The 144,179-nt window shown below is 41.5% G+C and overlaps 4 protein-coding genes and 1 long non-coding RNA gene across 11 annotated transcripts; 3 read left to right on the top strand and 2 right to left on the bottom strand.

The window, feature by feature from the left end:
• Nucleotides 1–227: 227 nt before the first annotated feature.
• LOC131250166 (pectinesterase inhibitor-like) lies at nt 228–952 on the bottom strand. The gene has a single exon (XM_058250779.1). The coding sequence runs from the start codon at nt 926–928 to the stop codon at nt 335–337; it is 594 nt and encodes a 197-aa protein (XP_058106762.1). The 5' UTR covers nt 929–952; the 3' UTR covers nt 228–334.
• Nucleotides 953–36,262: 35,310 nt separating this feature from the next.
• LOC131249797 (disease resistance protein RPS2-like) lies at nt 36,263–36,628 on the top strand. The gene has a single exon (XM_058250558.1). The coding sequence runs from the start codon at nt 36,263–36,265 to the stop codon at nt 36,626–36,628; it is 366 nt and encodes a 121-aa protein (XP_058106541.1).
• Nucleotides 36,629–60,129: 23,501 nt separating this feature from the next.
• LOC131249318 (disease resistance protein At4g27190-like) lies at nt 60,130–141,246 on the top strand. Of its 7 annotated transcripts, XM_058249997.1 has the most exons (8): nt 60,130–60,322; nt 72,169–75,227; nt 75,320–75,405; nt 79,504–79,774; nt 136,921–136,958; nt 137,049–137,237; nt 139,492–139,673; nt 140,300–141,246. In XM_058249997.1, the coding sequence occupies exons 2-3, from the start codon at nt 72,273–72,275 to the stop codon at nt 75,335–75,337; spliced, it is 2,973 nt and encodes a 990-aa protein (XP_058105980.1). In that variant the 5' UTR covers nt 60,130–60,322; nt 72,169–72,272; the 3' UTR covers nt 75,338–75,405; nt 79,504–79,774; nt 136,921–136,958; nt 137,049–137,237; nt 139,492–139,673; nt 140,300–141,246. The 7 variants fall into 7 exon arrangements, 5 of the variants coding, with proteins under 5 accessions (XP_058105980.1, XP_058105982.1, XP_058105981.1 ...); XR_009172790.1 differs by lacking the exons at nt 60,130–60,322; nt 72,169–75,227; nt 75,320–75,405; nt 79,504–79,774 and adding an exon at nt 80,098–80,114; XM_058249999.1 differs by lacking the exons at nt 79,504–79,774; nt 136,921–136,958; nt 137,049–137,237; nt 139,492–139,673; nt 140,300–141,246 and adding an exon at nt 81,243–81,637.
• LOC131249320 (uncharacterized) lies at nt 80,512–81,363 on the bottom strand. The gene is made up of 2 exons (XR_009172791.1): nt 81,241–81,363; nt 80,512–81,034 (listed from the first exon to the last, which is right to left on the bottom strand). It is a non-coding gene; the product is annotated as an uncharacterized LOC131249320 (long non-coding RNA).
• LOC131249319 (disease resistance protein RFL1-like) lies at nt 125,427–138,627 on the top strand. The gene is made up of 4 exons (XM_058250002.1): nt 125,427–125,606; nt 129,500–132,457; nt 132,731–132,816; nt 138,140–138,627. The coding sequence occupies exon 2, from the start codon at nt 129,567–129,569 to the stop codon at nt 132,450–132,452; it is 2,886 nt and encodes a 961-aa protein (XP_058105985.1). The 5' UTR covers nt 125,427–125,606; nt 129,500–129,566; the 3' UTR covers nt 132,453–132,457; nt 132,731–132,816; nt 138,140–138,627.
• Nucleotides 141,247–144,179: the final 2,933 nt, after the last annotated feature.

Genomic DNA, 144,179 nt, shown 5'->3' with positions numbered 1-144,179 from the left:
CTCTCTCTCTCTCTCTCTGGGCTAGCTGCATAACCTCGTCTGGATGAGGTGCTTCCCGAATAGGTATACGTGGTGTGCCCTCATCTTTTGCCAAAGAAGAAGAAGGAAAAAAGAAAAAGAAAAGAAAAGTAGACTGGAAATAAATATAAAATTCCCCTTGAGATTTATTTGTATTATATCATAGAATAAATAACACCAACAGCCACATTAATAAAAATAGATGCATTCTGGGGCATCAAATTTCATGAAATATCATGAAAGTGTGAATCAAGTTGGACCTAATAATCAAGAAATATCATAAAAATTCTTGATATTTGGTGCAACCAAACACAACCTAATTAAGATGCGCTATGATATCTAAGGCGATGGAAGCTTGGTCCTTAACCATTTTGTTCCTCCGAGCAAATGGCATTTTCCTGGCAGACTCCTCAAACTCTTGAGTGCAAGTATCAGAAGCATCTATTGCTTCACTAACATATATATTAGCACTTTTGTAGTCCTTGGATCCAACTGCCTGTCTTCCTTGCATGAGCGTATCAACTGCTTCTCCATATAATTTAGAGCAAGTCTCCATGGCCCGGATCGACTGGTCATCATAACCCGGCTTCGATTTCAATGCATTCGCTTGTACGTATAGATGGTTAGCATTCGCTACCACGTGCTCGATCGCGATCTGCGCAAGCCCACCTGCGTCGGTGGCGTCGTAGCTGCGTACATCAGCCTCGAGATTCTTCACGCATTCGTCGGAGTTCTTGGTGAGTTTGCAAGTCTCGCGAATCAACGTTGGGTCCTTTCCAGCCGGGACGTTGAAGGCTGGGGAGGATTGAGGGGCGGACTGAGGAGCGTTCTCGCCGTCGGCAATGGAGGGTTGATAGATGGAGAGAAGGACGAATACACCGACGAGGAACTTCAAAGAAAGAGTCGACATTTTGAGTTTTCACGTTAACAATCACACGCTTCTGATACACGATGAAAGAGAGGCTTTACGTCTTTATATAGTAGTGTCTGGGGAGGTGGCACGTGCAAGGCACGTGCGGTGGAGGGAGGAGAATAGGCGTTTGAACCGGTCGCGTAAGTTTTTTTTCTCTGGTGCAGCGCGATTCGGGTGCACTGGAAAAATGCACACCTTACCTTACCTTTCGCGAACGGATCTACTGGAGTGAGAAATATGGCCGAGATTTTGAAAATATCATTATCGCCGTATTATTGCAATATCCATGAGTTTAAAATACCGCGTTTTTTTAAGTGATGTTATGGGAAACGGATTGGCTACTCCCCCTGACACCAGCCAATGGCTGTTGGTCGGTGGTTTGTGGGCGTCACCATTATGTATGTGTTTCATCCATGCCGTCCGTCTACTTTTAGATATCATTTTAAGATGTGAAACCAAAAATGAGATATATTCAAATCTTAACCTGACCACATTACATGAAACAGTGTTGAATGAGCGTCGACCATTAAAAAACATTTTGGGGGCATAAAATTTTTGGATCAAGCTGATTTTTGTTTTTTAGCTTCATCTCGGCCTGTATGATCTAATCAACATATTGGATGTCAAATAAAAAGTACAGTGGGCCTTAGGAGGATTTTAATGATGGATATCCAATCACTATTGTTTTCATGTGGTGTGGTCCACCTGAAATTTATATACCTCTCAGTTTTGGAATAAAGTCATAAAATTATTTGTAAAAATGGATGAACGAAATGGATGAAACACAAACATCACGGCGGATCCCACAGAGTACCGACCACCAGCCCGTCAGGGGGAGTAGCCAATCCGTTTCCGATGTTATGGTAGTAAAAACCCATGAGAGCGGATTAGGTGAGACACTGGCCTCACCCAAGACGGTACGGCCCTGACTGTGAAGTTACCGTACGGCTCACCTTGATGCATTTATTATGTATCCATGCCGTACGTTCGTCCATTTTTTAAGGGCATTTCAATGAATTATCCTAAAAATTAAGCAGATCCAATTATCAAGTGGACCGTACCATGAGAAACGGTGGTGACTAACCGTCCTACCATTAAAAACTTCTTAAGGCAGATCTTTATATATATATATATATATACACCGAAAGCATCTTTTCTATAGCTTGCAAAACACAGAAATACAGCTGAAAACGATTCGGGAGGGCAACCACAAAAAAAAAAAAAAACCAGGCCTCTCCTACCGTGAGCTCTACAATACCAACACGGAAAACCACAAAAAAACCGATCTTAGTATTTCTAGAGTGTTTATTTACCATCCGTTGATAAGGTCACGTCGGCCTGGTTGAAGGGAAAAAACAAATATCAGATTGATACAAAACTTCGGTAGCCCATTTGTGATCAATGGCCACTGTTTCCTATGGTATGGTCTACCTGATAATTGGATCTGTATGATTTTTATTTTTTTGGGATAATGTTCGTAATCTAGCAAAACGGATGGCCTGCATGAATAGATAATACATACCTCAAGGTAGGCCCCATGGTAACACCACGGTACGGTAGGTGAGGCTGGGGTCTCACCAAACGCGTGCTACAAAACCATAAGGGCCTGTTTGGGAGCGTGGATTTGGACCCCCCTGGATTCGCAACCCCAGGATTGGAAACCCCCTGGATTGGCAATCCTCTCGGTGTGTTTGGTACCCTTAAGTGTGAATCAACTTTAATTCAAAAATACCTATACATGGTATATTCACGGGGGTTTGAATTTAATTACTAAATCAACTTTAATATCCCCAATTAGTGAGATATATAATTTTTGACACTATAGTTGTGATAAGCCCGCTAAAATATATGTTTTGTCTAAAAGTGATGAAATTCCAAATCTTAGATGGACCGCAAGCACAAGATCACGTCTGAGTGACTAACCAACGATTTTTAATCGTTGATTGATATGGACAATGTTTGGACGGTGCTGGACAATATTTGGACGGTGCTGATCTACATGAACAATGTTTGGACGGTGCTGATCATCGTTAGTGGGCCATGTGCCCAGTAGAATGATAGTGTACAGTGACATACGTTTATACATGCAACTATTCAAATGATTTTAGGTGTAATCCAAGCTCTGCCCTTGGATTACAAACCCCCTCAAAGAGGGGATTGGAAACCCCCTGGATTGGCAATCCCCAGTTGCTTGCTTTATGCTGCCAAACAACCATGGGGATTTGAAACCCCCTCTAATCCTCTCCAATCCCCTCCAATCCAAGGTGCCAAACGACCCCTAAAGAATTTTGTTACAAATTATATTTGGAAGGGTTTTTTTATTTTCTGCTGGACGCAGATGCCTGATGGCAAGACTCTGTGGGGACCACCATGATGTTTATGTTTTATCCAGGCTGTTCACGCGTTTTGCTAGTATATTTTAGACCATGAGGCCAAAATTGAATCACATCCATAGCTCAAGTGAAGGGGAGAAGCCTAAGATGCACAATAGGTGCTCGACGGATAGATTCAGAAAATTTCACAATTAGGACTAAAAGGCCGCAAGGACGCAAGTTAGGTATTCGACAGAATGATGCAGAGAAGTTCACAGTTAAGGCTGATAGAAGGGAAGTTGAAATGAAGACGAGGGGACTGAGACTAGTTAGAATTGGCAAGGCTGTCAACTCAGACACTCCTCTGATCCTGTTAAGCAAGGAGATCAAACTTTTCAGGTATGCCTCTTCGGCTATTGATATCTCTCGAATTGATCATGATGCATGCCTGCCTTCTTCAATTCAAAAATCCAGGACGGATCTCATCTCCTTCCTCACATACTCTGCCCTCCACTCTAAGATGGGTCTGTCGACGGTTGAACCATGGTCTCTAAGCTTCAATAGAAACAAGGAGGGAGTTTGGATTCGTTTGTACGGCATCCCGGCACATGCCTGGATGAAGTGTTTGTTGCTTTAGGTAATACATTCGGCATAGTGGTGGAAGTCGACAAATGCTCACTCCTGGGTTTAGTCCAGGTGGCGGCAAGAGTGCGATTTATCATCCACCCACATTCAGACACACAGGGTTAGGAACCTAGAAGTGGCTGGGAGAAATTTTCAAGTGCTACTGATAGCTGAAATTACAGAACAGAGGCTCGATAACGGCTTACAACAGAACTGCACCCAAATGCGGGACAGGAGATCCACTAGGGAATGGGTTGAGCAAGCATTCTATTATCCTGCTCCCCTTCCTTATCCAATGCCCAGGACCTCAACCTCACACCCAGCCCCTCCAGAAGTCACTCCCCCAACTGTCCCCCTCCAGATCCAACCAAACTAGGCCTGCCTTGGGCCCACACCTGTTGGCCAAATATCTTCCCCAACCATCCACCTAGCAGAGGAATTTCCAAACCCCACCCCCATCCTCCCTCCCAACACATCTCCTCAGTTATCAGTCGAGACAGAACTCATCCCTAGCCCTCCCCCCCAGATCCAGAAACGCTCCTACAACATCACTTCCACACTCCAGCAGCCAACCCACTCTTGCAACCAAACTCCTTATTCGACAATCATTTCATTTCCTCTTGTCTCATCTCCCCGCTCTCGACCAGAAAAGCCCTCTCCGAGGGACACATCCCTCTCAAGTTGGGCAACAATTTTGTTGAAGACCCCGAGGATGATCAGATTGCGGCTTGGAACTCTTACACATATGTAGCTAATTTAAAAAAGGATTTCCGCAGTGATGGTCTAATTTCAGTTGATCTATCTCCCTATTTCAACCCACTACCTCCTACTCAAGTCCGCTTTACCCCTTTCCCCCAGGAGTCTCCCACGAGGGTACCTCCGATCAGCTGGATCGCCCAAGGGTTAGCAGAGTAGAGAGCTCCAACCAGCATCAACAAGCAAGGGACCTGATGCTGCCTGGTGAAAGCAGTAATCCCCATACCCCATTTGACCCAGGGGTAGTTCAACCTCTATCCCCTCCTGCCCATGATGGGCCTGCTGCCCCTGTTAGGGAGCTCGCCCGAGTCCAGCCAAACCCAACAGAAATCTTCGACCCCTCGTTTGATCCCACAGCTGATCTTAACCCCAATCTCAATTAGTCCATATCAGATGTTCCTATCATTGCCAAAGATCACGGGAAGAGAAGGAAAATTTTGTCCAAGGGTGCCCTGGAAGCCAACTGGTATGGGAGACTTAGAAGACTGAAACGTCAGGTGTGAAAACCAACCAGTGCTCTCATGGATAAGATCCTCATCTGGAATGCCCGTGGAGTGGGAAACTCTCCCACAATCTGTACCCTCAAGAGGCTTAGACAATTCTATCCAGCAATCATAGCTATCCTGGAGCCTATGCTGTGTAATGAGAAAAGAATTCGAATCAACCTAAAGTTGGGATTCCACTCCTCTTGCTCTAATGCTGCCCAACGAGGGATGGTTTGGGTATTCGTTGCATCCTATCTCTCCACAGAGACAGTTGCTGCTTCAAATCAAATGCTAACTATCGAGGTGGGCCTCCAAACAACTTCAGACGAGGTCAGAATTTCTTGTGTATATGCGAAATGCTCTAGAATTCTAAGAAGGTAGCTTTGGGATGAAATTACTCAGCTGGGTATAGGGCGTGTCTCCTTGGGTTGCATGTGGTGACTTCAATACAGTCCTGTCTCTCTCGGAAAGGTTAGGTACATCCTCATTTGACACGTGGAGCTCGGCGGAATTCAACGAGGGGCTCATCAATGTAGGCCTTTAGGACACCCTCTATACAGGGAACAGGTTCACGTGGGGCAACAGTCGGACGGGCCAACCCACAGCATGGGCCAGATTGGACAGAGTGTGCTGCAATAACCGTTGGTTTCAATCCTTCCCCACGTTCCAAGTCAAGCATTTACCCAGACATAATTCAGACCATGCTCCATTGCTATTACTCTTCCCTCATCCTCTTCCTTCTGTTCCTAACCCTTTCGATTCGAACGGATGTGGTCCCTTCATGAAGGTTTCCAAGAACTTATCAAGAATGCATGGGACGCTGAAAGTATCGGGGGACCCACTGCATGTCCTTATTGGCAAACTTAGAAATGTTAAATCTGCACTAAAGGAGTGGAACAGGGATGTTTTTGGCAACATCTTTTAGAACTTAAAGCTTCTCGAATATGAAGTGCAGCATCTGGAAAACGCTACACTATGCTCGACAGACCCAAGACTGTAGCAAGAGTTACAGCTAGCCAAAGCCAAAATGTCCCACCTGGAACTCTATAAGGAAACGTTCTGGAAACAAAAATTGAGAGTCCACTGGCTGTAAGAAGGGGACCGAAATACAAAAATTTTCCATTCAACCGCAGCTTAAAGAAGATCCATAAATCTAGAAATTCAGCAGGAAAATGGCTCCATCTTAACGGACAACACAAATATCAAACAGGTTGCTTCCGACTACTTTCAGAACCTTCTCCATGATGACTTGCATCTCAGATCTAGTCAGCTCCTAGATGTTATCCCTCACCTGGTTTTAGAGGAAGACAATAGGCAGCTCCTTCTGGAACCCTCTATGGAAGAAGTCCACTAGGCGGTTAAAGCCCTACCGCCTGATGGAGCACTGCGGCCCAACGGATTTTCAGGGGCATTCTTTTAGATTTGTTGGAATACGGTGGGCCACGACCTGCTTAAGGCTGCCTCGTATTTCTTTAGCGGAGGTAACCTCCCCAGAGCCTTCACATTTACCATATTGTGCCTTATTCATAAGATAAGTTCCTCAAAATCATTTCTGATTTTAGGTCAATCAGCTTGTGCAACTACTTGTATAAAATCCTATCTAAAATTATTACTACTAGATTGGGTCATATTCTCCCCAATCTAGTGTCCATGGAACAAGGTGTTTTTGTGCAGGGTAGGTCCATAGTGGAAAGTTGCGTGCTTGTTCAGGAAATTTTTCGGGACATCAACAGAAAAGTGAGAGGGGGCAAATCCTCTTAAAACTGGACATGGAAAAAGCTACAACAGATTAAATTAGGCCTTCCTGAAAGAAGTTCTTGCCAAATTTGGTTTCGAAAGGAAATGGATCACAACGGTAGAAAATTATTGGGCAAACTCCTGGTTCTCGGTGCTCATAAATGGTGAGGTGGTTGGTTTCTTCAAGTCCTTTAGGGGTCTCTGTCAAGGGGATCTGATCTCTACTGGGCTTTTTATCCTTGTAGCAGAGGTTCTTGGTCGGGGTTTCAATCTTATAACGGTGAGAGGAAGGTGTCAACCGTACATAACCTGTTCAAATTGCCCTCAGATCTCCCATCTACTCTTTGTCGATGACACGATTCTCTTTGCAAACAGGAGTCGTAGATCCCTAAAGAACATCACCCAATTCCTTAGAGATTACGAAAACGTTTCGGGCCAAAAGATCAATCCCCACAAGAGCTTCTTCATAGCCCCTGAGGGGACCGCAGAGAATCAGATTAGATCCTTCAAGGACATCTTGGGCTTCAATAGGGCAGTCGCGACTTAATCGTGTTTGTGATGCAGAGTGTATTTACAAGCATGAACTGAAAAAGGGTGCTTAAACCATGGATTTAACGCTCTGATGACACCCAAGGCAAGGGACGGACTCCAGGGGACCAAGATCGATGGAATTACACACCAAGGATCTGAGGAAATCAAGCCATTTACGTTAAAGAGGCCCGAAATTGGTGGAAAATGCAAGATCACATAGTTCTCGCCATCTGATTGGCTCAAAACTTCATACATGGCCTGAGGGCCATAAATCAACCGTACATATCAAATTTCAGCCCTCGGATCACTATGGAAGTACCCCAACTGACAGATCAGCCCATAAACCATTGATTCTAGCCCGCCTGATATCTGGATATACTCCAATTTTGGTCTCAACCCATTAAATTAGATGGGAAACCAGATGGACGATGTGGATTTACCAAAAGAAGCAAGGTGGGTCCCACTTTACACGCGTGCGTGTGCACAGCACACGTAGACTCGCAGCGCACTGAACCAACTAAAGCGGGTCAGCATCTTCTTCCTAATATGGCAATTGCTGTTTCACGTAGCGTAACGGACGGACGCTGTCCGTCTTGCGGACGCTAGTGGGCCCCACACATTGTCCCAGTGGACAATCCAAGCCGTCCATCTTGTAGAGGGCCATAAAATCTTCGAACCCATGCTGAACTTTTGGACCCATGCAATCACACGTGCGCGATACAGAGGCCATAAGTGGACTGCCCTGCAACGTTCAAATTGATGTTTGGATGATTTCTTCTCTGATTCTGAGTCAATGGACATGAAAAACCATCCGTTTTTACCGAAATTTCGAGGGCAATCTAATGGACGGGGTGAATTTTCTTGAAAACACCTCTGTGGGGCCCACCGATCACGTCAGCGCCGGACGTGCGAAAGGCTACGCACGTCCGCGAGATCTGATTTTTCAGGCAGTTGTGGCCCACCATCTTTGATCATATGGCAGATCTGAACCGTCCATCGTGTAGGCCAGCCAAAATACTTCCAAGAGACGTTGATTTTACAGAAATAATGTAAGGAACGCGAGAGTTATGGAGCCCCGAACTTGGCTCTTTCGCTGCGCGTGCGATAGCTTCCCAAATCCGATTTTCACCACTCCAAAAGCTATAAAAAGAGTTCCAAACATGGAGAAGAGGGTGTGCTTGAACAGGGGACATCAGATAGAGAAAGAGAGGCGGAGAGAGAAGTGTTTGGAATTTTTATGTATTTTTTCTTTATTTTTCTTCTTTTTCCTATGATTATGTTAGGCTAAATCTCTTAGCTAGGGTTGTGGCGTGATGGGAACTTCTACAAGCTTGATTGAACTGAACTGATTGACTTTGTTTTGATTTAAGAAATTCTTTTAGTCATTAATGGTTTGTTGTGATTTAAATTACAGTAGATCTGTGATGGTTTGAATAATTCCTTTCCTTTTATTTTGATGTTCGGAAACCCTGTTGTTCGCCATCGTCTCATAGACATGGTTGGATGATGGAATCCTTCCTAACACTCATACATCTTTTAGTTGGTTATGGATTGATCTAAGTTCTGTTGTTTACCTTGTCTCTTAGACATGGATTTGTGATGGAATCATACCTAATTCTTATACCTTTCATTTCTTGAAAACTATATCAAGTAAGTTCAGTATAATATCCATGAAACAGGCATAAGATCTTCCTGATCTCTACAAGTAGATCCTCTGAATCCCTAGTTCCCTTTCTCTGAATTCTTTAAGTTTAGATTAATATTTCACCATTATTCCTCAAATCACAATTGGTTTAGATTTCATCTTAGCCTAGTTCTAGATCTGGTTATTTTCAGATAACGTACAGGTTTCGGTCCCTATGGATTCGACCTCGGTCTTACCGAGTTTATTACTACATCACAACCCTGCACTTAGGGTGTGAACAAGTTTTTGAGGTATTGGGAAGAAGACGCGGGTCAGCGCTGTTGACCCGCTTTAGTTGGTTCGGTGCGCTGTGAGTCTACGTGTGCTGTGCACACGCATGCGCGTAAAGTGGGACCCACCTTGCTTCTTTTGGTAAATCCACATCATCCATCTGGTTTTCCATCTAATTTAATGGGTTGAGACCAAAATTGGAGTATATCTAGATATCAGGCGGGCCAGAATCAATGGTTTATGGGTTAATCTGTCAGTTGGGGTACTTCCATAGTGATCCGAGGGCTGAAATTTGATATGTACGGTTGATTTATGGCCCTCAGGCCATGTATGAAGTTTTGAACCAATCAGATGGCGAGAACTATGTGATCTTACATTTTTCACCAATTTCGGGCCTCTTTAACGTGAATGGCTTGATTTCCTCGGATCCCTGGTGTATAATTCCATCGATCTTGGTCCCCTAGAGTCCGTCCCTTGCCTTGGGTGTCATCAGAGCGTTAAATCCATGGTTTAAGCACTCTTTTTCAGTTCATGCTTGTAAATACACTCTGCATCACAAACATGATTAAGTCAGGCTATTAAACGGTATCATGCTTGTAAATTCATGCAATAACTGGGTCTGATATGCAATATTTGACCCTCAACAGTCAACATCTCCCTACTCAAGAAACATGTGCCTTCTCAAAGGTTTCATTCCTTCCTCCATCTTCCAGGAATTGTAGAAGGCCAAGAATAGCGACAAATTTGATAACTGCCAAGTGCGAGTCTCCGCGATAACTGGTGGTGTTCAATCTCGGATCAACCTTATCAGACCCCTATTGCCCCTCCCAAAATCCCTGAAAAGGAACTGGTTTATCCCTCTTAACATGATGGGAATCAAAACGCAGCCTTCTAATCCTCCCAACATTATTGTCGTCAAATGGTCTAGGCTTCAGCACGACTGGATTAAACTCAATGTTGATGGCTCAACAAGAGGCAACCTGAGCCTTTCAAGAGGAGGTGAGGTAGGTAAAAACCAAAAAGGGGAATTCCTATTCACGTTCTCTAAGGCATATGGGTTCATTTCAAACTCGAGGGCCGAAATTAACGCCATCCTGGATGGCTTAATCCAATGCAAGTCTTTAGGCTATGGTAGAGTGGAAGTTGCTAGCCATTCTAGCTCGGTGGTGAAGCTCCTTTCCAATACCAATACTCCCTCTTGGAACATGTTGTACTAGATATTGAGAATAAAATCCATCAGGAGTAACATGGAGATCCTCATCTCCCATATGCCCAAGGTGGCCAACTCAGTGGCCGATGGTCTGGTGCGTTTGGGGAGTGAAGGCCAGATGGATCTCTTTTTTTCGCGCTTCTAAAGACCTTCACTCGCCCGTGAGGGGCCTCCTGTTTCTTAATAAAGTTGGCTTAGGCAACCTGCGTGTTGCCTAGCCTTCTCCTGTCCTTTTCTCTCATTTTGTCTTTCCATATGATAAGGGGCCCTATCTCTTTTTGTTGATTGGCCCATCCTGATATGCATCTGGTTATATAGCCTTTGTGCTCCCATTTATGAAATAGCAGAAATCTCCCTTCAAAAAAAATTATTGTTCTCTCTAAAATCCTAATTCTTTCTTACAAATAAAACCTCATCTTAAAGGAAGAGGACACAACAAGCCTCTCTCTCTCTCTCTCTCTCTCTCTCTCTCTCTCTCTCTCACACACACACACACACACACACACACACACACAATATATGGGCACTCAAACCATGACCTTAGGGTTGAAACACTCCATCTACAATTGAACCATGGGCAAAGACTGCAACAAGAGAGAACCTTAGACACCTTAGCCTCGTAGGCATTATCATTTAGAGAGAGAGAGAGGTGAGAATCCTCTCTTCTGCATGTACAAGTCAACATGTGTGTGGCCCATTGTGCATGTATCTTTCTGTGTGCAATCCTAGTCCCACTTTAAGGCTTTGTATGCAATCGGGCTGATGAAGGAACAGGGGTTGTTGTTGTAGTCAACATGAGAGGGCGACGGGAGCTTTTTAGGGAGAAGTTCGATCTCCCCCTCCGCAGCTTCCTGCTTTGCTTGTTATATGATAGGTGAGGCCCGACTTGTGGATCCCTCCTGAGACATTACTCTGTACTCCCTCTGTTTAAACGCCTTCACATGCAAAAACTCCTATGTGCACTTTCTGTACGAAGATTTGTTTCCTACTAACACATCATTTTGTGTGATGGTCCAAGCTGTTCAAAACGTGGTTGCACCATAGACATCTTTTACAGGAAAAAATATTAGACCAATCTACTCATTAGGTGATCCATAGCCATAAAATGAATTGTACCCTTGGCTCCCTATCAATTTCGAATGTGAAGCCCCCTAACGAATAGACATTTGGTGGCCCGCCCTTTTAGCAGATCAGATGTTCCCTATAAATGACACGTTGGAGGGAAAGAAAGGAATCTATGAGCTGTACGTGAACATTTACTTTAATGGAGGAGAGGTTGACAAAATTGAATTGCCATTTTTTTAAGAAGACATAGAAAATTTTTGCCACTTCTTCTTAGGGCTGAAAGTCAGGTTGGTTGGGTCCAGTTGGTGCTCAACCCTAACCAAATCCAAAGTTCCTATACCTCAACCCAACCCAACCCAATCTCAGGTTGGGAATTCTCCACCCAAGCCCAACCTAAGTGGGCTCGGTCAGGTTGGTTAGGTGGATACATATTAATACTTTCGTTATTACATTAATTTATTATATATATATATATATATGTATGTATGTATGTATGTATGTATGTATTTGTTTTTTAATTCAAAACTATTTACATTGATCTCACAAAAAACATTACATGACTCTGACTATTCGGGCGGCTTCCAGCTAGAAAAAAGGTTAGCCCGCCTATCGTTTTATACAAAAAAATCCGCCTAAAGCTCTCTAATTGATCCCATTCCCACCTTATCTAACAGATACAGGCCCCTAATGAGGAGAGGAAGGTCGGAGGCCTTCCTGAAACACTGATACCCTTGACTATCACTTCCTTCCTTGGCCAACCCGTCCGCTGGCGCATTACCTTCTCTCATAATTAAGGAGACCTTAAAGGTTCCCCTATTTTTTTGACCTTTTATACGGGTTAGCCAGTACCTCCATTTCTATGCACTATTGGTGATGGGGACATCTTACGCATACGTGCACGCACACCGCCTCACCTACGCACGTATGCACGGAGTAGGAGGGCCCCACCATCGATTTGTCTCGATGATGACGTTCAAGGAGGACCTCCTACCTAGAAGATGAAGTTTGGTTCAAAAGATTGGGCCCGATAATCAAGAAAAGCCCATCATGGGATCTCATAATCGTGGCCCACTCGTCGGATTGATTTCATATTTTAGGTTTTGTTTATTGTTATTATTTAGAATATTGTGAACGCTTTAGATTTCTCTGTTTGATTTTTATTTTAGTTTACTTCATCGCCAAGTAATAGGTTGCGCACATGGTGCGAGTTTTGGGGTATAGGATTTTCCCTATAAATAGGCACCCCTTGTAGTTCTTTTGATTCATTGAAGTTAATAAAAAATTTTCTACTTTAATTTTCTACTCTCTTCATGAGTTGTGGAAGAATTCAAAAGTAGGTGTGAAGCCTTCCCTTTTCGAAGGGATAACTACCGTGGTGCGAAGCCACATCGATTCCGATTAACTCCCATCCTCCATCTTTTTTTCCATCTTCCCCCACCATCCGTATTTTGAATTCGTCCTTTTGTTGCATCAAAGTTCTTCATTACAGCAGGTTTCCAGATTTCGGCCCGCAGGTGAGCTGAAACTTCGGTGGAGCACCATACATAAACCGTACATCGAATCGAGCTGAGATTCGAGAGTTTTGGAGACCATCCCTGGCCGACCAGGGTCAAGGTGGCCTTTTCTGAATAGTGTGTCCCACACATATGCAGCCGGGATCACACGCACATCCGTCTAGTCATTGTTGTTGTTCATACATGGGATCGTCTTTTGGCTTAGGTTTTTATCCTCTTTTATCCTCTCATAACCGTTTTTCATGAATCCTAGCCTTATATTACGTTTTTCCTAAGTTATTTGTCAATTTTCTTACCCTAGGGTTCCCCGAATTGAAATTTCTGAATCCTTTGGATTAGGGACTGATTGCTATGCATACGTGGATGATTATTTCTTATCTTTGAATATTGTTTAGTTCATAATTTTTATTGATCCAGCCCTAGCATGTGTAAGCCTGGACCCGCATAGATTCCCCTTAATTGAATGTTTGGACTTTCATGTGGGATATGGAATTTGTATAATTGTTTTTGAACTAACGTGATCTTAAGCCTAAAATCTCACATATCATATTTAATTTTCATGTCTTACATCAAATTTGGTATCAGAGCTTAGGGTTCTTGTAAGGGAATTCACCACATATTTAGGGTTTAGTTTGTTTGAGTCATTCATGCATCCAGTCTATCACATATAACTGCTAGAAAACCGTAGTCCCTGATATATATATAGCTGAATTTTCATAACGGTGTGTAGTCTCCTTCATATAGAGTCTCGTAGGGTCATTTAGTTTTTAGACACATATAGTCGTCATAGAAAGTCCTTAGGTTGAGTTAACCAGTGTATGCCCACACGTACGGGTCATGGTTTTGGCTTACACCCTACACTAAACATGGAGCAACTGTTAGAGTCAATGAACAAGTTGTCCCAGCAAATCGAGTATTTAGGTAAGTGCTATGAACAATATATAGACCAACGCTTTGATCAATTTGATGTGTGCATTATCCAACTAAAGGCCTCCGCCAGGACAAATCCCAGCATTGGGGTAGATGTCCAATCTCAGGCAGGTGGCCAGGAGGATAGACCAATGAATGGAGGTGGGCAAGAAATCAATCATGGGCATGCACTCACCCCAACAGGGGCATCAAGACCACTATTTTGAGTGGCACAACACGTATGGCCTTATGGCTAAAGAGAGTGCCCCAGAGGTTAGTATAGAGTTATCCACTGAGGCCATTCTGGTAGTAGATGAGTTTTGTGATGTCTTTCCTAATGATCTACTGGATGAGTCTCCCCCTAGGAGGGATATAGAGTACATCAGAACATGGGACACCATGATACCTACAGCCGAGTTTGCGTTTAATAGTTCTATCAATAGGTCCACAGGTCTCAGTCCTTATGAAGTCGTTACTAGTTATAAAACTGAGAAACCTATTAATCTTGTCTCTATGTCACTATCCCATAAGTCAGTAGAGCCTGCAGAGTCTTTTATATATCATATTCATTCATGGCATCAAGAAATCAGGCAGAAGATCACTACAGTAATGAACATTACAAATTTTCTACAGACCAGCATAAATGTTTCAAAGAATTCAATGTAAGGGATTCTGTGATGGTCCGCATCAGGCCCGAGTGGTATCCTCCAGAGGCCGTTCGTAAGTTACACGCGCGTAGTGCTGGACCCGTCAAAATTATAAAACGAAACGGTCTTAATGCGTATGTAGCAAATCTTTCACCCTCCATGGGATTAGTTCACATTCAATGTGGAGGATCTAATTGCATTTCAAGGGGCCATTGATGCGCTGTCTAGCCTTTCGCCTAACCATTCTAATTCATCAGACCTTTTCATTGATCCATCGCCCCCTCCTGACTCATTTTTCCAGCCTCTACCTCTCATACCTATCCATCTCGACTCATCTTCCCAGTCACTACGTCTTATATCTACCCCTCTCGACCCATTTTTCCAACCTCTACCTCCCATACTTATCCATTCCGACTCATTTTCCCAGCCTCTACCTCTCATACCTACCTGTCCTGACCTATCTTCTCAGCTTTTATGTCCTATACCTACCCTTCCCGACCTATTTTTCCAGCCTCTACGTCCCATACCTACCCATGATCAACCCATTTTCTCAACCTCTACCTCCCATGCCTATTCTTCCTGAATTTCTTCTCAGTCACTCCCTCCTATACCAAACCTTTACACACCTAGAGAGGAAATAGAGGATATCCTGGACCATCGGATAGTTTTAATGTTGGACGGCAAGTTTCAGAAGTACCTGGTCAAGTGGAAGTCACGTCCAGCATCAGACAGCACGTGGCTCACTGCAGAGGAGCTTCAGAGACTTGATCTTGACGTCCTTGAGTAGTTCAAGATTTTTATTTTGCCAGTGGTGAAATCTTCGCAGCCAAGGAGAATTGATGGGGACATCTCGCGCATATGTGCATGCACGCCGCCTCACCTACGCACGTACGCACGAAGCAGGAGGGCCGCACCATCGATCTGTCTCAATGACGACCTCTAGGGAGGGCTTTCTACCTAGAAGACAAAATTTGGTTCAAAAGATTGGGCCCGATAATTAAGAAAAACCCATCATGGGATCTCATGATCGTGGCCTACTCGTCGGATTGATTTCATATTTTAGATTTTATTTATTGTTATTATTTAGAACATTATGAACGCTTTAGATTTCTCTGTTTGGTTTTTATTTTAGTTTACTTCATCGACAAGTAATAGGTTGCGCACATGGTGTGAGTTTTAGGGTACAGGATTTTTCATATAAATAGGCACCCCTTGTAGTTATTTTAATTCATTGAAGTTAATAAAAAAATTTCTGCTTTATTTTTCTGCTCTCTTCGTGAGTTGTGGAAGAATTGAAAAGTGGGTGCAAAGCCCTCCTTTTTCAAAGGGCTAACTACCGTGGTACGAAGCCATATCGATCCCGATTAACTCCCATCCTCCATCATCTTTTTTTCCATCTTCCCCTACCATTCGTACTTCAAATTCGTCCTTTTGTTGCATCAGATTTCTTCATTACAGTAGGTTTCTAGATTTCGGCCCACAGGCGAGCTGAAACTTTAGCGGAGCACCACGCACAAATCGTACATCGGATCAATCTGAGATTTGGGAGTTTTGGAGACCATCCCTGGCCGACCAGGGCTAAGGTAGCCTTTTTCTGAATAGTGGGCCCCATACATGTGCAGCCGGGATCACACGCATGTCCGTCTGGCCATTATTGCTGTCCACACGCGGAATCGTCTTTTAGTGCAGGTTTTTATCCTCTCATAGTTGTTTTTCATGAATCCTAGCCCTAGATTACGTTTTTCCTAAATTATTTGCCAATTTTCTTACCCTAGGGTTCCCCGAATTGAAATTTCTGAATCCATTAGATTAGGGACTAATTACTATATATGCGTGGATGATTATTTCTTATCTTTGAGTATTTTTTGGTTCATAATTTTTATTGATCCAGCCTTATCATGTGTAAGCCTAGACCCGCATGGATTCCCCTTAATTGAATGTTTGGACTTTCATGTGGGATATGGAATTTGTGTAATTATTTCTGAACTAACATGATCTTAAGCTTGAAATCTTGCATATCATATTTAATTTTCATATCCTGCATCAATTGGACTGCTCATAAAAGAAATCAACCACAAATTTCGAGTTTGATTTGATAACCACTCTATTTATCTCGAGGTTCACACAATGTGTCATTCCATCGTGCAACGCTCGAAGCTCAGACTTGTTATTCGAACCCTCTCTATAGCCATTGACGAACGCGAAGAAGAGATTCCCATTGATATCTCTGCAGATGCCACCTCCCCCCGATAACCATAGGTTCTTTTTAACGGACCTATCCACATTCAATTTCTCCCTACCCTCCCCCGACCTGATCCACCTCACAATAGCGAACATTTTTGCTGGAGGAGGCCAGGACATCCCTAGTTCTCGAAGAACTAGGGATTGGATCAGTGACTGGGATCTAGGCCTCGATTTACCACCATCAGCCCTCCCCAATCTCCACTTCACTCGGTTTACTACCACTGTCAACAAGGCCAGACTGCCATCGAGCCTTGTCTCATTCCTAGCTCTCCAGATTTCCCATAGAATAAGAGGGGTTTATATGCCGCAACACTGAGGTGCTGCCACCAGCAGTTCAGTCGCTCCTGGACCGAAGGATGTTAAATATCGCTAAAGTACTTCCATACCTTAGTTGCCAAGCTTCCTTTTATAAACAAGTGTGACAACGATTTAGAGTTAGGCCTAAGACCCGGATAATCCTCACAAAAAACAGATTTCGTGGCGAGCTGAATCCCTTTCCCTTGGATACTATCATCAACCGGAATTGCCCCCTACAGCAGCCTCCAAACAAAAAAAATATAGAACAACTACTCTAAAAAATCATGTTGTGTAGCACGCAAGCTATTTGGGAGAGAAATCGGGCGTATCTTATTAGCTTGAGTCACAGAAATGACGTGAACCAATGACACCTGTTGGCACTGGAATTTCCTATGCCTTCAACACAGATGATCCGCACTCAATTATAATTTGTAAGTAACTTATATATCAATAAGGTTAGGATTGGCTCAGGCAGCCCGAGACTGAACCTGATACATCTCACCCGAGTGCAACCCAATGCTGCGTCAGTTAAGTTGAACCCGCCGGACTTTTAGCCCTACTTCTTTTTGGAAGTAGACTGCATCCTGTCCTGGCTTCAACGAACTGGGTTCGGGCAGGGGCTATGTGGCACGTGATGTATGAGTTATATCCACATCATTCATCTAATTTTTGAGATTATTTTTAGATATGAACCGAAAAGGGAGGAAGATCCATTGGACCACCCCACAGTAAGCAATGGTGGTGATGATGTCCACCGTTGAAATCTTTTTAAGGTCCACCGGGATGGTTATTTGTCATATATTCAACTTGCGTATAAGTTCACATAAACCAGTAAGGGAAAACGATATCAGCTGGATCAGAACTACAGAGGCTCCCAGAAATTTTTAATGGTGCGCTTTCATTCTCCACTCTATAGTCCACTTGAGCCTCGGATCCGCCTCATTTATGGGTTCATATTCTAAAATGATTTGACAAAATAAATGGATAGCGTGGATAAAACCCATACAGCATGGTGGTACAGCATGGTGGCCTCGCATAGCCCTGTCTGGATGAGTAGTTAAGATGTCCGAAGGTGAAGAACACGCGTAGTGAGCTTCCCAGCATTTGACTATAGATTTTCTTTTGTATTTATTCCCTGCCGTGGGCTCACCATGATGTTTATGTTTTATCCATGCCATCCATCCATTTTTCCAGCCCATTCTATGGCATGAGCCCAAAATAATAATAATTTTAAAATTTAAAAAAAAATAAATTCAAAGCTTAAGTGCACCCTATCATAGGAAACAGTGGGGATTGTACGGCCACCATGGAAAGCTTCTTGGGTTCATAGAGGTTTTGAATCAACCTCATAATTGTATATTTGTATTTTCATTCTCCCAACTCTTTGTGACCTTTTGAATGGTTCCATAATAAATAAACATCATAATTAAATAAACAGCTTTCATAGCTCAGTTGGTTAGAGCACCCGTTTAGTAAGTTTCATTGCTCCGGAACTTCTCTTTTCATAGATAAAGTTTTTTTTTAAATTTTATTTTAAATATATCATATTGGGCCCTAGGAAGTTTCCAATGATAGTTATCCCCATTGTTTCTTGTGGTGTAGGACACTTCTTTGGATCTACTTCATTTTTTGGCTCATGCCCTAATGTAAGCTGGAAAATTAGATAGACAACGTGGATAAAGCACATACATCACAGCGGAGCCTACCAGAAACTTGGGAAGTTAGGATGGACCTGCATGATGTTTGTGAAAATTTCACTCCATCCATTTTCCAAGATCATGTTAAGACCATAAAAATGAGGTAGATCCAAAACTCAAGGGTGGTGCACAACAATAAACAATGATTAAACGTCAACTATTGAAACATTCATAGGCTACAAAAGTTTTAGATTAGGCTAAGATTTTTGTGTTTTCTGTTCATCTTAGTAGTAATGACCTTATAAATGGTACGGATAGCGTACATCATAGTGGACCCTAGGGAGATTTCAATGCTAGGAATTTCCCTACCCACTTTTTCTTGTCATACGGCGCACCGGAGTTTTGAATTTGCCTCATTTTTTGGCTCACGTTGTTTGTGTGATTCAATTAAATAGGAGGCTATATGTGTTGGGGAGTGTCATTATTCAGTTAGCGTGTGCGATTAGGATAGTGCAAGCATGCTAAAATCATACTCGACTCAAGTTTGATTGAATATTGGTGCCCCCGTCATTGTGAAAGACCGTTTAAGATTGAATTCAAGCACTCGACCACCCTTTCAACCACTGATGGTTACAACGATCAAACAATTTGGAAATGGTAGGGGTTAGTCCTCCAATTGAATTCTTTTTCCCTTGCATTTAAAGACTTTTCTTTCACCAATCTTAATTTAACTTTCTATATCTCAACGGAATGCAGATGAACAGATTTAAAACTAAAGAGGCTAAAAATGCCCTGATTTTATTTATGTATATATAAAGCTCAATACAATCGATAGAGAAATAAATCACGGTAGAGAAATAAATGACAGATAAATACCTATGATTGCTTGTTGGACAAACAATCGAGGTGAATTGGTCACCAGGACGTATGATTTTTCAAGTAAGGATATGGTTGATCAGGATCCAATGACGGAAGGTCGTGGATATTTATACTACTCCTAAGCGTACTGCAACAATGACGCTGGATAGTAATAATCAATGCTAACCTAAACCTCATATATTCTGCAACATGGTTGGACAAAAGTGGAGGAAAGTAAAAACCAAGATAAAAGATAAAAGGGCAGTGTTGCATTGTTTAGATAGATTATGTTTGGCATGAGATTGGAGTTGTTCATCCCGTTCTCCTTTTATAGCTTTAAGAGGCGACAAAACCCTCGCCGGGTTTCCTTACTTATTCAGGATTCTTGACAATCACGTCGCTCAGTTGTTCTTTGATCATTCCATCCTGGCCAAAGAGATCTTTGCATATCAGAAACTGTTTTTTAACCAATGTACTCGTGGAGATCCGTGGATCTTATGGGATCAGTCTTGGTAGACCCGGATCGATCCCGAACCCATGGTTTTGCATCCACTCCGATATTGTTCCAATTCTTGAATCTTCGTAATTGCCATGAGAGCATCGAACGTCTCTAGAAAGATCTCCCATTTTAGAAGGATTATATAAGATGGACTTACCGGGCATATCCAGAATTGTGATAAGACCCCCATCTCAGTGGATCTTTTATAGACTTGCCGAACAACCGCTTTGTTCACACATGTTATACGAATTAGGGCCACGTGCCATTCGTTTCTTTGTCTTATCTTTAGACATGCATACGACTATGTGCCACTTTGCTTTTAGCAAGTGACCTGTCTCCAAAGGCTTCGATGGAGGTCCACTTCACCCACGTTTTTAGAGAGGGTAATGCAGTGGCAGACGGGCTCGCTAGATTGGGAAGTGGGGGCGCAAGCCAATCGAGATTTCAAGGCGCTTGGAGATCTCCCTCCCTCCCTTCTAGGCCCCCTTTTCTTAGATAGAGTGGTCTTAGGCTCAATTCGCGAGGGATAAGCTCTTTTCCCTACTTTCGCCCTTATGATAGGAAGGGCTGTCTCCTTTTCTTGGCAGCCCCTCCCAAATGTATTTCTCCCAATTTGTTTGGTTTTTTTTTTTCATTCTTATTGTATCTCTCTATTACTATGAATGAAAGGCTCTCTCTCTCTCTCTCTCTCTCTCTCTCTCTCTCTATATATATATATATATATATATATAAAAGGTACTATGCGCTCGACCTCACGATAAGCTCCCGTGAGGTCAAGCTATGCGGGCCCCACCGTGATGCGTGTCGACCATCAACACCGTGCATTTGATGGGTCCCCTCTAAATTATGAGATATCGTAAAAATCAGCCGTATATGGAACTCAGGTGGGCCATACCATCTAAAACCATGTGAAGACACCGTTAAAACATATAAAAGCATTTGGTGGGGCCCACCTGAGTTTTGAATGCTGCTGAAACTTGGTCTGAACTCTTATCCAAGTGGGACACACATAATGGATGAGCTGGATTTGCAAACCACATCTCGGTGGGCCCAAAAAATGATTATGAATGTTTTAATGGTGCACGGCCCCTCCCCACTTCTGTATGTGGTGTGGCCCACACAAGTCACGGATTGATTTGATTTTTAAGACCTAGGCCCACGATGGAATGGTGCATCTGACTGATGGGGTAGATGTTCGAAACGCATCACGGTGGGGCCCACACAGCTCGACCTTATGAGACGGACTCGTGAGGTCGAGCGCATAGTACCTTTTCCCATATATATATATAGAGTCATGCTCCCCTACGCACCTATGCACGTGCGCACCTTTGCACACGTGTCAAGGGTGTCTAATCTGAATGGTCCATGTGATGCGGAATCCCATGAAACCCCATGCAACAAATTTTCACCCTGATCTAAAATTCTAGTGGGCTATAGCAAAGATAAATGCAAATCAAGGGAGGAAACTGTTTTCATTTTTCATGACCCATCAAAGCTTTATATCAGAGTAAAACTTGGTCCTTAGGGGTTTCACGAGGTGCTGCTTCACATGAACGGTTCAGATTTTGGATCCACATCATGTATGAAGGGTTCTCAAAAAAGTTCGTATGTGGTACATATGAACTGGTTCGTAGGTGAGCGTTTCCGTGTGTGTGTGTGTGTGTGTGTGTGTGTGTGTGTGTGTGTGTGTGTATATAGTGTGTGTGTGTGAGAGAGTAAGATTTTACTATTATTAAGTGGATGGTGCCGACACATGACGAAATCTTATTGGTACATACAGGTGTATCAAAGATGGGGATAAACACATTTTAAAATGCTCTAGCAGAACAAGTAAATGGGAGTGGATTTCTCACAAACATCGTGTTACTCCACCTAGCTCAAGCTGCTGGAAGTTACTGCGAAAGGCTTTCGTGTCCCTTTTATTCTACCCTGAGGTGGATTCAATACTAACAATTTTTAGAAGCTTAAACTACAAATCAGCATGCGGGTCCACCAGTTTTTTTAATCACATCTAGACCATTCATCATGTCAAACCCTATTATTCTAGGCAGGTGGCACCGAGGACTACTTGGGTTGGAGCCACCATAAAAACCTTCTAGATTGTACGAGGGGGCACCACTTTTTTATCTGTCATTTAATTCATTCAGAAGATGCTTCTGACTAGGATGATTGGACACTCAAAAAGTCACGCCATTTATATATATATATATATATATATATATATATATATATATATATATGGAAACGCTCACCTACAAATCAGTTCGTACCTGTTACATACGAACTTTTTTAAGAACCCAGCATACGTGACGTGGATCCAAAATCTGAACCGTTCATGTGAAGCAGAACCTCGTGAAACCTCTCGTGAAACCTCTCAGGACTAAGTTTTACTTTGATCTAGAACTTTTATGGGTCATGAAAAATTAAAACAGTTTCCTCCCTTGATTTATATTTCTCTTTACTATGGTCCATCAGAATTTTATATCAGGGTGAAAATTTCTCACGTGAGGTTTGATTCCGCATCACATGGACCGTTCAGATTAGACACCCATGACACGTGTGCAAAGGTGCACACGTGCGTAGGTGCGCAGGGGAGCATGACTCATATATATATATATATATATATATATAAAGAGTTATTTCATTCCAGAAGAGAGCTATACAAAAGGGACTTCGGCGGGCCCCACAGCACATGATTTTAGAGATTTTAAGCATGATTACGTAGTGTAAGCTATCTAAATTTTAGATCAAACTCAGCTTTGAGGACGCGGGCTGCCTCTGCCCCCGCCCAGGAGAAATTCCTGTGGTCGAAAGGTGGAACCTAGCTACATGCTCAAGGAGATATTTAAAAAAAATCCACCCCGTCAATCAGTCTTGCCATCTTATGTTAAGACACGATTCCAAGAAGGCAGATCCAAAACGAAAACGAAAACGGATTGGCTACTCCCCCCTGCCACCAGCCAATGGCTGATGCTCGGTGCTCCGCGGGCTCCACCATGGTGTACGTGTTTCATCCATGCCGTCTATCTATTGTTTTATATCATTTTATAGTATTAGACCAGAAATGAGATATATCCCAGTCTCAAGTAGACCACATTACAGGAAAGAGTGTTGAATAAATGTCGACCATTAAAAACTTTTTTAGGCTATAAAAGTTTTGGATCAAGCTGATCTTTGTTTTTTTCCATTCATCTGGGTCTGTATGACCTAATCAACAGATTGGATGTCAAATAAACAGTACAGTGGGCCTTAGGAGGATTTTAATGGTGGATATCCAATCACTATTGTTTTCCTGTGGTGTGGTCCACTTGAGATTTATATTGCTCTGTTTTTTGGATTCAAGCCCTAAAATGATCCTTAAAAATGGATGAACGGCATGGATGAAATACATACATCATGGTGGGGCTCACAGAGCACCGACCACCAGCCACCGGGCTGGTGGCAGGCGGAGTAGCCAATCCGTTCCATCCAAAACTTAAATGATGATCCCACAAAAGGCAGATCCAAAACCTATATGGAATTTAGCCACGGTGATTATGGAAATGCCTACCATTGAAATTTTCCTGAGGCCCAGCATGATTGTTATATGCCATCCAAACCGTTCATAAGGTCAATTAATAGAGGATGAACTGAAAACACAAATTTTAGCCTGGCCCCATAAAGGTTTCGACTGTAGGTGTTCCATCCCAACTATTCCTTTGGTGTGATCTACTTAAGAGTTTTTGGAATCATGTCCTAACATGGGCTGGAAAACAGATGGATGGGGTAGATTTATCCCAGACATCTCAGTGGGCCCATGTACCTTCCAACCACAAGAACTTCCTATGGGTAGGAGGCACAGACAACCCGCCTCCTAGCTGGACTTTGGAATCTAAGTAGAATAGAATGGGCCGCACATGATGGACAGTATGGACAGGATTAGGACATCAACATCATGGTGGGTCCCACACATCAATTGTGGGGCATTCATCCACCTTTTATCTTTAATTTTCTTCTGCTTTTTTATTCTATTTAATTTTTTTTAGCGTATTCTCTTCCATCCTCTCCTCGGCTTCTTAAGAGTAAAGTCATACACAGAGAGATTTCACAGCATTACTTCCAACAGTATTTTCATTTCATTCCTCTGCAACCTTCAAAAACATCATTACTTACCCATTCATCCATCTATCACACGTCCATGTGTGTGCCCAGCGTTTTTTTTCTCTGTGGTTCCAGCCGCAGTCTTAAGGCTTTGCATATATACAGGCTTTTCTCCTCTCTCCATCTTGGATATATTTGGAAGAAAACCTTCTCCTTGGGGGGGTGGTGGTGTGGGGGTGGTGGGGGTGGGTTGGGTTGGGGGGATAGCAACAATTAAAAAGGTATGACTAGACCTTTAAAAAAAAAAAAGAAGACTAATTGTAGAAACTAAATGATATCTAAGGTGATCAGTGGGACCCACCATGATGTATCTGTTTTATCCATGCCGTCCATCCATTTTTCCAGCTCATTTTAGTGCATGATGCCAAAAATGAGGCAGATCCAAATCTCAGGTGGACCACACTATAGAAAAACCGTTTTGATTGAAGGTCCACCATTAAAAATTTCCCAGGCTCAACGTAATGTTTATAACCTGTTGAAAACACAAATATCAGCTTGATCCATTTTTCCAGCTCATTTTAGGGCATGATACCAAAAATGACGCAGATCCAAATCTCAGGTGGACCACACTATCGAAAAACAGTCTTGATTGAATGTCCACCGTTGAAATTTTCCTAGGCTCACTGTAATGTTTATAACCCGTTGAAAACACAAATATCAGCTTGATCCATTTTTCCGGCTCATTTTAGGGCATGATCCCAAAAATGAGGCAGATCCAAATCTCAGGTGGACCACACTATAGAAAAACAGTTTTGATTGAAGGTCCACCATTAAAAATTTCCCAGGCTCAACGTAATGTTTATAACCTGTTGAAAACACAAATATCAGCTTGATCCATTTTTCCAGCTCATTTTAGGGCATGATCCCAAAAATGATTCAGATCCAAATCTCAGGTGGACCACACTATCGAAAAACAGTCTTGATTGAATGTCCACCGTTGAAATTTTCCTAGGCTCACTGTAATGTTTATAACCCGTTGAAAACACAAATATCAGCTTGATCCATTTTTCCAGCTCATTTTAGGGCATGATCCCAAAAATGAGGCAGATCCAAATCTCAGGTGGACCAGACTATCGAAAAGCAGTCTTGATTGAATGTCCACCGTTGAAATTTTCCTACGCTCACTGTAATGTTTATAACCCGTTGAAAACCACAAATATCAGCTTGATCCAAAACTTCTCCCCTATATATATATATATATATATATATATATATATATATATATATATATATATATATATATATATATATATGAAAATAAAAATTAAAAATACTAAGCGTTCAACTCCCAGTGTTTCCTATGGTGTGGTCCACATGAAATTTGGATCTGCCTCATCTTTGGGCTAATATCCTAAAATGAGCTGGAAAAATGGTTGGATGGAATGGCTAGAACAGATACTGTTGATGGGAATATCTGGTTCGCCCTCTTAGACCTTCGTGTACCTGCACAAAAAGAGGACAAAGGAGACCCTGGCTTAAGCAGGGGACCCTCCGATGCCAAAGTCAGGCCTGGATTCTGGGTCTAAGCGTATTGAGGGGTTTTGAGATAGAATTTTTTGCCTTACTCTACAAGACGAGGGAGGTCCTTCTTTTATAGCTGCTGGAGCATTTATTTGTACGAGGATTCTTCTCCTGATATCGTGTGCGGGATCCTCTCCTGGTATCACGGAGAAAGGATCGTGCTTATCTCCAGTCTTCGTCCGATCCCGTGAGCTTCGGGGTTGGGGATCTTGTCCCAAGATATTCGGGATGAGGCTTTATCTTGCGCTGGCCGATCCGATAAGAAGATCGGCCCGATGCATGCCCGGATTGCTGACGTGTAGTCCGAGCCGACTCAACTTCTGTCTCGATTCAGTAAACCATGCCTCGGATCTGACACATCCTTTGGCAACCCGAGGCATAGAGTCCGAGTCTCCGAACTCCGTATCTTTTGTCCCTAACAGTAAGCCCCCTTACTCCGTGTGTTTCATATGACACTTAGGAGTAGCGAGTTTTGAGTCGGTTCATAGCTCAGTCCGAGACAATAAGTAGTCATTTAATGCATTCTGTGTCGCCTTTGACGGGAGACGGTTCAGTTTCTGACATCGCATGCGCCGTCAGCTGTCAAATCGCCCACCCCGCCAATGAGGGTTGGACACGTAGCAAGGGCATTATTGTCGTCAGTAGACGTGCGCCACGTGTCGAGTGGGGGAGTCGATGCAGGCGTCGAATCATTTTCCCATTAATTGCTTCCGCTACATAGCAATCTTATAAAATGGTGGGGGTCCCGCATTTCGAACTTCTACTGCCATTCCCACTTCGCTTTTCCTTTGGAGCTTTTTCGGTCTTGCGTCTTCTTCCTTTCCTCTCTCTTAACTGCCAGCGCCTCCTTTCGCCATTTTCATTTTCCTTTCTTCCTCCGGTGAGTCTCTCCTTCCTCTTTATTTAGTGATAATGGCGGCTAGAGGTCCTCGAAGTCCCCAGGAGGGAGTTTCCGGAGATGAAGGCGAAGCGCAACGTTTTTGGAATGTTGCGGAATCGCCTTCCTTACTGACAGAGATAGCAGTTGATGCGAACGCTGCTTTTCTTTCTGAGAGGGTTACTGAAGCTCCGGCGGAGCGCCCTGCTTCCGTTGATCCTTCTCGTGGTGGGTCGTCTTTATTAACCCGCCCGGGAAGGCCTAATTTTCCAAGGGGCATGGAGGAAGAAGAGGAGGAAGAAGAGGAAATGTTGATTGCCGAGGGAACCTCTGGGTCGGTTCCTGTTGATGAGTCGGCACACGCCGAGTCTGAAGGAGAAGGATCGGGGGATGATCTAAGCGGCCCGGTTCCTTCAGTTTTGACTGAGGCGGATTTAGACAGAATCCGAATCGGGTATCACATCCCCGAATCGGTTATCACTTATCTCCCCCGTCCGAATGACTTGCCGGATCATCCTCCTGCTGGGGCGGTCGCGATCTACCAAGTCTCAATGCAATGCGGCTTGCGTCTGCCCCTTCAGGCCATTGTCCGGGGAGTTTTATCTCGTATTCAGATTGCCCCGGGGCAAATAGTTCCGAATGGGTGGAGGAACTTATTCGGGTGTGCGGTGTTGTGGGCTGAGATGGAACAGCCGCTGCTAACAGTCGACGAGTTTCTTCACTTGTACCAAGTGCGCGTGAACCCGAACTACCCCGACTTTTATGTCTTCGCTGCTTGGCGGGGCGGAGGCGGCTCCCTAATAACTGACCCTCCCACTTCCAACAAACATTGGAGAGAACGTTGGTTTTGGGCCTGTGGTCGTTGGGAGACGGCTGAGTCCGGGTCCTGCGAGGCTCGTGTTCCTCGGGCGTTCCAGAGAGCAGGTGACTTGGGTCTTCTCCCTTGCCCTTTTTTATTTTCGTAATATTCTGAGTCTGACGGGCTTGTGTCTGGCAGATATTCCGAAGAAGCGGCCAAAGCTCGGCTCCAGTGCTTCAGCTCGGATCAAAGAGTTGAGGGCGTTGGATCCAGCAGATAGGTCCTGGAAGGTGCTTTTACAGCCGGAGCGTCTTCATCTCGCAGGTCTAGACTCGGCCGTCACAGGTAATTGAAAATGTATCTTCATGCATCTTCCGAATTTTTCCTGACTTACTTCGTTTTTTTTTTTAGATTTGCCCGAAGCTCGCCCCAATCTCAGGATTGCTCCCGAACCGGCTCCTTCGGAAATGACTGGAGCTCGTCCTCCTCTTAGGGCGGTTACGAAGTTAAAGGCTCCTCCGCGATCAGTTCTTCTGTCGGAGCCTCGGCCGCCGAAGAGGCAAAGAGTGGTGCGGAAGGAGAAGGAGCCTGCGAGTTCTTCCGCCCCTTCTGTCGTCGTAATTTCTGACCCGGAAGAAAGGGTGGAAGCGACGGTGGCCGCAGCCTCGGAACCTCAGGCGGCACCCGACTCGGGACACGTTGCGACGGATGTTCCGAGACAGGAGGAAGAGGCTAGGGCTGCGTCTTCCAGAGGGAAAGAAGAGACGAGGACTGCATCCTCCAGAGGGGAGGAAAGGAACCAAGAAGGGTCGTCCGTCCTGCAAAAGGTGGTGTCGGGGATGGTTCCCTGGGCCTTAGCCCATAGGGGCGAAAAAGAGTTCATCAGCCTCTACAACGCTCCTTCATCGTAAACCGTCGGCCATGCAGCAAGGGTGCTTTTTGAACTCACTCCCTGCTTGATTAAGGCCAGCAAAGAGTTATCTTCCACTCATCGGCTGCAGGCTCTTCTGTCGGAGGCCGAAGGGCGACGCGAGGAAGCCGAAACTCGGGTCGGCGTTCTGATAGGCGAGGCGGCCCTTGCCCGGAAAGCTGCCGAAGACGCGAAAGCAGAGGCGGCTTTCTCCAAGAGAGCCCTTGATGAAGCGCAGGCCGAGGTCGCTCGGGTGTCGGCTCTTCTTTCCAGAGCTGAAGAAGAGAACCGACGAGTTCTCGCAGTCCATGCTTCTTGTGCAGATGACTTGGCTCGGGCTAAGCTTGAGGCGGCGGGGCATATTCAGCAGGCCAACGAGAAGATTCGGGAGGCCGAGAAGGCTAGGGACCAAGCCGTCCAAGCTTTCCTTGAGTCAGCGGAGTTCGAGGATGAGAGGGATCGCTTGTTCCAAAGCGGATTTCTGGAATGTGTCAAAGACATAAAGAAATCTTTTCCTGACCTTGATCTCTCGGAAATCGAGGGTGGAGGAGTCCGGACGCCGCTGCTGAAGTCACTGCTAGGGATGAGGCCGGTATAAGCGGGAATGCTTCGGGTACCGTTCCTACCGGAGGGCAGTAACCAGGGCCCTTTGTGTTTTTTTTTTTGACATGTTGTACTCGCACGTGGTTCGATGAATGAAAGAAAACGTTTAGTTTTATTCATTTGATTTGGCTTTAATCTTTCTTAGTTCAGAGTCTTTAAACGTTGGGTACCGAGCTAAGGATAGTAAATCTTGAGGTGCTCAGCGTTCCAAGGATGAGGCAATGGTTGTCCGTTTAGATCTTTTAGCCGATACGTTCCTGGTCGGATGGTGCTCGAGACGATATAGGGTCCTTCCCAATTGGGTCCCAAAGTACCCGACCCAAATTCCTTGGTATTGAAAAATACCTTTCGGAGAACTATATCTCTCATTCGAAACCTCCTGCTCTTAACTCGGGTATTGTAGAACCGAGCCACTTGTCGTTGCCGTGCCTCCGTGCGCAGCCGCGCCACTTCCCTTTGTTCGTCCAGAAGGTCGATCCCGAGTGCAAGGAGTTCTTCATTTTCTTCCGTATTGAACGAAGTGACTCGAGCCGAAGGTAATCCGATTTCAACGGGAGTGACGGCTTCCGAGCCATACGCGAGTGAAAAGGGAGTTTCTCCTGTGGCGGTTCGAGCTGTGGTTCGGTAAGCCCAGAGAATTTTTGAGAGCTCTTCGGCCCATGCTCCTTTGGCCCGGTCAAGCTTGGTCCGTAAATGTTGCTTGATAATCTTGTTAACCGCTTCTACTTGTCCGTTAGTTTGAGGATGATGAGGCGAAGAATAGACGTTTCTGATTCCGAGGTTGTCGCACATCTCGCGAAAGCTTCTATTATCGAATTGCCTTCCATTGTCTGTAATAATGGTACGGGGTACTCCGAATCGGCAGATAATGTTTTTCCAGACAAACTCGGTGATCTTCTGCTCGGTTATTTTAGCTAATGGCTCTGCCTCGGCCCATTTCGTAAAATAATCCACTGCTACCACAGCAAACTTGGTCTGACCTTTTCCCATAGGGAGTGGACCTATGATGTCGACACCCCACTGTGCGAAGGGACAGGGAGCAGTCATCGGCGTCAGTGCCTCGGGGGCTTGTCTCGGAATTGCCGTGAACTGTTGACATTTGTCGCATTTTTGGACGAGCTTGCGAGCGTCGTGTTGGATAGTGGGCCAGTAATATCCCTGTCCTAGGACCTTGTGGGCGAGAGATCGCCCTCCAGAGTGGTTTCCGCAGATTCCTTCATGGATTTTACGTAATACATAGTCCACCTCACTGGGTTTGAGGCACCGCAGCAACGGGGCGTAGTACCCTTTCTTATAAAGGGTTCCGTTGAGTATGGTGTAACGGGAGGCCCGGATCTTAACTCGTCGAGCCTCGGCACAATCTTCCGGCAGCTTTCCCTTGTCAAGGTATTGGCGGATTGGATCGGTCCAGGATGGTTCCGAGTCGATTGTATTGATGGCCTCGCTAATTGGTTCATTTATACTCGGCTTATCGACGTATTCGACAGGGACGGACCTGGGTATATCATCTTCATCGGCGGAGGCGAGCTTTGCTAATAAATTGGCTTTGCCGTTTTCTATTCGAGGGATCCGAGTGACACGACAGAGTTGAAATCCATTGATAAGTTCTTTCGCTTTCTTCATGTATGCTCTTAACTGTTCTTTCCGTGTCTGGTATACACCGGTAACTTGATTAACAACCAACTGAGAATTGCTGAAAACACTTAGGTGCGTGACTTCCATGCTAACGGGGAGTCGGAGGCCGAGTAACAATGCTTCTTATTCTGCTGTATTGTTCGACGCTTGGAATCCAAGTCGTAAGGCATACTGTATATAGGTATGATCGGGGGTCTCCAGCACAACCCCGGCCCCACTTGCCTTCGAGTTAGAAGAACCATCGACAAACAATTTCCAGGGAATAGGGCAGGTAAGGGTCGGGGGAGTGGTCGTTGCTGGAACTGCAACATCCTTTGGCATATCGTTGACCGGGAGTTCGGTTGGTGGTGTTCCTTCGGCAATGAAATCAGCTACGGCTTGCCCTTTGACTGCTACCTTCGGTCTGTATTGAATGTCAAACTCACTCAGTTCGATAGCCCACTTCGTGAGTCGGCCGGAAGCTTCTGGTTTTTGCAATACCTGGCGAAGCGGAAGATCGGTCATTACGATGATGGTATGGGCATGGAAATACGGCCTGAGTCGGCGAGAGGAAGTTATTAAAGCCAAGGCCACTTTTTCCAAGCTTGGGTATCTCGTTTCTGCTGGCAATAACGCTTTGCTGACGTAATAGACCGGCAGTTGCTTTCCTTCGGATTCTCTTATCAAAGCCGAACTAACCGCTGCCTCGGATACTGCTAGGTAAAGGAGCAGGGACTCCCCTGATTCGGGTTTTGATAAGAGAGGTGGAGAACCGAGACATGATTTTAATTGTTGGAATGCCGCTTCACATTCTTCCGTCCAACCCATTGTTTGTCTTCCTTTCAACTGTTTGAAGAAAGGGAGACATTTATCCGTGGCTCTGGACAGGAACCGATTAAGTGCTCCGACTCGTCCAGTCAACCTTTGGATGTCCTCAATGGTTTTAGGGGATTCCATATCAATCAAAGCTTTTATCTTCTCAGGGTTTGCCTCTTTTCCTCGCTGACTAACCAAGAAACCGAGGAATTTTCCAGAGCTCACTCCAAAAGCACATTTACTCGGATTCAGCTTCATCCGAAACTTCCGTAGGATGAGAAACATTTCTTCCAAATCATTCACATGATCTGCCGCGTGTATACTTTTGACGAGCATGTCGTCAATGTATACTTCCATGGTTTGGCCAATAAGCCAAGCAAAGATTTTGTTAACTAATCTTTGATAAGTTGCGCCGGCATTCTTCAGACCAAATGGCATCACTCGGTAACAATAAAGGCCTTTGTCGGTGACAAAGGTAGTTTTTGATTTATCTGTTTTATGCATTGCAATTTGATTATACCCTGAATAAGCATCCATGAAGCTAAGGAGCTCATGTCCGGCGGTACTATCTACCAGCTGGTCTATCCTCGGAAGCGGAAAGCTATCCTTCGGGCAGGCTTTATTTAAGTCAGTATAGTCAATATAGACTCGCCACTTCCTGTTGGATTTCTTTACAAGCACGACATTCGCGACCCATTCTGGATAGTTTATTTCTTCTATGAAATTAGCCTGGAGGAGTTTATTGACTTCTTCTTCAATGATGGCGTATCGTTCAGGGCCGAGCGGTCGTCGCTTCTGTCGGATCGGTCGATACGACGGATCGATGTTGAGTCGGTGAGTCATCACAGAGGGGTCAATCCCGGGCATATCTTCATGACACCAGGCAAATACGTCGACGTACCTACGGAGCAGGGCTATCAGCTTTTCTTTCAAGGGGGACTGTAAGGATGAGCCAATTCGTACCGTCTTGGATCCATCTGTTTCGACCAAGGGGACTGAGATAAGATCTTCGGCCGGTTGCCCTCGTTCATGATTCTCGCCCCGGGGGTCCAATGATTCGATCGTTGATATGTTGATCGGACTTTTGTCGGCGGTTCCCTTTACAGCTATCATGTAACAACGCCTCGCATCTTGCTGGTCTCCTTTGACAATTCCTACTCCCGACTCAGTCGGGAATTTCAGTGAAAGATGGTATGTGGATACCACGGCCTGGAGGAGACTCAATGAAGGTCGACCAAGTATTGCGTTGTATACTGAGAGTTGATCGACGACCAAAAATTCAACCATCATCGTCGTCTGATGTGGGGCACTACCAGCAGTGAGTGGTAACGAGACAATCCCTTCGGGCAGTACCTGTCCTCTGGAAAAACCGATCAACGGGGTCCGAACTGGGCGTAGCATGGATCGTTCGATCCCCATTTTGTCGAACGCCTGTGTAAATAACACGTCTGCAGATGACCCCGTATCGACGAGTATCCGGAACACTTTTCGGTTAGCGATAGTCAGGGTGACAATCAATGCGTCATCGTGGGGGTGATAGATACCTCGGGCATCTTTCTCTGTAAACGAGATGCAATATCTTTCCCTTTTCTTCTCCTTTGGTGGCCGATCTATAATCATAAGCTCGGACTTAGACTGACTGAGCTTCCTCGCGTGATTCCTTCGAGCATTGTTTGAGTCGCCTCCACCTCGCGGGCCGCCGATAATTGTCCGGATTTCTTCCATAGGCTAACTCTCGGTCGGACGTCTCTCAGCTACCCCAGCTTTAACCACATGCTCTTTGAGTCGGCCGTCCCTTATGAGTCGTTCGATCTCTTCCTTTAGGTGTCGGCAATCACTTGTGTTATGCCCGTTATCACGGTGATAATGGCAGTATTTATCCTTGTCCCGCCGATTAGGATTACTCCTGAGCTTACTGGGCCAGTTGACAAAGCCTTCGCTTTTGATTTCCATCAATACCTGTTCCCTGAGTCTTGTTCAGGGGGGTATATATGGAAAATCTTCAATCTAGCCGTTTGCCTGACCTTCGCTCATCATGCGCTTGATCATCCTTGCGTTTCCTTCGTCCGGCCGAGTCGGCTTCCTTTTTGGCCGACTCTTTGACCAAAGTTTTGGTTTCACGCAGAATTCGCGTTTCTTCGGCGTTTGCGTACTTATCTGACCGTGCCATAAATTCTGCCAAAGTATCAGGCGGAGTTTTGTCTAGAGATGCCAGGAATGGCTTATCTCTAACTCCTTGCATGAGCGCATTGAGAGCCGTTTCTTCTGAATGTTTTCGAACCTGAAGGGATTCGAAATTGAAACGCTTGATATAATCTTTCAATAGCTCTCCCTACTTTTGAACTATGTTGTTCAGATGTGCAGGGGGCTTCAATTTCTTTTTTCCGCCGATGAAGTTTGTGAGGAAGGCGTCGCTCAGCTCAACAAATGAGCTGATGGACTTTGGTTTCAACTGTTTGAACCACAGTCGAGCTACATCGGTCAATGTAAGAGAAAAGACCCGACACATCACTGCATCTGAAGCATCGTGGAGCTCCATATAGGTTCTGAAGCATTCGATGTGCTCCGTCGGGTCAGTCTTGCCGGTGAAAGGAGTGATTTGAGGTAAGCGAAACCTCTCGGGCAACTGAGCCTTCATTACCGAGTCCACAAAGGGGGACGCCTTGGCTTCGGATCTGGCCGAGTACATATTCCGGCCATGCTTTATGTGTGCCATCTTTTTCGCCATTTCTTCCCGCACTTCTCTTTTAAAATTTTGAATATCGGCCTTCCAAGATTCACTGCTCTCCGCTGTGCCTTCCATGGAAGGGCGATTGCGCCTTCTTCGCTCTATCTCGTGTCGAAGATCGGTCGGGGGCAGGGAAGCGTTGGCCGACTGTGCTGGAGATGGTTCTGATTCGCCTTGGGGTTGGCTCGGTCGGAAAGATTGCGGCGCGGAAAGTTGAGGATCAACCGCCACAGTCGGTACGTGCGCTGTCTCCCCTTGAGGATGCGGGAGTGGCTGCATTTGCTGCTGATACATTCGTTCCAACATCTGCTTCATCATATTCATATCAGACCGGATTTCTTGAACCTCCTTATCCAACCGCCCATCGTCGCGACCCCGCTGATTGTTACTTGTTCTAGTCGCTCCTCGTTGGCGGTTGTTAGGTGGGTTCTGGGCTGCGGGGACCGCGACTGGACCCGCTGGCCCTGTAATCGCAATCTCATTCAAATCTTCTTCTGGGACCGTCCTTCTAGTCATCACCATGGAACTCAATATAGAAGTATGAGATGGCTTTTTTATACGGTTCCCACTTATGGCTCTTGTTGATGCGAATATCTGGTTCGCCCTCTTAGACCTTCGTGTACTTGCACAAAAAGAGGACAAAGGAGACCCTGGCTTAAGCAGGGGACCCTCCGATGCCAAAGTCAGGCCTGGATTCTGGGTCTAAGCGTATTGAGGGGTTTTGAGATAGAATTTTTTGCCTTACTCTACAAGACGAGGGAGGTCCTTCTTTTATAGCTGCTGGAGCATTTATTTGTACGAGGATTCTTCTCCTGATATCGTGTGCGGGATCCTCTCCTGGTATCACGGAGAAAGGATCGTGCCTATCTCCAGTCTTCGTCCGATCCCGTGAGCTTCGGGGTCGGGGATCTTGTCCCAAGATATTCGGGATGAGGCTTTATCTTGCGCTGGCCGATCCGATAAGAAGATCGGCCCAATGCATGCCCGGATTGCTGACGTGTAGTCCGAGCCGACTCAACTTCTGTCTCGGTTCAGTAAACCATGCCTCGGATCTGACACATCCTTTGGCGACCCGAGGCATAGAGTCCGAGTCCCGTATCTTTTGTCCCCAACAGATACATCATGGTGGGGCCCACAGAGCTTTGATACCAGTTAGCTGGCTGTGTTGGGGTCACTAGCCAAACTGCGTCCTATTTCTACAAGCTTATGTTAATGGCGTTTGTACTGGATCCACCCTCTTCTATCTTAATTTTTTAAATTTCTTTTTTTTGTTAACAGGTCCTTTTCCCCCACATCTTCTAAAAAGTGGAGTTATACACACGGATCTTTCATAGGATTTTTTTTTTTTTTAATTCCACTACAACCTTAAAAACACATTTCCTGCCCATCCATCCATTTAGAATGGAGATGTTCGGTCCAGTTGTGGAAATCGTTCTCTTCTTCTGGAATCCTGTTTCTCAGCAAATCCGTTATCTCAACCACCTCAATAACAACATGGAGACATTGAAGAAGGAAACGGAGGAAGTAAAATATACAAGCCTAACGAAATTCAAGCGGCCATCGACCATGCTATATCAGTCGGAAAGACACGGATACCCCAGGTGGAGAATTGGCTCACAGACGTCAGAAAAATCGAAACTGAAGTCGATTCAATAATATTGGAGTTCGAACAAAGGAGAAGATGCTTGAATGGTTGTTGCACCAACCACTTGTCTCGTTACAAACTGGGAAAAAGGGTTGTTAAAAGATCGAAGAAGTCCAAGAAGCCAAAGGGAAAGGAGACTTCACAAATGTGGCCGAGAGCCCTCGTCCGGTGTCAGAGAGGCAACCATCGTTACCACGGGGACAGCAAAACACGTTTAATAAAACTATATATGGCAATGCTTACATGACGATGAGAATGGGGCCGTTGGTGTTTATGGGATGGGTGGAATAGGGAAAACCACTCTCATGGAAGCCATAAACAATAGGCTCATCAGAACATGTGATTTCTGCGTCGAGATTTGGGTAAATGTGTCCAAGGACCTCAACTTGGGATTAATCCAAGAGATCATTGGAAAGAAGTTGGAAATCAGGTTCGAAAATGACCAAGACATTGAAGAATGTGAGGTATCTGCTCATCTTAGATGGTCTATGGGAAGTGTTTAGCTTAGATCAAGTTGGATTTCCAAAACCAGACAAGCAAAACAGATGCAAGATCACAATAACCACCCAATTCATTGCAATGTGTAATGCAATGGGGGCCAATAAGCAGATTAGAGTCAGGACTCTTGTGCATGAGGAAGCGTGGAATTTGTTCTGTGAAAGATGTGGGGATGTGGTTTTGTCATCAGAGATTCGACTGGTAGCGGAGAAAGTTGCAGAGTACAGCAGATTACCTCTTTCAGTTGAGACAGTGGGACGGGCGATGCGTAGCAAGGAAAGGAAAGAGCTATGGGAGGATGCTTAGAGGGCATTGAACGGATCATCCCCTTAGGTTCCAGGCATGGAGCGCAAAGTATTTTGAAACTTAGCTATGATTACCTGGAAAATGAAGAGATCAAATTATGTTTCCTGTATTAATTGTTCATTTTTTCCAGAAGATTATCATAAACCAATAGATGAGCTAGTAAGATACTGGACCATTGAGGATGAATTCATAAAAAAATGTGAATAACTTGGAAGGAGCATCAAACAAGGGCCATGGCATCCTTGAAAGAATCAAGGAGTCATGCCTCTTGGAGGAAGGGTTTTATACTTTTAAGAGAAGGGTTAAGATGCATGATTTTCTCCGTGACTTAGCTATATGGATCACTTCTTCATCTTCGTCGTCATCTAGCAAACGCTCAAAATTACTTGTGAATGCAGGAGAAGGACTACTGCAGCCACCAGAAGAGAAAATGTGGGAAGGTATGGTGAGGATTTCATTGATGCGAAATAAAATAGCTAGTCTACGAATATGTCCCTATTGCCCTAACTTGGTCTCCTTGTTCCTCAACGGCAACAATCAATTATCTATCATTCATTGTACCTTCTTCAACCATATGCCGAAACTTCAGATCCTCGATTTAAGTGATACTTGCATCGAATCTCTCCCAGAGTCGTTATCGCTGTTGGTGAATCTACGTGCATTTATTCTAAGAAACTGTGGAAATCTAGTGGAGACGTCATCATTGGAAGAGCTGAAGGAACTCCAACTTCTTGATCTCTCAGGATCTGGTTTTAGTAACTTGCCTCGAGGCATTGCACTCTCTCACTGCATTGTACTCTCTCACCGCAATTCCTTGGATATGATATTAGGGCGTGGTTGGGCAGTGGGATTAGAAGGGATTAGGTGGGATGGAATTGCATCCGGTCCCGTGTCCCGTGCCAATTCCACTCATGTTTGGGAAGAAGAAAAGCTATAGATGGAATTGCGTTGGGTCCGTGCCAATTTCACTCAATGTTAGCAAGTTGTGTAGGTCCACCATGATGTGTGGGCTATATCCACACCATCCACCCATTTTTCGAGATTATTTTAGAGCATGGGCCAGAAAAATCAGGTAAATCTAAAGCTCAAGTGAACCCCACCATAGAAAGCAACGGGGATTGAATACTTACAGTTGAAAACTTCTTTGGGGCCACATAAGTTTTGGATCTGCCTCATTTTTAGGCCCATGTCATAAAATTAGGTTACAAAACAAATGAATGGTTTAGATATAACACATGTGTGTTATTCTCATAATTCCAAATGATTGTGCTTATATCCATTCAACGTACCATGGTATTATCAACACAGCATGGAATTAATCTTCTCCCATGGCAACCGGAGACAATCCTGCCATGGGTAATAATTATGTTTTTTTTTAATCCCATCCCCCCTAATCCCTTCTAATCCCACCGCCCAAGCACGCCCTTAGGCCCTGTTTGGGTGCGTGAAATACGGTGAAATACAAGGGATGGAATTATGGCCGCCACTGCACTTATGAGTTGCAGTGGATGGTCGGCTGCATTGACGTGTACACGTCTATCCCATGCGCTGCACATGACCTGTTTGGGTTTTGTGGGATTGCAATCATCCCATTAGATTATCTCATATGGGTTTGTTTGGATTTCCATGGGATTGAAGTGGATTTGAGAAACGGCGTTATGAAGCTGATATGAAGATGGAGTTACGCAATTTCCAAATCAAACGGTCAGATATCTCATCAACACTAAATTTCCGGAAGTTGATATGAAGCTCCTTAACTCCTTTCGCTACTGCGAATTGGACCCATTTCTCAGCATCTGACAGTTCGGGTGAAAAGAGAAAGAGCCGAAACATCTGAATCTCCTTAGCTTTGTGGAGTTGTAGATATCGATTAACAGCAGCCACGTATTCTTCTGGAGTTTTGCTAGCAATGAATTCGGGACCAAAGTCTAGAGAAGTGGAATAAGCCCAGATGGGTTTCCACAAGTTTCTCCATCTCCTTGAAAGAATGCTAGTTCTTATGATGAATTTCATCAGCATCATGAAAAGTATGTAATGAAGGATAGCATCGGCTAATTGGCTGATTCTGTCATTGGTTTTCTCCATAGCTTTCTTTCTCAAACTGACGCTGAAACTGATGCCCAGAAAGATTCTCCAATTTTAGTTCCTCTTTCTTTCATCCGATAGAGGAAGTGCGGTTTTGAGGTTCCGCTCAAATTGATTTATAATTATTGTTGGGGACAAAAATACAAGTCCGAAGACTCGGACTTAATGCCTCGGGACTCGGACTTAATACCTCGGGTCACCGAAGGATGTGTCAAATCCGAGGCATGGTTCGCTAAACCGAGACAACGGTTGAGTCGGTTCGGACGACTTATCAGCGTTCCTGGCATGTGTCGGGCGGACCACCTTACAAGACCGACCGTCGCTAGGTCAGATCTCATCCCGGATATCTTGGGATAAGATCTCCGACCCCGAAGCTCACGGGATCGGATGACGGCTCAAGATGGGCACGATCCTATCTCCGTGATCCCAGGAGAAGATCCCGCGCTCAATATCAGGAGGACCCCAGCAGCTATAAAAGGAGGACCCCTGTCACCTTGAGAGGTACGAAACAAATTCCCTCTAAAAAACCTTTCAATACTTTGAGACCCCGAGTCCAGGCCTGACTTTGGCATCGGAGGGTCCCCTGCTCGAGCAGGTCTCCTTTGTCCTCTTTCTGTGTGCATACAAGGGTCAAAGGAGGACGAACCAGACATTTGCAACAGTTTTGCGCCGTCTGTGGGAACGTGCAAAAACCCATCTCGTATCTCTATACCGAGTCCAATGGTGATGACTAGAAGGCCGGTAGAAGAAGATTTGAATGAGAACGCGATTCCACCCGGTCCAATCGCCGTTCCCCCGAGCCTAGAACCCACCTAACAACCGCCGACGAGGGGCGATCGGAACAAGCAACAATCGGGGTCGCGACGATGGGCGGTTGGACAAGGAGGTTCAAGAAATCCGCTCCGATATGAATATGATGAAGCAGATGCTGGAACGAATGTATCAGCAGCAAATGCAGCCAGCATCCTCAAGGGGAGACAGCACACGTACCAACTACGGCGGTTGATCCTCAACCTTCCGCGCCGCAGTCTTTCCGGCCGAGCCAACCCCAAGGCGGATCAGAACCATCTCCAGCGCAGTCAGCCAACGCCTCCCTCCCCCCGACTGATCTTCGGCACGAAATAGAGCGAAGAAGGCGCAATCGCCCTTCCATGGAAGGCACGGCAGAAAGCAGCGAACCATGGAAAGCCGACATTCAAAATTTCAAAAAAGAAGTGCGGGAAGAGATGGTAAAAGAGATGGCGGACATAAAGCACGGCCGGAATATATACTCAATCGGGTCCGAAGCGAAAGCGTCCCCCTTTGTAGACTCGGTACTGAAGGCCTGGTTGCCCGAGAGGTTTCGATTACCTCAAATCACTCCTTTCACCGGCAAAACCGACCCGACCGAGCATATTGAGTGCTTCAGAACCTATATGGAACTCCACGATGCCTCGGATGCAGTAATGTGTCGGGCCTTTTCTCTTACATTGACTGATGTAGCTCGACTGTGGTTCAAACAGTTGAAACCAAAGTCCATCAGTTCATTCGTTGAGCTGAGCGACGCCTTCCTCACCAACTTCATCAGCGGAAAGAAGAAATTAAAGCCCCCTGCACATCTGAATAACGTAGTTCAGAAGCAGGGAGAGCTACTAAAAGATTACATCAAGCGTTTTAATTTCGAATCCCTTCAAGTTCGAAAACATTCGGAAGAAACGGCCCTCAATGCACTCATGCAAGGAGTTAGGGATAAGCCATTCCTGGCATCTCTAGACAAGACTCCGCCCGATACTCTGGCAGAGTTTATGGCACGATCCGATAAATATGCCAACGCCGAGGAAGCGCGAATCCTGCGTGAAACTAAAACCTCGGCCAAAGAGTCGGCCAAAAAAGAAGCCGACTCGGCCGGAGGAAGGAAACGCAAAGAGGATCAAGCGCGTGACGAGCGAAGGTCAGGAAAACGGCCGGATCGAAAATTTTCCACATATACTCCCCTGAATAAGACTCGGAAAGAGGTACTGATGGAAATAAAAAACGAAGGCTTTGTTAGCTGGCCCAATAAGCTCAGGAGTAATCCTAATCGGCGGGACAAGGATAAGTACTGCCATTATCACCGCGATCACGGGCATAACACAAGTGATTGCCGTCACTTAAAAGAAGAGATCGAACGACTCATAAAAGACGGCCGACTCAGAGAACATATGGTCAAAGCTGGGGCATCTGAGGCGCGCCCGAGCGAGAGTCAGCCTATGGAAGAAATCCGGACGATCATCGGCGGTCCACAATGTGGGGGCGACTCAAACAACGCGCGAAGGAACCACGCACGAAAACTTAGTCAGCCTCAGTCCGAGCTCATGATTATAGATCGGCCATCAAAAGAAAGGAAAAGAGAAAGATATTGCATATCGTTCACTGAGGGAGACGCCCGAGGTATCCATCACCCCCACGATGATGCGCTGATCGTCTCCTTGGCGATCGCTAACCGAAAAGTGTTTCGGATACTCGTCGATACGGGGTCATCTGCAGACGTGTTATTTACCCAAGCTTTCGACAAAATGGGGATCGAACGATCCACACTGCGCCGTTCGGACCCCGTTGATCGGTTTTTCCGGAGGACAGTTACTGCCTGAAGGGATTGTCTCGTTGCCGCTCACGCCCCATGTCAGACGACGATGATGGTTGACTTCCTAGTCGTCGATCAACCCTCAATATACAACGCAATACTCGCCGACCTTCATTGAGTCTCCTCCAGGCCGTGGTATCCACGTACCATCTTTCAATGAAATTCCCGACCGAGTCGGGTTGGGATTGTCAAAGGAGACCAGCAGGATGCGAGGCGATGTTACATGATAGCCGTAAAAGGAGCCGCCGACAAAAGTCCGACCAACATATTAACGATCGAATCGTTGGATCCTCGGGGCGAGAATTATGAACGAGGACAGCCGGTCGAGGATCTTGTCTCGGTCCCCTTGGTCGAGACAGATGGATCCAAGACGGTACGAATTGGCTCGTCTCTGCAGTCCCCTTTGAAAGAAAAGCTGATAGCCCTGCTCCGTAGGTACGCCGACGTCTTTGCCTGGGGTCATGAAGATATGCCCGGGATCGACTCCTCTGTGGTGACCCACCGACTCAACATCGATCCGTCGTATCGACCGATCCGACAGAAGCGGCGACCGCTCGGCCCTGAATGATACGCTATCATCGAAGAAGAAGTCAACAAACTCCTCCAGGCTAATTTCATAGAAGAAATACACTATCCAGAGTGGGTCGCGAATGTCGTGCTTGTAAAGAAATCCAACGGGAAGTGGCGAGTCTGTATTGACTATACCGACTTAAATAAAGCCTGCCCCAAGGATAGCTTTCCGCTTCCGAGGATAGATCAGCTAGTAGACAGTACAGCCGGACATGAGCTCCTTAGTTTCATGGATGCATATTCAGGATATAATCAAATTGTAATGCATCAAACAGATAAATCAAAAACGACCTTTGTCACCGACAAAGGCCTTTATTGTTACCGAGTGATGCCATTTGGTCTGAAGAATGCCGGCGCAACTTATCAAAGGTTAGTTAACAAAATCTTTGCTCGGCTTATAGGCCGAACCATGGAAGTATACATCGACGACATGCTCGTTAAAAGCATACACGCGGCTGATCATGTGAATAATTTGGAAGAAATGTTTCTAATCCTACGGAAGTTCAGGATTAATCTAAATCCAAGTAAATGTGCTTTTGGAGTAGGCTCGGAAATTCCTCGGTTTCTTGGTCACAATGAGGAATAGAGGCAAACCTGGAAAAGATAAAAGCTCTGATTGATATGGAATCCCCAAAACCATTAAAGACGTCCAAAGGTTGGCCGGACGAGTCGCAGCACTTAATCGGTCCTGTCCAGAGCAACGGATAAGTGTCTCCCTTTCTTCAAACAATTGAAAGGAAGACAAGCGATGGGTTGGACGGAAGAGTGTGAAGCAGCATTCCAACAATTAAAATCATATCTCGGTTCTGCACCTCTCTTATCAAAACCCGAACCGGGGGAGTCGTTGCTCCTCTACCTAGCGGTATCCGAGGCAGCGGTGAGCTCGGCTTTGATACGAGAATCCGAAGGAAAGCAACTGCCGGTTTACTACGTCAGCAAAGCGTTATTGCCAGCAGAAACGAGATACCCAAGCTTGGAAAAAGTGGCCTTGGCTTTAATAACTTCCTCTCGGCGACTTAGCCGTATTTCCATGCCCACACCATCATAGTAATGACCGACCTTCCGCTTCGCCAGGTACTGCAAAAGAAGCTTCCGGACGACTCACCAAATGGGCTATCGAGTGAGTGAGTTTGATATTCAATACCGACCAAAGGCAGCAATCAAAGGGCAAGCCGTAGCTGATTTTATCGCCGAGGGAACGTCTTCAACCGAACTTTCAGTAAATGATACACCGAAGGACGGTGCAGTTCCGACCTCGACCGCTCCCCCTTGCCCTATTCCGTGGAATCTATATGTCGACGGTTCTTCCAACTCGAAGGCCAGTGGGGCTGGGGTTGTGCTTGAAACCCCCGATCATACCTATATACAGTACGCCTTACGACTTGGGTTCCAAGCGTCGAACAATACGGCGGAATATGAAGCGTTGTTACTCGGCCTCCGACTCGCCGCTAGCATGGAGGTCACGCACCTAAGTGTTTTCAGCGACTCTCAGTTGGTTGTTAACCAAGTTACCGGTGTATACCAGACACGAAAAGACCAGCTAAGGGCATACATGCAGAAAGCAAAGGAACTTATCAACGGATTTCAATTCTGTCGTGTCACTCGGATCCCTCGTGCGGAAAACAGCAAAGCCGATTTGTTAGCAAAGCTCGCCTCAGCCGATGAAGATGAGATACCCAGGTCCGTCCCTGTCGAATACGTTGACAAGCCAAGCATAGACTTAGCGAGGCTGTCAGTACAATCGACTCGGAACCTTCCTGGATTGATCCAATCCGCCAATACCTTAACGAAGGAAAGTTGCCCGAGGATCGTGCCGAGGCTCGACGAATTAAGATTCGAGCCTCCCGTTATACCATATTCAAAGGAACCCTCTACAAGAAAGGTTACTACGCCCCGTTGCTGCGGTGCCTCAAACCCAGCGAGGCAAATTATGTGTTACGGGAAATTCATGAAGGAATCTGCGGAAACCACTCTGGAGGGCGATCCCTCGCCTACAAGGTCCTACGACAGGGATACTACTGGCCCACTATCCAACACGACGCTCGCGAGCTCGTTCAAAAATGCGACAGATGCCAATGGTTCGCGGCAATTCCGAGGCAAGCGCCCGAAGCACTAACGCCGATGACCGGTCCCTGGCCTTTCGCACAGTGGGGCATCGACATCATAGGACCGCTCCCTATGGGAAAAGGTCAGACCAAGTTTGCTGTGGTGGCGGTTGACTATTTCACGAAGTGGGCCGAGGCAGAACCATTAGCTAAAATAACCGAGCAGAAGATCACCGAATTTGTATGGAAAAACATTATCTGCCGATTCGGGGTACCCCGTACCATTGTTACAGACAATGGAAGGCAATTTGATAACAGAAGCTTTCGCGGGATGTGCGACAACCTCGGAATCAGAAACGTTTATTCTTCGCCTCATCATCCTCAAACCAACGGACAAGTTGAGGCGGTTAATAAGATTATCAAGCAACATCTTCGGACCAAGCTTGGCCGAGCCAAAGGAGCGTGGGCCGAAGAGCTCCCGAAAATTCTTTGGGCCTACCGAACCACCGCTCGAACAGCCACAGGGGAGACCCCATTTTCACTAGCCTATGGCTCGGAAGCCGTCACTCCCGTTGAAATCGGATTACCTTCGGCTCGGATCACCACGTTCAATGCAGAAGCAAACGAAGAACTCCTTGCACTCGGACTTGACCTTCTGGACGAACAAAGAGAAGTGGCACGGCTGCGCACGGAGGAGCGTCAGCGACAAGTGGCTCGTTTCTACAATACCCGTGTTTGGATTAGAAGATTTCGAATGGGGGATATGGTTCTTCGAAAAGTGTTTTCTAACACCAAGGAATTTGGTTCGGGTACACTGGGACCCAACTGGGAAGGACCCTACATCGTCTCGGGCACCATTAGACCGGGAACGTATCAGCTAGAAGACCTAAACGGACAACCGTTGCCCCACCCTTGGAACGCTGAACACCTCAAAGTCTACTATCCCTAGATCTGTCTTCAACGATTAAAGACTCTGAACTAAGAAAGGATAAAGCCAAGTCGAATAAGTAAAGATAGGCATTTCTCTTCCATTCATCAAAACATATGTAAGTACAAAGCGAGCGAAGATCTCTTTCATTCATCAAAACATATGTAAGTACAAAGCGAGCGAAGATCTCTTTCATTCATCAAAACATATGTAAGTACAAAGCAAGCGAAGATCTCTTTCATTCATCAAAACATATGTAAGTACAAAGCAAACGAATGCATCAAAGCAAAAAAATATATATATGTCCAAGGGCCCCGCCCTCGATTTCTGAAAGGTCAAGGTCCGGGAAGGATTTCTTTATGTCCTTGACGCATTCCAGATATCCGCTTTGGAACAAGCGGTCCCTTTCATCCTCGAACTCCGCCGACTCGAGGAATGCTTGGACGGCTTGGTCCCTAGCCCTCTCGGCCTCCCGAGTCTTCTCGACGGCCTGCTGAATGTGCTCCGCCGCCTCAAGCTTAGCCCGAGCTAAGTCATCCGCGCACGAAGCATGGATGCTAGAACTCGCCGATTCTCCTCTTCAGCTTTGGAGAGTCGAGCCAGTGCCTGAGCGACCTCGCTTCGTCCAGGGCTCTTCTGGAAGAAGCCGCCTCCGCCCTCGCGTCTTCGGCAGCCTTTCCGGCAAGGGACGCCTCGCCTGTCAGACGACGCGGATCTCGGCCTCCTCGCGTCGACCTTCGACCTCAGACAGAAGAGCCTGCAGCTGATGAGTTGAGGATAGCTCCTTGCTGGCCTTGATTAAGCAAGGAGCGAGTTCAAAAAGCATCCGGGCAGCGTGGCTGATGGTCTGCGACGACGGGGCGTTGTAGAGTTTCACGACTTTCACACCCGTGGGCCAGGGCCCATGGAACCATCCCCGACACCACTTGCTGCAGGAATGACGGCCCCTCCTGGTTCGTCTCCTCCCCTCGGGAGGACGCGGTCCTCGTCTCTCCCTCCCCCGTGGAGGACGCGGCCTCGGTCTCTTCTTCCCGACTCGGCACAGCCGTCTCAACGCGTGCCGAGTCAGGTGCCGCCTGAGGCTCCGAAGCAGCAATCGCCGCCCTTTCGTCCGGGTCGGGAATCACGACGACCGGAGGGGCAGAAGAGCTCGCTGGCTCTTTCTCCTTCCGCAGCACCCTTTGCCTTTTCGGCGGCCGAGGCTCCGAAAGAAGAACCGACCGCGGAGGAGCCTTCAACCTCGTAACTGGCCTGAGGGCAGGACGAGCTCCAGTCATCTCCGGTTCAGGGACAATCCTGAGGTTGGGACGAGCTTCGGGCAGATCTGTAAAAAAAAAAAAACCAGAGAAGAAGTTATGGCGAAGTAAGTCAAGGGAAATTCGGAAAATCCAGAAGATTCATTCTCAATTACCTGTAACTTCCGAGTCCAGACCTGCAAGATGAAGGCGCTCCGGCTGTAGAAGCACCTTCCAAGACCTATTCTTCGAATCCAACGACCTCAACTCTTTGATCCGAGCCGAGGCAGTGGTGCCGAGCTTCGGCCGCTTCTTTGGAATATCTGCCAAACACAAGCTCGTCAGACTCAGAATATTACAAAAACAAAAATAAAAAAATAAGGGGGCGAGAGGGAGAGAAGACCCAAGTCACCTGCTCTTTGGAACGCCCGAGGGACACGAGCCTCGTAGCACCCAGATTCATCCGTCTCCCAGCGACCACATGCCCAAAACCAACGCTCTCTCCAGTGTTTGTTGGAAGTGGGAGGGTCGGTTATCAGGGAACCGCCTCCGCCTCGCCAAGCAGCGAAGACGTAGAAGCCGGGATAGTTCGGATTTACCCGTACTTGATACAGGTGGAGAAATTCGTCGACTGTAAGTGGTGGCTGTTCCATCTCAGCCCACAACACCGCACATCCGAGTAAGTTCCTCCACCCATTCGGGACTATCTGCCCCGGGGCAATCTTTATGTGAGACAAAACTCCCCGGACGATGGTCTGAAGGGGCAGACGCAAGCCGCATTGCATCGACACCTGGTAAATCGCGACTGCCCCTGCAGGAGGGTGATTCGGTAAGTCATTCGGACGGGGAAGATATGTGATGACCGACTCGGGAATATGGTACCCGACTCGGATTCTGTCCAAGTCCGTCTCAGTCAAGACTGAGGGAACCGGACCGCTTAAATCCTCCCCCGATCCTTCTTCTTCAGACTCGGCCTGCGCCGATTCACCAACGGGAGCAAGATCAGGGGTTCCTTCGGCGATTAAAATTTCATCTTCTTCCTCCTCATCTTCCTCCATGTCCCTTTGCAAGTTAGGCCTTCCCGGGCGGGTTAATAGAGATGACCCGCCCCGAGAAGGAACGACGGAAGCAGGGCGCTCCGCCGGAGCTTCGGTGACTCTCTCCGGTAGACAAGCAGCGTTGGCGTCCACTGCTATCTCCGTCAGTAAGAAAGGCGATTCCGCAACGTTCCAAAAACGTTGCGCTTCGCCTTCGTCTCCGGAAGCTCCCCCCTGGGGACTTTGAGAACTCCTATCCACCATTAATATCTAATAAAGAGGAAGGAGAAACTCACCGGAGGGAGAAAGGAAAACGGAAATGGCGGAAAGAGGCACCGACGGTTAGGAGAAACGAAAAGAAGGAGATGAAAGGCTATGCAAACCCCAAAGAAAATGCGGAGCGGGAATGGCAAGAGCAGTAAAAGTTTAAAGTGCGGGGCCCCTGACGTTATATAAGGTCGCCATACGGCAGAGACAATTAATGGGGAAATGATTCGACGCCCGCATCGATTCCCTCATTCGACACGTGGCGCACGTCGACTGGCGACAATAATACCTTTGCTACGTGTCCAATCTTCGTTGGCGGGATGTGCGATTTGACGGCTGACGGCGCATGCGATGTCAGGAGCTGAACCGTCCCCCATCAAAGGCCTTACGGAATGCATTTAATGACTACGACTCACCTCGGACTGAGTTACGAACCGACTCCAAACTCGCTACTCCTTAGTGTCATATGAAGCACACGGAGTAGGGGGGCTTACTGTTGGGGACAAAAATACAAGTCCGAAGACTCGGACTTAATGCCTCGGGACTCGGACTTAATACCTCGGGTCACCGAAGGATGTGTCAAATCCGAGGCATGGTTCGCTAAACCGAGACAACGGTTGAGTCGGTTCGGACGACTTATCAGCGTTGCGGGCATGTGTCGGGCGGACCACCTTACAAGACCGACCGTCGCTAGGTCAGATCTCATCCCGGATATCTTGGGATAAGATCTCCGACCCCGAAGCTCACGGGATCGGATGACGGCTCAAGATGGGCACGATCCTATCTCCGTGATCCCAGGAGAAGATCCCGCGCTCAATATCAGGAGGACCCCAGCAGCTATAAAAGGAGGACCCCTGTCACCTTGAGAGGTACGAAACAAATTCCCTCTAAAAAACCTTTCAATACTTTGAGACCCCGAGTCCAGGCCTGACTTTGGCATCGGAGGGTCCCCTGCTCGAGCCAGGGTCTCCTTTGTCCTCTTTCTGTGCAGGCATACAAGGGTCAAAGGAGGACGAACCAGACATTTGCATCAACAATTATAAAAGGAAAAAGATGTAGAAATTGAATACTCGCCAAAACTTGATTCAATCACGCCCGTTGGGAAGTGGTAGGGTTGGAAATAAATCATTGGGAAGTAAATAAATCGTGGGAAGTGATAGGGATGGAAATAAATCGTTGGGAAGTGGTAGGGATGGAGGGAGATAGGCCGGTGGCAAATCCAAGACAGGATTGCGAAATCCCTCCGTATCCAGCCTCCGTCCGAACAATGGATGAGACAACCTCCCATCCCTTGCGGTCCAAACACTACTCAAGTATTACCACGCGGAATTTTACAATTCCATCCCTCCTGCTCCCGCCTAATTCGCCCGCCCAAACACGCCCTTAGGGCCTCCTAGAGTACTTAAGAATGTTGGAGTTATGTGAGAATAACATAATCTAGCTCGCCTCATTATATTCATACACCGACAAATTGATGAAAAGGAAATTTGTTTCCATCTGCAGATTGTCCGTAATTGAAAGCACAGGAAGTGTCGTCCTTATCATTCATCCACGTCACTCCAGTTCGCAAAATACGCCCATTTTCTCCCGTGTGGATTGTGTTGCACAACTCAACTTTTACCGTATGGAACCTTTCTGGCCCCACCATGATTTTTTGTTAGATTTACAACGTCCATCAATTTTTCCAGATCATTCTAGAGCATGAACCAATAACTACGGCATATCCAAAGCTCAAGTGGACCACACCACAGGAAGCAGTGGAGATTGTACGAACTACACTTGAAATCTTCCTAGCGCCAACGGTGAGACTTATTTGCCATCTAACCTGTTCATAAGGTCACACATACCTAGATACAAATATAAAGCTTTATATAATCCAAAAACGTTTTCAATTGTAGCATCAATTCTTGTTGTTTCCTGTGGTGGTCCACTTGAGCTTTGGATCTGCCTTGTTTCGGACACGTATTCTAAAATGATCTAGGAAAAAAAAACTGGATTGACACTATGAATGTAAGAAATAAAAATTGGGGCTAACATGAATTTCAGAAGTCAAAAAATTCAGTTTCTTGCTGTGTTGTGCAGCACATTCGAGTAGAGGAGAAAACCGAAAGTATCGACATGTGGAACTTCTATGGCCTCATCATAATGTATCTATCAGCTCCACACCATCCATCTATTTTTATACCATTTTATGGCATGATACCAAAAACGAGGTAGATACAAGGGTCAACTAGGCCATTCTACAGGTCACTACGGAAATTGGACGCTATTGTTGAAAACTTCTTAGGGCCAAAGAAGGCTCTGATCAAGCTGATATTTATATTTTCCCTCCACTCAACTCTGTGTGACCTCACAGACCATATGAAGATTTCAATGGTAGTCGATCTATCCATGTTGCTTTCTGTGGTGCGGTCCACATGAGCTTTAGATGTGCCTCATTTTTGTGCTCATGCTCTACAATGATTTAAAAAAATTCAGGGATGCTCTGAATCTAACACAAATCAGTGGGTCTAGATTCAATTTGATATGTATGTATATATGAATTTGATATGTATAGATATGCTACCAGGTGCAACAGACTAAAAAAAATAATGAATGCAATAAAAAATTTTCACGGCAGAAAAACGTTGGACTAAATCCGTTGCTTCTATGAAACCATCAACAGGTTTCAGTTTCCGTTGCCTTTGCAAATAGTAGCGACTGATATGATCCATCGTAAAATTTTAGAATGATGAACTTTGTTCGTCATGCGGGAGTTGTGATGGGACTTGAGATTTACGACGGATACCATACGTCTTATTTTTTTCAACGGACCTAATCCGTCATATTTTTCGAATTGCATTTTACAACGGCCTTGGTCCATCGTGTTTTTGCCTTTCTGGCTTGGAGTCACTCTCTTCCTCTACTTCTCCCTTCCTTTCTTTTTCTCTAAATGCCAAACAGGTCCAGACTCGGCCCAAACTTGGCCAAACCCTAGAACGACTAGCTCGACTCAACTTTAAGTTGAACCCGAGTCAACTCAGTGGTTGGGACCCTCTCGATTCTTTCTTTCTTTTCATTTCTTCTTTCTTTATTCTCTCAATCAATCACATCCAAAGGTGTATGTTGGACCTACTGAATCACCCGAGCCAGTCCAACTCGGTTGAGTCGGCTCGATAGTGAAACGTCCGAACTCCCTTTCTCTTTCGATTTCCCACTTCTTCCTTTATTTCCCTTCTATTCCTATTTCCTTCTCCTACTGTGCCTAGCAACAGTGTTGGATGTGTTGGACCTGCAACTGATGCAACTCAGTGAGTTTCGTTAACTTGAAACTGCCAAACCCAACCCAGTAGCAGCAGGTGTCTCTCTCCTCTCTTTGAACCTTCTGTTGGAATGACCATGGTCAAGACCTGACCCCGACTTGGTCAAAACCCTCTCTAGTGAGTTGATGCAGCCCGCAACTTGGTAGCCAGAACATGACTCGATCAGACCCACTGGACTGGAATCGACTCTCTCTCTCTCTCTCTCTCTCTCTCTCTCTCTCTCTCTCTCTCTCTCTCTCTCTCTCCTCAACCCGAAATGGTCTGGACTCCTCTGACTTAACCCATGACTCTGACAACAACTCAGCGTCGATGCAGTATGACGAGTAAGATGATCCAATGTTAATGGCTGATCTTGACTCGATGGGTATTCCTCCAAAACGAAGCTTCTGGAGGGCTCTAACATGTCCTAGGAAGCTTGAAGGAGGAAAATGAAGCTCTATGGAGGTTTGGGTGGTAGTTTTGAAAGAAGAAACAAACAAGCAATTTTCTAGGGTTTTTATAAGAACGGGGGAGGGAAATCGGTTTGCTTTCGATTCCTTCCTCCCTTGTAGTGTTGCCCTAACAATCCCACGCCATTGGATTGAAAGTGGATGGCTTGGATTGATACAGGTGTCTGGCTCTTAAAAATGGGCACCAACAAGAAATTTCAATGTCGATTTTCCTCTATGGGGAAACCCTAATTCGTTTGTTAAAAACGGAGGGCTAGGATAGCGCCGAGGTGAATGGATGAGATGGAAAGGGGAAAGAGCACACTGACTACCAATGTGGGACTGAAACGGTATCCATTTTCGAAAAAGCTCCGCACACAGTCCAGATGCATCTGGATTTATGCCCACACGCGTGCACACCTTCGTATGAAACAACATGGGTTTTGGTCGAAACTGACCCACCTGCAAGATGGAGGGTTTGGATCATCGTAGTGGTCCTTGGTGGTGGGCCACAGCCATATCACAACAGTGGTCATCCATTTAAATTACAACAAGGTGGGAAAAGTGGGTGAGAGAAATCTCCATTTTTCAGAAAAAACCATGAGTCAAAACCCATTTGATCGAGTTGGTGAGTTCGGTGCACCGCAGGTGCACCACCCCTAGTGCACACACAACACTTGTGTGGGCCTATAGTGATGCACAGTGAAATCTACACCAACCATCAGACTCCTCGTCTCAAGGTGTGTCTGTATACTAAGAATGAGGAATATCCATATCTCCGGTGGCCCACTATAAGGGGTTTTATGCTCCAAGATGATGTCATTTGACCACCCAATGGTCAGATTCCTATGAAGTCTTATCATCGCCACTCAAAAGGGTTCCATGGACCCAATGATTGTATAAAAGGTCATTTACCATTGAGTCTTAAAGATTAGATGGCTGATTATTACATCCTAGTTGTGCAAGGCTCGGTCATACTTATTATTTAGCCTTACTCAAACCATTCCTTAATAGGTCATTAATTAGTTAGGATCTGACTAATGTTTTTAAAGTGTACTCTAGATCTTAAATAAGAAAAATCTCAAATATTTTATTCATCTCTAAAAAATGGAGTAGAATTCCAGAGTTTGTCAGTTTGACACATAGGATTATCGATCCAAATCGACAGAGAGATCCTAACTAAATTTGACGGAGCATGCACTTTGTCGTTTCGACCAATAAAGAATAAAAACATACTACTTATACTCCAAATTTAAGGATTCTAATGAATTGAGTCATTTGATTTATGAATAACTATAATTGTTGGGTTATTTGAAATGTAAATGAAAGTAGCAGAGACCACTTTGACAAGTGGACCCCGCATGAAATGGTTGTGATTACAAACCCTGTATTAAGGGCTGGATCTGAAAAGATCCAGATTTGAGAATATTTTGGACCCTAATCATGTCCACGATCAATCAAAGGTTGGCCTTATCATATGAATTCATATAAATTAGGATAATGATTCTATATATATGTTGTGTTTTAAGAAATTCTAAACTATCATATTTGGATTATTTGAAAAACAATTCATTCTCGCCAAATTATTAGGTGAGTGATCTTAACATGTTTCCATCGTTATTAAAATAGTCATCTCATTGTTTTGATGATTGTGATCTTTTGTATTGAATGTTTATTGAATTTGTTGAGAATTGAAATGACATATGTTCTTGTGTGTGTGTGTGTGTGTGTGTGTGTGTTAATACCATGCACAGTCATTCTCATCCTGCATCCATGCCATGTATCGCATAACTGCGCTGAATACCTAGTGGCACTCCCTAAATGGCCTATAAGTACTTATAGTACCAGGTGACCTAAGAGATCATTACTGGATGCGCACAATATGTGAAAGTCTACCAAGACAGTTGAAGCCTACCCCAAAAGGGAGAGATGCGGGTTGATGAGATTCAACTCAAGCAAGTGAACTGATCAACCCACTTGATGCATTCATGCAACCATGGATCTCATGGCATTCCAGCATTTCTATTTTAATTATGATGTGCATAAATCATAATGGGTTCATTCGCTGGGCCTAGCCAGCTGATATTTTATTGATGAAAAAATCGTACAGATTTAATAGACGATGAAACCTTTGCTCAAGTTTCAGGGCAAGAAGGTAAACCAGTGGGCGATTCACAAGGGCTATGGCCCTATTTTGAAGAAGATGAGCTGAATATGTTAAATCATTAACATATCTAATTAAACTCATATTATTCCTTTAATTATGTCTTTAAATAAATTTTAAGTTGAGTAACTGAAAGTTATGAATAATTAAAGCTCTTGTTAGTAAATGATTTAATAAAGCCCTAAATGGGTGGGTTGCGATACTATGATTAACTTATGTGAATGTTATCAATATATGGATTGAATGCCCATGAATGATCGTCATAATAGATATATGTGTATATGATTGAAATAAATAAATGTGAGATGTTTTGCTTAATATCTGATTTTGAAAACTTATTGCACATTTTAACTAAGCCTCTAGAAAAATGATACGAAGGAATGGTTTTATGACACATAGTGTACTAGTCATTGAAATAAATGAATGTAAGATGTTTTGCTTAATATCTGAGTTTGAAAACTTAGTGCACATTTTAACTAAGCCTCTAGAAAAATGATACGAAGGAAAGGTTTTGGTACACATAGTGTACAAGTCATGTATTGTTGATTGTTAGTTTATTACATAAATATAGGCGGCTCTTGGAATTTTATTTTATTTTTTCCAAATTAACCTACCATCATCATAGTTCATTTACACGCTGAATAATGAGATGCAGCAGAGGTAAAATGAACATTTTTTAAAGCTGGTTATAATACCCACACATGAATCTACTTGTGGGGCTCACTGTGATGTCTCAGCCACATCTAATCAATCCTTCATGTGGCCCCTCCTATTCTCGTTGGCTCTACTTGTGGGGCTCACTGTGATGTCTCAGCCACATCTAATCAATCCTTCTCGTGGCCACTCCTATTCTTGTTGGCTCTACTTGTGGGCTCATTGTGATGTATCAGCCACATCTAATCAATCCTTCATGTGGCCCCTCCTATTCTCATTGGCTTATCAAGCGCAGGTTGATCCAAAACTCAGGTGGGCCTCATATTGTAAAATCATACCTGAAACCTCTAAAATTATGTTTTGTGGCCCACTTGAATTTAGGAATGAGCTGATCTTTTATTTGTCCATTCATCCTGATTAGATGTATCTTTTGAATGGATTAGATGGAATGTGCAAAATGCAGCGGGCCCAAATGCAAACTGGAAGGCTTTTAATGGCGGGTATCCCCATCCCAACTTTAACCTGTGGTGTAGTCTACCAGAGCTTTTTTATCTACCTGATTTTGGAGCACACACGAGAAAAATGGGTCTCACTTGCCCATTTGATCAAATGGTTTCCCGGCTGAGAAATGTTCACATGCAAATACTCCTATGTGAACTTTCTGTACAATGATTTGTTTCCTATCAGTGTATCAGTTTTTGTCAATCATCCAAGCCGTTCAAAAGGTGGGCTGCACCATAAACCATAAAATGACTCGGAGCTTTGGATCCCATCAAATTCGATGGTGAAGCCCAACAAATGGGTAGACTATCCTAATCTTTATGTTGAGGCCCACCTTTTTTACAGATAGGATATTCTATTGAGAGGACATCTTGGAGGGAAAGAAACGAATACATATGTGCTGTACCTGAACATTTTCCTTTGATAGGACGACAACAAGTAAAATTTCAAATGTGCGTTCTTTAGAGAAAACTCTCACATGGAATAGTGGGGATTGAATACCCACCGTTGCTAACTTTTTGGGGGCCTCAAAAGTTTTAGATCACAATTTATTTGTGCCTACAGTTTATCCAAATGGCAATAACTTTATGAATGGTTGGATGGCATTTAAACATCATGGTCGGCTCTAGGAAGGTTTCAAATGTGGACGTTTTTGTTCTCACTGTTTTCTGTTGTGTGGTCCATAAGAGTTTTGGGTCTGCTTGATTTTTGGACTCTTTTGCTATTATCATCTTGAGAAACGGATGGATGGAGCAGATTTAACACAGGCATCTTTGTGAGTCCCACGTCCAACTGGGGCATAGGCAATTAGCGTCCACATATCTTGTACCTAAAGTTTTAGTTGATGGAACATTTGCGAAAGGGATTGAACCGAAAAAAGGACATCAGGTCGCGTTGCTTGTCTCCCACTAGCAAAAAGGGAAAAATAATTGTACCTAACATATATTAAGATATGTGGTCTCGAAGACCGAACAGGTGGTCTTGCTTTTCTATGGTTGCTTTCCTTTTTGCTTTTGCTTTTGCCATCTTGTATTTTTCTTTCACCTTTTTCTTTCCTCGAGACCTGCACGTTGTGACTCAGAAGGTAGGTGACCCTGACCGTAGGGCTCAATTAGAGTTGGGCATCGAGTCGAGTTGACCGAGTTAGGGCTAACCAATTTAGACCCAATTTTAAGATAGACCTAACCCAAATTTGACTTACTCGATACCGAGTCTATCATGCCTAACCCAATCTGAGTCTGGATCTAAACTGGACTAACTTGGAGTGAGTCCAACCCGATCACAAATACCGAGTTGGGTCAGGTGCGGCGGGTATCCTTGGGCTAAAATTACACCTCATAACCTAAGTGTACCCACCGGAATTGCAGCCTCTCCATAAGCTAAACGGCATCTCAAATCTAAAATGTCAAATCTAAGCGTGTGTGTGTGTGTGTGTGTGTGTGTGAGTCGCATTACGGATTGAGTCAAGTTAGTACCAAGTTGGATTTAGGGTCGGGTCGAGTTGAGTTACTAGGTGACCCGAACTCAACTCGGTTTGAGTTTGGATTGGACAATCTACTCGATCGGTTTAGATCGACTCACCCTATCCGTTTGGGTTGAGTTAAGTCTAGACAAGTTGGACGAGTCGAGTTTGCCAAATCGAGTCATCCTGTGCCCAGCTCTAGGCCCACCTCGATGTGTGCATTGTATATCCATTATGTCCATATGTTTTTTCAGCTTATTTTAGGATATGGTCCCAAAAATGAAGCCAATACAAGTTTTAGATAAATCGCACCATAGGAAACATTGATAATTAAATGCTCACCGTTAAAAGCATAGTAGCGTTCACCATAATGTTTATTGACCATCCAACTTATTAATAAGGTCGTAAAGATGTGGATGAAAGGAAAAAAAAAAAATACTACCTAGATCTAAAACTTTTGTTGCCTACAAAAGATTTTCATTGGTCATTAACCACTGTTTCCTGTGGTGTGGTCCACCGGAAGTTTGTATCTACTTTATTTTTGGGATCATGGCCTACAGTAAGCTGGAAAAACAGATTACTGGCATGGATATACAATGCATATATCAGGGTGGACCCCTATTGTCAAGGTCTCACACACATGGCTCGCTTCGGGTCTCACACAAGTTGCGCTCGCATACACCGCTTCCCACCTTGTAGGGTCATGTATTATTAAATGGTGGGCAGTAGGCTGATTTGAACGGACAAGAGTGGATTAGGTGAGTTTGGGTCAACAGCTTAGTCGATAAGTCTCTAACCATGGGCCCACCTTGATGTATGTGTTGTATATCCATGCCTTCTATATTGTTAGCTTAATTTAGGAGATAGGCCCAAAATAAAGCATATCCAAATGATTAGGTGGACCACACCACAGGGGTCATTGAACACCCACCATTAAAATTTTATTAGGGGCCAATAAGCTGATATTTGTATTTAACCTTCATCCAAGCTTGCGTGACCTAATCATCAGGTTGGATGGTAAATAAACATTACAGTGGGCCCTAAAGTGCTTTTATAATGGTGGGTGTTCCAGTTTCATGTAGTGTGGTCTACTTTGAGATTTAAATTTACTTCATTTTTGGGTCATGCCCTAAAATGAGTGGCAAAGTGGATGGGATAACACATATGGCATGGTGGTTCCCTATATCGTAATTGATCGAGTAAATTAGGAAAAAAAATGTGTCATTGTAAGGGAAATATATAGCATACGAAAATTTTAGGAGTGCTCCCAAAAGATTTATAGTTGGCACTGCTAAGCAATCTAAGGAGTGGGAAGATGCAATCAAGCGGTCGAGAGAAAATCAGTCAAGCAGAAAGATGCAGCTAACTAGTCCAAGATGCAGAAGGCAATCAAGATACAACCTGACTGAAAGAAAATGAAGTATCATTTAGAGAGGATTCTTCAATTACTATAATTGACGAATTGAAGGAGAGAAGCATATGGAAGAAAGTTGCGACATAACTCTATAAATAGCAGAAGAAATCTGCAGAGAAAAAGTGATGCCAAGAACACCAATCAAACCAAATCAAATCTATCAATTTATAATAAGTTTTCGTAGGAGTAGCAATAATCTTTAGCCTTAGTTCTTAACTGTAATCTAAATCTATACTCATATATTAGATTTATTTTTCCCCATAATATCAAGTCGTTCTTTCAAGAGATACTCTTATTAAGATTTTCCTTTTATTTGATTGCACTGATATTCTATAAAGTCTTTTCTTATAAAAGGCAAAAAGTAACTCATATTTGAAGGAAGAACCTCACCCGTCAACTATTGGCTGATCATTACAAGATCTTGCAAGTTGCTGAGTAAGAGACCGAACTTCTCTTATCTTGATCATATATATTCATATTGGACATATCTACTTATTTCGGCACTTATGGTCAAAAGTTGTGTCGGTTTGATGTTGAAAATCGAATTTTGAAAAACTATTTAAATTATATGAAATTAAAATAAGAAAGTTAGGAAACTTATTAGTTTGTACAAGTCGAGGCATGACATGAGTTACTCGATTTGAAATCGAATTTTTTCTCATTTAACAGCGTCCTAAGTACAACAGATTTCCAAAGCAATCAATCTCCATGATACAACGACTATGACTCGGTTCTAGTAATGCACTCATTGTACGCAAGCTCGAACCACTTGCAATCTTAACCCGAATTCAAAAATAATTAAACCATGCTTTGAATGTAAAACCGAACTTTTTATTACTCATAAAAAATAGATAAGAAAAAGTCTATTTATATAGTTTGTGAAAATACCCTTAAGGATGTAAAGACACCCTTCTCTTATCTTGATCATATATATTCATATTGGACATATCTATTTATTTCGGCACTTATGGTCAAAAGTTGTGTCGGTTTGATGTTGAAAATCGAATTTTGAAAAACTATTTAAATTATATGAAATTAAAATAAGAAAGTTAGGAAACTTATTAGTTTGTACAAGTCGAGGCGTGACATGAGTTACTCGATTTGAAATCGAATTTTTTCTCATTTAACAGCGTCCTAAGTACAATAGATTTCCAAAGCAATCAATCTCCATGATACAACAACTATGACTCGGTTCTAGTAATGCACTCATTGTACGCAGGCTCGAACCACTTGCAATCTTAACCCGAATTCAAAAATAATTAAACCATGCTTTGAATGTAAAACCGAACTTTTTATTACTCATAAAAAATAGATAAGAAAAAGTCTATTTATATAGTTGGTGAAAATACCCTTAAGGATGTAAAGACACCCTTTCAAAAAGGGTTGTGACTATTCGGTTTAAATCAATTTGGTGTAACTCTTATATTTAAGAAGGCATAACTTTTTAAAACAAAATATGAAAGGCTGCAACCAAACTTAGATGAAAAGACACATGCATCCGTAGGCCATGCACACGCACGCAATTATCACTATGCCCATATCCCATCACAACAAAAAATTGAAAACACTAATTTATTTTAAAATAATTTAAAATACAACATTTGAATGTGCTTTATCAATTTTGGCACCACGGCCCATTCACACACAGTAAGATCCAGTGGTAATGAAAACGCTTACCATTGAAACCAAAGATGATTATATGCCATCCAAACTGTCTATAGAGTTATTCTAACTAAATGAGAAAGCATAAATATTAGCCTGACCCAAGACTTCTACAGCTTTTAAAGATTTCAACGGTTCCAACATGAGACATCTGCATAGGTGAATTTATCACCAACATCTCAGGCCCCACGTAGCTATAGATGAATTTCTCACCAACATCTCAGTGGGCCCCACCTAGCTATAGGTGAATTTCTCGGCGACATCTCAGTGGGCCCCACCTAGCTATAGGTGAAATTCTCGATCGCGAATTGCGTCCTACCCCCTTACGGATTACCGTCCGGGCAGGGCTCTGTGGGGCCACCATGATGTAAGTGTTTTATCCACTCCGTTCATCGCTTTTCTCAGATCAGTATAAAGTACGATCTTCAAAATGAAGCAGGCCCACAGCTCTAGTGGACCACACCAAAGGAAGCTGCAGTGATAATGACACTGGCTGTTGAAAAGATTTTAAGGGCCAACGTGATGTTTTTTTTACCATCCAACCTATTCATAAGGTCATGTAGACGTGGATGAAGTGAAAAAAAAAATATCAGCTTGATCCTAAACTTCTCCAACTCCAAAGAAGTTTTTAATGGTGGACGTTCAATCCATTTTGTGGTCCACTTAGGCCCTGTACCTGCCTCAAATTTTGGGTAATTCCTTAAAATGATCCCATAAAAACGATAAACGGATTGGATAAAATACTTACATCACGGTGGACCCCACAGTGATGTAATCGGCGTCCGAATTTCTCACCGACATCTCAGTGGGCCCCACATAGCTTCCAACCCAAGGAACTTGCCAATTGCAATGGGCAGGAAGCAAAGGAAACTCGCATCCTAGCTGGACTTTGGTTTCCAAGGAGAAAACGCGGGGCCACACATGATGGATAGATTGAAAATGATTAAAACACCACATCATGGTGGGCCCCACACATCAAACTTTATACAAGCTTATCTTAGCGGATTGTAATCTTTTGCCTTTTTGCTTGACCCTGGCTTATCAGAGGAACTATTTCTCTTCCTTTCCTCAGCTTCTTACACGCCTAGATTTTTCACATCATTACTTCCAACCAGTACTTTCAGTTCAATCCTCTTCAACCTTCAAAAACACTGTTACCTGCGCATCCATCCTTCCATCACAACTCCGAATATGCGCGCCTAGCGTTTCTCTGCACGTGGCTGGAGCTTCACTCTAGGGCTTTGCATATAGGTTTTTCTCCTCTCATCATCTGAGATTGATCTCAGAGAGATATTTATACTTTAAACGGTACGGCATCATCGCAAATCCAATAATAAGGTATGGTCATATCTAAAATCTCTGTTTTAGCTCATTGTAGAAACTTAATAATATGTAACGGTGATCCACAGTACTCTTAATTAATTAATCTACACTTGTAAGAAATTTTACTTTCCAAAAAACTTTGATAGTGATGCACCTATGTGCATTGAATCTACTTGATTTTTTTTTACAATACATTTTTTGGGCACCCTCTGGTGGTAACAGATTTTAATGCTTTCCTAGAGGATAATAGAGATCTTTGACAAAGTTCACCATACTTCCCCAAGTTGATGTTTATGGGACGGAAGCGGATTGCACAGTAACTATGCTTATCATAATAAGTAAATTCTGTGAGGTTCACCATGATGTACGTATTTTATCCGCTCTGTTCATCAATTTTACCAGATAATTTAAGGGCTTGAGCCCAAAAATGAAGCATATAAAATGTTCAAATGAATCACACCAAAGGAAACAGTTAAATTGAATGTCTACCGTTGAAATTTTTTTTGGGGCCACCGAAGTTTTGGATCAAACTTATATTTGTGTTTTCCCTTCATCCGTGTCTGTATGATCCTGTGAACAGGTTGGATGACAAATAAACATCACTATGGGACCTAAAAAGGTTTCAACGGTGGAAATCATTATCTCCACTGTTTCCTGTGGGATGATCCACTTAATCTTTGGATAATCTTCAATTTTGGGTTCAACCCCTTAAATTAGATGAAAAAATGGATGGATGGTGTGGATAGACCACATACATTCGAGGTGGGCCCAACTGAATTTACTGAGATCCGATTTCTCCTGGGACCTCTAGATTCAGCGCAAGAAATTAGAAATCGGATTGCGTACTGAGTTACCCAGTACACTCTCAATGTCCTGAGTAAACTCAGTTAGGCCGGCCCACCTTGAATGTACGTGGTCTGTCCTCAATACTCATCCGTTTTTCCATCAAAATTAATGGGTTGAGCCGAAAATTGAAGCATATCCAAAGATCAAGTGGATAATACCACTGGAAACAGCAGGAATAATGATTTCCACCATTGAAACCTTTCTAGGCCCACAGTGATGTTCATTTGTCGTCCAACCTATTCATAAGATCATACAGACATGGATGAAAGGAAAACACAAATATAAGCTTGATCCAAAACGTCTGTGGCCCCCATAAATTTTTCAACGGTAAACTATCAATTCAACTGTTTCATGTGGTGTGGTCCATTTGAAAATTGGATATGCTTCATTTTTGGGATCAAGCAGTAAAATTATCTGGTAAAATGGATGGACCGAGCGGATAAGATACATAAATCATGTTGGACCTCACGGACGCTAAGCCTAGTGAGTTACTCACTACGCAATCCACTTCCAAGAAATTAAGTGACCGGAAAGCATGCCTATTGTTCATCTGGTGGTTGTTCATGATGTCCATCAAGTTTATCTGTCTGATTTCTGAGTTACTTTTACTTAGTTTTCCCTCCTTGGCTAAAGAGAAGCTCTTCATTGATTTAGAGAAAAATATTGCGGCTTGTGTAGTGTTTCCATTTTAAAAAGATTTGGAAACAACACTATAATTACATTCCCCCTTTCATTTTATTTGAGAGCATTTGCCAATTGTCAATTTGTCATTGATTGACGAAGAAAAATATATATGTTCCCAAAATTACAAAGAAGGCCTTTTAGAAAGCACAATTAGGATAGGCATAATTGGGCTTTATTTGGTTGAGGGGTGAAAAGGAAACACAACTTACCGTTGTGCTTGGATTGATGCAAAGTGTGATGTCCATTATAATGTGTATATTGTTGTTGATGTCTTAAATATGTAAGTAGCAAGTCTATCGATGCCATCAACAAACCACTCGATGTCATCGAGTAGTGGTCGATAGCATTGACAGATGCTCGATGCCATCAGAAAAATCTAGAAAATTCATGTTTTGTTATACAAATTTTTTGGTGTTTTAATCAATATCATCGAAGTCCCATCGAAGGTGCCATCGAGCACGCGCACATAATTCCGTGAGTGCGGGATTTATTTCCTATTCCGATTGTGATACTATGCGGTGCTATATATATCAGGTGTAATCGGGATCTGGGAAGAAGAAGATAAGTTTTAGGCTTTCCAATTCATTCCTAAGTGTTTCAAGGGTATAGCTTGGGCTTGTGAGGTAGATTCGTGGCTTGTTCAAATCGGTAACATTTTATCTCTTGTAATTTTTTCTTTCATAATGCATACTTGTTGCTAATTTGTTTCGTGGTTTTTCCCCGAAAGAGTTTTTCCACATAAAATTCGAATTGTTTGTGTTTGGACTTAGTTGTGTGATTGATAGTACTTTGCTTGATTCGTCTCTATGTGCTTCCGCGGTTCCCCAACACATATCTCATCCAATTCATCCATTTAACATGTCCCACCAAGATGAAGGAACTCATATGGGTCACACCAATCCACAGTGAATTTAGAGATTTTAGACATAATTTTATTTTATTTCCCATTAAGTGACCCTCTTAGCTTTTAAATAGGCATGAGTTGTTGCATTCATTAAGAAAAATTAAGGCATATATGTAAACCAGGGAATTTAATACATGTTTTTCTGGATCCAATTCATGTTTTTCCCATGTATTGCTTGGTTAGTAAAAAGTCATGCCATTATGTGCCTACTAAGTAAAAAGTAATTATGAGTTACAGAGATGACTTAAATGTTGAATTTGCCCTCATTATGGATGAGGGGGATCTTCTACTTTTTAGGATGCTCTTTATAAGACATTTACCGAAAAATGAAAATGAGTAATGGATGATGAGATGAACTCTTTATACAATAATATGACATAGGAGCTATTAGAGCTTCCCCGTCGGTCGTAAAGTGATTAGGTGTAAGTAGATCTTCAAGAATAAACATGATAGGTACAAGACAATGTTGGTAGCGAATGGACATCCTCAAAGAGAATGTGTCGACTTCACTGAGATATTCGCACCCATTGTAAAGCAAGTATCTATCATATTCGTGTTAGCACTAGTTGCTCAATACGATCTCGAGCTGGAGCAGATGGGACTATCTTCCTGAATGAAGAATTGAAAGAGCATATTTACATAAAGCAACCAGAAAGTTATGAAATACAAGGGGCATACAAAAAGGTTTGCATGTTAAAGAAGTCATTGTACTACTTAAAACAGTTGCTTAGGTAGTGGTATAAAACATTTGATTCTTTCATAACGAGTCAAAGGTTTACTAGGAGTGAATATGATTATTGTGTCTATTATAAGACACTGAGTGATGAAAATTTTGTTATTCTGGTTTTGTACATCGATGACATACTTATCACCAGTTATTGCATATTTGAGATCAACTTACTAAAGACCTAATTGTTAGGGACATTCAAGAAGAAAGATTTGAGGGTTGCAAAGAAGGTTGTCGGCATTGGTATACACAAAGATAAGAAGAGGAGCAGGCTATGGTTATCTTAGGCTGAATACTTTAGGAATATATTAATGAAGTATGAGATGGACTAGGCAAAGCCGATCATTGTTCCCCACGTGGCTCATTTTAAGCTTTCTTCGAAGTAGTGTCCTAAAACAGATGAAGAAAAGCAGGTTATATCTCGTGTTCTTTATTCGAGTGCAGTTGGCAGCTCGATATATGTGATGGTCTGTACAAGATAAGATATTTCACATATGGTGGGTGTTGTTAGGAGATACATGTTTAACCCCAGCAAGCAACACCAGGAGGAAGTGAAATGACTAGTTCGATATATTTGAGGTACGTATGACTACATCTTAACATTTGAGAAATCAAGGGACAATTTAGTAGGTTATGTGGATTTTGATTATGCGGGCAATGTGGATAATAAAATGTTGACTTCCGGTTACTCATTTATCCTAACGAGTGGAGCAATCAGTTGGATGTTGAAGATTCAATCTGTGGTGGCTCTTTCCATAACTGAAATTGAGTATATGGCGGTAACAAAAGCATTCAAGGAATGTGTTTGGTTGAGGGGGATGATAAATCAGTTGGGGTTTCAACAGGAGGCTATGACAATCAATTTTGATAGCGAGAGCTCGATCGATTTAGCAAAAAATATTGTTTATCACTCACGTATTAAACATATTGATGTACTAGCATGTCGATTCGAAACTATCTTACAACATAAGAGACTTTCAAGATCCGAGACTTTGTAAAACCTTTCCTCAACAAACGAAAGAATCTAGAAATAGAAAGATAGAGATAGGGAGTCGTGTGTAGGATCCAAGTCAACTCACCAAACCAAGTCTAGACTCATTCACGACCACTAACCTTGCGGGATGTGAATTGTAGAAAGAAGAGAAGAAAGGAGAAGGAAAGGAAAAGGGAAAAGAAAGAGAAAGGAGAAAGAAAAAAAAGAGATAAGTCGAGTTGACTCACTGAGTCAACTTAATGCGAGTTTATTCGAGTGTCGCTAGTTCCAGGATCGAGTCATGCTTGATTCAGATAGACTCCAGTCCAAAAACGTACCTCATTGGAAGGGTTATAAATCTAATAGGAGCTATCACACAATCGAGTTGAAACGGAGTTCGAGTTCAAGTCGATTCGAGAGACTGATCATAAAGCACGTTCACGTAATTATAATGACTTTGAAGGTGATCCAATCTGTAAGGGTAGAATTTATTTCTAAGGGCGCACACACTTCCTTACGACTCTAATAGGTGATTCGACTCATAAGGTGATGACATTTTTCCTTGGACTTTTCGCTTTAATGTTAGTTTAAGTGATAGTTTCCTTTTTAATTTTTAACTGATAATTGATATCCTTAATTCATGTTTACTTATATTGTTATTGGGATAGATCCTCAAATTATACACGCAATATTTATCCTGTATAAAAAATTACATGTTGCACATGAATATCTTCTTATACTTGTGGATTGCTTATGAATCTTAAATTGCCACATTAATTAGTGAAAAACTCCACTTATATATGTATATCTAGAATTGGGATGTAAATTGATTGATTGTGATTATAATAGATCCTCAAACTAGTAGTCATTTTGTCCAATGGATTAAATGAAATTTTATTGTGGACTTACCATCTTGTGGATCATTTGTACCTATGTGGCTTTCGTGGATAATCATTTTTTTATCACATCATTTAATGGAATATTTGCCCTATGTAGCTTTGATTTAATATTTGCCCCATGTGGTTTTTGTTAAAAATTTGTCCTATGTAGCTTGATGGATTATTTTCATACAAGCTCGCAATTGTAAATTCTACTATTGAATTATGATTAGTCACTAGTTGAGGAGATTATCATTAAACATTCTAATGTTAGAATCTCATGAGCTAGGAATTGTAATATGAGACACTATGTCCGAGCTGTCGACCTATGCTAAATGACAAGTCTTTTATAGTTACTTTTGAGCTTTCTTAAAATGACAATTTACAATTAGAATAATAATGGTTGGGCTAATCATTTATTCTTGGAATATAAACAATGATAGGTGACTAATTCTAGATGTTGTAGCACGTATCATTTGCGTGGTATGTTCGGTAGCTCTCAGACCGCTGACAATAAACCTAGTTTATGTGAGATAGTCAATGTATTTTCGCTGGTGACTGGCCACTTGCATGTGGGTTTTGCCCCACTCATGTGTTTTTTTCAAAAGCCAATTGGATGAGTATCCCCAGTTAATGTGCACTCACGCATCCATACATTCAAATAAGATTGCATTATTGATTATTTTATATGTTTTTTTATTTAAACTATACTTAACTAATGTGGTGGTATGTAATCTTGAGAAGAATTTACACTAAGTCGGCCACTCATTCTTTGAATATATAACTGTACAAGGGGTGCATGTAATTAAAATAATATTCATGTTTATACTAATGAAGAGCAAGGTACAGATTGCAGGGATGTGTAGCCATATCGGCCCCAAGAGAAGCTGGGCAATTTTGTAACTCAAGTCTGACTGGATTTTATTCTCTTTCATATGATAAACTGTTCATTTCTTATATTTGTTAGTATCGGGACATTGGTTTGTATAAGGTCTATGGGTAGCCACTCGTATATCTTGGAATGCGTATTTAGACTTTTCTTTATGCTTGATATATTTCTCTTCTGCTGTAATGCTCACTCTAAAAGGAAAAAAATGAATGTGAAATTTGGAGTATCCTTAAAGGTTAACGCTCGAATTTTTGAGAAACGAGTAGTATACTCAGGTTACAAAAACCGAGGTGTTACACTATGGTTATCTCGGACAAAATACATTAAGAAGGTATTGGTGAAGTATGTGATAAACAAGGCAAAGCAAGTCAGCATTCCCCACACGGCTCATTTTTAGCTTTCTTCTGAATAGTATTCTGATACAAATGTAGAAAAGCAAGTCATGTCTCATGTGCCTTATTCGAGTGCGGTTGGTAACTTGATGTATGACATTATCTGTATGATACCGATATTTCACATATGGTGGGTGTTGTTATTTGTTGGTAGATACATGTCTAACTGCGGCAGGTAACACTAGGAGGTAGTGAAATTGCTACTTTGATACATTCGAGGTAAATAGGATTACGTCTTGACATTCAAAAAATTAGGGGACAAGTTAATAGGTTGTGTGGATTTAGATTATGCAGGCAGTGTGGATAATAGAAGGTTGACTTCCAGTCACCCGTTTGTGTTAGCGGGTGGAGCGATTAGTTAGATGTTGAAGCTTCAGTTTATGGTAGCTATATTCACAACCGAAGCTGAGTATATGGCATTGAAGGAAGCATTCAAGGAAGTAGTTTGGTTGAGGGGGATGATAAATTAGTTAGGGCTTCAATAAGAGACAGTGCTGATTAATTATGACAGTGAAAGCGTTATCAATTTAGATAAGAACTCGGTTTACCATTTTAAAACTAAACATATTAATGTACATCATCATTTTATCATACAAGTACTTGAGGAAAGAGGCGTGACTCTCGAGAAGATCCATACAAGCGTGAATCTGGCAAATATGCTTTCCAAGGTGGTTCTTGCATAGAACTTCAAGTTCTATGCAACTTCTCTGGGTCTGACAAAGATAGTGTGAAGATGAAGTGTTCACAAGAAGCGATGATTGTAGAGCTATGGTAGAGATGAAGTAGAGATAATGGATTGAATACGGTAATGGAGAAATGAAGTGAGAAGATTGAAGGCATAGTGAAGATTATTGTCTAATGTCTTAAATCTATATGTAACAGGGTCTGTCGATGACATCAACAGACCACTCGATTCCATCGAGCGGACGACGATGCCATCGACAGATGCTTGATCTCATCAAGAAAATCTAGAAAAATACTTGTTGGTTGTTGGACAATTTTGGAGGTTACTACTGATGACATCGAATGTTCTTCTATGTCATCGACTAGTCTTTAATGGTTGTTGATGTCATCAAAAGACTCATCGAAGGCAGCGCAAAATTATGAAAGTGTGTGATTTGCTTCCTATTTTGGTTACAGTATTATATATATCAAGTGTAATCGGGATTTTGGTATGAATTAGAGTTGTCTAAACGTGCTTAAGGGTTTGAGAGAGTTTTTGAAGGGAAAATGCTTAGGCTTTCTTCTTAGGGCTTTGATCGGTAAGATTTCTTCTCTTGTAACTTCGTTTTTCATAATATATTATTGTTTTGTGCTGTAGTTTTTTTCCAAAAGGATTTTTCCATGTAAATTTGGATTGCCTTCTTATTGGATTTATTTATGCGATTATGATTATCTTGTTTGATTCCTCTCTGTGTCCTTTCATGAGTCCCAACAACTCTCTCTCACACGCTTCAACTGCACAAGAAATCTCTCACCTAAAAATCCCAAAAGATTAACAATCCTTTCTTTATACTCCTTTTATAGATAACACTATAAGAACCAACATTCCAATAGAATAGAGAGATTGGGCTTCATTATACATGCATAGAGAGGGGAGGGAAGCCCATTTTAACATTGGAAATGCTATACATGCTTTATCCATGTACACTATTGCCTTAGTAGTATATTCACTACCTCAACACATTTCTTTGTCTAATTAGATGATGGTTGTGCTCAGTGACCAGCAAGACCACCAACGGGTTTTCTCACTTTTTTCAGGTCTGTTCTCATACTTTTTTACTTTTACCTTAGGCTGATTTAGCAACTTGTATTTGGAATGTATTGGAATTCAATTCACAATTACATGAAAATTCAAGTGAATTGAAATCCTCATTAGTGTTGGCAACTTATAATTGGAATGCACGGGAATTCAAAGGTAATGTTTGGATGCCACTATAATTGGAATGCATTAGATTTCTTTAATATATTCATAGAAACCTAAATTTAATTAACTAAATCAACTTTAATATTCCACATTAGTGTACATTTGTGATATTTGAGAGAATGATTGTAATAAGTATGTTGAAATATATACTTTCATAAAAAATAAGGAAATTTTGAACCTTAATTGGGTCATAAACATTAAGGATCACAATGTGCAACTGAACAATGGTTTTTAACCGTCCATTTAGGTGATCAACATTTGGATACTTCAGATAGTTCTATTGATTTAATTTCAGTGATGTAATCATCAATTGGATTGCTTGGAGGTATCATCGGTTAACCATGTGTTCGGCAGATTAGTTGCATGGTGACACCTTTGTTATTCATGTGACTCTCCCACCTTTAAAATTTTAAAGGGCAAAAAAGCCATTTCACACCAATCATCACTTCGTGATAAAATAAAGGGAATTCCATATTCTGGTTATTGGTCCATAATCATGCTTTAAAAAAAGATCTTAACTTTCCAATTTTAGAATTGAATGGTAGTTATATTATTATTCTAAATTCATCTCCACATAGTGACGGTAACAATCAGCCGTTCATCCACACGCTGGATAATGAACTGCAAATAGTGACAAAATGAAAATTTTTTAGGCCGGATTCTACACATTAATCCACGTGTGGGGCTCACTGCGATGTTTTAGTAACATCTAATCCATCCGTCATGTGTGTGCCTATTGTTGGCTTCTGGAACGCATGTTGATCCAAAACTCAGGTGGGTCTCATTTACAGCATCATCCATAAAACCTATAAAATCATATTTTGTGGCCCACGTGAGTTTTATAATCATCTAATTTTTTGGGTATCTATACATCTTGGTTAGATGCATCTCTTGAATGGTTTAGATTGAAAATGAAAAATATAGTGGACCCCAGATACATCTGAAAAGGCTTTTAATGGTGGCGGCCCCATCCCAATTATTCCCTGTGGCGCACGGGAGAGAGTTAGCGGGCTCATGACGGACATACCCAGTGTCACTGGAACATCACGGTGGGCTCACATGCCGCTCTGTTGTAATTTTTTCTAGTTGAGTAATCTTTTCAGGAAAACTCCTATGTGAAATTTCTATACAATTTGTTTCGTGCCAACGTATCACTCTTTATCGGCCATCCAAGCCATTCAAAAGGTGGGCTACACCATCCACATCTTTTAAGAAAAAAATTGGATCAATCTGCTCGTTGGGTGGGCCACAACCAAAAAATGAATTATACGCTTGGCTTCTATCAATTTCATTGGTGAAGCCCACCTAATGAATAGACTATCTGTATTTTGGTGATCTTTATGATAAGGCCAGCCTTTCTGGCGAATTAGATGCTCCCGCAGAAATGGCATGCAGGATAGGGATGTGGATTTCCTGCAAAAGCCTTTCCCAGTAAGTTCTCACGGGATGTTACATGGGACCATTACGATGTTTCTAAAAAATCTACCCGTTCATTCGTTTTTTCAAATTATTTCAGGAGATGATATAATTCATGTTTTGGTTCATGCTCTAAAATGATACGGATAAATTGATGGGCAGGGTGGATGTAAGAAATACATCATTTTAGAGCCTATGTAACTTTGATCTCTTTTAAACGTTAGTACAACTTGAGCTTGAGGAGCATCACCGCTCGTCTTCGCCCGACGGTACACCAGCCAATCTGCTTCCATGTATTACATCTAAACTGTCTTTTCATTTGTCAAGATTGTCATATCCATTTGGCAATCTCATCACGAGGCTTGACCCGAAAAATAATATAGATCTATTGATCAAGTGGACCATGCAGTGGAGTCTTATGAATATTTTAACAGTAGCCTTTCATCCTAACAATTTTCTGTAACATGGTCCATTCGACCTTTACATCTGACTCATTTTTGAAATAATGTTGAGTTGGAAAAACCGATGGACCGAGTGGATTTCTCAGCTTCCGGTCGCACCGGAACTTCTGATTTGCCAGGGCAGAGGGGGCAAGATGTGGAAACGGGGTGCTTTGGTGGATTGTTGACTGTGGGGGCAACATTGATGTATGTGCCTTATATCTATGCCGTTTTTAAAGATCATTTTAAGGTATGATCTCAAAAATTACGAGCTGCAGAAGTTTTGGATGAAACTAATATTTGTGTAGTTCCTTAGTCAAGGTCTTTGTTACCTTGTTAATATGTTGGACGACAAATAAACATTAAGTTTTTAATGATAGGTATTCAACCTGTTATTTGAATCTGCTTCACTTTAATTTGAATCATGTTTTAAAATGAGCGGATGTACAACTTGGATGTAAGGGATATACATCAAGGTGGGCCCCACAGTCAATTATCCACCGAAAGTGTTCCCATTGGAAAGAAGGAGAATAGGAGGGGCTACATATGATGGGCAGATTGGGGCGCGGATTGAATACTGACAAGGTCATTAGCGACATCCCTGTTGAAGTGACGTCACCAAGCTCTATAGACCCACCATGATGCATGTATTGTATCCATACCGTCCAACCATTTGGAGAGATAATTTTATCACATTACAGAAGGGACGAGATAGATCTAAAGTTCAATTGGATCCCACCATAGAAAACAGTAGGGATAGTGACATCTGCCGTTCAAAACTTCTTAGGGGCTATAGTAGTTTCTGAACAAGTTGACATTTTTTTTACTTTATCTATGTTAACTTATGAATAAGTTGGATGTCAAAAATACATCACTGTCCACCCTATAAATGTTTCAATGATGGGTGTGACTGCTCCCACAGTTTTTTAAGGTGGGTTTACCTGAACTTTAGATCTATTTCATTCTTTATGTAATGCTGTGAGGGACCGGTTGGCGCATGGTATTAGACGGGATTAAGCAGGATGAAATTACATTTGGTCGCGTGCCAATTCCTCTCACTGTCTGGAAAGAATGGAATAGCTTGGAATTATATTAGATGGAATTGCATTGGGCCTGTATCTAATCCACTCAATGTTAGCCAGTTGTGTAGTCCCACCATAATGCATGGGCTATATATCTACACTGTTTATCCAATTTTCAAGATCATTTTGGAGCATGGGCCAAAAAATCAGGTAGATCTAAAGCTCAAGTGGACCCTACCATAGAAAGTAACGGGGATTGAATATCTACCATTAAAAACTTCTTTGGGGCACATAAGTTTTGGATCTACCTCATTTTTAGGCCCATGCCATAAAATGAGTATGCCAAATATACCATCGTATTAGAAACATGGCACAGAATTAAGCTTATCCCATCCCATGGTATAAATGACCATCCCTGCCACGTGTAATAATTATATATTTTAGATCCCATCCCACCTAATCGTTCCCAATGCCATGGGCTAAACCCCCCCTAAAACGATCTCTAAAAATGGTTGGACCGCCAGATTGCAACATATGCATCACGGTGGGGGTCCTAAAAGAGCTGGTTGACCTCACTTCGGTAGCCACCTGGATACTGACATGTCAGTATCTAATCCGCTTCGGACAGATTGCACGTGATTAAAACATTCTTGGTGGCCCCACACGTCAATTTCATTTCGACAGTCTCGTCATAGGAGTTAATGCCATTTGTACCGTGCCACCCTGGTCGTATTTAATTTTCTTTATTATTTTTTGTTAACAGGTCCTCTTCTTCCTCATTCTCAAAAGTGAAGTTATATACACATCTTTCAGAGCATTTCTTCCAACAGTAATTTCGTTTCATTCCTGCCCATCCATCCATCTACTATGGAGTTGTTAAGTCCAGTTGTGGATATCGTTCTCTTCTTCGTGAAACCTGTTTCTCGCTTCTGCGTGAAACCTGTTTATCAGCGAATTCGTTATCTCACACACCTCAATAACAACGTGGAGACATTGAAGCAGGAAAAGGAAGAACTACAAAACAAGCGTAACGAAATTCAAGCGGACGTCAACCATGCTGTATCAGTCGGAAAGAGACGGATACCCGTGGTGGAGAATTGGCTCACGGAAGTCAGTAAAATCGAAACCGAAGTGGATCCAATGATATTAGAGTTCGAAGAAAGGAGAACATGCTTTAATGGTTGTTGCACTGATTACTTCTCACGCTACAAACTCGGAAAAAGGGTCGTTAAAAAGCTCGAAGACGTCAAAAACCTCAAAGTAAAAGGTGCCTTCGGCGAGGTGGCTGAGAGCCCTCGTCCGGTGCCGGAGAGGCAACCATCGATACCACGTGGACAGCAAAACACGTTTAATAAAACTAAGGAGGAGATATTGCAATGCTTACGCGACGAGGAGAATGGAGTCGTAGGTGTTTATGGAATGGGCGGAATAGGCAAAACAACTCTCATGGGAGCTATAAACGATAGCCTCATCAGAACCGGTGAGTTCGGCGTCGTCATTTGGGTAACCGTGTCCAAAGACCTCAACTTGGGATTAATCCAAGAGCAGATTGGAAAGAAATTGGAGATCAGGTTCGACAGCAACGAAGACATGGAAGAGAAGAGGCACAAGCTGTATGCTCGGTTGAAGAATGTGAATTATCTGCTCATTCTAGATGATCTATGGGAAAAAATTAGCTTGAAGCAAGTTGGAATTCCAAAGCCCGACAAGATAAACAGATGCAAGATTGCCATAACCACCCGATCCTTTGCCGTGTGTAATGATATGGACGTTGATAAGGCGATTAAAGTCGGGGCTCTCACGGAGGAGGAAGCATGGAATTTCTTCTGTGAAACATGTGGGGATGTGGCTCAGTCATCAGAGATTCGAACAGTGGCAGAGGAGGTTGTGAAGGAGTGCGGCGGATTACCACTTGCAATTAAGACAGTGGGAGGGGCCATGAAACGCAAAGATAGGAAAGAGCTATGGGAGGATGCATTGAGGGCATTGAAAGGATCATCACCTGAGGTTCCAGGTATGGAGCGTCAAGTATTTCTTCCTTTGAAACTTAGCTATGATTACTTGGAAAATGAAGAGATAAAATCTTGTTTCCTGTATTGCTCATTGTTTCCGGAAGATTATCATATACCAATAGATTGGCTAGTAAGATACTGGGCCACGGAGGAAGGATTCATAAAAAATGTGAATAACTTAGAAGAAGCATCAAACAAGGTGCATCGCATTCTTGAAAGAATCAAGGATGCATGCCTCTTGGATAAAGGGCATCTAATAGCGACGTTCTCTAATTACGATGACACCGTTAAGATGCATGATTTGCTCCGCGACCTAGCCATATGGATCACTTCACAATTGTCATCGTCATCCAAGGACGGTTCAAAATTCTTTGTGAAAACCGGGGAGGGATTAGTGCAGCCACCAGAAGAGAAAATGTGGGGAGGGATGGTAAGGATTTCATTGATGCGCAATAAAATAGAACATCTCCAAATTACGCCCGATTGCCCTCACTTGGTCTCCTTGTTCCTCAATGACAATTATCAATTGCGTACCATACATGGTGGTTTCTTTGAGCTCATGCCGAATCTTCAGATCCTCGATCTAAGCTATACTTGCATTGAATCTCTCCCAGTGTCGTTATCGTTATTAATGAATCTACGTGCACTCGTTCTAACAAACTGCAGACATCTAGTGGAGGTGTCACAATTGGGAAAGCTGGAGGAACTCCAACTTCTTGATCTCTCTGGATCTGGTTTAAAAAGCTTGCCTCAAGGCATTGCAAGCTTGATTAAACTCAAGTGGCTGGATCTATCATCTATGGAGGATCTCATCCCAAATATTCCCTGGGATATGATATTCGGGCTACCTAGTCTGGAGGTTCTAAGAATGATGGAGTTGAAACACGTGGACGGAGCTACTTTCAGTAAGGCTGCGACCATGACACGGCTGACTTCTTTAAGAATCCAACTGTACCATCTTAATGGCTTCATCGCACATGATATGTTCCACCGATGGTTTTCAGGCTTGAGAAGATTCCATGTTCAAGGTGAATATCAAAAGCGTAAAGGCTTCGAAAGCTTCGTTTTGGAAACTGGTAAGCATATAAGCATTCGTGGATGTGACAATTTCCCATGTGGGATTGAGGGGTTGATAAAACATGCAACCAGTTTACGCTTAGAAAACTGCAAAGGTCTGACAGATCTTTCTAAGTTCCAAGGCGATTTAAAGAGCTTAACATATCTTCAAGTCATTAAATGCAGTGGAGTGGAATGCATTATAGACTGTAGAGAGGTTGGAGATGATGTATTCCAATGTTTACAGTGGTTGTCTCTCAGTGATTTACCAAACTTGGAGAAGGTATTCGATGGTGGAGCGCCTCAGCCAAACACACGCCTTCAAAACCTCAGAAAAATATATGTTTTTCGATGTCCCAAGATAAGGTGTCTCTTCTCCTCTAATATGGTAGAATATCTACATCAATTAGAAGAGATTCGTGTACAGTTTTGTTACGAAATGGAGGAGATTATAGAAGGCGACATGCTTCCTCATAATTCATTCCCAAGATTACGCATCCTACAATTAGCAGGCTTATCGAAATTAGTAAGCATTTGTAGGCAGCGACTTATTTTTAAATCTTTGGAAGAGATGGAAGTAACTTACTGTCCTATGTTGAAGAAGCTCCCCCTATTCAGCTCAAGCATCCATCAAATAAAAGGAGAAATAGAAGGCGAGAGAGAGTGGTGGGAAGGATTAGAGTGGGAAGACGAGAACACCAAGTCCCTCTGCTCCACAATTTACAATTTACAAAGAAGCTTCCTCATAGAAAAGGTAAAGTAATTTCTTTCATTAACCCATGTGGGAAATTGATAATACGTTATTATTATGATAATAGTAACTGTTTTTTAATATTTCATTTTCAGGAATATTTTCCTGGATAACACTGCGAGAACATCATTGAGCTCTAAAATCTCTCAAGATATTACAGTGCCGCCAAACTCCTGAGAAGGTAATTTGTAAATATCTGTTTTATATTTGTTTTGCAGTTATTGCTGTGTTTTATTGGCAGTCACACCCACTTACTTGGGAAGTGACGTCACCAAGTCCCGTGGGCCTCACCATGATGTATATTTTGTATCCACACCGTCCATCCATTTGGAGAGAACATTTTATGGCATGAGCCAAAGAATGACTAAGATTTAAAACTCCAATGGACCCCACCACATAAAGCAGTAGAGAGAGTGACGCCCACCATTAAAAGCTTCTAAGGGCCACAAAAGTTTTCAATCAAGCTGATATATATATTTTTCCCTTTTATAATATCTTTTTTAACTTATTAATGAGTTGGATCTCAAATAAACATCACGGTGGTGGACCTTAGGAAGGTTTCAACCGTGGATGTCACTTTCTCCACTGTTCTATGTAGTGGGTCCATTGCAGATTTTCATCTACCTCATTATTTGACTCATCTTCTAAAATGATCTCTCCAAATGGATGTACCGTGTGGATATAACACATTCATCATAGTGGGACCCACGTAACTTGGTGGTGTCACTTCAGTAGCGATCTCGCTGCTCAACCTGTCGGTAGCTAATCTGCGTTACTTAGGTGTAAGAAGGAAGCGGATTTCGTACTGAGTAAACTTAGTGGGGTCCACCGTTATTTATTTATTTTATCCACTCCGTTCATCCGTGCTAGCGTATAATTTTAGGACTTGAACCCAAAACTGAAGCATATCCATAGATCAAGTGTACCACACCATAAGAAACAATGTGATTGAACCTCTACCGTTGAAAAATTCTTGGAAGCCACAGAAGTTTTGGATCATGCTGATGTTTGTGTTTTCTCTTCATCCATGTCTTCGTGATTTTATTGATAGGTTGGATGACAAATAAACATTACCGTGGGCCCTAAAAAGGTATCAACAGTGTAAATCATTATTCCTCACTGCTTCCTGAGGAGCTGGTGGAGATGTGTTTGATAAGGTTATGGGGGTCAAGGAATCGAGAGAGTCAGGGGAGTCAGGAGAGTTAGGAGAGGTCAGGGAATAAGGAGAAGGAGACATAATAAATTCAGTGACGGTAAGAGGAATGATAGGAGTGGGAAGGGAAAGAGTGTCAGGAAGATCTTGGAAAGGGAATGTTTGTTCGTGGAAGGTGACATCTCGAGAGTAGAAGACGGATTGAGTATTGAGGTTGTAGAGCTTGTAAGCTTTATGTGTGCTTCGGTAGCTACGAAAGACACATTTAGTAGCACGGGGAGAAAATTTGTCGCGGTGAACGCTGAGGGTTTGTGCATAACAAAGACATCCGAATACCAGAAGAGGATCATAGTTTGGAGGTTTATTGAGCAGAATTTCAAAAGGTGATTTATTTTGGAGAGTGTGACTAGCGGTGCAATTGATGAGGTAGGTTACGGTGAGGACACAATCACTCCAAAAAGGTAGAGGTAAGTATGCTTGAAAACGAAGGCTGCGGGCAACATTTAGAAGGTGCCGGTGTTTACGCTCCGCAACGCCATTTTGTTGAGGAGTTCCGACACAGGTACATTCATGAATGATGCTGTGATTGTGTAAGTATGTTTGAAATTGATGGGAAAGAAATTATTGTCCATTATCAATTCTAATAATTTTGACTGTGGTATTAAACTGATTGTGGACAAGAGCGAAGAAATGCATTAAATGGATGTAAGCCTCAGATTTAAAACGCATAAGATATACCCATGTGATACAAGAAAAATCATCAACAATTGTGAGAAAATAATGAGCACCATCTAAAGATGCGGTGTGATAACCACCCCAAATATCACAAAAGATACGATTAAAACGAGAATCACTTTTATTGGCATAATTGAAAAAATGTTATCTTGTATGCTTAGAACGAGCACAAACATCATATTTAGAAAGAGTACAAGGAGAATTACCAATACTGGGAATAGTAAAACTGGAGGGATGTCCTAGACGTTGATGCCATAAGGTCTTATTAGCAGTAGATTGAGTAGCAAAAATAACAGGAGGGTCGGGGCGGTACATGTAGAGCCCGTTGCATAGATCACCCACTCCAATCTACTTCATCGATTGAGGGTCCTGAAATAAACAAGTGTTAGAAGAGAAAGAGATAACACAAGAATTATGAAGAACAATTTGAAAAACTGAGAGTAAATTGAAGGACAGAATTGGAACATAGAAAACGTGTTTTAATTTGAGAGAATGGGGGAGAATGCAATAACCCAGCCCTTTGGCTGAGATATCTTGTCCTGTTGGAAGCCGAATGTGGTGAGGGGAGGCAAGAGGTTTCAAATCTGCAAAAGCATCACGTTGGTGGCAGATGTGGTGGCTCGCACCACTGTCCACACCCAATGGAGGTGCCGATTGAAGGAGAAATCAGGTGGGGAGAAGAGGTTACCAGCGAAATTTGTAGGGGATGGATCATTTGGAGGTTGCGATGGTGCGAGGAGGCTGAGCAACTTTTGATACATCTCCGGTGACAATCCAAAGACCGGACTTGAAGTGAATGGAGTGAGGGAGACCAGATTTGCAGTCGACAGAGGTTGCCCTAAAATGGACGGCCGAGATTTGTTGGTGCGAGGCGCTCGGCCTGGAGGGTATCCGATGATGGTCCAGCAATGTTCACAAGTGTGGCCATCTTTGCCACATGCTGTTCACGGCGAGCAGTAGTGCGAGTAGCTATTGCCATCGTTTCAGAGAATGATGGTTGAAGGTTGAGGAGTCTCTGTTGTTCTTCTTGAAACAAGATTGAGAAGACTTTGCTTATAGAGGAAAGTGGATCCATGGTCAGGATTTGGGTGAGAAGAGGAGCAAAGGAATCATTGAGCCCAAGAAGAAATTGAAAAACATGTTCATCATCAACCTATTTTTGCAGGTCTTTGATGTTAGTTGTGGTTTGGAGATGGCCAAATTCATCCCAAATCTGTTTGATTTGGTTGTAATACTCATGGACAGAATTTGTGGTTTGTTGCAGGAAGGAGAGGGCTCGTTTTAGGTGATAGATGCGGGCATTGTTTCCATGATAGAAACGAGAAGAGAGGTCGAGCCAGACATCGCGGGGATCTGTATGATATTCGAGGGAATTGGCGAGAGAAGGACTGATGGAGTTGAGGATCCAGGTAAGGACCATATCCTTCGTTTGGTTCCACTGAGCGTATTCTGGTTTGGTCGGTTCAGGGGGTGTGAGAGTGTCATCGACAAAACCAAGTTTGTTCTTGGCATTAAGGGCTCTTGTCATGACTTTTTGCCATTTGGGGTAGTTGTTGCCTGTGAGAAGGCTATTGACGAGAATTAAACTAGGAGAGTCTGAGGGGTGAAGAAGATAAGATGAGGGGATGGATGGGGTGTTGTTGTCGGCCATGGCAAAATGGGTTGATCTTTTTAGGCTCTGATACCATGTAAAGATGAAAGAGAGAAAAAAATATTTGATTGAATTGTTGTATATTTCGTATTGAGCTTTATAAATAAATAGATGTACAATGAGCTATGTATGGAAAAATATATTTGATTGAGTTCTAAAAATAATCTAATTACAGATTTTGTGCAAGTCTTGATTTTGTGCATGTATGGTAAGAAATCTATCAATACCTAGGGGCAGCCCGAAGGGCTCTATTGTAAAGTTTCATATAAATATAGGAAGTTTCGTGGTGCAGTCTACTTGAAATTTGGATCTGCTTCATTTTTAGGATCGATCCAAAAACACAGATGTACAACATGTATATACAATACATACATCAAGGTAGGGCCCACAGTCAAGGTCGCTACCCAACTTTTCCGGATTAGGTGTTTGTTGCCAACGCCCACTCTCAGCGGTGGCGTGTTGATGTTTTGGCTGTTCTGTCCATCCCTTTTGGCTCCTTCATTTTAAGGCAGGAACCCGAAAATAAAACAAATGGTAGACTTAAGTGGACCACTTTATTCAAAACATTGATGATTGAACACTCACCACTAAAACTTTTTGGACAAGGCTAATATTTATTTTCCCCTTCATTAAACCTTTAGAGGCCTTATTAATTGGTTGTATTACAAATAAATATTATCATTAGCCTTGAATAGGTTTCAATGGTGGGTGTTATTATCCACATTGTTTGTGGTGATCAGCTTCATATGGGAAAAAAAAATGCCACGACAAGATAGCTGCTGGAGGAGATCTACAGGAGAAGACAGAGCACCACCTGCTGCAATGAAAGCGCCCCCAAAAATGCACCACAAGATATCTGCTGGAGAAGACAGAGCACTGCCTGGGGCCCACATTAGCTAGTTTTCCTGACAACAAGATCTGCTGGAGAAGACAGAGCACTGCTGGATTTGATTGGCCATGTGTACTGTCAAAATTGAAGTGTGGATGCTGGAAAAGCTCTCTGACCCACCAGTACGTACGTGTTTTATTTATCCCCTCCACCCAAAAAAAAATAATAAAAATGAGGTGGATCTAAATATCGAGTGGGCCACGCTTTTTCTATTTGAAGTCGACATGGATAAAACGGAAAAGCATGTTTCACTCCACATTTAAATCTGCCTTATTCTTTCGTACTCTAAAATGAGCTGGCAAAATAGATGATAGTTGTGGATAAAACATGATACATCATGTTGGGGTCCACTAACATCAGTAGTAAAAAGTCACTATCAGTCCCAGTCCGTTCAAAAGGGACTCAATTTCTGTGTTGATTGTAGTTTTAAGGACAAGATTTCTAGAGTTCGTTTGCTTGGAGGTAAAGAATTTGGTATTTGGAGTTTTGTTTGCTTAAAAGGATTGAATTTGGCATTTTGGGTTTTGTTTTCAAAAGGTTTTTAAAGGTGCTTGTATGATAAAAGTGGGATTTTTGTCATCTTTTGGAGTGGGATTTCATGTTTCTACATCTGGGTTCTATTCTTGGAAATTTTTGAGTGGGAAAAAGGTGGGAATTTTCAATTTTTTAAAGGGTGGTCTAATTGTGGTGGAGTTTCTGGGTTTTCTTTCTTTCTTTTTGTGGCAGCTTAATTTTTGCTGAGTGGTTTTTTTTTTTTATTGAGTTTTGAATGAAGAAGCTACATAGTTTGTCTTTTTTGCTTTAGTTCTCATGGAAATGGTGGTTCTCGGGTACGAATTTCAGGTGGGAGATTTTCTTGATATTGCAGTTGTTTCTCATTTGGCCTTTTACTTTTGTGCTTATGTTGGTTTTATGTATAGAATTCCATGTGGAAATTGCTTGCTTTTGGTCTATGGTGATCATGGTGTATTATCTTTGACAGTGAGAAGAGGGTGAGAGGTTTTTGGAGTGAAAGAGAGGATGTAAAGGAGAGATTTCCTATTTTGGAAAGTGAGTTTGCTGGTTTTGGTATGGATGGAGAGCTCCAATGCAAGTCTTCTCCTTCTGTAATAAACTACCAAGGTCAGTTTTGTCTCTTGTTTTCTTTTTTCCCTTCTCTTCATGCATTAATATGTTTGCTAGGTTTGTCTTGGCATAGCTTTAACAATGAATTATATATGCTTGTTCAGAATAGCTTGAAATGCTTGGGAGTGTATTCTTTCCTCAATTCCTTTGTTCTTATGAGATTATTGTGAGAGCTTGCCAGCCAATTCTATGAAAGAAGTCCTTGGCTAGAAATAGAGATTCTGTTCACAGGACACAAGGTTCCATTTAACAAGTAGCTCTGATATGTATGTGCACAAATAGAGAACTCCTCAAAAAGAAATTGGGAACTCTACCCAATCCATGCTGCTGGTTGTTAAAGGGCACCACAAGCCTCTGTATGGATTTCCCTGTTGACTTCTTCCATGCGCTAAATTTCGATACATTTTATAAGAACAAAAATGATTGTCATAACCTTTGTTTTTAAACTCAAAATGTATCTGACAGGTGAATCGGATTCAGAGCAATGCAGGAGCTATTCAGCAAATGCCAAGAGCATTACCAACAACATTTGATAACAGATTTAATGGGGAAGCATCATCGTCAGCTCTATTTTAGAACATAAACCTGCGAACAAAGTGCTTGGAAGCTACTACAATGTTTTAGGTGATTTGGAGCAGTTACAGTCCTGTTTTAGGGAGGGGGATCTCAGAGAGATAAGAGTTTGGGGCTGTTTCTAATTTTCTTTCTCCTGATCGAGCATGTGCTCAAGCAGACGGTATATGCCCTTGGTTTGTTTGGCTGTGACTTGTGCTAGCTTGAGGCTGTTTCAGAGTGTGTTCGGATGCAATGTGAAATTGAATTGTAATATTCTAATAACTCTACAAGAGTATAAGCGTGGACATGATGACATATTGGGAGATTAGCCTCCAAATCATAATGACATTCCTTTCCAGATGGAAAGAATTGTAACTGCAATTTTTGTGCTAGTTCCTCATTATAAATTCTAAGAGATCGTCATTTTTTGTTGTTTCCTCTTGGTAAAATTAAAATTTCACAATTCAATTCAGCTACATTTTCATCCCAGCCTATGGCATGAAGGTATTGAAATACAAAAATGCGCATGCTAGTATGTATAGATTTTACAGAAATCAAATAAAGCAGACACCCTAGTCTATATGAAGCCAGTAGAAGGGAGATCACTTCATTTTGTAACTTGTAGAATATTATGAAGCTTCTAGCATGCAGAGAACTCCTTTTCGTAACTTGTAGTGAATATCGTTGAACTTGTGTCTGTTATTAATGACAAATAATGAGCGGTTGTGTCCTAATAAGGCGTCCAACTTGTTGCTACTGAGTGATTTATATAATAAAATTTAGTAGCTATGAGTTAAGCACTTGATTAGGTCGATGGCTCTTTCTATTTGCAGGCAAGCTTTGGACCTCTTTGGCAACCTCATTCATGATAACCGGAGGGCTATTTTGCTCGTGTAAGTACAGTATGACAGGAAACATGCTTCTGGGTTTAGAAAGATAACCCTCCAGTCTAGGACTCTATTTTCTTTTTTATTTGTTATACATAAGTATTCGCTGGCAGCTCTTATGGCGATTGCTAGCATCTAGTTAAATAGCGTACTTCTCCTTTATCTTTTAACTAATGTATCCTATATGCCTATTTACCGGGTAACTGAAGTTCTCTCTGTCTGTACCATTTTCAGTTAAGTTATGATTAGATGTTAATATTGTTTCTCAATGAATACTTGAGAACATTTCTTTCTTTTTTATTATTTTGCATATCTTTTGTTTGCAGAACCTGTGTGGTGTCTAAGTTTTTATGTGCTAATGGAATTACTATCTTCAAATTATGGGAGGAAACTGTCAATTTACTTGGAAAATCGGACATGCACTGTTTTAGTCCTGAGCATCCACCCTTGACTGAACTAGTTCAAAGGACATCCAATTGGGTTCTAGATGATAAAATCAGGTAATTTTGAAACTATTTTCTCCTCACTTCCTTGTGCTAATTGTAGCTTTAATAGCTTTAAGGACATGATTTCTCAAGTTTGTTTGCTTTTTGGGAAAGAATTTGGCATCTTGAGTTTTGTTTGCCTGGAGGATTGAATTTGGCATTTTGGGTTTTGTTTTTGGGAGAATTTTGAGGATGCTTGTATGATAAAGGTGGGACTTTTGTGATTTAGCGGGGTGAGATTTCATGTTTATGCATGTAGGTTTTGTTCTCAAGAGGATTTTGAATGAAAGAAAAGGTGGGAATTTTGAATCTTCAAATTGGTGGTGAAATGGTGGTCTGATTAGGGTGGAATTTCAGTGGTTTATTTATTTATTTATTATTATTATTATTATTTCTTTTTGCAGCTGAGTTTTTGCTGAGTGGTTTTTTATTGGATTTTTAAATGAAGAAGCTAAAAAGCTCTTCTTTTTTTCTTGTTTTTTTTCTCATGAAAATGGTGGTTTCGAGTGTGAGAATTTTAGGTGGTAGGTTTTCTTGTTGTGTTGAAATTGTTTCTCATTCGTCTTTTACTTTTGTGTTTGTATTGGTTTTCTGTGTGGATTTTCATGTGGAAATTACTGGCTTTTGGGTTATGGAGGTTTTGGTATATTATCTTTGACAGTGAGAAGAGGGGAAGAGATTTTCAGAGTGGAAGAAATGATGGAAATGAGAGATTTCCTGTTTTGGGAACTAATTTTGTTGGTTTTGATATGGATGGAAAGCTCCAATGTAAACTATGAAGGTCAGTTGGGTTCTCTTATTTTTATTTTTTATTTTTAGCTCCCTTCACGTATTATCTGTTTCCTAGGATCGTCTTGACACAGGTTTAATAAATTATATATGCTTGTTCAGATTGGCTTGAAATGATGAGGATTTGTTCTTTTGAGGTTTATATGAGAGTTTGACAGCCATTCTATGGGCAGAGTCCTTGGCTGGACATAAAGATCTAGTTCACTGGCCACAAGGTTCCATTTAACAACTGGCTCTGATGTGTATATGCACCAATTAGGAACTCTACCCAATCCATGATGCTAGTTGTTGAAGGGCACTACTAGGCTCTATATGGATTTTCCTGTTGACTTCTTCCATGTGCTAAATTTGTAAAAAAATTTATAAGAAAAAAAATGATGGTCATAACCTTTGTTTTTAAACTCAGAATGTATCAGACGGTTGAACTGGATTGAGAGCAATGTAGCAGCTATTCAGCATATGCAAAGAGCATTACCAGCAGCATTTCATAACAGATTTGGTCGCAATCATCAGCTCGCTTGTAGAACTTGGAGAACCTGCGAATGAAGTGCTTGAAAGCCACAATGTATTAGAAGATTTGGAGCAGCTACAGGCCTCTCCGATCTGTTCTCAGGTACCTAAATCACCAGATGGAAAAAGCAGTGCATCTTCAACCATTAAAGTTGGGAGTCTGAAACAAAACCATGAATTCATTAAATCTTCAAACTTCAGTAGTCAAAGGAACAAAGAAAGAGGGTGTTCAAAAAGGAATGCCTCTAGCGAACTGATACTTCTGTTGAGGAGGCAACTGTCGGACGGAGGCCAGTGGGGCCCACTTGTGGGCAATCACTAGTGGGTACGTCCCATGTTTTCTCCGGTCTCTTCCTTTGAATTAAATTTCAAATTCAAATATGAATTTAATTTTTAATTGAAGATAGGGATTTGATCAGATTATTTGGCCTTATCCCAATCCCACCCAAACTCTCCTTCCTTTGTTATAAAAAGGAATGCACTTCTCTCGTGTAAAGCATTGAGTCATATGATAAACCGAGAGTATACAGAGAGATACGGTGTGCACTATAGTCTGTCCATTTTAGCTTGTCCTTAGAATGATCTAATCCATAGATTGCAATCCGAGGCCACTTATACCGTAGGATCAGAGCTGTGAATAGTTCCATCTGCTCCAGTAGTAGATAGGCGGGCCATTAGAGAGTCAATCTTCTGCTTTGTAAAGGTTCCAAACATCGTGTAGACGTGTACACGTGTTGTCCACGTGTTGTACACATGTTGACTGATGTACATGTGTTGTACACGTATTGGCTGATGTACACGTATAGTACACGTGTTGGCTGATATGCAACATACAAGCTTTTGGTTGGCCGAACAAACTATACATGAGGGATCCACCATTTAAACCATATAAGCTTCGATATTGTTGGCTATACACATGTTGTTCTGTGCAAAACATTAGCCGCACATGTGGGCATAGTTGACCTATTGTACTATAGCACATGTGGGCATAGTTGACCTATTGTACTATAACACATGTGGGTATATACATCAGCTGCACATGTGGATCTGATCCATGTATAACACAGATCTCATCACAAGATATGTGTTGAATCCGAACCGTCCATGCATCTGATGAGCTTGGATTTATGCTGGAGAAGAAAAATAAGCACTTGGTCAATGTGCAAGTGTACACGTGTGTTCGCATGTCGACTGATGTACACGTATATATCACATATGTTAGTAGTGCCTCTCAAATTCAAATACCTAGCTGCTGTGTGAAACAGATGGGTTGATGTATATCACACGTGTTTAGCAGAAGTTACCATGGCTTCTGTACACATGGCTTTAGTACACATGTTGTTTTGAACTCATGTTTGGCTTCTGTACACATGACTTTTGTACACATGTTAGCACATATATACATATCAGCCAATCCGCAACAACTATTTTTTAGTTTTTCTAATTCCTCATGTATAGATCTCTTGAACGATGAGTGCATATATCTTAACCAATCATATGTTTTAGATCTGCTGCAAAACGAGTACACATATCTATTAAATTCATGCTTAATCTACATAACAATGGTATGACCCACATTCAAATATGTTGCAACCTGAATGTGTTATCCTTTTTTTTTGGATTTACTCATATATATTTCTTATGAGATGATGGACACATATCAAGAATGTTGTTTCCTTTATAATATCTTCTTCACCGTTGATCTAAAGCTCATTAGTAATCGAAACGATCATCAACTATGATGATCAATGTTGATGAAAGGATCCATCATCAACAATGATTATTATCGGTAATGATCGGATCCATCACTAATGGTCATGATCACAGGTGAAGATAGAACTCTCCTGATATCTTAGCACTTTATTTTTCTTTCTAATGATGATATTTATATATGTGATATAATTAGGCTTGATGTGCTTAGATCTAAGCCCCCTTATTTTTACTTGGAAAATATAGAAAAACTTAGTGCTTAAATACTCCCTATATACATAAAAATAGGTTGTGCATAACCTGAGTGGGAGTTTATTCTCCTCCACCAAATGATGCATGCAACTAAGTAATGGTAGGTTGCACGTTATATAAATTTATTCTTATAAAAGCATTAAATCTCATCTTAAAAGGAGAACTTGATTGTTCTACACCGCCCATTCAGGTATGTGGACTTTCAGATCTTATTAAGATGTGTTTACTACTTTTATACTTTAAAAATTTGTATAACACGTAGAAATGCTGATGATTAGTGTTAATACCTAAGATCATAGCTAAGTAGTGATACCCATGCAATGTAAAGATGGCCACCAAAGCGTTAATCGCTGAACAACTGAAAGGACAACATTTCGACGGCAACAACTACGAAGACTGGTCCCACACGGTGCGATGCCTTCTGGATGAGGACGACATATCTCATACACTCGATGTAGTTCAAGAAGAACCCATCCTGGTTGAAAACGGGAATTTACAAAAATATAGGGTTGCGATGACTCGCTATAATAAGTGGCGAAAATAAAATCGTTCAGCCCGTAATGTCCTTCTTAGCACTATGTACAAAGAACTCATACCTATGTATGAAGTGCATAAAACCGCTAAGGGAATCTGAAAAGCACTGACAGATGCCCAAGCGCAAAAGTCAGATGCGAGAGTTAGGGTAATGGAATTAGAATTTCAGGAGTACAGGATGCTTGTCGGCTGCCCCATCAAAGATCATATTCGTAAATGGACAAAATGATAGGTGTCCTTAGGAATATTGGGTGTAAATTGACTGAAAATCAGAAGATTATAGCCATGCACCGTTCCTTGCCTGAATCTTGGGCCCAAATCAAAAGAATTCTGAACCATACTGATTCTATCACTACGTTCAGAGACTTTTGTGGCCACTTGATACGTGAGGTTGAAATGATTGCAATTCAGCCAAGTTCGGCCAAGGCCTTTGTAGCAGATACCCATAAGCGGAAAGCTAATAATAAACGGTTCAAAGCTTGCAAGAAGGCGAAGAAGAATAATCAAGAACAGAAGACCACAACACCTCCTCCAAATCTCAAGAAGGGGAATGGAAAGAAGAAGCAGAAAAAGACAAATATAATCTGTTTTGTCTGTGGAAATTTCAGCCATTATGCTCTGCAGTATACCCACAAAAAGATGATAATTTCTCAGTCACAAGATACTTTGTATGTAGGCGTTTGTTCTGAAATCTTTTCAGTTGATACTATATCTAACGAGTGGATTTTTGATTCAGGCGCAACAAAGCATATGATACAAAGTTGTCGAGGACTCGAGGAATTCCAGCCTGTAACCAAAGGAAGTTACAAGCTGTACATGGGCAATAACGCTGTTGAAAACGTACTAGGGATTGACGTTCTCCATCTCCGTACGCGTATAGGGCAAACAATAATCCTTCGTGATACTCTTTTTGCACCAGGGATGCGTCGAAATTTAATTTCTGTTTTTAGGTTATTATTTGATGGTTTTGATATTCGATTTTTCGGGACAAGAGTTTCTTTGAGACTGAATAACCTCATCTTTGCATGGAAAAATTTAATTTCATATTTATTTATTGTAGACGTAGATTGTGATAATGCCCATCTTGCTTTATCTATTATGTCGAATAAAAATGTAGCATCTGAATCTCAAAAATGGCACGCGAGGTTAGGTCACATCGAAAAGAATCGTATGACAAGACTAGTACATTCTGGTCTGTTAGACTCTTTATCCAAAGTTAATTTGCCATTTTGTGAATATTGTGTGTCCGGGAAGACTTCGAAGAAACCATTTTCCAAAGTGGCAGGTCCAATGGCACACTAGAGATAATCCATTCAGATATCTGTGGACCCTTTAATATACATGCCAGAAAGGGATGTCAATATTTTGTCACTTTCATTGACGATTACTCGCGCTATGGATATGTGTATCTCATCTCACACAAATCTGAGGCTTTTGATTGTTTTCTTAAATATAAAGCTGAAGTGGAAAATCAGCTTGAGAAAAATATTAAAATCCTTCGATCTGATAGAGGTGGCGAGTATACATCTGAAACGTTTAAGTCATATTGTGAAAACGTTGGAATAGTTTGGCAGTACACAATGGCTTACTCCACAACAAAATGGTGTTGCAGAGAGAAGGAATAGGACACTATTGGACATGGTTAGATCGATGATGGCACAAGCCAATCTCTCTACCACATTCTGAGGAAACACACTGTTAACAGCCGTCTACGTCCTTAATAGAGTCCCAACCAAATCCATTCCTAAGACTCCATATGAGATATGGTCTGGGAGGATTCTTTCTCTGGCCAACCTATACCCTTGGGGATCTTTAGGATATGTTTTGCTACTTACTCCGCATAGAGATAAACTTAATAGTAAAACCATTGAATGTGTGTTCATAAGGTACTCTATGCATTCAAAGGGATACGTTCTAGTTTATGAGGATCATGGACGATGAATTGAGATAGAATCCCAAGACGTGACCTTCGTTGAAAATAGATACCCAAGCCGAATGAAGCAAAAGGTTCTCTTAGAATTTTTTGAAATACCCGATGTATCTCAGGAAAGTGAGAGTTCCGCTTCTCACGATGATGATGCTCCTATCATTCACAAGGACAGTTACGTCGAAGCGAAAGAAGATTGATTCCCCGAAGATACTTCGATATTGAAGGGCAAACATTCTCTTGCGTTGCAGTTGATGATGATGAACCTGATTCGTATCAGGATGCATTATTATCTTCTAACTCGGCCGATTGGGTAAATGCTATGGATGAAGAGATCACTTCTGTGGAGAAGAATAAAGTCTGGAAACTTGTTGATCTGCCTTCCAATCGCAAAGCGATAGATAATAAATGGGTACTTAAGATCAAAAGAAAGGCAGATGGTACAGTGGACAAGTATAAAGCATGATTAGTTGCTAAAGGTTTTATACAATAAGAAGGCATTGATTACGAGGAGACCTTTTCACCTGTTGCAAAGTTCTCCTCAATCCGCATGATCTTATCCATTGTCGCAAGTTTAAACTTAGAGTTATATCAGATGGATGTAAAGACCGCATTCTTAAATGGTGACTTGGATGAAGAGATATACATACAACAACCCATGAGTTATGTGGACAAAAAGCATCCAAAGAAAGTCTGCAAGTTGTTAAAATCTATCTATGGGCTGAAGCAATCTTCAAGACAGTGGTACATGAGGTTCCACTTGGCCATCACCACTTTTGGATTCACGATGAGTGAAGAAGATCATTATGTATACATGAAACAGTCTGGAAGATCTTTTCTAATACTATTTCTATATGTAGACGATATCCTGTTAGCTGGTAATGGCATGCAATTGTTGATATCGACAAAGATTGGCTATTCTCGAACTTTGAGATGAAAGACCTCAGTGAAGCCAACTTTATTCTTGGGGTAAAAATCATTAGGGATCGCCTTAAGAAATTTTTAGGCTTATCTCAATAACCTAATACAAAAGATCTTAGAGCGGTTCAGGATGAAAAATTCAAAAGCTGTTGAAACCCCTATGGATAAAGCTACCAGCTAGATAGGAAATCGTGTCCCCAGACTGAAGCTGAGAAATTAGCTATGTCCTCAGTACCGTATGCAAGCACAGTAGGGAGCTTAATGTATGTTATGCTTTGCACCAGACTGGATATTAGTTATGCAGTTGACATAGTCAGCCGTTATCAGAGTAACCCGGGACAGTCTTATTAGCAAGCTGTCAAACGTATATTCCGCTATCTCATAGGAACAAAAGACCTAATGTTGTGTTATGAAGGCACAAGCCTCGAACTCAAAGGATATTCAGATGCTGCTTGGGGTAATGACGCCGACGAGGGAAAGTCTACTTCAGGATACGTATTCTTACTCAGAGGAGGAGGAGCTATCTCATGGTCGAGTAAGAAACAGACATCCACAGCTCTTTCATCTATGGAGGCCGAGTACATTGCATGTTGTGCTGCAGATCAGAAGTGTGTATGGGTTCGCAAATTTCTATTGAGTCTGGGTGTTGTACCGAGTGTTCATCAGCCTATATCGCTGAAGATAGACAATACTTCTGCCATTGGCTTGGCAAAGGACCCTAAACACTACCAGAAATCTAAGCACATTGAGATCAAGTATCATTACGTCCATGATCAAGTGAGAGATAAGAAGGTCGCCCTCAGCTACATTCCTACTAAGGAGATGATGGTTGATCCCATGACGAAACCTATAACTAGAGATCTATTTCAAGTTCACGTCAGGTAGATGAGATTGAGGAAAGCTTGACTGATGTACTTGTTTTGTAGCATCTTTGATCTTTCATTAATGAATAATATATTCCTTTTATTCAGTATTGAACACTAATATAACTAGGTATGAAGATCATCAGCATTTACCTTAAAATCATGTAGGATTTCTATTTTTGTCGGCAGGCCGGTCACCCACTCGCACGGGTTGACCAACCTTGAATGTACAAGAGAGGTACATTTGGGACTATGTTTATACATTGAGGTATGAACTTCCCTTTATTATGAATAATAAAGGATGAGGATATAAGTGAGTCGTATCCGCCTACAATCTTATAAAGATTGAAGATGAGACTGATAAAGTCGAATAACATAATCGCACCATTCTGTTACATGCGATCAATGTTATGGCCTGAAATTAAAGCAAGGCTATGGGGTTATGAGATGAGTCGTACCTCATGTAGAATGACTTGCGTATTGTAGACCCGACATTCACCTAGTATTATCTACTTTACGACGTGGATTGTAGCCACGTACTGGGACCTATTACCTACAAATTGCTTTGATTCGATCTAATCATTGCAACGTGCGAGTAGCCAGTCCCGTAGGTGACTCTTTGTGTCCTTAACTACCCTCCTCTTATGTATATGAGGATGAGATTGAGTGTCGCTACTTTAGTGTACTATGACGAAAGGTCCTTAATTGGCCAGACTCAGTTACGCTAGGAAAGCGGCTTGATTAATTCCAAATTACATATCTGCGTGGGGAAGATCCCGTGACAGCTACACCAAGTTTCTAGAACTATAAATATGCACTTGAAGACTTATCCGCTGGCAGTATCGAGTTGTTTTTATTATACTTTTACAAACAATATTTTTCTTAAAAAGCATATATATATATATATATATATATATATATATATATATATATATATATATATATATATATATATATTGTTTTAAATTGGTTTCAATCGAAGTTTGTGAAAAATCTTGTTTTCAGAATAACTTAATAAGTTGGATAAGTGCGTATGTTGGCCGAGTACTCCAGGTCGGGAGTCAACTCCATCCGGTGTGGTCATGTGGACTAGGACAAACATTATAAAGCTTGGGTTATTGAGTACTAGTCAGGTGGTCACTTAGTACTTAAGCACCTGTGAGGAGATTATGGTGATCCAGCTGGTCCCACGCCTCTGATTTTTTTGATCGCGATGTTTGGTTCTTTGATTGTTATTAGGTAAGTTAGATGGACAAATTTATGTGTCTATCCCATAATGTAATTGAGTGAGAGATGTTAGATGTAGGCCAGTGGGGCCCACTTGTGCGCAATCACTAGTGGATACGTCCCATGTTTTCTCCGGTCTCTTCTTCTCCGGTCTCTTCCTTTAAATTAAATTTCAAATTCAAATATGAATTTGATTTTTAAATGAAGATAGGGATTTGATCAAATTATTTGGCCTTATCCCAATCCCACCCAAACTCTCCTTCCTCTCTCGTGTAAAGTATTGAGTCATACGATAAACCGAGAGTATACAGAGAGATACAGAGTGCACTATAGTTTGTCCATTTTAGCTTGTCCTCAGAATAATCTGATCCATAGATCGCAATCCGGGGTCACTTATACCGTAGGATCAGAGGTGTGAATAGTTCCATCTGCTCCAGTAGTAGATAGGCGGGCTGTTGGAGAGTCAATCTTCTACTTTGTAAAGGTTTCAAACATCGTGTAGACCATCAGATCTTGAGGGCTCACCTTCTGTGCTTCCCAACAGTTTGAAGATAACGTAATCCTAAAATATGTGGCACTTGTGATCAAAACAGTTTAGGGCTGTTTCTAATTTTCTTTCTCCTGATCGAGCATGTGCTCAAGCAGAAGGTATATGCCCTTGGTTTGTTTGGCTGTGACTTGTGCTAGCATGAGGATGTTTCAGAGTGTGTTCGGATGCAATGTGAAATTGAATTGTAATATTCTAGTAACTCTACAACAGTAGAAGCATGAACATGATTGAATTGTGGTTACCTCCCGTTGCACCATATTGAGAGATGGGCCTCCAAATCACAATGACATTCCTTACAAGCCGAAAGGAATTGTAACTGCAATTTGTGTGCTAGTTCCTTGTTATAAATTCTAAGAGACACCGCCAATTTTTGTTGTTTCCTCTTGGTAAAAATAAATTTTCACAAATCAGTTCAACTATGTGTCTATCTCATGGCATAGAGGAATTGAAATACAATATGTGCATGTTGGTGTGTATGGGTTTTACAGAAATCAAATAAAGCAGACACCCTAGTTTGTATGAAGCCCTTAGAAGGGAGACAACTTCATTTTATTACTTGTAGAATATTAGAAACCTCTAGCATGCAGAGAACTCCTTTTCGTAACTTGTAGTGAATATCGTTGAACTTGTGTCTGTTATTAATGGCAAATAATGATCGGTTGTCCTAATAAGGCGTCCACCTAGTAGCTGCTGAGTGATTTATATAATAGAATTTAGTAGCTATGAGTTGACCACCTGATTAGGTCGATGGCTTTTTCTATTTGCTGGTAATTAAGCTTTGAACCTTTTTTTTTTTTTTGAACCTCTTTGGCAACCTCATTCATGATAACCGTAGGTTAAGACCTTTCCTACGCTATTTTACACTTGTGTAATAACCTAATAAACAGGTTGGATGTCAAATAAACATTACAGTTGGCCCTAAGAGGCTTTTAATGGCGGACATTCAATCAATGTTATTTTCCCGTGATGTGGTCCACCTGAGATTTAGGTTCTGCCTCACTTTTCTGCATCAAGCCCTAAAATGATCAGTAAAAATTGATGGACGGCATGGATAAAACACATACATCAAGATGAGGCCCACATGGAACCGACCACTAGCCACTAGGCTAGTGGCAGCATCACACCCAAACCGCATCCGCCTAAAAACCTCTAAAATTCCCTTTTATGGCCCACCTGAGTTTTGGAATGACCCGTTTTCTTTTCTTTTTTTCATTCTTGTGTCCATTAACCTTACACGGATGCATCTTCTTAGGGGGTGTTTGGACGGACAGATTGGAAGGGATTGGATGGTAAAATCCTGGGATATGCCAAACGTGTCAAACAGACCTGCTGAACTTGTCCCGGGATATAGCAAACTCATGGATCTTAAACCAATTCACTGACATCACCATCATTACCTTAAAATTGATCCCATCCCTCCTAATCCCATTCAATCGGGCTGGGCCGTGTTTGGACGGATGGATTGGAAGGGATTGGAAGGTAAAATCCTGGGATATGCCAAACGTGCCAAACAAACCCGGTGAACTTGTCCTGAGATATAGCAAACCCATGGATCTTAAACCAATTCACTGACATTACCATCATTGCCTTAACATTGATCCCATCCATCCTAATCCTGTTCAATCCGGCCGGCCAAACAGGATTGGATGGAATATGTAAGACACATCAGGCCCCCAAATACAATATGGAAGGCTTTAACGGTGGACATCAAATAGGGGCTCACATGAATAGAGCTAGGCACAAACCAAGCCAGGTCCAAAGCTAGCTTAAATTGGTTTGAAAAGTCTCTGCTTTGATTGGTTCAAATAGAATTTCAAACCAAGCTAAACCTTCAAATTCGTTTAATAAAACAAACCAAGCTCAAATTAGGTAGTACTGGCTTAGCTCAGCCCAAAGCTTGACTTGATTTAGCTTGGTTTGGTTTGGCTTGATTTGGCTAGCAAATTGTATGTACATTAATTCCTACGGTGTGATCGACTTGAGCTTAATTTGGATATGATTCAATTTTGAGATTTAGTCCTAAATTGATATGTAAAACTGAATGGAGGGCTTGGATAATACATATACATGACGACATGGATAACGCATGATACATATATATATATATATATATATATATATATATATATATATATATATATATATATATGTGTGTGTGTGTGTGTGTGTGTGAATGCATGCTTTCCTGTGTTTTATTCAAACTTGGTTTGATTTAGCTCGCCCGACTTAAATGTGTAGATCAATCCACATCAAGCTCGAGCTCTAAACAAAGGTCAAATAGTAGGGATAGGCTCGAAGCCAAGCCCATGTAAAGCTAGAACAATGGTGTCAGATAAACAGGCCAAACCAAACTTGGGTCGAACTCAGTTTGGCCTGGCTCATGTACACCTCACGTGGTGTACGCATCAGGCGTAGGTAGAACATCACATCACGGTGGCCCACACATGCCCATTTAATCAAATGTTTACAGGTTGAGAAATGCTCCCATGCAAAAGCTCCTATGTGAACTTTCTGTACAACAATTTGTTTCCTGCCAGCATATCATTTTGTGTGGATCATCCAAGCCGTTCAAAAGTTGGGATGTACCATACATATCTTATAGGGAAAAAGTTGAACCAATCTTCTCATTAGGTGGGCCAAAACCATCAAATGAATTGTACCCTTGGTTCTCCATCAATTTCAATGGTGAAGCCCACCTAATGAATATACCATCCTGGCTTTGGTGATCTTTTTGTTGAGGCCCACCCTTTTGGCTGACCGGATGTTCTATGGAAATAACGTGTTGGAGGGAAAGAAACGTATGATTAATCTATATGTAAACATTTCAATTTGATCGGAGATAATTAGACAAATTTCGCTCCCTCTTAATTAATTTGGCAGTGTTTTGACTAAATGCATTTTCTTTTGCTTTTATTCTGTCCTGACGTCCACCGCATACAAAAGGGGCGAGCCCCACCAGGACCTAGCAAGAGACGGACAGTCATGTAAGGGGTTTGTGGGCCCTCCACGATGTATGTATTTTATCCACTCCGTCCATCCATTTTGAAAGTTCATTTCAGGTCATGAAACCAAAAATAAGATAGATTAAAAGGTTAAGTAGACCACATCACAGGAAGCACTCAGGATTGAAAGTTTACCATTGAAAACTGTTTAGGGGTCATAGAAGTCTTGGATCAAGCTGATATTTATTTAGTTATTTTTCCTTAGTACAGGTATGTGACATTATGAACAGGTAGGATGTAAAATAAACATCACGGAGGCCCTTAAGAAGTTTTCAACGGCAGTAATTCAATCCCCACGGCTTCCTATGGTGTGGTCTACTTGAGCCTTCAATCTGCTTTATTTTTAGGATAATGTACAAAAATGGTCTTTCAAAATGATTGTACGGTGTGGATAAAACATACCCATCACAACAGCTCCACGGATTCACCGATTGGACCGTCCGTCTCCAGCGAGGTACTGGTTGCAGAGCACCCAATCAGGGCGCCAAAACAGCGTATACTTGACCAGCATACGCTGCAAGTTGGCGTATGAGGTGAGACGCCGGCCTGGCCTCACCTAATATAGTGTGGCCCTTACCGTGGGGTTACTGTAGGGCCCACCTTGATGTATGTCATGTATCTATCCCGTTCATCTGTTTTTCATTTTATTTTAGGGCATTACTCCAAAAATGAAACATATCAAATTATCAGGTGGACCATGCCATAAGAAACAGTGGTGATTGACCATTACACTGTTAAAAACTTCTTAAGGCATGCCTTAATGTCTCGGCAGTGATTATTTACCATCCAATCCGTTGATAAGGTCACAAAAGCAGGGCTGAATGGAAAGAAAAAAAGAAAAGAAAAAGGAGAAGCAAATATTAGTTTGATCCAAAACTTCTGTGGCCCATTAATGGTCGATCACCATTGATTCTGATGATATGGTCCCCCTGATAATTGGATATGGTTCATTTTCATAATAATATCCTTAAAATGACCTGGAAAAAACGGCATGAACGGTGTGAATAAATAATACATATGTCAAGGTGTACCCCACTATAAGCCCACTGGCCGATTGGTAACTTGGGCGACCCCAAAAGCATAGTTGGTTTGGGACACCCATGATAAAATCCTCTCATCTGTGTCTGTGGGGCCTGATGCCTTAAAAGAAGCATCTGACCAAGATGATTGGATACTCAAGAAATCAGGTCATTAGAAACTTGGGTGACCCACAACATTCTATTTACCCGATTTTAAGGGTTTAAAGCATGATCCCATGGCATAAGCTTCCTTAAATTTTAAAGTTCAAATTAATCCTTAAGGCGGAAGCTACGTGGGGCCTACCAAGATGTTTGTGAAAAATCCACCGTCCATCAGCTTCTCCAGCTCTTGCTTACGGCATCGTTCCAAAAAGAAGCACATCCAAAACTTAAAAACGTCCACACTGCAGGAAAGGAAACGGTCAGATGAAAATGCCGGGGAGTGGATTGCGTCTGACCGGAGCACAGAGATATATCTGTGCGTGGGGCTTTGGGGGGCCACAGAGATGTTCTGGATAAATCCACTCCGTCCATCTTTTTTAAAAGACCACAATAGGACAGGATCATAAAAATCAGGCGGATACAAAACTCAGATGGACCATACCATGAGAAATAGTGCGAACAGAGACATCCACTGTTGAAACCTTCCTCGAGATTACCATGATGTTTATATGCCATCCAAACCATTTATATAGTTATTACCACTCAGATAAACGATAGGCACAAAAATCATCCTGATACAAAACTTCTGTCACAGCCGGATGTACAATCCCCACTTTTTTTGTGGTATGGCCCACCTGAATTTTGGATCTGCCTGATTGTGAGAATTCAGTCTTTTAAAATAGATGGACGGAGTGGATTAGTCACAAACATCTTTGTTGGCCTCACACAGTTAGCAAAAAGATATCTCTGTACTGGGTCACACCTAATCTGCTACCCAAAATGCTGACCATTGAAACCGTCCCGGGCCTACACAGGGCTACGCGAAAGACTTGAACAACTCGAAAGGTTTCAGATGTGTGACTTTACAGAGAAAACATGTTTTGATTTTGAAAGTAGGTCTCTATCTACCAAGGTTGACAACACAATTGAAGTGACATAGAGGTGAAAAACTTACTTTACACATTTCTACAAGAATCGCATACTAGCTACCGTTTACGGGCTAGAAACATAACCTTAATTTGGTCCGGCATCAAGATGGGTTCAAATATATTTGTTTTGTCCAAATACCTGATAAAATATAGATTAACTAACCAATCGTTAGTTTTGAAAAATGAGAGCCCACTCAAAAGTTATGGACCGAAAATGTGATGGGCAGTGATGGGAGTGTCTACGAAAAATGAAAAGACATAATATAATTATTCTGTACCACCTAAAAATTTATTCTTTCTAAAATGGATACAATCTAATTAGTAGGGATGAAAATGAACGGGATAGAAAGCATGGTAGAACCATTCCTAAATTAAAATAGAAATGTGCTAAAGTGTGAGTACTCCTGTACGTATTTTGAGGTGCGCATTCTTAAGATAACGTGCCAACAGTCCCACACTTCAAGCACGGCCCATTTCAAAATGGATATTATGGATACGTAGAAATACTGATAGAATTTATTCTAAAAATATTGGCATCCATAAATAAGTGGGCCACAAAGGTCAACAGCCTTAATTTTTATTTTTATTTTAACGATGATATATGATCTTAGGTCAAAATTTGTAACCTGTGGCCAGTCGATTCTAAATAAATTATGGTAGAAAATTTAAAATAAATGAAAGTCAAAAATTATATTTGCAGAGAATCAAGGTGTAAATTTTGCAAAAGCTTATCTTCGAACGCGGATTGACTTATGGTGAAAGACGTGGCCAGATGCCATTGGTGGGGACCGAGGCAGCATTCAATTGGCATCCCCTATCTTACAGGCATTTGTAGTGGGATCGCGACTTGCTTCCTACGACGCACGTCTACAGCTCGGAACGGGCAGGAGGTCTGAGTCGCCACCCTGATGTATGGGTTTTACACCGTTCATCTATTTTTATGTATCATTTCAAGATATAGACTCAAAACCGACAAAGATCCACGACACAGGTGGACCACACAATGGGGATTAAACTTTACCGTTGAAAAGTTTTTGGGCTACGAAAGTTGTGGATCGAATTATATTGCAAAGGTTCAATCTATACAAGTGGGGACAATGGCTTAAGGATTCCAACGGATGATATGGTGGACCTCATCTATTTGGCCTTTTGTTGGCTGAATGTGAAATGCTGCTGTAACGTTTGCCCATTTATTAGCTGTTAGAGTTTTTCAATTTATAATATTTTTGGTGCCATTGGCCATCCAATTCATCCATCCCCACAGGTGACGCAGGGATATGCATGTGATGAGGTAGATCATAGTCTTCCTCACGATAACTATTTTGCATCCACTGAGCTTCTCTGAACTCCTCACAAGATTCCTCGAATCCACAAAGAAAAGAAATTAGAAATAATTTCTAATAATTTGAAATAAATTGATTAATGATTAAAAGATGAATTTACAATCCTTTAAATAGTGATATCAAATATGGGAAGAAGTTTTATAATTAAACTCTTAACTAAAACTCCTTAAAATTGTGACTTATTATGAGCAGTAAACTTACTATTTATAGACGGTCATGATTTCTATTAGACTTTATGATTTTTGGCAAAAAATAATAAGTGTCCAATATGACTTAACCATGTTGTTCTTGTAATTTTTCTAAGCTCCTTTTATGTTAGACGTGACTCTTAAAGCTCAAAGGATCAAAAGTTATGATCAAACTAAAACTTATTATAAATAGTTAAAGTGAAATTAAAATGGGCTTTTAACCATCAATCTAATGGACAAATCCAGTGTGGGCAACCTAGCATAGCAGGTTGGTTGGCAAAAGTAGCTTCTCCTACCTCAAAATCATATATGGTATGATCGGAAAACTCTTTCTAATTTGTGAGATACAACTGTTTTAACATTTAGACAGTCCTGATCACTTCTGCCAACAATTAGGCTTTCTCTTGTCTACCTAAAAGTATATGCAACCCACTCTACATCAACAGGTCTATATAGATGCCTTCGCCCAAGAATCAGGTTTGTCCACTAATTAAGTGAGCCATGGTTTTCATGGTTGGAGAATTTAACTAATGTTTTTTAAAGCAGTCTAACTCTTTGTAACATTGTACAACAATTATATAATTTTTAAACGAGGACATCTTCCACATCAGATCCACTTGTTGGATGGCTTGAATATTGGATATGTTTGCTACGCTGGCATATGTGGTGCTTTCATATATGCAGATGGTATAATCCTTGTAAATGAGTCTTCGGCTCTCAAGCATTTTTGGAGCATATATCTGAATAAAAACCTAGACCCAACCATCTGATTGGATCCCAAGCGAAACTCAATTCCAACATATGAGCTCCCTCCTCAAGTATATCACTACACGTCAACAGGAAAATGGTTTGCAAGACGTGGGAGACCTGTGGTGAACCAGTTTCAAGAAGGAAATTGCCCTGTTTTATATGCAGGCAAATTGAAGTCGTGTATGTGGAATGCAGTAAATCAATCAACATGTCGTCTGACATAGCCTAGAGAGCTCACAAATAAAAATACATATTGATTTATCCATCCTAACCTCTGATTGTATAAACATTTGCTTACTCAACGTCTTCTTCTCAACCTTTCATTCGGTAACCATCAACCAGCTATTAAAGAAATTACCTCAAAATGCATTTTTTTATTTAAGAGCTGTTCAAATTGGGGTCCATGGTCTTTAAGGTTTATTTTAAGTTCATTTAGTATATAAATGTATTAATGCCTGTGTACCAACCTTTTAAGGCTGAAAGTCGGCCGGTTGGGTCGGGTCAGTGCTCAACCCTAGCTCAACCCAAGGTTCCTATACCTCAACCCAACCCAACCCAACCCAACCCAATCCAACCCAACTCCCACCAAATCAGTTCCGCACAATTAATAAAAGATGGCGAGACTTCAGCCGTACACCTGGCATGTACGTAATCCAGACTGTCCAAATTGCTGATCCATCTATGGTTATTGAAGGGCTTAGGAATTGTGTCGAGAAATAATATTAACCATCTGATTTTCACTTTAAATTTGGCCCACTCACTATATTACTGTCAACCATCCATTTTATATCCATTAATTGAATGGATAAGATTGTTTGATCTGGCGCTATTTCAAAAATGACTACAGGTGGTGGACTTTTATTGAATGGTTAACGATTAAAAACAGCCAAGGATCTTATTTCTAAAAACAAGTGTCCACCAATCAGAGGTTTGAGTCGTTTAAACAATCTGACCGTTGGATTGTGTCTTGGCCACAGTTGGATGCGCAGTATAGTCGACTTATTTGAGTTAATAAATGCTACACCTGCAATTTCTGAGTGCCTGCGTTTCAAGCTGTCATACACAGCCCGTGTATTAATAAATACGATACCCACCTTGATTGCAAAAATGCGGTATTTATTTTATTTTATTTTTTGGTGATGCAAAACTCATATTTTGACAAAGCTATTACAAAAATCCGCTCCTTTATTTTGGTGCAGCACGCATGTGGGATGAAGTTTTAGGACACCAGCTAGAGGTGGGCAGGATCAGACCTGACTTGTCGGATCCGACTTGACCGAACTGGTCGGATCCGATCTGACTCAAATCGAAAGCCAGGGTTGGGTTGGATCGAGTAGACCCACTTGGATCTGACACCAAACCGAGTTGAGTTCGGGTCATGTAGCAACTCAATCCAATCCAATCTGGACCGAAATCAGGTAGTATAAAGATAAATTTTACTCTTTAAAAAAAAAAAATTCCATTTACTTTTCTTCTACCCGAATCCTAACCCTACCCGCAGAGCCGACTTCCTCTCCTTCCATCCTTTCTCTCCATCTTTCTCTCCCGATTTCCCTCATCTCCTTCTTTTTATCCTCCATTCTCTTCCCCTCTCTCCCGATTTCCCTCATGTTTCCTTCTTAACACGAGAGTCTTCGGCTCGGCTTGACTCAGCCTGGTCTGAACCAGACAGACTCAACTCAATCTGACTCAGTTTTCCTGATCGAGTCGAACTCAAGTCAGGTCAAGCCAGTAAAGAATCGGTTTGGATCAAATCACCCCTGTTGGACTTGGTCCCGAATCAGATCGATTTCAAGTCAGGTACTTGCAAAAACTGGATGGAGTCGAGTTAGACCTAATCCAATGTGACTCGAGTCCATGCCCACCTCTGACACCAGCTAATAGAAATGTTATGATAGTTTCGACAGATTTTTCAATTCTTATGCGTGCATTTAAATTTTATACACGTGGCATTGGTTTTATTCATTTAAACTGTACAAGCAGTGGACCCCACTTTAAATGGGTCAGGAATAGAATATTGCTTTCATATTATTTCTTGAATGGCCGATGGGTGGGCATCTAATGGATGGTCAAAAGTAGAAAGTTCGTTGAATATGAAACATATTTATTTTATAACTATGAGCAGTATGCATGGGTGGACACTATTTGAACGGTCTCGATCGAACTGCATATATGGTTCGTTTTCAATATCTGAATGGATGCACATGAACAATCACACGCTGCCGGATTAACTATTTCTGCCATGGGGACGCGGATTAGGTAATACCCCCGCCTGTTCGGAGCTTGGGAAAGGCAGAGGCTCCGATAGCCGCTGAGGGCCATCGTAATGTATGAACTTTATTCACACCGTTTATCCTTTTTTTTTAAATTATTATTATTTTAGAATATTGTTCCAAGAATAGCAAAGATCCAAGTCTCTCATGGGCCACACGGTTGGTATTAAATTCCCACCGTTGAAAATTTCTTATGGACAGCAGAAGTTTTGGATCAAGATAATATTTGTTTTTTCACTTCATCCATGTGTATATGACCATATTAAGGGGTTGGATGGAAAATAAACAATAAAGTGGGCCCTCAGAAGGTTTCAACGGTGGGCGTTCTTAGCACTGCTGCTTACTATGGTGTGGTCCACTTGAGCCTTGGATCTACCTTATTTTTTGTTAGATACTCTATAATAATATGAAAAGAGTGATGGACGGTGTAGATAAAATTCACACATCACAGTGGACCCTCAGTGGCCCTCATAGCCTCCGCTGTCCGAGCTCCGAACAGGCCGGGGGTAGTACATAATCCGCGCCCCTGCTCGTGGCTACTGATAACGGGAACGGATTGGCTCCTGCCACCAGCAAATGGATGATGCTCGGTGCTCTGTTGGACCACCATGATGTATGTGTTTCATCCATGCTATCCATCTATTTTTTTACATTATTTTATGATATAAAACTAAAAATGAGGTATATCCCAATCTCAAGTGGACCACATTATAAGAAACAGTATTTATTAAACGTTGGCCATTAAAAACTTTTTGGGGGCCATAAAAGTTTTGGATCAAGCAAATCTTTTTTTTTGTTTTCTTTCATTGGGTGTGTATTTGATATCAAATAAACATTACAGTAGGCCTTAGGAGGATTTTAATAGTGGATATCCAATCACTATTTTTTCCTCTGGTGTGGTCCACCTGAGATTTATTTCTCTCTCATTTTTCATATCAAGCCATAAAATAATCTATAAAAATGGATGAAACAAATACATCATGGTGGGGCCCACAGAGCACCGACCATCAGCCACCGTGCTGGTGGCAGGGTGAGTAGCCAATCCGTTTCCACTGACACCGGCCCGGGTATATCTACACACCGTTTTATTTTATTTTTTTTTAAAATCTACACATCGGGTTTTTGCAGCGTGTAAATTGCCCACCCTCTGTGGTGCTTAACATGTTGTATAAGCTTAGAGCAACCCTTATGTATGTGCTATATATCCACGCCGTTCCTCTATTTTGTCAGCTCGTTTAAGGCCATGTTGCCAAAAATGAGCTAGATACAAATCTCAAGTGGACTACACCGTAGGGATTGAATTCCCATCAATAAAAACTTCTTAGGGACCACAAATGCTCTGGATCAAGCTGCTAGTAGTGTTTTCCCTTCATGTCACCTAATCAATGGGTTAGATGGCAAATTAATATTACAGGAGTCTTAGTAAATTTTTAATGATGGTCATTCAATCAACACTACTTCTATTAGGTGTGGTCTACTTGAGATATAGATCCGTGTCATTTTTCATGATCATGCTCTAAAATAAGCTAGCAAAATGGACAGACGATGATACCTAAGAAAAAGGTAGGTAGGGAAATGCTTACCTACAACTAGCGGGATATACATTGATATGTATATGCTATTCATATCCTCCAGCGGTCATCCTCATTTGGTCCTCTTGCTTCCGTAGTACTCTTAGAGTTTCAACACCTGATAAAAGCGTTCGAGTATCCGTAGGTGGTGAAATCGGGCACCATCAGCTACTGACATGTTGAGTAGCGAGACTCGCTACTGAAGTGACGTCACCAAGTTCAATGGCCCCACCATGATTTATGTTTTGTATCCATGCCATCCATATATTTGGAAAGATCATTTTAGGGCAAGATCCAAAGAATGAGTTAAATCCAAAGCTCCAATGGACCCCGGCGCAGAAAACAGTGGGGACAATGACATCAAGCTGATATTTGTGTTTTCCCTTCTTTTATGTCTTTTTAAACTTTTGAACAGGTTTGATTTCAAATAAACATCATGGTGGGCCTTAGGATAGTTTCAACGATGGGAATCACTCTCTCCACTGTTTTCTGTGACGGGGTCTACTATAGCTTTTTATCTGCCTCATTCTTTGGCTCATGCCCTAAAATGATATCTCAAAATGGATGGATGGTGTGTATACAACTCATACATCATAATAATGGGGCCCACAAAAACTTGGTGATGTCACTTCGGTAGCGAGTCTCGCTACTCAGCCTGTCAGTAGCTAATCCGCGTCCGGTGAAATCCCACTGCGGCGTGACCATTGTGGGGCATGCGTGGGTGTGTAAAAAAAAATTGTTCATTCTTATTTGGATGAACTGATTGAAGTCGAGACTCTGTGGCCGTTGGATTTGGGATTTTCCAATGACCCAAAACCGTTTATTTGATAGAGTTACCAATTGATGGAGGAATATGAGAAATAACTCCTGCAATAAATGTTATAACCTTTTGATTAGACAAAGGTTTCTTAGACGTGATCATGCTCAAAGAAATAGAAACAAATTATCAAAGGTGGAAATAATCCAATTAAAAGCTTTTATCAATTGAATTTTCACAAATTATCCAAGATGAAAATATAGGGGGCTCACACGATGTACATATGGAGGGTCACTAAAACATCACGGTGGGCCTCAAATGCCAATTTGTTCGAACGTTTGGTTGAGAAAGGTTCACATTCAAAAACTCTAATGCCAACTTTCTGTTCAGTGATTTGTGTCCTGCCCACGTATCAATTTGTGTGGATCATCCAAACCGTTTAAAAGGTGGGCTACACCATAATCAAACTGGACCAATCTGCTCATTAGGTGGGCTGGAACCATAAAATGAATAGTACCTTTTGCTTCCTATCAAGTTTGATAGTGAATCATACCTAATGAGTAGATTATTCTTAGCTTTTTTTACGGATTGGACGTTCTGTAGAAATGACATGTTGGAGGAAGATAGTGATGCATGTGATGTATGTGAATAATTTCATTCGATTGGAGGACGATTAGACAAATTTTGGCGACTCTATAGTCTAATCTCGCCGCCTCTGTTGACTAATTTCGCCTTAGAAAATTTTTGTCGACTCTATGGTTTTCTCGCCACCTTTGTTGAATAATTTTGACCCTCTAAATAATCCTCTTTCATCTTTTTTAGATTTTTTTTCTTCCTAAAAATGGCTTTCAGTTTGACATATAAATCAATAATCATTTACTGTTTTCAACTTCTTCTTACATCTCTTATTTTTTCAATCACTAGTATTTTTTTTTTTCTTTTTTCATATTTTAAAATTTTTAAAATTATCTTTGTTAAAAATCCCGCCCACTAATCATTTGTATTTCAAGAGAGAAAGTGAGTACCTCTATGGTCCTCTCCATCAGGCACGGCTTCGGTGTTTGTGGATCCCCATGTCCATTGAGATGGGTGATATCCGTTACTGTGGGGCCCATCTTGATGTATGTTCCTTACATTCAGGCCATCAAACCATTTTGACAGCTCATTTTAAGGAATGATTCAAAAATTGAAGCAGATCCAAATCTCAGTTGTACCATACCATAGAAAACTTGTGGTTATTGACCATTAAAAACTTCTTGTGGGCCACGAAAATTTTAGATCAAGCCGATATTTGTGTGGGCCTTTTATCCTGGCCTTTGTGTCCTTATCAAAAGGTTGGATGGCAAATAAACATTTTGGTGGCCCCAATGGTGGGGATATAATAACCACTTTTTCCAATGGTGTGGTCCACCTAAGATTTAAAGGGATAATGCCCTTTTTTTTTTTTTAACACACGCGCGCACACACCCACACACACATGCTTACACACGCGCACACACCCCACACATGCACGCCGTGGGATTTCACCACAGGTGGGTACTTGAACCCTTGACCCGGTGTTGAAACTCCTGGGAGCCTACCACCCGGGTAAGAGTAAGGACCCAAAGGGATAATGCCCTTGGATGTAAGGAACATACATCACGGTGGGCCATACAGTAGAGATCCACAGGGCCCCTCTCCATCTTCCGTCTCTCTAGTTGTTGTGGTTGCTGTCATATATCTCATCTGATCTCTCTTTCTTCTACCATCTCGTTTGTGGATCCCATATATCATCCGTACGGTTCATCAAAGAGCCCGGAAGGATTAAGAGGCATTACAATAGAGACTTTAAGAATCATTTTACGTGCTTCCTTTCCTAACAATGAACTTGGTCTTGGATCGATGTGAATTTTACATGGACAGTGAAAATGAGATTCTAAAACATATGAATGGAGTGGATTTTGGACATGCACAACATGCATCTTTGTAAAGTTTGGACATTGCACATGATTAATGGATGTTCTTTAATGTACTTGTATTAGTAATGTCTGTTGATAGATGTCTTAAATCTGTAAATTCAACGGTCTATCGATGACAGGATCGTTGCCATCGAGCAGGCTTCAATGCCATCAAAGACATTGGAAAAATCCAGAATATATCAAATTAATTGTTGGACACTTTAGATGCCATGTTTGATGCCATCAAAGGCCTGGTCGATGTTATCGGTAAAATTTAGAAATTACATGCTTGGCCACTAGAACATTTTGGTATTAGTTCGATGCCATCAAAGTGGGTTCGATGCCATCGAAGGCGTTATTGAATGTATGAACAGATTTATGCAGAGTTGCATATCTGCGGTTTTTGTTTCCAATTTTGATTGGGATTCTTTATCTGTTGTAATTTCTACTTTCATTGTGCTATTTGTCGCTTTGTGCCGAGTTTTTCCACATTAAATTTGGAGTCTTTGTGATTGGGCTTGTTTCTGCGATTGGAATACTTTACTTAATTCATCTATGTGTGCTTCTGCGGTTCCCCAACAAGTGGTATCAAAGCTTATCGTTGGGACGCAGTTGAATCTGAAAATAGAATATCAATGTTAGCAAATCCTAAGTTTGATGCAGAGAAGTACTCTAGGAAAACTAATTTTAAATTATAAAAGGACAAGATGATTGGCTTATTGGTTCAACAAGGATTGGATGAGGTCCTTAAGAAGCGACCTGAATTTATGCAAGATGATGAATGAAACAAAATAGACAAGAAAGCGAGAACCTCCATCCAATTGTGCCTAACAAATGAGGTCCTTTACTATGTCACGAGAGAGAAAATTCTGACAAGTTTGTAGTTGTTTACTCCCCAAGTATAGGGTTGTGATGTAGTTATAAACTCAGTGAGACCAAGGTCGAATCTCAAGGGACTGAAACCCGTACGTTATCTGAAACTAGGTAGAATTAGAACTAGACTAAGATGAAATCTAAGTTGATTATAATTTGAGGAATAATGGTGAAATATTAATGTAAAACTTAAGAAATTTAGAGGTAGGAAACTAAGGATTCAGAGGATCCACTTGTAGAGATCAGGGAGATCTTATGCCTGTTTCAAGAACTCAACTGGACTTAGAGTCCCATCTTCATCCAGTTGAAGGGTGTAACCATGAAAATCAACTGAACTTCCTTTGATATAGTTTTCAAGAGATGAAAGGTATATGAATTAGAATGGATTCCATCACCAAACCATGCCCAGGAGAGATTAAACAACATAATTAAACTAATTAAAAACCAATCAACATGATATGAAGGTTAGGAAGGGTACCGTCATCCAACCATGCCCTGGAGACAATGGTGAACAATAGAGCTTCTTGATGTCATAAACATAAAAAGGAGAAAGAAATACTCAAAGCCATCGCAGATCTATTGTAATTTCAGTCACAACAGACCATTAAAGGCTAAAAACATTCCCTTAATAATCAAACTAAAATCAAATTCAATTCATAAATTAAAATTAAATTAAAAGCATAAAATAGAGTCTCCCATCTCACTACAAGCTTCACCTCTTAGCCCTAGCTAAGAGGTTCAGCCACTCATGAACATGATGAGGCTACACCATAAAAGAAAAGGAAAATAAAAACAGAAAAACAAAAGGCACTCGTACTTCCTGTCTCTATCTCTCTACCTCCACGTCCAGCCCTAAGCTCAGCTCCACGTCCAAGCTGTGTATCCTTTTTCTTTCTTCCTCTCTTTCTTTTATAGGAATAGGAGAGTCGGTGCTAGGGCTGTGGAACCATGCGTAAGACCTCTCGCAACAAGGACTTGCGTATCTCTGTTCAGCACAGCGAAAAAGAAAAACACAAGAGCATCTATGTTTGGTCTGAATTTGATCTGCTGATTGTCCAAATCTTTCGAAACTGGCTTCTTGGTTGGGGTCAGGACCTCCTTTCTACACTTTTAGACGGTTCGGATCATGCATTCGAACATGATATGGATCACATTACTACCCCACAACGTGGGTCATCCGGACTGCATAACTGACGCAAGCAGCTGCGCTGCGATGCTCAGTGGGCCCCATATTGCTGTCGACAGAGAAATCCACTCCGTCCATTAGCTGATGATAAGAAAGGAAAATGGTAACATGGGGGCCTCTACTAATGCATTGTTTACGAGGGATCAGAATTCTGAGCCGGGCACAGGATCTTTTTGATCAAGATCCAAATCCAAGGGCAAGGGAAATGGAAAGTTGAATTGCTGGAATTGTGGGTTGTTTGGGCATATGAAAAATGATTATACAAATCTTAGAGTAAGGGGAGAGAACACAGAGGTTTCCTCTAGGGAGGCTAACACTGCAGAGTTAGATGAGGGTACAAGCGAAAGTGATGTGTTGTCAGTTTTTATGGTTGGATGCTTATACAATGATCGTAGGGATGAGTGGATTTTGGACACTAGGGCATAATATCACACGACTTCTCATCAGAGTTGGTTCACCAGTTTCAGAGAGTGTGATGGTAGTCAGGTATTCATGGTCAATGATAGTGCATGTAATGTTGTGGGTATTGGGTCAATGCCCATCAAGATGTTCAATAACATGGAGTGTACTTTAACCGATATGAGACACTTTCCTGACATGAAGAAGAGCTTGGTATCTTTTGGAACACTCGACGTGCTTGGGTGCAAGTTCACTGATTTTAATGGAGTCTTTAAAGTTTCAAAAGGGGGACTTATTGTTATGAAAGCACAGAGGAGTAGAAACCTTTATAAGTTGATCAAGAGCACTTCATTGGATGAAGCTGCAGCAGCTGTAGCGGATTCCACGTCGGCACATATGTGGCATGCACGTCCAGGCCACATGAGCGAGTAAAGCATGAAGGTACTTTCTGATCGTTGTTTAATTCCAGTCTCTAAAAGCATTGATTTAAATATATGCGAGCATTGTATATATGGTTATAAGCATTCAAGGTTATCTTTTAAGTCTGGTAAATATGTATGTAAGGATTTTCCTGATTATGTGCATTCTAATGTTTGGGGACCGTCGACCGTGGTTTATGCCAGAGGGTCATCATAGTTCATCACATTCATTGACGACTACTACAGGAAAGTGTGGATCTATTTTATGATAAATAAATCCGATGTTTTCACTAATTTTAAGCAATTAAAAGTGATGGTGGAAAAACAGTCATGGTGGAAGTTGAAGGTATTAAGGACAGACAACAATGGTGAGTTTACTTCAAATGAATTTGATCAATACTACAAGGATGAAGGGATAATGAGGCACAACATAATACGCCATACACTAAAGCAAAATAGTGTGGCTGAACGGATGATTAGACTCTCTTGTAGAGAGCCCAATATATGATTAACAATGCTAGGTTGGGCAATGAACTGTGGACTGAAGCCGTTAATACAGCTTGTTACTTGGTAAATTGATCCCCTTCTATGGCTATTGAATGTAAAATTTCATAGGAAGTATTGAGTAGACAAAAGGTAGACTACTCAGGATTGCATTGTGAGGAGGGTAGAGAAGTTCCGTAGATTAGGAACAGTTATCCCTTTGAGGAAGACGCTGCTCAACCTCAACGTGTCCTTCCCAGTGTCATTTGTCATGTAAACTTCTACATGATTGTTCTTCAATCAACCACTTAATGAATGTCGTGGCATCGCTCGATGTACTCCAGTTGTACTATCATATAATACTCTCCGTATATTCCCACAAATTTCTAAATACACCAGGCAAATTCATCCAGATCAAAAGTATCTCACTTTGATTGGCTTTCACAAGAATTGAAAACAATAAGAATGAACAATTCTCATCAAGATTAACCAAAAGAACTGAAAACACAAAAATGTCATTACGAAGGTTAAAAGTTTGAACAGAAGTTGACAACTTTTACCTTTTCAAACACGGTTAGAATTAAAAAATAAATAAACACAGTTTTCTAGGATTTTTGGAAAGATTCACAAGAAAGCAGGTGATTATTAGTTTATCGCATAATCATAGACGGCTCTTGGATTATTATTATTATTATTTTCCAAATTCACCTACCATCATCATCGTTCATCTACATGTTGGATAATGGGTTGCAGCAGAGGTAGGGCTCACCTGATGTCTCAACGACATCTATTCAATCCTTCATGTGGCGCCTCCTATTCTTGTTGGCTTCTCAAGCACGGGTTGATCCAAAACTCAGGTGGGCCTTATATTGTAAAATCATACCTGAAACCTCTAAAATTATGTCTTGTGGCCCACTTGAATTTAAGAATGAGCTAATCTTTTATTTGTCCATTAATCCTGATTAGATGTATCTTTTGAATGAATTAGATGGAATGTGCAAAATGCAGAGTGGCCCAAATGCAAACAAGGCTTTTAATGGCAGGTATCCCCATCCCAATTAGGGGTGTACACGAACCGGGCTAGCCCGATTAACTCGCTCGACTCGGCTCGAAAAAGCTCGACTCGGCCCGACCCGGAACTGAGTTCGGTCCGGACGGGCCATTTTATTCATCTCGAAACTGAGTTCGGGCCGAGTTCAAACAAGTCCCAGTTCGGCCTGACTCGGTCTGAAACCCAACTTGACTCGGCCTTTTTAGTATATATATGTATTTTAAAAAACCCTAAATCCCCATTCATTATTCCCTTTTGAGAAATCGCCCGACCCCAGCACCCAACCCCACCAAACCCTCTTCCCTGCTCCCTCTCTCCTTGCCCGACCCACCAAACCTCTCTGTCTCTGTCTCTGTCTCTCTCTCGTCCCTCCCAAAACCCTTCCCATGAACTTGCTGTGAGGTCCGAAACTAGCCCGAACTCGCCTGATTACTGACCGGGCCGAATTCGGGCTGGACATGTTGGCCCGGTGATTGGGTCAGGCCAGGTTCAGGCTGGGTTTGGCTGGTGACCGGGCTAGACGGGTTGAGCCCAGTTCGACTCGTGTACACCCCTAATCCCAACTATAACCTGTGTAGTCTACCAGAGCTTTTTTATCAGCCTGATTTGGGGCACACATGAGAAGAATAGGTGGTTCACATGATGTGCATGTCTTTTGTCACTAGAACATCACGGTGGGCCTCACTTGCCCATTTGATAGAACGATTCCTGATTGAGAAATGTTCACATGCAAAAACTCTCATGTAAAACTTTCTGTACAATGATTTGTTTTCTACCAATATATCAGTTTTTTTTTTTTTTTTTCAATCATCTAAGCCGTTCAAAAGGTGGGCTGCACCATAAACGTCTTTCAAGGGAAAAATCGGACTCATCCGCTTATTAAGTGGGCAACAACCATAAAATGACTAGCAGCCTTGGATCCCCATCAAATTTGAAGTTGAAGCTTAGACTGAGTGAATGATACCTCGTTTCAACAATGAGGTCTTTGTATTCATTCCCTAGTGGGGGTGGCTAACAGTGAAGTGTGAACTGACACTGGGTGTACTAACAAGCTAACCAAAAAAAAAAATGATGTTGAAGCCCATCTAATGGGTAGACTATCCCAATCTTTATCTTGAGGCTGACCTTTTTTTATAGATAAGATATTCTATAGAGAGTATAGGATATTCTACGGAGAGGACATGTTGGAGGGGAATGAAAGGAATACATATGCGCTGTACGTGAACATTTTCCGGACCCGGATTTCCTGTGAAAGGCTTTCATGGGAAGTTACTGTGCTGGGAATGGGCCCACTGTGATGTTTGTGAGAAATCCTACCCGTCAATCCATTTTGCGAGTTCATTTTAGGACATGAGGCTAAAAACGAACCGTATCCAATGCTCAAGCGGGCCGAAAACGTAATAATTGAATGTTCAAAATGAAATATTTGTGGGATAGGAGTTTTAAATCATGCTAATATTTGTGTTTTCAGTTCATCCCAGTAGGAATGACATTATTAACGGTATGGATGACGTGTAAACATCACTGTTGAACCCAGGGAGGTTTCAACGTTAGGAATTTCCCTAACTACCTTTTCCTTTAGTACGGCCCACTTGAGTCTTGGATCCTGTTTGCTTTTGGTCTAATCTCCTATAATGAGCTCCTAAAACGGATGGGTGGAGTTGATTCCTGAAACATCACGCTAGGGTCTCACCTAAGTTTCCAGAGCAGAAGTTGCTGTAAAAGCCTTTCCCAGGAAATACATTTTCCTTCGACAGTACGATAACTAGACAAATTTCGCCGCCTCTATTGACGAATGCCTTTTCTTTTCCTTTTAAAAGAAACAATGAAAAAGAAATTTTCAAATGTGTCTTCATCAGAGAAAACTCTGCCACAATCATGAACTATTTAACGTGGGCTAAGCAACTCAGAAAGGTTTAATTCGAGTTGTGATAAAGTCTAAATGATGATAGCAATGGCGATGTTGATGATGTATAATAGTATATTATTTTGGGTAGATGTCTATTCAGCATTTAAAATTAGAGTTGCCACTAAGATAAGGTGGACCAAGGCCGAGCAGCCAAAGCCTCTTCTAGGAAACCAGGCTGGGCTGGCCAGACAAGTCATGTAAAGGAAAACCTTTCCTACTCCCGCAGAGTGTGACGGATGATAGCAGAATTTTCTTAGAAATTACATTTTTGACATACAATTTATTTAAATTAAATAATTTATATTATAGTTCCAACTTAGATGTATCATGGATTCTAATGGTGGGAAGCTATGTGGGTTTTATAAAGTTACCCGTGACAAATCCACTCCTTCCATCAATTTCTCAAGCTCACAATAGTACAAGAGTCCAACCAAATTCAAAACTCATGTGAACTATGCCACATGGAATTGTGGAGATTGAATACCTACCGTTGGTAACTTTTGAGGGCTCAAAAGTTTTGGATCATGATGTATTTGTGCCTACAGTTTATCCAAATGGAAATAACTTTATGGATGGTGGGATGGAATTTTAAACATCATGGTTGGTTCTAGGAAGATTTCAAATGTCGAGGTTTTTGTTCTCACTGTTTTCTGTTGTGTGGCCCACGAGTTTTGGGTCTGCTTGATTTTTGGACTCTTGTGCTATTATCCTCTTGAGAAACGGATGGATGGAGCAGATTTGACACAGGCATCTTTGTGAGCCCAACGTCTGAGGCATAGGCAATTAGGGTCCACATATCTTGTACTGGAACATTGCGAAAGGGATTGGTCGAAAAAAGGACAACAAGTCCTCATTCTTGTCTCCCCACCAGCAAAAAGGGAAAAATAATTGTAGCCTACATATATTCAGATATGTGGTCTAGAATACCGAACAGGTTGTCTTGCTTTTTGTTGCTTTCCTATTTGCCTTTTCCCTCAGCTTTTGCTCTCTTGCATTTTTCTTTCACCTTTTCTCTCCTGCAGGCCTGCACGTTTTGACTTAGTAGGTGGGTGAGGGCCTACTTAAGAGTTGGGCTGGGCATCGAGTCGAGTCGGACTGAGTTAGGGCTGACCCACTCCACCCGATTTTGAAATAGACCTAACCCGAACTTGACTCAACTCGGTACTGAGTCTAGCATGCCTAACCCAATTTGAGTCCGGGTCTAGACCCCGATCACAAGTACCGAATCAGGTCGGGTGCGGCACGTATCCATGGGCTGAAATCACACCTCATAACCTAAGTGTACCTGCCAGCATTGCAGCCTCTCCATCAGCTACATGACATCTCAGATCTAAAATGTCAAATATGAGTTTTTTTTTTTTTTTTTTTCCATATATGTATGGGTCGGGTTTCGAATTGAGTCAAGTTAGTACCAAGTCGGATTTTGGGTCAAGTCGAGTCGAGTTACTGGGTGACCCGAACTTGACTCGGTTTGAGTTTGGATTGGACAATCCACTCGGGTTGAGTTGGTTCTAAACAAGTCAATGGGTCTAGTTTGCCAAATCGAATCATCCCATGCCCAGCTTTAGGCCCACCTCAATGTGTGCATTGTATATCCACTATGTCCATCTGTTTTTTATAGATTATTTTAAGATATGGTCCAAAAAATGAAGCCCATATACAAGTTTTGGATAGATCACACCATAGGAAACATTGATAATTAAATGCTCACCATTAAAAGCTTACTAGTGTCCACCGTAATGTTTATTAACCATCCAACATATTAATAAGGTTGTACAGACGTGGATGAAAGGAAAACAAATACCTGCTAGATCTAAAACTTTTGTTGCCTGCAAAAGATTTTCAGTGGTCATTAACCACTGTTTCATGTGGTGTGGTCCACCTGAAGTTTGTATCTGCTTCATTTTTGGGATCATGGCCTACAGTATAAGCTGGAAAAACAGATTACTGGCATGGATATACAATGCATATATCAGAGTGGACCCATATGGTCAGGGTCTCACACACATGGCTCGCTATGGGTCTCACACAAGTCGCGCTCGCATACACTGCGTTCTCACCTTGTAGGGTCATGTATTATTAAGTGGTGGGCTGATTTGAACTGACAAGAGTGGATTAGGTGAGTTTGGGTCAACAGCTTAATCAATGAGTCTCCAACCATGGGCCCCACCTTGACGTATGTGTTGTATATCTATTTTGCCATCTTAATTTAGGAGATAGGCCCAAAATAAAGCATATCCAAATGATTAGGTGGACCACACCACAGGAATCGGTGGTCATTGAATACACACCATTAAAAATTACTTAGGGGTCAATAAGCTGATATTTGTATTTCACCTTCATCCAAGCCTGTGTGACCTAATCAACAGGTTGGACGGCAAATAAACATTACAGTGGGCCCTAGAGTGCTTTTATGGCTTTTAAAGATTTCAACAAGCTGATATTTGTATAAAGCCATCTTAGGCCCAACCATGATGGTTATATGCCATCCAAACTGTCTATAAAGTTATTCTAACTAGGATGAGAATGCATAAATATTAGCCACACCCAAGACTTTTATGGCTTTTAAAGATTTCAACGGTTCCAACATGAGACATACGGATGGGTGAATTTATCACCGACATCTCAGTGGGCCCCACGTAGTTATAGGTGAATTTATCACCGACATCTCAGTGGGCCCCACGTAGCTACAGGTGAATTTCTCACCGACATCTCAGTGGGCCCCACGTAGCTTCCAACGTAAGGAACTTGCTATGGGCAGGAGGCAAAGGAAACTCGAGTCCTGGCTGGACTTCGGTTTCCAAGGAGAAAACGCGGGGCCACACATGATGGATGGATTGAAAATGATTAAAACACTACATCAAACTTTATACAAGCTTATCTTAGCGGATTGTAATCTTTTGCCTTTTTGCTTGCCCCTGGCTTATCAGAGGAACTATTTCTCTTCCTTTCCTCAGCTTCTTACACGCCTAGATTTTTCACTGTTGGGTTTGTATCCCAACAACTTGCCGATGTGTGGCTGCAGCCACCGTAGAATAAAAGACTGAAAAGAAAAAGATATGAACTGCTGCTGTATTTTCTTATGAATAGAAACGAATTACATTGCTGCCTTTATAGGCTTTCTTATACTATGAAATTACTAATTTATCCCTGTCTAGATTCATCCTAGGGGCATCTAAAGAAAGAAAAAATCCAAAGGAAAAATCTACTGTTTATCTTCTCCAACTAATATTCTAAACTTAGAAAAATCTTCACAGCTAAAAAATCTTACAGCTAGCATGCACAGCTAGCACACGCACCCTTCACACGGTTTTGGATTTGCAAAATCCTCCACCGTATCCAACACTCCCCTTCAAACCAAAACCAACTTCATTCCGAGCATCGTTCTTAGTCGTTTGAATGCATCTGTCGGCAATGCTTTTGTGAAAATATCCGCCACCTGTTCCGTAGTATGACAATACTCTAATTTCATCATTTTCTGCTTCACATGATCTCTTAGAAAATGGTATCGGGTATCAATGTGTTTGCTTCTTCCATGCTGCACCGGATTTTTGGCTAGCTCAATTGCCGACTTGTTATCCACATATATGATTGTGGATTCTTCCTGCGGATGTTTCAGCTCCTTTAGCAGATTTCTCAACCAAATTCCTTCACAGACGGTGGACGATGCTACCATGTACTCTGCTTCACATGTGGACAGGGCGACCACACTCTGCTTCTTCGAATTCCATGTGAATGCTGTCGACCCAAGATAGAAAACATAGCCTGTGGTGCTTTTTCTTTCATCTTGATCACCACCCCAATCACTATCAGAGTATCCATACAACATCGCATCATCATTGTATAGATAAAAGAAACCAAACTCAATAGTCCCTTTGATATACCTCAGTACTCGTTTTGCAGCTAGCCAGTGTGACTCTTTTTGGGCTTCCATATACCGGCTTAGAAGCCCAACACTGTAGACTATATCTGGCCTAGTGATTGTGAGGTACCTTAAGCTTCCAATTAGGCTCTTAAATAGGGTTGAGTCGACATTTCTTCCTTCTCCATCTTTCGTGAGCTTCAGGCCTGTTGTAACAGGTGTATTTACGGCTTTACAGTCGACCATCTGAAACTTCTCAAGAAATTCCTTTGTGTACTTCTTCTTGGATATGTGAATGCCGCCGACTTGTTGCTTCACCTCAATGCCCAAGAAGAAAGTCATCAATCCACCATCAGTCATCTCAAACTCTTTGAACATAGCCTGCTTGAATTCTTCAAACATCGCCTGACTGCTCCCAGTGAACAGCAGATCATCAACATATAAACAAGTGATAAGCATATCACTACGGGCATTCTTCTTTGTGTAGACGGCATGCTCATATGGATATTTAACGAAACCATTTTCTTGAAGATAACTGTCGATCCGTGCATTCCAAGCACGAGGAGCTTGCTTCAACCCATACAGGGCTTTCTTTAGCCGATACACCTTGTGTTCCTCCCCTTGCATGACAAAGCCTTCAGGCTGGTCAACGTATACTTCTTCTTCAAGTACCCCATTTAAGAATGCAGATTTCACATCCAGTTGGTAAATCATCCAACTGTGATGAGCTGCAAGGGAGATTATCATTCTTACAGTGTCAAGGCGAGCAACTGGGGCGAAAACTTCTTCATAGTCTACGCCATATTTCTGTTTGTAACCTTTTGCTACGAGCCTTGCTTTATATCGTTCGATCTTACCATCGGCATTCCGCTTGATTTTGTACACCCATTTGAGACCAATGGTCTTCTGACTTTTGGGGAGTGAGGTCAACACCCATGTTCGATTCTTCTCGATGGCATGAATCTCTTCTTCCATAGCCTTTCTCCAACATTTTTCATTCACAGCCTCCTCGAACGTGAGAGGCTCATGGTCCGCATACAGGCAGAATAAATTTACTTCCTCAGTTTCTGCATAGACGTCATTGAGGCTTCTCATTTTAATAGGAGCCAAGGGTGAAGAAGAATCGGATGAAGATGCGCTGGATGAATTCTGATTTGATGAAGTACTTCCAGGAGAGATGGAGCGTACTCCTGGACTTCGGCGATTCGAAGGGGGTGATGTCTGCTCTTGAATCTCAAGTCTCTCTTCTTCGTATTCTTCGACCTCGACCTGCTTTTCTTTGGCCGAGTTTCCCTCGTTCCATTTCCATGCTTCTTCCTTACAAAATACCACATCTCTACTCACCACCAGCTTATTGGTTAGTGGGTTGTAGAGCTTGTATGCCTTTGACTCTTCGCTGTAACCGATGAAGATGCATTTCTCGCCACGATCATCAAGCTTTTTCCTTCTCGCTTCTGGAACTTGAGCGTAAGCGACACACCCAAAGATTTTAAGGTGCGCCACACTCGGCTTGTATCCACTCCATGCTTCTTGCGGTGTCTTGAATCTAACACTTTTGGTCGGACACCTATTAAGCAGATAGGCAGTACATGCAACTGCCTCTGCCCAGAAATTCTTTGGCAGACTTTTCTCCTTTAGCATGGTCCTCATCATGTCGAGGATGGTGCGGTTCTTCCGTTCTGCAATTCCATTTTGTTGTGGCGTGTATGCTGCAGTGTGTTGTTGCTTAATGCCATGTTCCCTGCAATATTCTCGAAAAACATTTGAGGTGTACTCCCCACCTCTGTCAGATCGGAGAGTTTTGATTTTAAGACCACTTTCTTTTTCAACAAGGGCCTTAAAATTTTTTAAAATAATAAAAGCAGCAGACTTCTCTTTAATTACATACACCCACAATTTTCTACTGAAATCGTCAATGAAGGTAATAAAGTATTTATTACCTCCAAGAGAGATTGGCTCTAATGGTCCACAGATGTCAGTGTGAACCAACTGCAACGGTTCTCTTGCTCTTCGGGATACTCCACTCAGAAAGGAGTTTCTTTGTTGTTTCCCAAGTGTGCACGTCTCACACACATGTTCTGGAGCTTCAATGGCAGGCAAGCCATGCACCATGCTTGATGAGGACAGAAGTTTCAAGCCACTGAAGTTTAGATGGCCAAAGCGAAGATGCCACGTCCAGGAATCATTCTTTGCTTTCCCATAAAAACACTTCTCAAGCATTGTGTTTATATGGAGAGGAAATATACGATTCTTCGCCATCTGGACTTTTACAATCAAACGTCCATGGATATCTCTTATGGAAAGAGAAGAGTTCTCCATGTGTATGACATACCCTTTTTCGAGGAGTTGTCCGAGACTCAGTATGTTACTTTTCATGTTGGGCACGTAGTACACATTAGAGATATAGTTTGGAACACCATTCTTCTGAAAGATTTTGATTTTGCCTTTACCTTTCACTGGCATTTTTGATGAGTCTCCAAACGTTACATCGCCATGAACTCCTTCTGTGAGTTCCACAAAGAGTTTCTTGTCGCCGCACATGTGATTACTTGCACCCGTGTCGAGATACCATACATCCTGCTGATCACTACTTTTCTCTTGTGAAAGGAGAAGTGTGGAGCTTTCTTGTTCATGGCCTGATGCTTCAGCATAGTTGGATAACTCGTCTTGAGTTACCGGCTTGCTCCAGCAATCAGATGCATAGTGGCCAAGCTTGTTGCAATTATAGCATTGGATGTTCTTTGTACTTCCCTGTCCACGCATAGATCTTCCTCTACCATTTCCTCTTCCACGGAAATTGGTATTCTTCTGTTGGTTTTGGCCATGACTTTGTTGGTATCCGCGCCCTCTGCCTCTTGCGCGATTATTAGTAAAACGTCCACCACGTTGTGAACTTCCACGTCCACCATTGTTATCATTCAGAGTCAATCTTGACTCCAAAGCTTGTTCCATCGGCATGGAACTGGCATTCTTCTGCATTCGTTGCTCATGAACTTGCAACGATCCCATCAACTCCTCAATGGAGAGTTTCTCAATATCTTTTGATTCTTTAATCGCCACAACCACATGCTCAAACTTGGTTGTGAGGGATCGAAGTATCTTTTCAATAACTCGGACATCTTCAATCTTTTCACCATTTCTTTTCAAATTATTGACAGTTACAAGCAAACGCGAAAAATAATCAGTAATATTCTCACCTTCCTTCATGTGAGTCGCTTCGAACTCGGCTCTTAATGTTTGAAGGCGAACCCGCTTCACTCGATCTACACCCTTGAAGATGGTGCCAAGGGTATCCCATGCTTGCTTGCTTGATGTTGCTTCGACAATCTTTTCGAAGGTGGATTCATCCAACCCTTGATAGAGGAGAAACAAAGCCTTATTGTCTCTCTTCCTTTGATTTTTGAGCGCAATCTTTTCTTCGTTGGTGAAAGCGGTTTCTTCTTCCATAGTGGGTTCTTCATACCCATCGGTGACGATCTCCCATAGTTCTTGCGACCCGAACAATGCCTTCATTTGGATGCACCATTTTTCATAGTTATCCTTTGACAACTTAGGAACCTGCGGCTGGATTGTGCTAGCCATCTTTTTCTATTTCTTTTTTTTTTTAAAGGATAGACTAGAAGAATAGATTTTGTTCTTTTTTTTTGTGCTGCAATCTGATTTTTGGAAAAACAGATTTTTCGAAATCTGATTTTTTTTTTAAAAACAGATTTTTCTGCTCCGCTGCAATCTGATTTTTGAAAACAGATTTTTTTTGAAATCTGATTTTTTTAAAAAACAGATTTGCAAACCTCCTTCTCACGGCTTTTGAAAAACAGGTGTTAAAAAACAGCTTTTGAAAAACAGCTTTAGGATCTGATTTTGAAAACAGATTTTTTTGAAAAAACAGGGAGTGCAACAGGCAGCAGGACCTCTTTCTCACGGCTGCAATTTGATTTTTTTTTTTTGAAAACAGGGAGTACAGCAGGACCTGCCTTTGCTGATGAGGCCCAATGATCGAACGTCGCTCTGATACCACTTTGTTGGGTTTGTATCCCAACTACTTGCCGATGTGTGGCTGCAGCCACTGTAGAATAAAAGACTGAAAAGAGAAAGATATGAGCTGCTACTGTATTTTCTTATGAATAGAAACGAATTACATTGCTGCCTTTATAGGCTTTCTTATACTATGAAATTACTAATTTATCCCTGTCTAGATTCATCCTAGGGGCATCTAAAGAAAGAAAAAATCCAAAGGAAAAATCTACTGTTTATCTTCCAACTAATATTCTAAACTTAGAAAAATCTTCACAGCTAAAAAATCTTACAGCTAGCATGCACAGCTAGCACACGCACCCTTCACACGGTTTTGGATTTGCAAAATCCTCCACCGTATCCAACATTCACATCATTACTTCCAAGCAGTACTTTCAGCTCAATACTCCGCAACCTTCAAAAAAAACCGTTACCTGCGCATCCATCCTTCCATCACAACTCCGAATATGCGCGCCTAGCGTTTCTCTGCATGTGGCTGGAGCTTCACTCTACGGCTTTGCATATAGGTTTTCTCCTCTCATCATCTGAGATTGATCTCAGAGAGATATTTATACTTTAAACGGTACGACATCATCGCAAATCCAATAATAAGGTATGGTCATATTAAAATCTCTGTTTTAGCTCATTGTAGAAACTTAATCTCTGTTTTAGCTCATTGTAGAAACTTAATAATATGTAACGGTGATCCATAGTGCTTAATTAATTAATCTACACTTGTAAGAAATTTTACTTTCCACTATGTTTTTAAAAACTTCAACCGTGATGCACCTATATGTATTGAATCTGCTTGATTTTTTTTAGAATACTATTTTTGAGCACCCTAGGGTGGTAACAGATTTTAATGATTTCCTAGAGGATAATAGAGATCGTTGACAAAGTTCACCATACTTTCCCAAGTTGTGGTTTCTGGGAGCGGAAGAGGATTGCGTAGTGAGTAGCTCACTATGCTTAGCATAATGAGTAAACTCTGTGAGGTCTACTCACTACGCTTAGCATAATGAGTAAATTCTGTGAGGTCCATAAGATGTATGTATTTTATCCGCTCAGTTCATCTATTTTACTAGATAATTTAAGGGCTTGAGCCCAAAAAATGAAGCATATAAAATGTTCAAATGGATCACACCACAGGAAACAATTAAATTGAACATCTACTGTTGAAAATTTATTGGGGGCCACGGAAGTTTTGGATCAAGCTTATATTTGTTTTTTCTCTTCATCCATGTCTGTATGATCTTATGAACAGGTTGGATGACAAAGAAACATTGCTATGGGGCCTAGAAAGGTTTCAACGGTGGAAATCATTATCCCCACCATTTCGTATGGGATGATCCATTGATCTTTGGATATGCTTCAATTTTGGGTTCAACCCCTTAAATTAGATGGAAAAATGGATGGACACCATGGATAGACCACATACATTCAAGGTGGGCCCAACTGAATTTATGAGCGTGCAAAGTAACTCATTAGGCAATCCGATTTCTCCTGGGACCTCTAGATTCAGCGGAAGAAATTACAAATTGGATTGCCTACTGTGTTAATCAGTACACTCTTAAACGTACTAAGTAAACTCAATTGGGCTCACCTTGAATGAATGTGGTCTATTCTCAACATTCATATGGTTTTTCATCTAATTTAAGGGGTTGAGCCGAAAATTGAAGCATATCCAAAGATCAAGTGGATCATACCACCGGAGATAGTGGGAATAATGATTTCCACCATTGAAACCTTTCTAGGCCCACAGTGATGTTTATTTGTCATCCAACCTATTCATAAGATCATACAGACATGAATGAAGGGAAAACACAAATATAAGCTTGATCCAAAACTTCTGTGGCCCCCAAGAATTTTTCAACGGTAAACGTTCAATTCAACTATTTCATGTGGTGTGGTCCATTTGAAAATTGGATATGCTTCATTTTTAGGATCAAGCACTAAAATTATCTGGTAAAATGGATGGACCGAGCGAATAAGATACATAAATCATGGTGGACCTCACAGAGTTTACTCAGTACGCTAAGCATAGTGAGTTACCACGCAATCCACTTTCAAGAAATTAAGTGACCGGAAAGCATGCCTATTGTTCATTTGTGGGTTGTTCATGATGTCCATCAAGTTTATTTGTGTGATTTTTGAGTTACTTTTGCTTAATTTTCCCTCTTTGGCTAAAGAGAAGCTCTAGTTACTGATTTAGAGAAAAATATTATGACTTGTGTAATGTTTTCATTTAAAAAAAGATTTGGAAACAAAACCATAATTATATTCCCCCTTTCATTTTATTTGAGAGAATTTGTGAAGTGTCAATTTATCATTGATTGACAAAGAAAAATGTGTTTCCAAAATTACAAAGAAGGTCTTTTAGAAAGCACAATTAGGATACGCATATGTTACTGGGCTTTATTTGGTTGAGGGGTGAGAAAGAAACATAACTTACCATTGTTCTTGGATTGATGCAAAGTGTGATGTCCATTATAATGTGTATATTGTTGTTGATGTCTTAAATATGTAAGTAGCAGTTCAGTCAGTGCCATCGACAAACCACTCGATGCCGTCAAGTAGTGGTTGATGGCAATTTATGTTTTGTTACATAAATTTTTTTGGTGTTTTAATCGATGTCATCAAAGTCTCATCAAATGTGCCATTCAAGCACGCACAAAATTATGTGACTACGGGATTTATTCACACACATGACAAAAAGACAAACGAAAGTGCCCACATGGTTACTAGAGGCCTTGGCTTTTATTCTATCTTGACATGGATACAATACAAATTGGTATTTAGAAGCTTAAACTACAAGTTGGAATGTGAGGTGAGCTCCTAAGGTATGTCTCAATTATATCCAAACCGTCTGTCCATTTGGCGAGCTCATCATAAGGCTTGAGCCGAAAAATAAGACAGATCCAAAGATTAACTGGACCACACTGCAAAAGGCAGTGGAGGATTAAACGTCTGCCATTGAAGCCCTTTTGAGGGTCACAGAAGTTTTGGATCATTACAATATTTGTTTTTCCTCTTCATCCACGTCTTTGTGACATTATGAAAAGATTGGATGAAAAAATAAAGGTAATACTTGGCCCTATGAATGTTTTAAAGTGAGAGTTATTGTCCCACTGCTATTTTTGGTGTGGTCCATTTGAGCTTTAGCTATTAATGTAAAATGATCTCTCCAAATGGATGAACGGTGTGGATATAATAAACACATCATTTTTGAGCAATGTAACTTTGATTCCCTTTGAACCGTTGGTACAACTTGGGGCTCGAGGAGCTTCAGAGCTTGTCTTCCCACGAAACGTGCCAACACCAGCCAAGACGGTGGTGTGTGGTACACCAGCCAATCCGCTTCCCTGAAATTCCTGTCGTCCCAATGAGATGTGTGCGAGAAATCCACCCCGTGCATCAGTATCTTTGGCTCATGTTAGGGCACAATACTAAAAATAGGCTGAAACAAAACTTAAGGGACCCCACAATAAAACCAGTGGTAATGAAAACGCTCACCGTTAAAACCATCTTAGGCCCAACCATAATGATTTTATGACATTCAAACTGCCTGTAAAGTTATTCTAACTAGGATGAGAAAACATAAATATTAGCCTGACCAAAGTCTTTCATGGATTTTAAAGATTTCAACGGTTCCAACATGAGACATGGACATAGGTGAATTTATCACTGACATCTCAGTGGGCCCCACGTAGCTATAGGTGAATTTCTCACCAACATCTCAGTGGGCCCCACTTAGCTATAGGTGAATTTCTCAGACACGGATTGCGTCCTACCCCCAGACGGTAATCCATCCGGGCAGGGCTCTGTGGGGCCCAACGTGATATAAGTGTTTTATCAATACCGTTCATCCCATTTCTCAGATCATTTTAAGATATAATCCTAAAAATGAAGCAGGTCCACAGCTCCAGTGGACCGCACCAAAGGAAGCTGTAATGATAATGACAGCCACCATTAAAAACTTCCTGGGAGCTGCAATGATAATGTTTTTTTTTTTATAACCATCCAACCTATTCATAAGGCCATGTAGGTGTGTGGATGAAGTGAAAAAATAAATATCAGCTTGATCCTAAACTTCTCCGGCTCCCAAGAAGTTTTTAATGGTGGATGTTCAATCCCCATTTTGTGGTCCACTTAAGCCCTGTACATGCCTCAAATTTTCTCTCATACCTTAAGATGATCTGAGAGAAACGATGAACGGCATGGATAAGATACTTACATCACGGTGGGCCCCACAGAGTGCCACCCAGACAGGTTACCGTCCGGGTGGGGTAGGATGCAATCCGCGTCCGAATTTCTCACCGATATCTCAGTGGGCCCCATGTAGCTTCCAACGTAAGGAACTTGCTATGGGGAAGCGGCTCGGCTGGTGTACCACACCAGCTATATAGCTGCTGTAGGTAGGTGTCGCTCGAAGACGAGCACCGACGCTCTTCGGGCTCTGAGTTGTACCAACGGTTCAAAGGAAATTAAAGTTACATGGACCCATAGTGATGTATTTATTATATCTACACCATTGATCTATTTTTAGAGATCATTTTAGAGCATTATGAAAAAAATGAATCATATCCAAAGATCATCTGGACCACAAGACAAATAGCAAAGGAGATAATGATTTTCACCGTTAAACAATTAGTAGGGCCCACCATAACGTTTATTTTCCATCAAAACTCTTCATAAGGTCACAAAGACCTGAATTAAGAGGAAAAAAAATTTCATATTGATCTAAAACTTCTGTGACCCCAAAAAGGGTTTCGATGGTAGACGTTCAATCTCCCACTCCTTTTTGCAGTGTGGCCCACTTGATAGTTAGATCTATCTTATTTTTTATCTCAAGCCTTATAACGAGCACGACCAAATGGATGGACAGTTTGGATATAACACATACCTCATTATCATGACGTTAATACAGCAGGTACAAAGCTGGTGTGAGGTACACTAGCCAATCCGCTTCCTGCTATGGGCAGGAGGCAAACGAAACTCGCGTCCTAGCTGCACTTTGGTTTCCGAGGAGAAAACGCGGGGCCACACATGATGGATAGATTGGACACGATTAAAACACCGCATCATGGTGGGCCCCACACATCAAACTTTATAAAAGCTTATCTTAGTGGATTGTAATATTTTGCCTTTTTGCTTGCCCCTGGCTTATCAGAGGAACTGTTTCTCTTCCATTCCTCAGCTTCTTACAGTTGAAGTCCTATACATAGATTTTTCACAGCCTTACTTCCCACTGGTACTTTCAGTTCAATCCTCTGAAACCTTCAAAAACGCCCTTAATCTGCGCATCCATCCATCCATCACAACTCCGAACGTGTGCGCCTAGTGTTTCTCTGCATGTGGCTGGAGTTTCACTCTAGGGCTTTGCGTATAGGCTTTTCTCCTCTCATCATCTGCAATTGATCTCAGAGAGAAATTCATACTTTAAAGAGTACCGCATCGGCAATCCAATAATATTCGATAGCAACAATTAAAAGGTATGGTCATATCTAAAATCTCTGCTTTAGCTCATTGTAGAAACTTAATAATATGTAACGGTGATTCATAGTGCTTAATTAATTAATCTACACTTGTAAGAAATTTTACTTTCCATTATGTTTCTAAAAACTTTAACAGTGATGCACCTATATGTATTGAATCTGCTTGATTTTTTCAGAATAAGGCCAAAGCATGAACGGTGCATCTAATGAATAAAGCAGATTTCATGTAAACAAAATTTTCCCAGTATAACCAGCGTAAGCATAGGTGGCTTGACTTGTGCATTGATGGAGGGAATGACTTGTGTACATGAGATCATTCATCCTGTCCATCAGGTGTCCCACCCCATATTTGGACACAAGCCTAAACACCTAGCCGATCTAAAGATCAAGCAGAATCCGTTTGGATTGGGACGCCAACCTAAAAACCTTTAAAGTGCATGTGATGTCCATTATGATGTGTATATCTCATCCAATTCATCCATTTGAAGTGTCCCACCAAGATGAAGGAACTCATATGCGCTGTACCAAACCATGGTGAATTTAAAAATTTTATACATGATTTTATTCTATTGCCATTAAGTGGCCCACCTAGCTTTTGAATCAGCACGAATTGTTGATGTAGAGGGGGTCACTGACACTTTCATGGCAAAGATGAACAAAAGAAGGCCCAATAGGAGGTGGAAGTGATCGTGATTGTTGGAACTGTGAATTAGTCGTATCTCGCAGACTGAAATAAGTTTTCGGACATATCATATATGATTTGGGGTATGAGAAGCTACTTTAGCCAACCAACCCCACTATGCCAAGTTGGCTATGCCAGATTTGCAAGATTCCATAGATCAATGGTCTGAAGTACATTTTATCTCTATTTTTACTATAAATAGTAAGCTTTAATTCGATTATAACTTTTGATCCTTTGAGTTTTAGGAGTCGTGCCCAATATGAGAAGGGCTTATAAAAATTAGGAGATTAATGTGGTTAGGCCAAATTGGACACTTACTATTTTTGGCCAAAAGCTATGAAGTCTAATAGGAATCATGACCGTTTATGAATAATAAGTTTGTTATTTATAGTAAGTTACCTTTTTAGGGAGTTTAAGTGTGAAACTCAGTCCAAAGTTTGAGTTCACTATTTAAAGGATTGTAATTTCATTTTATTTTTTTTTTATCATCAATCAATTTATTTTGAATTATTTAAAATTATTTCTATTTTCATCCTTAATGCATTCGTGGAATTTCCTAGATAAGCTATGTGGATTCGGAATGGTTTTCCTAAGGAAGATGATCATCGACATTGTCCATCCTTTCCTGCGTCAGTTGTTGCATTCATTGAAAATTTGAGGCATGGACATAAACAGAGAATCTAATGCATGTTTTTCCTACATGCTGCATGGTTAGTGAAAAAAAAAAGTCTATTGTAATGTTTATCTGACATCCAGTCTGTTAATTAAGTCATACAGACCCACACGAAGGGAAAACAAAAACAAAAAAGGATCAGCCTGATCCGAAACTTTTATGGCCCCAAAAAAGTTTTTAATGGTTGACTTTCATTAAAAACTATTTCCTGTAATGTGCTCCACTTGAGATTGGGACATATCTTATTTTGGGACTCATACCATAAAATGATCTAGAAAAATAGATGGACGGCATGGATGAAACACATACATCATGTTGGCCGACAGATCACCGACCACCAGCCATTGGCTCAGTGGAGTAGCCAATCCGTTTCCAGGACAAGTGGACAAATTACGCCGCTTACAATTGTCCTGCGCCTGGATCCAATACAAACAATCTTTGAGATCCTTAAACGGCCATCATGACGTTTTAATCACATCTAATCCATTCATCACGTGAGACACTTAATTTTCTCCGTAGAAAATATGACTGATCGGACAACCAGGTAGGAAACAGAACAGGAATAGTTGGAATGGGAATAAAACTTTTCAGATTGTACGTGGGCCTACCACTTTTGATATGTGTCATCTAATCCATTCAAAAGATGCATCCAACAATGATCAGACCCTTAAAAAATGACTATTTGAAACTTATATAGGTGGGCTGCAACACGATTTTAGAGGTTTTAAGCATAATTACATTGCATAAAGCCACCTAAATTAGAGACCAAACTGAGCTTTGGGGACGCGAGTTGCCTGTGCCCCCTCCATCGGAAGTTTCTGTGGTGGGAAGCTACTTAGGGCTCAGCAAGATTTTTTTGAGAAATCCAACCCGTGCATCAGTTTCTCCGCCCATATTAGTACATGTTCCAAATAAGTTAAAGAGACCACACTACAGGAAACAGTGGAGATGGAATTGCCTACTATTGAAATCGTTGTGGCCCACCACTATGTTTATATGCCATCCCAACTGTTCTTAGGGTGGATGAAGTGAAAACACAAATATTAGCTTGATCCAAAACTTCTGCGTTTCCGTAAAAGTTCTTACAGTAGCGTTCCATCCTAACTATTTTCTGTAGTGTGTTCCAGTTGAACTTCAGATCTGACTCAATTTTGGAATTATGTCTATTTGGAAAAACTGATGGACCGTGCAGATTTCTCACTAACATCTTGATTGAGTCCCACTCAGCTTCCGGCCACATGAACTTCCGATTAGCGAGGGCAGAGCCGACCAAGATGTGGAACCGCGCAGCTTCGGTGGATTCTTTACTGTGAGGGCCACTTTGATGTATGTGCCTTACATCCACGCCGTCCATCCGTTTTGAAAGGTCATTTTCAGTCATTATTTCAAAAATAAGAAGTTTTAACTTTCAGGTGGACCAAAACACAGGGAATAGTGTTGATTGACCATTAAAAATTTCTTGTGAGCCACAAAAGTTTTGGATCAAGCTGCTATTTGTGTAGTTCCTTCGTCCAGGTATCTGTGACCTTATCAATAGGTTGGACGGCAAATAAACATTCTGATATGCCCCCGAGAAGTTTTTGCTGATAGGTGTTCGATCACCACCGTTTGTAGTCCACCTAAGATTTGAATCTGCTTCTCTTTTTCAATCATGCTCTAAAATACGCTTTCAAAACGGATGGACAGCTTGGATGTAAGGCATATACATCAAGGTGGGCCCCACAGTCAGGGATCCACCGAAAGCCGTGCCCACTGGAAAGAACGAGAATAGGAGGGGCCGCAAGTGATGGGTAGATTGCACGTGATTAAAGCTCGGATTGCGTACTGAGTTACTCAGTGCGCTATTATTGGTACTGAGTAAACTCTGTTGGGCCCAGATTGAATGCATGTAGTTTATCCATTCCGTCCATCCGTTTTTCCATATCATTTTAGGGGTTGAGCACAAAATTAAAACATATCCAATGCTCAAGTGGACCGTACCACACGAAACAGTGTAAGTATTGATTTCCACCGTTGAAACCTTTCTAAGGCCCCAGCGATGTTTATTTGTCATCCAAACTGTTCATAAGATCACACAGACATGGATGAAGGGAAAGAAATAATATCATGTTGATATAAAACTTCTGTGGCCCCCGAGAACTTTTCAATCGTAGACGTTCAATTCACATTGTTTCCTGTGGTGTGGTCCACCTGAGCTTTGTAAATGCTTTGTTTTTGGTTTAGACCTAAAATTATATGATAAAACAGATGGACGGAATTGATATAATGCATGAATGACGATGGCCCCACGGAGTTTACTCAGCACGCTTAGCGCACTGAGTTACAAAAGTACGCAATCGGCTTCCGATTAAAACATCAGAACAAGGTGGCCCCACACGTTAATTTCGACAAGCTTATCTTTGGAATGCATTTATACTGTGACAGCCTCGTCGTCTTTAATTATCTTTTGCTTTTTAAAAAAGAAATGTTTTTTTGTTAACGGTGCTCTTCCTTAGCTTCTCAAAGGTGTTATATATACATATTTTCTTCCAACAGTAATTTCATTTCATTCCTCTGCTGCTTTCAAAAGCACCGTTATCTCCCATCCATCCATCTATCTAGAATGGACTTGTTGGGTCCAATTGTGGAAATCATTCTCTTCTTCTGGGCTCCTATTTCTCGGCACATCGGTTATTTCAAAGACCTCAACAACAATGTAGAGACTCTGAAAAGGAAAACGGAAAAGCTAAAACGCAAGCATGATGATATTCAAGCAGAAGTCGACAATGCTATACCAGTCGGAAAGAGACAGAAAGCCCTTGTGGAGAATTGGTTCACGGAAGTCAGAAATACCGAAAACGAAGTTGATTCAATAAGATTGGAGCTGGAACGAAGGAGAATATGCACCTATCACTGGTCTCGTTATACATTGGGAAAAAGGGTCGTTGAAAAGCTCGAAGACATCAAAAAGCTCAACAAAAAACTCAAAGTAAAAGGGGTCTTCCATGAGGTGGCTGAGAGCAGTCGACATCCAAGGGTGTTGGAAAAGCAAACATCACTACCACGAGGACAACAAAGCACGTCTGAGCGAACCTTGGAGGAGATATGGCAATGCTTAAACGAGGAAAGGAGTGGAATCATAGGTATTTGTGGGATGGGTGGAATAGGAAAAACCACTCTCATGAAAGAAATAAACAATAGGTGCACCAAAACCCGTGACTTTGATGTCGTGATTTGGATAACTGTGTCCAAGGATCTCAACTTGGGATTAATCCAAGAGGAGATTGGAAACAGATTGGGTATGAAATTCGACGGAAATGAAGATAAGGGGGACAAGTTGTTTACTCGGTTGAAGAATCTTAGGTATCTGCTCATCTTAGATGATCTATGGGAATCATTTAGCTTGGTTAAAGTTGGAATTCCAAAGCCAGACAAGCAAAACAGATGCAAGATCGCGATAACGACCCGATCCATTGAAGTATGTAATAAGATGGGGGCCGATAAGCAGATTAGAGTCAAGACTCTTACATGTGAGGAAGCACGGAATTTGTTCTATGAAAGATGTGGGGATGTGGTTCTATCATCAGAGATTCGACCGGTGGCAGAGAAAGTCGTGGAACAGTGCAGCGGATTACCACTTGCAATTAAGACAGTGGGACAGGCTATGTACGGCAAGGATAAGAAAGAGCTATGGGAGCATGCATTATGGGCATTGAAAAGATCATTACCTGATGAGGTTCCAGGTATGGAGCCTGAAGTTTTTCTTCCTTTAAAATTTAGCTATGATTGCCTAGAAAATGAAGAGAGCAAATTATGTTTTCTGTATTGTTCATTATTTCCGGAAGATTATGTTATAAACATAGATAAGCTAGTAAGATATTGGGCCATGGAGGAAGGATTCATAGAAAATGTGAATAACTTGGAAGAAGCATCAAACAAGGTGTATAAAATCCTTGAAAGAATCAAGGACGCATGCCTCTTAGAGCAAGGGTGGAACTATAGATATGTTAAGATGCATGATTTGCTCCGCGACTTGGCTATATGGATCACTTCACCATCGTCATCGTCATCCAGCAAAGGCTTAAAATTCCTTGCAAAAGCCGGGGAGGGATTAGTGCAGCCACCAGAAGAGAAATTGTGGCGAGAGATGGGGAGGATTTCATTGATGCGCAACAAAATAGAACATCTCCGAATTACACCCGATTGCCCTAACTTGGTCTCCTTGTTCCTCAATGACAACAATCAATTACGTACCATTCACAGTGGTTTCTTCGAGTTCATGCCGAATCTTCAGATCCTCGATCTAAGCAATACTTGCATTGAATCTCTCCCAGCATCGTTATCGCTTTTAACGAATCTACGTGCGCTCATTCTAAGTGGCTGCAGACATCTAGTGGAGGTGTCACAATTGGGAAAGCTGGAGGAACTCCAACTTCTTGATCTCTCTGGATCTGGTTTAAAAAGCTTGCCTCAAGGCATTGCAAGCTTGGTTAAACTTAGGTGGCTGGATCTATCATTTATGAGGGATCTCATCCCAAATATTCCCTGGGATATGATATTCGGGCTACCTAGTCTGGAGGATCTAAGAATGACGGGGTTGAAACACGTGGATGGAGCTACTTTCAGTAAGGCTGCGACCATGACACGGCTGACTTCTTTAAGAATCCAACTGTCCAATCTTAATGGCTTCATCGCAGATGATATGTTCCACCGATGGTTTTCAGGTTTGAGAAGATTCCATGTTTGTGTTGACTATCAAGAGTCTGATGCCTCGCGGGGTGATCCTTATAGGGATATAATCATTTCGGGATGTGACAATTTCCCATGTGGGATTGAGGGGTTGATAAAATATGCAACCACTTTGTGGTTAATAAATTGCAAAGGTCTAACGAGTCTTTCTCAGATACTAGGCGATTCAAAGAACTTAATAATACTCGATGTCCTACAATTCAGTGGAGTGGAATGCATTATAGACTGGAGAGAGGTTGGAGATGATGCATTCCAATGTTTAGAGAGGTTGTATCTCCGTGGTTTGCCAAACTTGGAGAAGGTATTCGATGGTGTAGCGTCTCAGCCTAACACGCGCCTTCAAAACGTAAGAACTATACAACTTAACGATTGTCACAAGTTAAGGTGTCTCTTCTCTTCTAATATGGTAGAATATCTACATCAATTACAAGAGCTTTTTGTATGGGATTGTTCCGAAATGGAGGAGATTATAGAAGGCGACATGCTTCCTCATAATTCATTCCCAAGATTATGCTTCCTATCTTTAGGAGGCTTATCCAAATTAGTAAGCATTTGTGGCCAGCGACTTACTTTTAAATCTTTAGAAGAGATGAGAGTAAGTTCGTGTCCTAAGTTGAAGAAGCTCCCCCTCTTCTCCTCAAGCATCCTGGAAATAAAAGGAAAAATACAAGGCGAGAGAGAATGGTGGGAAGGATTAGAGTGGGAAGACGAGAACGCCAAGTCCCTCTGCTCCAGAATTTACGAAGTATCTTCCTCATAGAAAAGGTGAAGTAGATTTCTTTCATTAACTCATGTTTTAATTTGTGACAAATATCATCTGAATTTTTAAAATCTCACGATACTTTCATGGGAAATTGATAATGCGATATTATTATATATGATAATGGTGTGGGATTTTCAAAATCTTAAAATATTTTAATTTTTTCAAGTTATATGGCAAAATTTATTACTATAAAGGAATTTCTTTTATGCTGGCATAGTTAAAGTTCTAATTATTTATTAGTTTATAGTAACTGTTTTTTAATATTTCATTTTCAGGAATATTTTCCTGAATAACACTGCGAGAACATCATTAAGCTCTACAATCTCTCGAGATATTACAATGCCGCCAAACTCTTGAGAAGGTAATTTGTAAATATCTGTTTTATATTTATTTTGCAGTTATTGCTGTGTTTATTATTGCCTTTATTGGCAGTCACGCCCACTTACTTAGGTGGGCCCTATCCACACCGTACAATTTGGAGAGAACATTTTATGGCGTGAGCCAGAGAATGACTAAGATTCAAAGCTCCAGTGGACCCCACCACAGAAAGCAGTAAAGAGAGTGACGCCCACCATTAGGGCCTGTTTGGCCAGGTAGATTGGATGGTATTAGAGTGGATTGCACATATTTCAAGGTAATGATAGATGGTTTGTGGATTGGTGCAAGATCTATGGGATTGCTATATCATGGGATTGTAATATCCTGTCTGTTTGGCACGCCGGGCAATTTTGAACGGATTAAGGTGGATTGGATGGGATTTAAAGGTAATGATGGTGATGTCAGTGGATTGTCTTAAGATCCAGGGGATTGATATATCCCGGGATCAGGATCCCGTCTCTGTTTGGCATGCCTGGCCAATCCGGGATCTATCTTTCAATCCCTTCTAATCACTTCCACTCCCATCCAATCTGCCCGGCCAAACAGGCCCTTAAAAACTTTTACGAGCCACAAAAGTTTTCGATCAAGTAGATTTTTTTTTTTTTCACTTTTATTATGTCTTTTTTAACTTATTAAGGGGTTGGATCTCAAATAAACATCACAGTGGACCTTAGGAAGGTTTCAACGGTGGATGTCACTTTCTCCACCGTTTTCTGTAGTGGGGTCGATTACAGATTTTTATCTGCCTAATTATTTGACTCATGTCCTAACATGATCTCTCCAAATGGATGGACCGTGTGGATATAACACATTCATCATGGTGGGACCCACGTAACTTGGTGACGTCACTTCAGTAGCGATCTCGCTACTCAACCTAATCCGCGTCCTACGAAAGAAGTGGATTGCGTACCGAGTGACTCGGCATCCTTAGTGTACATAAACTCTGTGGGGTCCACCGTTATTTATTTATTTTATGCACTCTGATTCATCTGTGCTAACATATAATTTTAGTACTTGAACCCAAAACTGAATCATATCCATAGATCAAATGTACCACACTATAGGAAACAATGTGATTGAACCTCTACCATTGAAAAATTCTTGGAGGCCACAGAAGTTTTGGATCATGATGATGTTTGTGTTTTCTCTTCATCCATGTCTTTGTGATCTTATTAACAGGTTGGATGACAAATAAACATTACCATGGGCCCTAGAAAGGTTTCAACGGTGTAAATCAGCATTTCATGCCCTAGAAAAGTTTCAACAGTGTAAATCATTATTCCACACTGCTTCCTGTGGCATGGTCCACTTGATCTTTGGATTTACTTTAATTTTTGGATCAACCCCTAACAGGAAAAATGGATGGACAGTATGGATAAACCACATACATTCACAGGAGGGGGCCAACTGAGTTTACTGAGTAATGTAAAAGCGTACTGAGTAACTCAGTATCCAATCCGAATTCCCTGTAGAAGCACTCCTCACCGTTCACTTTTGCAGGAGGACTCAGGGCCCACTTTGTCGTATGTATTATATATCCATGCTATCAATCCATTTTTATAGCTCATTTTAGGGCATGATACCGAAATGGAAACATATCTATATCTTAGGTGGACCACATCATAGCCAACAGCGGTGATTGAATGTTCACCGTTAAAATATTTCTACTGCACATAGTACTGGTCAAACGTTACCCATGTTTACTTGCCATGGAAGTTGTTGATAAGGCCATTAGGACAAATGAATTTTTTATTTTTTTATTTTAAATATAACCTTATCCAAAATTTTTGTAGCCAAAAAAACTTTTAATAAACAATAATCCTAGATTTGTCATAGTTTTTTTCTTTCTTCATGATCGGCTGCCCCTGGTCCTTTTTTCCAAGGGGCAGCCAGAAGCGCTCCATTGTAAAGTTTCATATAAATATATGAAGCTCAGAAGGTATTTTGAATATATATATATATATATATATATATATCCTAGATTTCTGCTGTGCGGTCCACTTGAGATTTGGATCTGCTTCATTTTTAGGCTCTCATTCGAAACTGATCCACAAAGGTAGATGCAGAGCATGTATATGCAATACATACATCAAGGTGGGCCCCACAGTCAAGGTCGCCACCCAGCCAAGCTGCTCCCTACTTTTCCAGATCAAGTGTTTGTTGCCAACGCCCACTCTCAGCAGTGGCTTGTTGATGTTTTGGCTGCTCTGTCCGTCCCTTTTGGCTCCTTCATCTTAAGGCACGGTCTCAAAAATAAAACAAATGGTAGACTTAAGTGGACCACTTTATTAAAAACAGCGATGGTTGAACACTCACCACTAAAACTTTTTGGACAAGGCTAATATTTATTTTCCCCTTCATTAAAGCTTTAGAGGACTTATTAATCGGTTGTATTACAAATAAATATTATCATTAGCCCTAAAAAGGTTTCAATGGTGGGTGTTATTATCCACATTGTTTGTCGTGATCAGCTTTCAGCTTCGTTTGGAAAAAATAAAAATAAAAAAAAATAAAATTGGACAGCACAGACATAAAACACATCCATCATATTGGCCCATTGTACCTAACACATCAACGTATCATTAGGATAACTTCATGGTGCAGGGGCCTAACACCACCTATCCCTGTGATGAGACAGCACTGCTAGATTTTTTATTATTATTAATTTTTTTAACTGAACATTTAGATTTATATTAGTAGGCATCAACGTTGTACAAGAATTTTCGGCAGCACAAAGTAACTGGGGGTTTCAAATCTAGGAGTTTCCAATCCCATCCTTGAGGGGGTTGCAATCCATGGTGAAAGCTTCAATTATATTTAAAATCATTTCAATAGTTGCAGGTGTAACATGTGTGTCACTATATATTATTATTTTATTGGGCACATGGCTCACCAATGATGATCAGCACCGTCCAAGCATTGTCCATGTAAATCAATAATTAAAAATCGTTGGTTAGTCACTCAGACATGAACTTGTGCTTGTGGCCCATCCGAGACTCGAAATTTGAAGCATATATTTTAGTGGACTTATCACAACCATTGTATTAAAAATTACATATCTCACTAATTAGAGACATTAAAGTTAATTTAGTAATTAAATTCAAATCCCTTAAATATACCATTGACAGGTATTTTTGGATTAAAGTTGATTCACACTCCAGAGTGCCAAACACCCCGGGAGGATTGCAAATACAGGGGATTTCTAATCCTGGGAGTTCCGAATCCAGGGTGTTACAAATCCACGCTCCCAAACAGGCGCAAAACAAGATCTGCCGGAGAAGATCTACGGGAGAAGACAGAGCATCGCCTGCTACAATGAAAGCACCCTGAAAAATGCAACAACAAGATATCTGCTGGTGAAGACAGAGCACTGCCTGGGGCCCACATTAGCGAGTTTTCCTGACAACAAGATCTGCCGGAGAAGACAGTGCACTGCTGGATTTGATTGGCCATGTGTGCTGTCAAAGTCGAAGTGCGGATGCTGAAAAAGCTCTCTGACCCACCAGTACGTATGTGTTTTATTTATGCCCTTCATCCAAAAAAAATGAGGTAGATCTAAATATCGAGAGAGCCACACAAAGATTGATAGTTGTGGATAAAACACATACATTAGGTTGGGGTCCACTAACATCAGTAGTAACAGGTCACTATTAGTCCGAGTCCATTCGAAAGGGACTCGATTTCTTTGTGTTGATTGTAGTTTTAAGGACAAGATTTCTTGAGTTCGTTTGCTTGGAGAAAAAGAATCTGGTATTAGGAGTTTTGTTTGCTTAAGAGGATTGAATTTGGCATTTTGGGTTTTGTTTTTGGGAGGTTTTTAAAGGTGGTTGTCTGATAAAGGTGGGATTTTTGTCATCTTTTGGAGTGGGATTTCATGTTTCTACATCTGGATTTTATTCTTGGAAAATTTTGAGTGGGAAAAAGGTTGGAATTTTCAATTTTCAAAAGGGTAGTCTGATTGTGGTGGAATTTCTGGGATTTTTTATTTAAAAAAAAAAAAATTGGGGCAGCTTAATTTTTGCTGAGTGGTTTTTTATTATTGAGTTTTGAATGAAGAAGCTAAAAATTTATTCTTTTTTTGCTTTAGTTCTCATGGAAATGGTGGTTCTGGGGCAAGAATTTCAGGTGGGAGATTTTCTTGTTATGTTGCAGTTGTTTCTCATCTGGGCTTTTACTTTTGTGCTTATGTTGTTTTGTGTATGGAATTTCATGTAGAAATTGCTGGCGTTTGGGCTATGGTGATTATGGTGTATTATCTTTGACAGTGAGAAGAGGGTGAGAGGTTTTTGGAGTGGAAGAGAGGATGTAAAGGAGAGATTTCCTATTTTAGAAAGTCAGTTTGCTGGTTTTCGTATGGATGTAGAGTCCAATGCAAGCCTTCTCCTTCTGGAATAAACTACGAAGGTCAGTTTTGTATCTTGTTTTCTTTTTTTCCCTTCTCTTCATGCATTAATCTGTTTGCTACGTTTGTCTTGGCATAGCTTTAACAATGAATTATATATGCTTGTTCGGATTAGCTCGAATGTTTGGGAGTCTATTCTTTCCTCAATTCCTTTGTTCTTATCAGGTTATTGTGAGAGCTTGACAACCAATTCTTTGGAAGAAGTACAGGGCTAGACATAGAGATTCTGTTCACATGACACAAGTTCCTTTAACAAGTAGATCTGATATGTATGTGCACTAATAGATAACTCCTCAAAAAGAAATTGGGAACTCTACCCAATCCATGGTGCTCGTTGTTAAAGGGCACCAAAAGGCTTTCTATGGATTTTCTTGTTGACTTCTTCCATGCGTTAAATTTCCATACATTTTATAAGAACAAAAATGATGGTCATGTTGGGTTTTGGACTGCAGAATCACACAAAGATGGATCTAGGATAGCAATCCAAGAGCACCAAGCAAACACAAGATAACACAAAGATTTAACGTGGAAAACCCTTTCGGGAAAAAACCACGGCACAAAGCGACAGATCTTCACTATGAAAGCAGAAATGAAAAAGATGAAGGACTTACCAGACTTGAGCAATCTTCAAATCTCTCCCTTGCTCCACCCTTTTAGAAACCCTAGAACCCTTTTAGAAAGCCTTAGAATCCCTTAGAATACCTCTCAATCCTGTAATTTACACTCATATATATAGTTTTAGAAAGAATCCCAAACAAAATCGGAAAGAATCATAAACGAAATCGGAAACAAATCCCGCACTTTCACAGTTGCGCGAAAAATCTACACAGAATCTGATTAGATTTAAGACATCAAATACAACAGGTCATAACCTTTGTTTTTAAAGTATGAATGTATCAGACAGTTGAACTGGATTCAGAGCAATGCAGTAGCTATTCAGCAAATGCCAAGGGCATTACCAACAGCATTTGATAACAGATTTAATGGGGATGCATCATCATTAGTTCTATTTTAGAACTTAGAGAACCTGCGAACAAAGTGCTTGGAAGCTACAATGTTTTATGAGATTTGTAGCAGTTACAGGCCTGTTTTGGGGAGGGGGATCTCAGAGAGATCAGAGTTTGGGGCTGTTTCTAATTTTCTTTCTCCTAATCGAGCATGTGCTCAAGCAGACGGTATAAGCCCTTGTTTTGTTTGGCTGTGACTTGTGCTAGCTTGAGGCTGTTTCAGGTGTGTTTGGATGCAATATGAAATTGAATTGTAATATTCTAGTGACTCTACAAGAGTAGAAGCGTGGAAATGATTGAATTGTGGTTACCTCCCTTTGCACCATATTGAGAGATTGGCCTCCAAATCACAATGACATTCCTTTCAAGCTGAAAGGAATAAAAACCATAATTTGTGTGCTAGTTCCTTGTTATAAATTCTAAGAGACATCACCAATTTTTGTTGTTTCCTCTTGGCAAAAATAAAATTTCACAATTCAGTTCAACTATGTGTCCATCTAAGCCCATGGCATAGAGGAATTGAAATGCGATATGTGCGTGTTGGTGTGTATAGGTTTTACAGAAATCAAATAAAGCAGACACCCTCTGTATGAAGCCTATAGAAGGGAGACAACTTCATTTTGTAACTTGTAGAATATTATGAAGCCTCTAGCATGCAGAGAACTCATTTTCGTAATTTGTAGTGAATATTATTGAACTTGTGTCTGTTATTAATGGCAAATAATGAGCGGTTGTGTCCTAATAAGGTGTCCAACTTGTAGCTGCTGAGTGATTTATATAATAGAATTTAGTAGCTATGAGTTAAGCACTTGATTAGGTCGATGGCTCTTTCTATTTGCTGGCAAGCTTTGGACCTTTTTGGCAACCTCATTCATGATAACCGTAGGTTAAGACCTTTCCTTTCCTACGCTATTTTGCGCTTGTGTAAGTATAGTATGACAGGAAACATGCTACTGGGTTTAGAAAGATAACCCTTCACTCTAGGACTCTATTTTCTTATTTTATTTGTTATGCGTAAGTATTCACTGGCAGCTCTTGTGGTGATTGTTAACATCTAGTTCAGTAGCGTATTCTCCTTTATCATTTAACTAATGTATCCTATATGCCTATTTACCGGGTAACTGAATTTTTCTCTTTGTCGGTACCCTTTTCCAGTTAAGTTATGATTAGATGTTAATATTGTTTCTCAACTAACACTCAATAACATCCCTTTCTTTTTTTTACTATTTTTTATATGTTTTGTTTGTAGGAACCAGTGGATCACGTCTAAGTCTTTAAATGCTAATGGAATTACTCTTTTCAAATTATGAGAGGAAGGTGTCAAGTTACTTGGAAAATCAGACATGCACTATTTCAGCCCTGAGCATTCACCCTTGATTGAACTAGCTCAAAGGACATCCAATTGGGCTCTTGATGAGAAGATAAAATCAGGTAATTTTGAAAAAATATATTTTCTCCTCACTTCCTTGTGCTGACTGTAGCTTTAATAGCTTTAAGGACATGATTTCTCAAGATTGTTTGCTTTTGGGGAAAGAATTTGGCATTTTGAATTTTGTTTGCTTGGAGGATTGAATTTGGTATTTTGGGTTTTGTTTTTGGGAGAATTTTGAGGATGCTTGTATGATAAAGGTGGGACTTTTGTGATTTGGTAGGGTGAGATTTCATGATTCTGCATGTGGGATTTGTTCTCAAGAGGATTTTGAATGGAAAAAAAGGTGGGAAATTTGAATCATCAAATTGGTGGTGAAATGGTGGTTTGATTAGGGTGGAATTTCAGTGGTATTTTTTAAAAAAAAAATTTACAGCTGAGTTTTTGCTAAATTGTTTTTTATTGGGTTTTTAAATGAATAAGCTAAAAATCTCTTCTTTTTTGTTTTATTTATGGTGAAAATGGTGGTTCTAGTGTGAGAATTTTAGTTGGGAGATTTTCTTGTCGTGTTGAAATTGTTTCTCATTCGGCTTTTACTTTTGTGTTTGCGTTGGTTTTGTGTATGGAATTTCATGTGGAAATTACTGGCTTGTGGGTTATGGTGGTTTTGGTATATTATCTGTGACAGTGAGAAGAGGGTAAGAGATTTTCAGAGTGGAAGAAAGGATGGAAAGGAGAGATTTCCTATTTTGGGAACTAACTTTTCTTATTTTGGTATGGATGGAAAGCTCCAACGCAAACCTTCCCCTTCTGTCATAAACATTGAAGGTAAGTTGGGTTATCTTATTTTTTATTTTTAACTCCCTTTACGCATTATCTGTTTGCTAGGATTGTCTTGACATAGGTATAATAAGAAATTATATATGCTTGTTTGGATTGGCTTGAAATGATGAGGAGTTTGTTCTTTTGAGGTTTCTATGAGAATTTGACAGCCAATTCCATGGACAAAGTCATCGGCTAGATATAAAGATTTTTATCACCGGCCATAAGGTTCCATTTAACAACTGGCTCTGATGTGTATGTGCACCAATTAGGAACTCTACCCAATCCATGGTGCTAGTTGTTAAAGGGCACTACAAGGCTCTGTATGGATTTTCCTGTTGACTTCTTCCATATGCTAAATTTGTAAAAATTTTATAAGAAATAAAAAAATGATGGTCATAACCTTTGTTTTTAAACCCGGAATGTATCAGACAGTCGAACTGGATTGAGAGCAATGTAGCAGCTATTCAGCAAATGCTACCAGGAGCATTTTGTAACAGATTTGGTCGCCATCATCAGCTCTATTTTAGAACTTGGAGAAACTGCAAACGAAGTGCTTGAAAGCCCACAATGTATTACAAGATTTGGAGCAGTTACAGGCCTCTCAGATTTGTTCTCAGGTACCTGAATCACTGGATGTAAAATGCAGTGCATCTTCAACCATAAAAGTTAGGAGTATGAAACAAATCCATGAATTCGTTAAATATTCAAATTTCAGCAGTCAATGGAACAAAGAAAGAGGGTGTTCAGAAAGGAATGCATGTAGCCAATTGATACTTCTGTTGAGGAGACATTTGATACTTCAGAAAGGAATGCCTTAAAGTTCTGCATTAAAGTGATGAAAGAGATACTGCTTGAGTGCTTGACTATGGATGAACCTCAAACCATACCAAAGATACTGCATTAAAGTTCATACATGTATTTACTTTTGTGGATTTTCTGTTAGTCTTTTTTGGGTTGGAAGTGAGGTAAAGGGAATTATTTTAGCATGGGTGTGATGACAGTTCGAATTGTTGTTATGTATGTCCAAGTATAATATAATGACTGTTTGAGATGCGTATCAATTTCATATTCCTTGCATATCAATTATCACACCCTGCAAGAGTACCCAAGATTTTCTCTTCATACGCCAGACAGTGCGATCGCGAAATTGTTGATACAGAAATTTCAGCATTGCATTCGTAGGTGCATATACATTGTGATGAAAATTTCATTCAAAATCTAGATTTGTCAATCTTAATTCTTGCAGCAAGGTGAAGGGAATTTAGATTAATACAACAGCATGTATTCTGAAGTTTATTTGATTTTATTTTTTAAAATTTTTTTATTTGGTAAAATTCAATGATAGTTTAGTATAATGTGTTGCCAACATCTTGGTAGTACAACAAATGTGGTTGATGACTTGCTAACTTGCACATGGTCCCGTTAAGTCTGTAAAGGTAGCCTATTCATGTTTCTCTGTCAGCAATAGACAGCTAATATCTCAAGCCTAGGAAACTGTTGCTGGACTGCATCTCACAAGATCCCATTGTAAATACTGCCATTGTCATGCAGCTTGGTTGCCAACTCATGTTTCTCTCAGTGAATTCAATTTGCTTTATCACCATCCTATTGCCATTCAAATTCTTCAAATGCTCCGTCTTCTCACCAGATTTCTTCTTCAAGTTTTGAGACTGAAATTTTGTTCTAATCAATAAAATTATAAGTGGTGTGCTCCCACCTTTCTCCAGAAAAAAAAAAAAAAAAACAATCCTTGTAGATATGTGTCCTAAGTTAAAGAAGCTCCCCCTCTTGTGCTCTCACATACAAGAAATACAAAGAAAAGGCAAAAGAGAATGGTGGGAAGGATTAGAGTGGGAAGATAGACAACTCCAAATCCCTTTGCACCAGCATTTACAGGGAAAGAAGGTGGCCAAGCTGAAACAGACATCCTTCTTATTGGAACTGGGTGTGGTAGATTGCTTTCATTAGATTTTGCTTTAGAACATCAAAGCAATGTAAGTTAAGAGTGCTCCTAGTTGCATTGGGAGACTTGGAAAGTCCAATCTATTGATCTAGATTGTTCGTTAGGTCAAGTGCACATTTCATTAGTTCTCATGCAAGTTTCACACCCATTGAACAAATATTAGCCATTTGCTAATTGTTCTTTAATATGGACAGTCAAAATGATTGACACAAGAAATAAGTCCAATTAACAATTTAATCCATCTATTTATCAGGGCCCATCTTGGATCTTTTCTTCTTCTTCTACTTTTTTTTCAAATTCCAAAAGCAACTTAAATAAACGACTGTCATGGGCGGAGAAATCACTTCAGTCCCAATTAATAAATACACTAGGCCTGAGTTTCAGGCCTATTGCTGGGCATTTGTACGTTAGACTATCACCTCTAATTAAGTTCTACCAACCTCATGTAGTGTCGGTGGTAAACATGTATGAGATTTGGGTCATTCGTCAGTCAGGTTGCACGGTGGGTGTATCCTTGCCCCAATTAGACTTTTCCTCCACTCATCATAAATGTCACATTTGTTGGAGCAGTTAGACAAAAGGGACCGATGGTCCAGATTCAACATACGTTTGGCCCACCTGTTGAACAAGCTGGCACAACTACTAAAATTCAAAGGATTTTATAGTAAAAACGGAAACAAAAAGGACTTTTAAGTGTCGATTTGATGGAATCTCACAAATCCGGTGTGGGCACACCCGACATAGCAAATTGGTTGGTTAAAGTAGCTTTTCCTACCCAAAAATCGGATATGATATGTCAAAAAACTCATTCCGGTTTGTGAGGTACTACTGTTTTGAGGTTCTCACAATCCTGATCACTTCCGCCTTCGATCGGGCTTTCTCTTGTCTATCTTGACCATTAAAGTGTCTGCGACCCACTCTACATCAGTCTCCTCAACTTCAAAAGAACTCGTCCCACTTCAGTTCATGATACTCGGTTAGGTCCACAACGTGGAAAATACACGAGATCTCTATGTCATCCAGAAGATTAACAACATAAACCTTGTAGTTGATCTTTCCGAGGATATTCTAAATCCAATCTTCTTTTTCTTGAACTTATTATAAGTTACTGTCAAGATCCATCTTTGCATAAATGTACCATAACATAGTCATCCACTTCGAACACCTTTAATGGTGGGCATTTAATTACCACGATTTCCTGTAACATGTCTACTTGAGATTTGTATTTGCTTCTTTTCTTCTTTTTTTAAACCATTTTCTAAAATTAGCTGGTAAAATGGATGGACAGTGTGGAAATGCAACACATGCCTTGTGTGGCCACACGGTGGGAGACTTATCATTGAGTTGTTAGCCGGACTTACTCATTCCACGGCCGCGGTTTTTGAAAATAAAGGAACTGTGGCTGCGGTTTTCAAAGCCAAAGGAATGAGAGCGGATTGCATGTGTCACGGGCACAAAGGTGTACCTATCGATGGGGCTGTATGGGGCCACAAATGTCAATCTCAAATCCACTCCGTTCATCTGTTTTTAAATACCTAGGTTAAGAATCTAAAAATCAGGCATATACAAAACTTATGCGGGCCATACCACATGAAACAAGAGATTGAGCTCCTGGGGGTGATAGAAGTTTTATATCATGCTATACCACATGAAATAAGAGATTGAACTCTTGGGGGTAATAGAAGTTTTGTATCAGTGTGATATTTGTTCCTAAAGTTTATCTGAGTCGTAATAACCATATGAACAGTTTGGATGGCATATAAACATCATCGTCAACTCT

Source organism: Magnolia sinica, chromosome 6 (assembly GCF_029962835.1).
Source record: "Magnolia sinica isolate HGM2019 chromosome 6, MsV1, whole genome shotgun sequence".
Classification (NCBI taxonomy): domain Eukaryota; kingdom Viridiplantae; phylum Streptophyta; class Magnoliopsida; order Magnoliales; family Magnoliaceae; genus Magnolia; species Magnolia sinica.
The sequence above is the reverse complement of the archived record's forward strand: the minus strand, read 5'-3'. Positions and strand labels throughout refer to the sequence as shown.

Excerpts from the sequence above, each read along its gene's own strand:
- LOC131249797 (XM_058250558.1), top strand. The coding sequence starts at position 36,263 with ATGACCAAGACATTGAAGAATGTGAGGTATCTGCTCATCTTAGATGGT.
- LOC131249319 (XM_058250002.1), top strand. The coding sequence starts at position 129,567 with ATGGACTTGTTGGGTCCAATTGTGGAAATCATTCTCTTCTTCTGGGCT.
- LOC131249318 (XM_058249996.1), top strand. The coding sequence starts at position 72,273 with ATGGAGTTGTTAAGTCCAGTTGTGGATATCGTTCTCTTCTTCGTGAAA. Across the intron at positions 75,233-132,463 it reads TTCCTCATAGAAAAGGTAAA|TAGATTTCTTTCATTAACTC; the intron begins GTAATTTCTTTC and ends GAAAAGGTGAAG.
- LOC131250166 (XM_058250779.1), bottom strand. The coding sequence starts at position 928 with ATGTCGACTCTTTCTTTGAAGTTCCTCGTCGGTGTATTCGTCCTTCTC.